Genomic DNA, 144,179 nt, shown 5'->3' on the forward strand with positions numbered 1-144,179 from the left:
TGTACGGAGTGGAGATGTGCGTGTACGAGATGTGCGGAGAGAAGCTGCGTGTGTACGAGGTGTACGGAGCGGAGCCGCATGTGCATGAGGTGGTCGGAGGGGAGCCGTGTGTGTACGAAGTGTACGGAGCGGAGCCGCGTGTGTACGAGGTGGACAGAGAGGAGCTGCGTGTGTACGAGGTGTACGGAGCGGAGCCGCGTGTTTACGAGGTGTATGGAGTGGAGCCGCATGTGGATGAGGTGGAAGGAGAGGAGCCGTGTGTGTACGGAGTGGAGCCACGCCTGTACAAGGTGTGCAGAGCGGAGCCACAAGTGTACAAGGTGTACGGAGGGGAGTCGTGCATGTAAGAGGTGTACGGAGTGGAGATGTGCGTGTACGAGGTGAGCGGAGATGTGCATGTATTTTGGCATGGGGGGCCCCATTTGAAAGTTCGCACCGAGGCCCATAACTTTGTAGATACGCCACTGCCAGTAGTTTACCCTGCTGTAGCTTGGAACCTAAGAGTTCATCCTTACTCTTGCGCACATCCCAATATCTGACAAGATGGTTCAGTTCACTTTGGGTTATAAGTAGAGATGAGCGAATATGTTCGAAAAACGATCACCAAACATAAATTTGGCACGAATATGCCACATTTGGATTTGTGATCGGAAACACGAGCAAAATGTCATAAATTCGTGAAAAATCGGTAACATTCTGTAAAAAGTGTGGGAAAATATTTGCATTGCCACTAAAGTATTTTGAGCACTTTGACTAGGATAGTTGCAGTGTATGATAAGCGTGGGGCATGTGTTTAATGAGGATAGGGGGTGGGGAGAGCTCAGAAAAGCGGTGTGCTTGTAAAAAAAAATTTTTTTTTACTAACTTTATATGTGCACTTTGCAGCTAGCCAATCAGGGTGCAGGAAACATCCACAATGTCCAGACACAACAGCTTGTGTCAAATACCATAAAAAATGGATTTTTATTTAGTATATGCAACAATGGCGATTAAAAGCGGCTAACACCAATACAAAAAGTTGCTGCACAAATATCCTATGGTATAGATGGATGATGCATTCCCTGCATAAAAATGTACCCAGATAAAGTTTGATGCAAAAAGGTTATTTTACCAAAAAAATGTCCAAAAGACTAGCCTACATGACCAAATCCTTGTGAAATGTTTATATATGGACGAAGGCTTATACCAAATATAAGAGAGAAATCTCTATTAATAGAGCAATGCAAGCATAACAATAGTGGAGTAAATAAAATGACTGTGCAAAAAAAACCAATTCCAGACAAACAAGTCTACAAAAGGGATAAATCCATGGTCCTCAAGATGTATGATTAAATTGCTATACTGGCATTGCCCAAGAAGAATGACTAATCAAACCAATCAAGTCTAATTGCCATGAGAAAGTGCTACAATAAAACACTGGTTATGCAAAAGGGGCCCATTTAAGGAATCTGTATCTATACCTGTTAGCAGCAATGACCCCAACGCGCGTTTCGCACTTGGCTTTGTCCAGGGGAGATGTTATCAAACTGCTATATATTGGCGCTTTTATATTGTGTCAAAATCATTAGTGGCAGCGGTAAAATGACATCATGTCCGCCCGCGGCTCCAGAGCGACGCCCACCAAAAGCCGAGGCCCGCAAGGACACCGCCCACCCCCAAGCCCAAGTGTCAGAGCAGGAGGGGCGGACACCAGAGCGGCGCGTTGCCATGGCGAGCGGTATCACAACCGGGCTCAAGCCCCGCCCACCCGTCCGACGCGTCAGGGCGAGCGGGAGGGACCAGACCCCGTGCGAGCGTCACCAAGGCAACTGTTGGAAGCCGCCACCCCGGTGCTCGATCATCCCCCCCACCCCGCGCGCCAAGGTTAGGAGGAGGGTCGGACGTGGATGCAGCCTTACAGCTTCCATGGGCGGCACACTGCAGGAGAGGGCGGACAACTGAAGTCTAAAATATGAACTGTGCGGATGAACCCAAATTAAAGGGTACAGGTTAGGAGCTATGTGCCCAATCTACATGAAACTATGTACCCGAACTGAATAAAGTGACTAAACATAAAAAAATATAAAAATGCATCCGTGCAAGATGTGCAAAGAGTGAAATGCAATATAATCTTATAAAAGTACAATGAAAAATACATGAATATATGCAATGGACAAAAAAGTGAAATACACTATAATATATGCAGAATATAAAGCCAATTAATAAGGCTAAGTGTCACAAAAGTGCAAAAAATATTGATGATACACAAAAAAAGTGCTACATACAATAATATTATAATAACAACGCATGAGTGAATAATGTATACAAATGAGAATAAAATGTATTTAAAATACATAAAAGGGGAATACAATAAAAAAGAGAGAATTATCTTCTTCCTAGACTGTATACTTCATATCCGTCAGAAGAAAAAGAAGGATGTCATTTTCGCACAATACAAGAAAACCGCAATGCCTAAAGACACTATAATGAAAAGAAAAAGAGTTAAAATCACAAAAATAAAAACAATGAAAACAAAAGGCGAAACAATTTTAAAGAAAAGGGGCATAGCTGAGAACCTCATTTAAGCCCATGGGTTGAATGGACCCAACTTTGGCGATCCACTTGGACTCCAACTGGGCCAAATTTTTCCTCCAATTACCACCTCTGAAATCAATATGGACTTTGTCAATGCCTGTGACTCTCAATGACTTCGCATCACAATTGTGATGGATTTTAAAATGTTTAGCTATGGGTTTCAACAAATCTAAGTCATTAATGTCACAGGCATTAAGGATATCGCGGTAATGTTCTCTAGTTCTAATTTTGAGAGCTCGAGATGTTAAACCTACATATATTTTTGGACATGGACAAGTAGCGTAATAAACCACCCATATGCTATCACACGTGATGTGTTGTGTGATCTTATAGTTCTTCCTGCCATCACTTGATTCAAAATGGGTGGCTTGGCGCATATTGGGGCAGGCGATACAATTGCCACATGGGTGGAAGCCCCATTTCAATTTTAATGGCCCAAGTGTTAATTGAGGCTGTGGTCCTGGATAGTGGCTGTGGACCAATTGATCCCTTAAATTGGATGAGCGCCTGTAGGTGATGGAAGGATTCTTCTAAATGAAATTGGACAAGGTGGAATCAAGACAAAGAATGGACCAATATTTTTCTAGAGCTTTTTTCATTTGGTACCATCTTTGATTGTAGGTGGAAATAAATCTTACCGTAGAGTCATTTTTAGATTTCTCCCTTGGTTTAAGAAGCTCAGGTCTTTCAGCTTTTTTTGCCCTTCCATATCCTTTCTTAATACTTCTTTTAGAGTATCCACGTTCCGCAAATCTAGAAGATAGAGCACTTGCTTGTTCAGAAAAAACCTCATCGCTAGAGCAAATCCGTTTAATCCTCAAAAATTGTCTAGTAGGTATGCCATTGATGAGTGGCCTAAGATGAGATGATTTGGCATGGAGCAAAGAATTGACTGCAGTTTCTTTTCTATAAACATCAGTCTCCAAGAAACCGTTATGACTCTTAGCACTCATAATGTCCAGAAAATCTTTCTTAGTCTGGTTGGATTTGCAAGTCAATTTGATATTAAGATTGTTGTCATTTAATATATCCATAAAAATATATTTTTGAAGATTAAACAGATTTGCTCTAGCGATGAGGTTTTTTCTGAACAAGCAAGTGCTCTATCTTCTAGATTTGCGGAACGGAAGCTGTAAGGCTGCATCCACGTCCGACCCTCCTCCTCACCCTGGCGCGCGGGGTGGGGGGGATGATAAAAATCAAAAAATCGAAATAAAAATCCATTTTTATGGTATTTGAGCTTCCATTGTTTTTTCGGTTTTCCTATATTTATTGGAAGTACCAAGTAAATTTCAACATTATATCTATTTGGTCATTAACAACAGCTTGTGTCATTGGCTGCTGAAATCACCTCTCTATATAAAGAGCGGACATCTTGTTTTAGCGCCATTTTGTCACTAGCACAGCAAAGAGAGGCTGCTCCTGATGCTGGGCCTGGGTGCTGATAGGTTTTAACTAGTTAGCTAAGCAGTTGTTTCATACTCACTCGCGAGAGATTCGCACGATTCTCGTGCAAGTCTCTCGCATGAAAACCTGGCACAGCCGCTGGCAACCGACCCCTATACAGGGACCATTAGGAGCAGGCACAAGGGTTCGAGTACCATGGTAGCCGGTACTGAGAGGGGCGGCTCAGAATGGACTGGAGTAGGAGTGTGGGACTGAAGCGTAGACTGTAAGGCTGGAATATGGAGAGGTGGCTGGAGCGGAACACAGGAGACAGCTGTGCCACGGTCCAGAGGCTCCACTCCTGGAGATTCCGGCTCCTGACCACCCACGCTAACACACTCTACATCTCACCTTGTCATTTAGTGTCGGTGAAAATGTTCAGTGATTTGAGCTGTTGCACAGTAAAAAAAAAATCTTTTGCAGTTGCATACATGATTCAGCATGCCATATCCCACCTTGTCATTTAGTGGTGGTGAAATTCAGCTGTATGCAGAGCTCATGCAGAGTAAAAAAATAAAAATTTCTGTTGCAAATGTGATACAGCATGCCATATTCCACCTTTTCAGTTAGTGGCGGTGAAATTCACCTGTGTGCAGAGCTCAAGCAGAGTAAAAAAACAACAACATTTTTTTTTCTGTTACAAAGAGCATCATAGAATCGTAGAGTTGGAAAGGACCTCCTGGACCATCTGGTCCAACCCCCTGCTCAAAGCAGGATTCGCTAAATCATCCCAGACAGATGTCTGTCCAGCCTCTGTTTTAAGACTTCTATTGAAGTAGAACTCACCACCTCTCGTAGCATTGATCACCCTCACTGTCAAAATGTTTTTTCTAATATCTAATCTGTGTCTCCTCCCATTCAGTTTCATCCCATTGCTTCTAGTCTTTCCTTGTGCAAATGTGAATAAAGATGATCCTTCTGCAATGTGACAGCCCTTGAGATATTTGTAGACAGCTATTAAGTCTCCTCTCAGTCTTCTCTTTTGCAAGCTAAACATTCCCAAATCCTGCAACCTTTCCTCATAAGACAGACCGGTCACCATTCTGGTCGCTCTTTTCTGAACTTGCTCTAGTTTGTTGATGTCTTTTTTAAAATGTGGCGCCCAAAACTGGACACAGTATTCCAGATGAGGTCTGACCAAAGAGGAGTAGAGGGCAATTATGACTTCACATGATCTAGACTGTATGCTTCTGTTAATACTTCCTAGAATTGTATTTGCCTTTTTTGCTGCTGCATCACACTGTTGACTCATATTCAGGCTGTGATCTATTAGTATACCCAAGTCTTTTTCATTTGTGCGTTGCTTAGCCCTATTCCTCCCATTCTGTATATGCTTTTTTCATTTTTATTGCCCAGATGTAGTACTTTGCATTTTTCCCTGTTAAAAACTATTCTGTTAGTTGCTGCCCACTGCTCCAGTTTATTTATATCTTTTTGAATCCTCTCTCTCTTTTCTCTAGTATTAGCTATCCCCCTAGCTTTGTGTCATCAGCAAATTTAATCAGTTTACCCTCAATTCCTTCTTCTAAATAATTGATAAAGATGTTGAACAATACAGGGCCCAGGACAGAGCCCTGTGGTACCCCACTTGAGACATTCTTCCAACTGGATGTGCAGCCATTTACGACCACTCTTTGGGTCCGATCACTAAGCCAGTTATGAATCCACCTAACAGTTGCCTTGTCCATTCCATACTTAGTCATTTTTTCAATAAGGATTGTGTGAGATACTTTGTCAAATGCATTGCTGAAGTCAAGATATACTATATCTACAGCATTTCCCTGATCCACCCAATCAGTGATTCTGTCATAGAAGGAAATGAAGTTATTCTGACATGACTTATTAGTTACAAACCCATGCTGACTCTGTTTAATCATTTTTATCCAGGTACTTACATACATGTTGTTTAATAATTTGCTCAAAGATCTTTCCTGGTATAGAAGTCAGACTCACCGGCCTATAGTTGCCTGGGTCCACCTTCTTCCCCTTTTTTGAAGATAGGATCAACATTTGCTCTTCTCCAATCTTCTGGGACTTCTCCTGTTCTCCAAGAATTTTCAAAGATTATGGAGAGGGGTTCAAAAATTTCTTCTGCTATCGCCTTCAGTACTCTGGGGTGTAATTCATCTGGACCTGGGGACTTGAATTCATTTAGGTTAGCTAAGTGTTTCCACACTATCTTTCTGTTTATAGATATCCTGGATTATTCTATTCCCTTAATAGGACAGTGAAGAACAGTTGATTTTACATTTCCTTTCTGAGAGAAAACAGATGCAAAATAGGCATTTGAAAGTTTGGCCTTCTCAGCATCCTGTCTTACCATTTCATCATTTTCATCCTGTAAAAATCCTATAGCATTTTTGACTTTTCTTTTACTTTTGACATATCCCCAAAATCCTTTATTATTGCTTTTGACGTCTCTTGCAAGCCTCAATTCATTGTCAGCTTTAATAATCTGATTCGTGCCCTGTAGGTTCTTCAGACAGCATTATATTCTTCTTTAGATATGCCTCCCTTCTTTCTTCCTTTTTAGCATGTGCTTAAGTTGTCTTAATCCATCCTGGTTTCCTTAAATGCTTCCTATTCTTCCCTCTTCGGAATTGTTAACAATTGTGCTTTGAGAATTTCATTTTTCAAGATTTCCCATCCTTCCTGGACATTTTTGTCCTTAAGGATATCCAGCCATTGGATCCCTCCAATTCTCTTTCTGAATCCCTTAAAATCTGCCTTTCTGAAATCTAACCTTGACGTCTGAGTCTTCACATGTCTTCCTCTACTAGTTATCCAAAATTCTAAAATAGCATGGTCGTTACCTCCTAGGGTCCCAGCCACTCTTACTTCCTCAACCATTTCCTCCCTGTTTATAAGGATTAGATCCAAGGTAGCAGTTCCCCTTGCTTTCTCCCCTACCTTTTGGAAGATAAAGTTGTCAGCAAGAGAGGATAAGAATTTCCTTGACCTGTTAGTTTTGCCTGAGAGAGATTCCCAACTCTTTATGCATCAAATGGCCAAGTTCTCCAAAAGATATGACATAGTTGTCATGGGAGATTTCAACTATCTAGACATTTGTCTGGATAGTTGAAATCTCCCATGACAACTATGTCATATTTTTTGTAGAACTTGGCCATTTGATGCATAAAGAGTTCATCCATATCTTCAGCTTGCACAGGCGGCCTGTAGTAAATGCCTACAATGGTGTCCTTTCCTTTGTTCTGTCTTTGTATTCTTACCCAAACAGTTTCCACAGAACTCCCAGTCTCTGAAGCTTCAATCTGTGCAGATATACGCGTTTCTAACATAATAATAATAATAATAATAATAATAATAATAATAATAATAATAATAATAATCTTTATTTATATAGCGCCAACATATTCCGCAGCGCTTTACAGTTTAACAGTTTCAAAACACAAGTCATAAGTAACAACGCTAACAATACAATAATTAAAGCAAAATAAGACGAAATAAGACGACCCTGCTCGTGAGAGCTTACAATCTACAATGAGGTGGGGGAGATACAGAGTACAGGTGTGTATTTACAATGGTGTATTTACAATGAATGTCCAGCCATCTTGCGGGAGTGAAGGATGGATGGAGATAGTGAATGGGCTACACACGCACACTTACACAGAGAATGACTTTGATTAGTGAATGTGATAGGCCGCTCTGAACAGGTGTGTTTTGAGGGAGCGCCTAAAACTATGCAAATTGTGGATAGTCCTGATTTCTTGGGGTAGAGCATTCCAGAGGATAGGAGCAGCGCGGGATAAGTCTTGGAGTCGGGAGTGGGAGGTACGGATTAGTGCAGAGGTTAGTCGAAAGTCGTTTGCAGAGCGCAGCGATCGGCTAGGCCGATAGACAGAAATGAGAGAAGAGATGTAAGGGGGTGCCGCACTGTGGAGAGCTTTGTGCGTGAGAACGAGTACTTTGAATTGGATCCTATAATGAATGGGCAGCCAATGTAAGGACTGGCGAAGAGCGGACGCGTCCGAGTACCGATTACCCAGATGGACGATCCTGGCCGCTGCATTAAGTATGGACTGGAGAGGGGATAGTCGAGTGACGGGGAGGCCAATTAATAGAGCGTTGCAGTAATCCAGGCGAGAGTGGATCAATGCAACAGTGAGGGTTTTTGTTGTTTCCATAGTGAGAAAAGGGCGGATTCTAGAGATGTTCTTCAGGTGTAAGCGGCAGGAACGGGCAAGGGATTGTATATGGGATGTGAAGGAGAGATTGGTGTCAAACAAAACACCCAGACAGCGCACCTGCTGCCGGGGTGTTATTGTGGTACCACCCACGGAGAGGGAAATGTCAGATTTAGGGAGGTTAGTAGACGGCGGGAGCAGAAGAAGTTCAGTTTTGGAGAGGTTGAGTTTCAGATAGAGAGCCGACATGATATTGGAGACTGCGGACAGTCACTGGCGTTCTGTAGTACAGCGGGGGTAAGGTCGGGGGAAGACGTGTATAGTTGTGTGTCATCAGCATAAAGATGGTACTGAAAGCCAAATCTGCTGATGGTCTGTCCAATTGGGGCCGTGTAGAGAGAGAAAAGAAGGGGGCCAAGGACTGAGCCCTGAGGTACCCCGACAGCAAGAGGAAAAGGAGATGACGTGGAGCCAGAGAACAAAACACTGAAGGAGCGGTCAGAGAGATAGGAAGAGAACCAGGAGAGTGCAGTGTCCTTAATGCCTAGTGACTGGAGCCTAGAGAGTAGGAGATGGTGGTCAACAGTATCGAAAGCTGCAGATAGGTCAAGAAGAATGAGCAGAGAGTGGTCACCATTACGTTTTGCTGTCAGAAGGTCATTGGTCACTTTGATGAGTGCAGTTTCAGTCGAATGTAGGGGGCAGAAGCCGGATTGTGAAGGGTCTAGAAGGGAGTGAATGGAGAGGTAACGGGTAAGGCGGGAGTAAACTAGGCGTTCCAAAAGTTTAGAGATGAAGGGGAGATTGGAGACTGGTCTCTAGTTGTTTGTGCAGGATGGGTTGAGAGCAGGTTTCTTTAGTAATGGAGTAACGATGGCGTGTTTGAAGGAGGATGGGAAAATGCCCGAGGAGAGGGAGAGATTAAAGATTGTAGTTAGGTGGGTTGTGACGACTGGAGAGAGAGACTGGAGGAGATGTGAGGGAATGGGGTCGGTAGTGCATGTAGTCGGACGAGAAGAAGAGAGGAGTCTGGAGACTTCTTCTTCTGTGATGGGATCAAATGTGGAGAGTGAGCCAGGGGAGATGTAGGAAGGGATGGGAGTCACAGCACTTGGTGGTTGGGAACAGATTTCTTGACGGATATTATCTATTTTTTCTGTAAAGTGGGAGGCCAGGTCATCAGCACAAATGTCTGTGATAAGGGCTTGTGCTTTTGGCCTGAGGAGGGAGTGAAAAGTGTCAAAAAGTTTCTTGGGGTTGTTGGCTAGTGAGATCAGGGTGGTGAAGTAGGTCTGTTTGGCAAGGTGAAGGGCAGCGTTATAGGTTCTTAACATAAATTTGAAGTGGATGAAGTCTTCTGGTGTGCGGGTTTTTCTCCATAGGCGTTCAGCACTCCTGGAGCATCGCTGGAGAAGTTGAGTTTGCGATGTGAGCCAGGGCTGTTTTACTCTGTGTTTGGAGGTTCTGAGGGTGAGGGGAGCTACTTGGTCAAGGGTGCTTCTAAGAGTGTCATTGTAGTGATGAACAGCCAGATTAGGACAGGAAAGAGAGGAGATTGGGGACAGAGATGAGTGTAGGGAATCTGAAAGTGTCTGAGGGTTAATAGCTTGTAGATTTCTGACTGTGTGGTAGGTAGGAATGAGCTGGGGTGGGCGAGGATTTGTGAGCGTGAAGGAGAGAATGTTGTGGTCAGAGAGTGGAAGCGGTGAGTTGTTTAGGTGGGAGATTGAACAGAGCCGGCAGAAGACCAGATCAAGGGTGTTACCGTCCTTATGTGTCTCAGAGGTTGAAAGCTGTGAGAGGCCTAGAGAGGTGGTTAGTGATAGAAGCTGGGATGCAGATGTGGAATTAGGGCTGTTAATGGGGATGTTGAAGTCTCCCAGGATGAGGGTTGGTAGTTCTGAGGACATGAAGTGTGGCAGCCAGGCTGAAAAGTGGTCAAGGAAGTGGGTGGGTGAGCCTGGGGGCCGGTATATGACCGCTACCCTGAGGGAGAGGGGACGGAAGAGCCTGATGGTGTGGACCTCAAAAGAAGGGAATAAGAGTGATGGGACTGGGGGGATGACCTGGAAAGTGCATTGTAGGGACAGGAGTATGCCAACTCCACCACCAAGTCTGTTTGTGGGTCTCGGGGAGTGAGAGAATTGTAAGCCACCATAGGAAATGGCAGCAGGAGAGACAGTGTCAGTATCCTGAATCCAGGTTTCAGTGAGGGCCAACAGATTAAGAGAGTTGTTCAGAAAGTAGTTGTGTAGGAAAGGAAGCTTGTTACAAGCAGACCGTGGATTCCAGAGGGCACAATTAAAAGATTGAGATGAGGGAGTGCAAGTAATGTTAATCAGATTATTGTGGTTTCGATATGAGGTAGGGTAGGGGTTGAGGTTGGGGGATGGTGGACCAGGGTTGGGGGAGATGTCCCCTGAAATCAGTAGGAGAAGGAAGATAAAGAGCCAATAGTTGTTGAAATTGTAAGTAGTTTTTTTCTGCGATGTGTTTGGGCAAGATTGGCTGAGGTTTCTCAGGAAGGTGAGGAGTGTGTGGGAGCTGTACATGGGAGAAGGAAGTATAGAGGGGCTGATGTGTATGAGTCGTGATGGAGGGGGGATAGGGTGATAAATGTGGATGGCAAGGGAACACAGGAGGATAAAAATAAAGCACATGTTTAAAGGGGAGAGCAAAGTGTGGGTTACCTGACTCCTGCCCTGACTAACTGCCATGTATAACTGCCGTTTTGCTGGATGCTTATCTTCTGTGATGCTTTGCTTATGGGATGCTTGTGTGCTGTACCCCACACTGAGTGCTTCCCCTTAGCAACTACTACATATATAGGCCACACTACAGGGTCAGGACAGAGGGATTGTGGGAGCTGGTTGGGTATAATTTGGCAGCTGGGGCCAGCACACCAGGGGATGGTTAGATGATCAAAGGCACTAGACCAAGATGTTGCAAAATGCTATAGCACCTTCCACCTGATAAGATCTAGAAAGGCCCCAGTCACAGATCTAAAGCAGTAAGTATTACATACAGTGCAACAAATGAATTATACCAAAGCTTTAGCAAGCACATTTAAATATGCAGCAAAATGGTAAAGCAGCAGAAGTATGGAGTTGTACCATTTGGATATATTACAGCAGAGAATAGAGGCAGCAGAGGTGGGAAGTTGTATCATTCAGGCTGCTTGCTGGCAGTGAATGGAGTAAATACATGCAGGGTGGCTCAGTTGATTACCATTTGGATATATTACAGCAGAGAATAGAGGCAGCAGAGGTGGGAAGTTGTATCATTCAGGCTGCTTGCTGGCAGTGAATGGAGTAAATACATGCAGGGTGGCGCAGTCGCATACAATGCGACACCTCCTCCTCGTCCACCAAGTCTGTTTCTTGCAAATAAGTTGTATCCTTCTAGCATTGTATTCCAATCATGTGTATTGTCCCACAAAGTTTCAGTGATTCCAATGACATATTTCTTTTCCTGTGTTAGTAGTTCCAATTCTCCTTGTTTGTTGCCCATGCTTTGTGCATTAGTATAGAAAGATTTTAGTTTGTGATTGGTTTCTCTGTCTCCAATATTTTTATTATTTAGATTTTTTTGTCTTTGTTCTTTCCTCCCGCTTCTAATAGCAAAGTTCTCAATAGTATTTGTCAGGTGTATGGCTTTTTCTGGCCTTTTGCTTCCCTTCCCCCATTGTTCTAGTTTAAAGCTCTTCTGATGAGTGTAGCAAGGCGACTTCCAAATACATGTTTTCCAGTCTTCATAAGGTCCACCACATCTCTAGCAAGTAGTCCATCGTATAGGTAATTCACTCCGTGATCCAGAAATCCAAATCCTTGCTGACGGCACGATCGACGTAGCCAGTTGTTCACCTGCAGAATCTTATTCCACCTCCTTGTTCCATGGCCATCCACTGGGAGGATACATGATACAGAACGCCATATCCCACCTTGTCATTTAGTGGTGGTGAAATTCAGCTGTGTACATAGCTCACGCAGAGTAAGAAAAAAATATTTTCTGTGACAAACATTATACAGAAAGCTAGGTCTGAGTTTGAAATAGTTTTGATAATATATTCTATTGTATACAGGTTTCACCCACAGTAAAAATATACTTTCTTCTGTTAGTAAGGGTATACGGCCAGCTAGATGTCAGTTTGAAATGTTTGGGTGCTGATATTGTTCTCCATAGAGGGGTACTCATGATAAATTATAAATTAGTTCTGTTATTACTATGCTTCAAAAATTTGGCCACATCTGAGGTTGTAATTCTTTTGTAGTCAGATTCTGCTGTATCCAAGACTCAACCGCAGTAAAAAAAATTCTAATTTTTCTGTTACTGCGATGCTAAATAAAGCAGGCTGCATTTTATCTTTTAATTATTTTGGGCTGGTATTGTGCTCCAGCCGTGAATCCACATTTCACAACATAAATTCTTTGTGCTAATAGCGTGGTCCTTAAACCATGCCACATTTAAGCATTGGACAGGGCTTGGAGCAATATTTCTTCCTTAAAGTTTGATCAGTAACTGGTGGATGAGTAACAGGTATAGGCCTGGTGCTCTGAGAACTGTGCTAAATTCAGGCAACAGATGAGTAACAGGTATAGGCCTGGTGTTCTGAGAACTGTGCTAAATTCAGGCAACAGATGAGTAACAGGTATAGGCCTGGTGTTCTGAGAACTGTGCTAAATTCAGGCAACAGATGAGTAACAGGTATAGGCCTGGTGCTCTGAGAACTGTGCTAAATTCAGGCAACACAAATGAAGGAGACCCAACTTGGAGACCAAACCGTCCCAAAAATTATGGGCCGATACCAGTAAAAAGTGGCATCAATTTCTATTTATTTTTTTATTCACTTATATAGCGCCAGTAATTCAACAGGGCTTTACAGACATTTACAGACATTAATGGCCCTGTCCCCATTGGGACTCACAATCTATATTTCCTATCTCTATGTCTTTGGAGTGTGGGAAGAAAAATGAGTACTTGGAGGAAACCCTCGCAAACACAGGTAGAATATACAAACTCCTTACAGATACTGTCCTTGGTGGGGTTGGAACCCAGGATGACTGTGATGTAAACTGTGTGCCTCACTGCTGTCTTGAGGAAAATCATTGTCAAGATTGTCTTCAAGCATGCTTTGATACTGCAGCATGGGCGCGTCACTTTCCAGGGGGAAAAGCAACTAGCAAAATTTACTTTCATATCATGGATCGAACAGACAGGCGACCCAGAAGTCAGCCCCATTTTGAATCCTAACAATACGGGCAACAATCATGTTACAGATGGCTCTGCAAGAAGGCATTCATGGGTCAGTTGCTTTCATGAGGTCCAAGTCCATAGTGTGTTGGTGATGGGATAACACTCAAGTTTGCTTCCTTCCTCCCCTCCTGGCAACAACGGACAACAGAGAGGGAATCATTATCCTCTTCATCTCTGTTGCACGTCCATCAACTCTTCCTCCTCATCCTTCTCCATTTGTTCCTTCCATGGCAACCACCTGTGAGACAACAGACTGGAATTTAGAGATATTGTTAACCCTTTCCATGCTCCTCTTTCCCCGGGACCACCACCACCTCCCCCAACAGACTATTCAAAGTGTGCTCTAGCATGTAATAGATGATGGGAATAGTGATGTTGATGACGGCATCGTCAGGGCTAACCATCTTAGTAGTCATTTCAAAAACGTGCAGAAGGGTTCAGAGGTCCTTCATCTGTGTCCATCCCACAAGTGTGAATTGCGCCACTTCCGTACTGCGTTGTGCCAGGCTATGCAAAATGTCATACTGCACCAGGTCTCAGCGCTGCTGCCACAGTCGCTGCAACATGTGCTGAGTTGAAATCCATGGTGTCGCCACAACACATATCAACCAGTTAACCGGTAGCCCGAAAAATCTCTATACTAACCTAAGTGGAATGGTTTAAGTGAGCACACACAACAGTACTTTCTGCAGCAGCACAATCCAGGCTGGGACAGTGGCAGACAAATTGCTGTACCATCAGGTTAAGGATGTGAGCCATGCAAGGCACGTGTGTAAGGTTGTCCCGCCGTAGAGCCGCCACCAGGTTTGCACTGTTATTGCATACGGCCTTCCCTGGCTCCAGGTTTAGTGGAGACACATTTCTCAAACTCGGCATGGATAGCTATCCACAACTCTTGATCTGTATGACTGCGATCTCCAAGGCATATTAATTTAAACACTGACTGACTGCGGTGAGCCCTGGCTGCACAGTATGGAGGTGGGGGGATTCTCTCTGCAGTGTTGGAACATGTATACACAAAGAAAGAAGGGAGTACAAAAACCCGTTTAAGATATCAAAAGGATTTTATTTAATAAATATCTCAAAATAATCAAATAAATAAAATATATATATATATAAGTGAAAGTCACAAATAGTACAACGTCACAAGCACATAGAAATCATTTATGGACCTAGAAATTAAACCCCTAATGGATACACATAAGTATAATATTTTTCAAGTCCCATTATGAAGTGGCAACAGCACAAAAAAAATCAAGTGAATAAATATCACATAATAGAAACTGAGACACCAAACGTAAATATAGATCAATAAAGTGTCATAGTGCAATCAGAGTAGATCTTACCCATATAAGTCATTTATGTGCAAAGAGACCACGCAACCCCAATACGCGTTTCGCGTGGGCTTCCTCAGAAACGTGCATTAGGGCTGCGAGGTCTCTTTGCACATAAAGGACTTATATGGGTAAGATCTACTCTGATGGCACTATGACACTTTATTGATCTATATTTACTTTTGGTTTCCCAATATAAGAGTTTCATTAGTGGCAGTTTCTATTATGTGATATTTATTCACTTGTTGCTTTTTTCTACTGTTGCCACTTTATAATGGGACTTGAATAATGTAATACTTATGGGTGTCCATTAGGGGTTTAATTTATGGGTCCATAAATGATTTGTACATGCTTGTGACCTTGTACTGTTTGTGACTTTCACTTTTATATATATTTTTTATATTTATTTAATTATTTTGTGATATTTATTGAATAAAATCCTTCTTGATATTTTAAATGGGTTTTTGTACTCCCCTCTTTCTTTGTGTATACTGTGGTACAGTAAAGGGGGTTTTACTGGATGGGAGATACATTTCTCCCAGCAGATTAATATTTGGCTGGGTTTTTCCCTAAAGACAGGACCTGCGATGATGTCATGGTCACGTGGTCAGCCCTTGTGATGTCTACCTCACTTGTGGGAGGGGTTATGGGCTATGTAATGGAGGTTGGTATTTGGCACATGATGAGTGTGTGTCTGGAAGTTACAGGAACTTGTCTGGACTTAGCCTGAACTTGTATATAGGATCCCCGTGCTGCAGGACTATAGCAGCAAGACTCTCAACAACCCTGGGAATAGCACCTGGCAGATGCCACAGGACCTGGCAGCCGCTTAGTTAAGCCCGTCCCATGCAAGGGGTGAGTCTGGGACCAGTGGTTCTCCAAGCTGGAGTCTATTTATGTTTTTCCTTATTTTCTGTTAACCTGCTGTTTGCAACGTGACATTAAACCACTGAAATTGGACTTTAAGCCTGTGTGTTGCCTCGTTACTGCAGCCCTGCCATTACCTACCAGAGCGAATCCCTACAATACATATTCATGGAGTATACCTGTTGCTTTCTAATATTTTATGGTATTAGACCTATTTTTGCTCTTTTTTTCTTGTTTCAAGTGTTGGAACGTATTTCTCATTAAGGCAGAGGTTGAGGGCGCAGGTGGAGGCCCTAGAGGAGGTGGAGGAGTCAGAAGCACTTGAGGAAGTGTTAGAGGGCCTCCCCCTCACTTGACTTTCCCATCTCAAGTCCATCCTTAATGCAGCAGCCAGAGTCATCTATCTTTCTAATTGGTACTCGGGCACTTCCGCTCTGTGTCAGTCATTGCTCTGGCTGCCTATACATTAAAGGATCCCATTTTTAACTGCTTGTCCTGATCCACAAAGCTCTCCACTCTGTGGCACCCCCCTACATCTCCTCCCTCATTTCTGTTTATCAGCCTATGCTCTCGTTACGCTCCGCAAGTGACTTTCGACTAACATCCACACTAATCCGTACCTCCGACTCCTGGCTCCAAGACTTCTCATGCGTTGCACCAATCCTCTGGAATGCTCTACCCCACGAAATTAGGACTAAACACAACTTACACAGTTTAAGGCGCTCCCTAAAAACACGTCTGTTTAGGGAGGCCTATCACGTTCTCGAATCAAAGTCCTTTTAATATATAGCCCATTCTCTACTTCTCTGAACAGAATTTGCCAATAAACTCCACTGCACCAAAAAGCACTACAAATATTGTCTGGTGAATACCTCAGCAGGCCTTTATTTACCCCCCCATTTTCTCAACATGGCTGGACCATCATTGTAAGTAAGCACCTATACTTTGTCACCCCCAACTCATTGCAGATTGTAAGCTGTTATGGGCAGGGTCATTATCTTTGAGTCAATTGTATTATCAATAACTTTGCGATTACTGTTGTATATGAACTGTTGAATTGTAAAGCACTGCAGAATATATTGATGCTATATAAATAAGGATTATTATTATTAGATACAGAGGATTGACCCGCAAGCCCTGGGACTTGGTTTCTAGTGACACCACTGTCTAATGCATTCTCCATCTACTGGTGTGTAGTAGTGTAGTGCTCCAACCCAAGCTGTTTAGTAGTTAAGTTCTCCAACCACTGTTGTCTAACAGTTTAGTTCTCCATCTTATTGTGTGTAGTGCTTTAGTTAGCCAGTTTTAGGTGTTTAGCAGTTTATTTCACCAAGCCCTGTTATCTAGTAGTTTAGTTCTCCTTCTTATGGTGTGTAGTGGGTTAGTTTTCCATCCCCAAGCGCCCTGCAAGCCTTGGGGATTCCAAGACTTGTGGAGCAACCCCTTCCCTGACTGCCCCCACAGCCACCAGAGTCACCCAGTGCCCAGTCAGCAAGATGTAAGGCCCGTGTCCATGCTTGTTCGTCCAGGTGTCAGTGTTGAAATACACCCTGGCATACATAAAAAATTTTCAGAGAACGGGTAATGTTGTCTGCGACATACTGGTGTAGCACAGGCACATCTTTCTTACAGAAGTAATGGTGATTGGGCAACTGGTAATGGGGGACTGCAACAGCCATCGGCTTTCAGAAACCATCTGTATCCACAAGGCGGAAAGGCTGCATTTCCGTAGCCAACAGATTGGAAGGGCCATCCAAAAATCACAGAGACTACAGGCTGTGAGTCATGCAGAACTACCCGCTGTTATCTTTGGAGCCTAGAGCTCTCAGCTAGCCAATTGTACAATAACACGATTTGGCGACTATCAACCTAGGAGGCCACAGGTTGTTCACAATAATTAGTTCTCAGAAAACTAATAGTTAGCATGCGGCATATCCACCTCCGAATTACAACGCATAGAATATGTGTATGTAATGCAGTACAATGATTGCTAACTCCACGATAACCCCATGCGCCTCACTGCAACCACCAATCCTGTTTTTTTTTTTTAAATAAATACAGGCCCATTGGACACCATTCTTCTTTGGAGAGTCACACCATCATTGTCTTCCATCCCCTCTCCCTCAGAGTAGCAGTCACATGCCATCCCCCAGGCTCACCCTCCCACTTCCTTGACCACTTTTCTGCTTGCTGCCACACTTCATGTCCCCAGAATTACCAACCCTTAGCCTTGGAGACTTCAACAGCCCCACCTCCCAAACTGCATCCCGGCTTCTTTCTCTAGATACTTCCCATGGCCTTTCACACATTTCAACCTCTAGACACACAAAGACGGTAACACCCCTGATCTGATCTTTGTCTAGCTCAGTTCAATCTCCTACCTAGAAAACTCACCTCTTACCCTTTCTCTCTCATGAAATTAGGAGTATATGTGACGTCCGTCTGGTGCGAGTCTGAGCTGCAAGTAAGACAGCACCCTGAGAAACCCCGAGACCCTTTACCCCTATACAGGGATCTGGAATTACAGCAGGGTCCAAGAGGTAGCTGTCTATAAGAGCAGAGGACAGAGCAGGACGGTCGCCAGAAAGGGATAAATAATCGGGACCGAAATCGTAGTCAGGAGTCCAAGTCAAAACCAGGCAGGCAGCAGAGGTACAAAATCAGCAGGCTGGAGCAGAGTCAAAATTCGGCCAAGGTCAGAGTCATAAACCGGTAGAGCAGCAGAGGTACAAAATCAGCAGGCTGAAGCAGAGTCAAAATCCAGGCCAAGGTCAGAGTCATAAATAGCAAATTAAACACTAGCACACTGGGGAAACCAAGACTATATCTGGCAGCCTGCAGGATAGGCCCCAAAGTAGGTGAAGGATAAGGCTATCCCTCACAGGCTCACAGTCTGATGACCTCATCTAGACCGCCCCCAGAACCAGGCCAGATGGCGATGCACCAACCCCTTCACCTCTGACAGAGGAGCGAAGCCTGCGCGCACCAGATGCCTGCGCAGGAGCCTCTTCTCTGTCAACACCATCACCCACCGGAGAACCACGGCGATGCCCAACGACAGAGGTATGCGTCAAAGGAGCGGACCCACATGAGGACATAGCCCTCCTGTCGCCGGAACCAGCAGTCGAAGGAGTCTGGCGCCTCCCAGTGGCCGAGGCAGGAACAGCAGCCCCCCGAGTCTGACGGCGAGGTGACAGTCCGGCGCCTCCTAGTGGCCGAGACCGGAACACCAGTGACGGCGACGTGACAGTCCGGCGCTTCCCAGTGGCCGAGGCCGGAACACCAGCCCCTGAATCCAACAGCGACGTGACAGTATAACCGCAACTTGCAGATTTTTAGGCGCTCACTAGAAACACATCTGTTTAGGGCGGCCTATCATGTTCCCTAATCAAATTCCTTTTTATATATAGCCTATTCTCTACTTCTCTGAACATAATTCGCCATCAAACTCAAAAGTACCCAAAAGCCTCATGCAGCTTTTATCTACCTCCCATTTCCTCAGGATGGTTGGACTATCATTGTAAATAAGCACATGTGCTTTGTGTCACCCCCTACCTCATTGTGGATTGTAAGCTCTGAAGAGCATGGTCATTATTTTTGCTTTGTTTGATTATTGTAAACTTTGTAACTTTTGACTGTTTTATATGAACTGCTTTGTAAAACTCTGCAGAAAATGTTTGTGCTATATAAAGGTTGTTAGTAGTAAATTGAAGATGGTGAAGTTCAAGCTCTAAGCTTTGGCATGTGTAGGAGGAAACAATCTTTTACGTGAGCACAACCAAACAAACGAGAGATGGCTGCTGTGCTGACAGAGGGTGTAGTAGTGTGAACACAACAAGCTGTTGGACTGCAAGAGGTGCAGGCAGAGATGTTATGGTGGACTGAGAAAGATGAGGTGTGCTTGGAATCTAAGATCAGTCAAAAACAGCAGGCATGTCCACTTCCATATCAGCCAACGGGTCTAACTCACCCCGACTGTGGCGAGTAATCAAGTAGAGGATCTGCGTCCGAAGACCTGTGTGACAACACTTGACACGGTGAGGGAAGAGGAAGAATCAGAAGATGCGGTTGGACCGTGGTTGGCAGGGCCCGCTAGTCTGCATTTTAGCACAGTGAGATTCCCAGATTAAGTGAGATTCCCAGAGTGTTGATCGTGCATATGCCAGTTCATGCATGTAGCACTCAAATGATTGCATTTTTTTAACTCTACTCTGTTGTTTTTAACAAAGTTCGCAGATAACGTGATTTGTGTCATTTGCAGACCCGCAAATGCTGCTGGCTGACAGTTGAGGCAGAAGATGCATTGCTTGTTGAGGTTGCATAACTGTCTGTGGGAAGCTGCAACATAAGCTCCTTGTCTTTGTCTTCTTTCTCTGCTGAACTACTCAGCTGCATGCCTCTGGGTTTACATCAAGTGGAATCTACTACCTCATCGTCATCTTCTCTGTTCTTCCACTTTCTGCCCTGAGAGTCACTCTCTTCCTTCCCAGACAGCACAGTGCAGTCCATGTGGGGGTCAAGTATCTGAGTATCATCAGGATCACCTCCACCCCCTGGGGTTAACGTCTGTTGACGACTGTTTGTTTCTGCTTGGACTCTACTTGTCCAGCCCTAGATCAAACTGAAAACAAAGGATGATTTCCTCCTCCTGACTCAGTGAATCTTTGGAGTTCTCTTCCGATGCCCATGGCATACAATGTGTGAACAGATCTGCAGACTCAGTCATCTGTGGTTCCCTATATTTAGGGTCCCGTTACATTTACCGATGCACCAGCGATCCTGACTAGGATACGACCCGTTCAGGATCTCTGGTGCATCGCTAAATGGTCACTAGTGAGCTGCCAAACAGGCAGATCTTACCAGCGACACAGCAGCCCGTCGGCGGTCGTTACTTACCTGTCACACGCAGCGATGATGATGATTTCCGCCTGCGTCCATGCGTCGCTAGTCGGCGCCAGCGGGATGTCAGCGAGAAAATGGCCCACGACGTTCGCGTGCGATTAGCGATATCCAGCGGGGGGGGGCCGGTTGGAGGTAAGTGTCACATGTAGTGATATCGCTAGCGATATCGCTGTTGCGTCACAAAATCGGTGACCCTTTAGCGATATCGCTAGCGATCTCGCTATGTGAGAAGGGGGCTTTAGTTGGGCAGTTAGAGAGTTGTGACGTGGGAGAAAACAACGATAATTGGGGTGCCACCTCTGAGGATTGTACTGTGTGTGATGTTAAGGTGGAGAAAGAGGAGCAGAGTCCACTTGATGAAGCGCTTGCCATCTACTGGAGTACATGTTCTTTCTGGCCCTCATTTACAAAGCAGACATCAATTGCTCACTGCAGCAAAACAAACTGACTTTTCATCTCTCATATCATACCTGTCTCACAACCCTAAACAGATATTCAGTACCCTCAATTCTCTCCTCCATCCACCAACTCCCCCTCCCTCTCCCCTCAACTCAGCTGAAGACTTTGCCTCATTCTTCAAGCAGAAGATTGATAACATAAGGCAAAGCTTTTGCTTAAAATCCCCACAGCCCCTCCTCATAAGTACTCAACTCTCCTCCTCCAAAATCAACTTTACCATCACAGATCAACTTTCCTCTTTACTCTCCAAATCACGTCTCACCAGCTGTGAACTTGACCCAATAACAGCCCAACTCATTCCAAACCTTACCACAGTCTTCATCCTAAGCCTAACCCACCGCTTCAATCTGTCACCAACTGGTGTCTTCCCCTCATGATTCAAACACACCTCAATCACATCCATCCTCAAAAAGTCCACCCTTGACCCATTCTCTGTGTCTAGCTATCGCCCACCTCACTTTTCCCCTATGCGCCCAAACTACTGGAACAACACATCCATTTTGAACTGTTCTCCCACTTCTCCTCTTGCTATCCAATCCAAACCACTGAAACTGCCTTGACTAAAGTCACCAACGACCTACTAACCGCCAAATCCTAGCGACACTAGTTTGTCCTCCTCCTTCTCCTGGCATTTGCCTTTGACACAGTGGACCATTCCCTCTTACTACAGACTTTCTGATCTCTTGCCATTACAGACTTGGCCCTTTATTGGATCTCCTTGTACCTAACAGACAGGATATTCAGTGTCTCCCACTCACACCCCCCCTCCTCATCTCACCCCCTATGTGTCAGTGTCCACCAAGATTCAGTTGCATGCCTGGACACTATGCTTATGGCGCGCACTCCCTCTTAAAGTGACAATAGCTCGGCAACACCTTCTATTTAAGGCTCCATCTCCAAAATGGAGGTGCCTGAGCGCAATATTGTTAGTTTGCCTTTCATGCTTGCTAGTTATCAGGTTCCCATCCATCCATCCATCTGCTTGTCTACCCTGTACCCATCTGCTCGTACCTGTTTGTTCTCTTCTGTCCATCAGCCGATACAGCCCGCACCTGCCAGTGTCCATCTGTGCAACACCTGGTCCCGCCCGCACCTGCCAGCACCCATCTGTGTAACACCCGGTGCAGATTGCACCTGCCACTGCCTATCTGTCTAACACCTGGTCCAGTCTGAACCTGCCAGTGCCAATCTGCCTAACACCCAGTCCAGTGCGCACCTGCCAGTGCCCATCTGTGTAACACCCATTCCAGCCCGCACCTGCCAGTGCTTCTGTTCCTCAGCTGGTCCCATCTGCACCCGTGGTTTCAGTGCTCCTACAGTGCCTTCCTGTATTCTTTATCCCTCCTTCGGCCGTACCAGCCTTCCCGCTCTAGCGGTCAGCTACCACCCTCTGTAGGTCAGCCCAGGAGTAGAACCTGTTGCCACATCCTTGTTCCTCCTTGGGTCGTGGTTTTCGCCTGCTGTCATTTTTCCGAGATCAGATTTGGTAGGCCATAGTTACGCTCCTCTAGGTTTTACGAGGGCTACAGCACAGTGTTTCCACAACCTTGTCTCTATCTGCTGGGTTTTCTGTAGTGGAAGAAGTGTCGGTCCCCATTATACTACTTCTACTCTGCTGAGATTGATGCCACTTTGGTAGTATCTGCCACTAATTGGAAATCTGTAGACTCCTGGTTGGGTCTCCTTCATATGTGTTGCCTGTAGCAGTAGGCCTCCGAGACCGGCATGTCTCCTCTTCCTTTGAGTCAACTACCCGTGTTACTATCCTTATATTTTTCTGACAATAGTAGTCTACGAAACTGATATTTATGCCACCTGGGTGTGACTGAGCATAAAAGCATGTAGAGCTTTTCCATGTGGTACCAAGGCTCCCAGGACAGAAGGCCTACACTGATGCATCACCCACCTTGCCTTAATTAGAAGTTCAATTCAAAGCTATAAATGCTGGCACCCACCCTGATATCTCATGCACGGCTGATTACTGCTGTGCCATTCTAAAATTTGTACTGTCAGTTGACTGAGGTGACTTTCCTGGTGTCTGCCCTTAATGTGATGTGTTGTGGCAGCTTTTGGGAACGTTAGGTGTTGTGTATCCATTTGTTTTTGCCTCCCATTGACTTCAATGGCGCTCAGAGAATATTCGACGAGTAATTTGGTGAATTTTGCAAAATCGGCTATTGTAATCCGAACCGAACATTGAAATATTCACTCATCTCTAGTTATAAGGTGTGGTTCAGTTGAGGTTGGTTACAGAAGGAGTCCTCTTTTTCCTCACTTGACTTGACTGAAAATGTTTCTGGTACTTTTGGAACTTGCAGTTCTTCTATATGTGGTACTGGGCATGTTTCAGATAAAATGTTTAAATACTGTAAAGTGAGCTTCTTCTTTGAAACTCCTTTCCTAATGGGAGTCACCATGCAGCAATAGCAATTGGTAGTGTGATTGGTTACCTCCCTCCTTATCAATGGAACTTCAAAAGACACAGATTGTCTCTTTCTATCCAACCACTGGGCAAGATGTGATGCACATCTATTGCAGCTTATTTGGGCAGCCGAACTTTTGTCCTGATCTCCTTTTTTGCAGCTAAAATATAGGTTGTAGGCTTTCCTTATCATGGTAGTAAAGTTTTGCCTTTGTGACTTCTCCGCATACGTAGCAAAAACTATCCGCTTTTTTAATGCAAGAATGAGGCGTATCTGAAAAATCATAAAGAAACATGTCACTATGCTAAGGAACTAATCTAAGAAATTCTAAAACCATATACCTTACACAGAGAGCATTTATAAAAGTAGGTGATGCAACTGTAATTAGGATTACGTAATTGGAGCTGAGCTGGCGTTTTTTTATTGGTCACCCTAAGATCATAGAATACTGAAGGCTCAATAGACTAAATAAATGATGTAATAGACGAGCTACTAACAATGCAATAATGATGATGATGAAATAATAAAGACACAATTTTTCTATAAGCCTGCATGAAAGATGTCATAAGTAGTTACAATCTCCTCTGGATCTTGAAAATTAGACCAGTCAGCAAATTCCATTATTTTAAATAGTTTTTGAGTTTCAGAAATAGATACCGCATTTTTCGAACCGTAAGATGCACTTTTTCCCAAAAAATTTTTTGAGGAAAATGGGGGTGTCTCTTATGGTCATAATATACTTACAAATCCTGTAGAAGCGGTGGTCCAAGTGGCGGCGGTCCCGATACAGCCTCCCTTCCCAGGCTTGTGCTGCTGTTGTATAGCTGTGGTGCGGAGATGGCTGTGGTCTGTGGTGCGGTGGTGTCGGGGCTCTGTGGTGTGGCAGCAGCGGGGCTCTGTGCTGTGTGGGGGGCTCCTCTGGTATATCATCAAAGCCCGGAAGCCCCCACACCTCCGTTGCTGCGATGCGGTGGCCTCTAGAAAGGTGGTTGCCGGGGGCGGCGCATGCTCAGATTCAGATCTCGGCAATGAGATCTTGTCCGGAGGCCCCCGGCAGCCATCTTTCCAGAGGCCTACGTGTCGCAGCAATGGAGCTACGGAGGGCTTTTGAGCTTTGATGAAATGCCGGCGGAGCCCCCCATGCAGCACAGCGAGCAGCTGCCGCCCCAGGACAGAACGCTACCGCCCTAGGACAGAGTGCTGCCGGCCCCACAGAACCCAAGCCACCCCACAGAGCCCAGCCACCTCACAGAACCCAGTTGCACCACAGAGCACAGCCACCCCACAGAGCACTACCACTGCACAGAGCACCACCGCAACACAGAACACCGCCACCGCACCAGCCTGGGATGGGATTTTCCAGAGGCCACCACACCTGATAGGACCACCGAACGACCCCTGTGACCACTCCTCCACCTGTGCTGATCCCTTCCCTCGTAAGGTGAATTCCGACTGTAAGACGGACCCCCATTTGACACATTATTCTTTTTTTCCCTATTTTCCTTCTGAAAATTTGGGGTGCGTCTTATAGTTCGAAAAATACGGTAATATCCAATGGGGCCATATGAGGAGAATATGGCAGATAAACAACAATTTCAATACCTATTTCATTCAGTTTCTGCAGGGCAATATGAGACTTTTGGGCTGGGCACATTATTTTACAAAAATAATACGGCTTTGGAAAGTTTTCATTTAAGTTCCAATCGTTACTTGAGATGGTTAACAGGGGCTGGCTGGCACTTTCAGCCTGGGGGGGGCAATCACAAGGCAGTGGCCCTCGAGTTGCGGTGGCCCTCCTTTTCCCTGCTTATCTCTGGCCATTGCATTAAAGCAGCAGAGATAACAGGCTTTAATAGGCTGGTACATAGATATGGGAACAGTAAGGAACATAATTCACAGATATGGGAGCAGAACCGAGCTTACTCCAGAGATATGGGAGCAGAACCGAGCTTACTACAGAGATATGGGAGCAGAAATGAGCTTACTAAAGAAATATGGGAGCAGAACAGAGCTTACTCCAGAGAAATGGGAGCAGAACTGAGCTTACTAAAGAAATATGGGAGCAGAACCGAGCTTACTACAGAGATATGGGAGCAGAACAGAGCTTACTTCAAAGATTTGGGAGCAGAACGAAGCTAACTCCAGAGATTTGAGATCAGAACGGAGCTTACTCCAGAGATATGGGAGCAGAACCCAGCTTACTCCACAGATATTAATCAGAACGGAGAATACTCCAGAGATATGGGAGCAGAACCCAGCTTACTCCACAGATATTAATCAGAACGGAGAATACTCCAGAGATATGGGAGCAGACTGTTGTGACTCAGGGCTAAAACCTCAATAACGTTTCCTCTACCCCACCTAACCAATAAATCAAACTCGGAAACCAAATGATGGGTGAAGGTCGGTCACAGCTTTATTGAATGTTTTCTCAAACAACCATTTTAAAGGCACTTAGCTTCTCTTAACACGCGCTCGCTGCCAAATGCCCTGTTCTGTATTCGCAGGCAAGTCGGCCAGCAAGCCGTAGCTTTATGCCTTTCCTTCTTTCACCGCTGTGACTTAAAACTACAATAAACAGAACAGAATGAACATTAGTAAACAATCATAACAAAAAGGGGAGGGAGGGTGAGACAAGCACTTCCAGGATCAGCTGCCAGGAGGAAAGAGGGAGGACGGCCTCGGATCTGGTGTATTATAACTACAGGAAGGGGCTGTGCTAACCCCTTCCTTAACCCCATTGGCCCTATAACATTAAGTACCCACCCCAAACCACGATGTGGGTGGGCCAGCTCTATTAACCCTAAGGGAAGGGGAGGGGAGGAAAGGCACGCCAGTCAGGGGCACTTTCCTTATGCAGTACAGTGCCCACCAGAACGGAGCTTACTACAGAGATATGGGAGCAAAATCGAGCTTACTACAGAGATATGGGAGCAGAACCGAGCTTACTACAGCGGTATGAGAGCAGAACCAAGCTTACTACAAAGATAAGGGAGCAAAACCCAGTTACCTACATAGATTTGGTGCAGAACGAAGCTTACTACAGAGATATCGGAGCAGAACAGCGCTTACCACAGAGATATGGGAGCAGAACCGAGCTTAATATAGCGATATGGGATATATATAGTATATATAGGGTGATGGCCCCAGTTCCCACCATAAATATAATGCGATGGCCCCAGTTGCCCATATATATAGTATGATGGCCCCAGTTCTCCCCACATATCTATTATGATAGCCCCAGTTTTCCCCACATATCTAGTATGACGACCCCAGTTATCCCCATATATATTATAATAGCCCCAGTTCTCCCATATATATAGTATAATAGCCCCAGTTCTCCCATATATATAGTATAATAGCCCCAGTTCTCCCATATATATAGTAGGATGGCTCCAGTTATACATATTAAAAATAATGAAGTTTATACTCACCTCAGCCTGATTCCCGGCACTGTAGCCTCCATTTTCTCTTCTGGTTTGCAGAGCAACATAAAACAATAGTGTCATCACGCCACCTGCGTGGGCACACTGAAGTCTCAGGAAGCTGCGGTCTGCAGCTTATGAGAGACCAGGACTTCCACTAGGCATTTCGGGGCCCCATACTGGCAAATTTTTTGGGTTCCCTTGAGACTCTGCCCAGGTTCCACACCAGCTCCGCCCCCACCATCCCACCGCCCACTCTTGGAAAAACTCAACTTCACCACCACATCCTCAACGATCAGATATTAACAGTTCCCATCAAACACCAGCGGCTTTTGTTCTGGCCAAAATAATTTTTAAGCTGATACCACGACACGGTAGACTCTTTTGGCCGGGCGCTACTCTAAACTATTAAAAATAAATATACAGTACAGACCAAAAGTTTGGACACACCTTCTCATTCAAAGATTCAAAGAGTTTTCTTTATTTTCATGACTATGAAAATTGTAGATTCACTCTGAAGGCATCAAAACTATGAATTAACACATGTGGAATTATATAATTAACAAAAAAGTGTGAAACAACTGTCAATATGTCTTATATTCTAGGTTCTTCAAAGTAGCCACCTTTTGCTTTGATTACTGCTTTGTGCACACTTGGCATTCTCTTGATGAGCTTCAAGAGGTAGTCACCGGAAATGGTTTTCACTTCACAGGTGTGCCCTGTCAGGTTTAATAAGTGGAATTTCTTGCCTTATAAATGGGGTTGGGACCATCGGTTGTGTTGTGCAGAAGTCTGGTGGATACACAGCTGATAGTCCTACTGAATAGACTGTTAGAATTTGTATTATGGCAAGAAAAAAGCAGCTAAGTAAAGAAAAACGAGTGGCCATCATTACTGAAATGAAGGTCAGTCAGTCCGAAAAATTGGGAAAACTTTGACAGTGTCCCCAAGTACAGTGGCAAAAACCATCAAGCGCTACAAAGAAACTGGCTCACATGAGGACTGCCCCAGGAAAGGAAGACCAAGAGTCACCTCTGCTGCAGAGGATAAGTTCATCCGAGTCACCAGCCTCAGAAATCGCAGGTTAACAGCAGCTCAGATTAGAGACCAGGTCAATGCCACACAGAGTTCTAGCAGCAGACACATCTCTACAACAACTGTTAAGAGGAGACACTTTGTGCAGCAGGCCTTCATGGTAAAATAGCTGCTAGGAAACCACTGCTAAGGACAGGCAACAAACAGAAGAGACTTGTTTGGGCTAAAGAACACAAGGAATGGACATTAGACCAGTGGAAATCTGTGCTTTGGTCTGATGAGTACAAATCTGAGATCTTTGGTTCCAACCACCGTGAATTTGTGCGACGCAAAAAAGGTAAACGGATGGACTCTACATGCCTGGTTCCCACTGTGAGGTATGGAGGAGGAGGTGTGATGGTGTGGGGGTGCTTTGCTGGTGACACTGTTGAGGATTTATTCAAAATTGAAGGCATACTGAACCAGCATGGCTACCACAGCATCTTGCAGCGGCATGCTATACCATCCGGTTTGCGTTTAGTTGGACCACCATTTATTTTTCAACAGGATAATACCCCAAACACACCTCCAGACTGTGTAAGGGCTATTTGACCAAGAAGGAGAGAGATGGGGTGCTACGCCAGATGACCTCGCCTCCACAGTCACCAGTCCTGAACCCAATCGAGATGGTTTGGGGTGAGCTGGACCGCAGAGTGAAGGCAAAAGGGCCAACAAGTGCTAAGCATCTCTGGGAACTCCTTCAAGACTGTTGGAAGACCATTTCCAGTGACTACCTCTTGAAGCTCATCAAGAGAATGCCAAGAATGTGCAAAGCAGTAATCAAAGCAAAAGGTGGCTACTTTGAAGAACCTAGAATATAAGACATATTTTCAGTTGTTTCAAACTTTTTTTTTAATTATATAATTCCACATGTGTTAATTCATAGTTTTGATGCCTTCAGATTAAATATACAATTTTCATAGTCATGAAAATAAAGAAAACTCTTTGAATGAGGTGTGTCCATACTTTTGGTCTGTACTGTACATATATGTATTTTTCTTTAAGGGAATGAGTCACATACATTTACATTTTTTTTAAACAACCATTAATACCACATACAAGGGAAAATATAGTCACACCATGACCAGACCACATATTACCACCACATAGTGACCAAATAATACCACATACAAGGACCAAATACCGACGCACCATGGCACGACCACATATTACCACCACATAGTGACTGAATAATACCACATACAAGGACCAAATAGCACCACACCATGACCAGACCACATATTACCACCACATAGTGATTGAATACTACAATACTGATCGTTAATTACAAAAAAACACAATACTAAGTGCCATTGTATACAGGAACTCTGAATTTACTGTCAGTGTACAGGTAATACAGTGATCACTGGTGACATTATACACAGGAGCTCTGTATATAGTGTCAGTGTACAGGTAATACAGGTATCACCAGTGACATTACACACAGGAGCTCTGTTTATAGTGTCAGTGTACAGGTAATACAGCGATCACCAGTGACATTATGCACAGGACTGCTGTATATAGTATCCAGTGTATAGTGTCAGTGTACAGGTAATACAGTGATCACCAGTGACATTATACACAGGAGCTCTGTATAAAGTGTCATTGTACAGGTAATACAGTCATCACCACTGCTAGTGACATTATACACAGGAGTTCTGTATATAGTAGACAGTGTATAGTGTCAGTGCACATTAACACACTGACTCACCAGTGATGTCTCTAGCTGAAGTCCTTCATCTTTACTTTTCTTTTTCATCCCGCACAGACCGCCATCACTTCATCCAGCCAGGACTTGTCTCTGCAAAAAATAACACACTTACCAAGAGCACCACTTCCAGAGCACATTCCTCACTTTTTCCCTTTCTTCTATACTACACATTTGAATACTGAATATAATATTATAATAATATAAATTAATTAGCACCTGTATTTTTTCCCTAATTCATTACCAGGCACTTCATCCTCAACGCCCCCCACTATGTACCTCCAACTCTAATCCTAATCCCGATTCATTATATTTCCATGCACCTCCCACCTCAATTCATTGTCATGTCTTTCTCTCCCACCCTCTATTCATTATCAACTGCTCTACCCCACATTCAATACATCATTTACTCCCCCACTCTCAAAATTCATTATTTGTTCTCCCCCTAGATCATTTGCTCTCCACAGCCCACACTGTTGTGAATTCGCTTTCTGGCCTACTTCTGGTTACTAGTGAAGGTAAGGCTTTTGTAGATTCAGGAGCAGCTTTGAATCTGATGGATTTAGACTTTGCTAAACGTTGTGGTTTTCCCATGATACCCCTGCGGACTCCTATCCCTTTGAGGGGTATTGATGCTACTCCTTTGGTGGAGAATAAACCCCAGTTTTGGACCCAGGTGATAATGTCGTCCCGGACCACCAAGAAAATTGTAAATTTTTGGTGTTGCACAATTTGCATGATACTATTGTTCTGGGTTTTCCCTGGTTGCAAACTCATAATCCTGTTTTGGATTGGAAATCTGTGTCTGTGGTGAGTTGGGGTTGTCAGTGTGTTCTTAGTGACACTCCTGCTTTCTCCACCTCTCCCCAGTCTCATGATATTCCTGATTATTTGGCTGATTTTTCTGATGTATTTAGTGAGAGTAAGTCTGCGTCTTTGCCTCCTCATAGGAGTTATGACTGTGCAATTGAGTTAATGCCCGGGTGTAAATTTCCCAAGGGTCGGCTTTTCAACTTATCGGTACCCGAACATGATGCTATGCGATCTTATATCAAGGAGTCGTTGGAGAAGGGTCATATTAGACCATCCTCTTCACCTTTAGGTGCTCGGTTTTTTTTTTTGTGGCCAAGAAAGAAGGTTCATTAAGGCCTTATATTGACTATCATTCCCTTAACAAAATAACTGTTAAATATCAGTACCTGTTACCCCTGATTTCTGATTTATTTTCCAGAGTTAAAATTGCCTGCTGGATTACCAAGCTTGACCTCAGGGGGGCATATAATCTTATTCGCATCAAGCACGGGGATGAATGGAAGACGGCGTTTAATACTCCGGAGGGACATTTTGAGTACCTGGTGATGCCTTTTGGGCTCATTAATGCCCCTTCTGTCTTCCAGTCTTTTATGAACGATATTTTCCGGGACTTTGTGGATAAGTTTTTGATCCTTTATCTGGATGATATTTTGATCTTTTCCAGTGATTGTGATTCTCATGTGGAACATGTCCGGACTGTGTTCCGGATTTTGAGGGAAAATTTCCTGAATGTCAAGGGATCGAAGTGCCTCTTTGGTGTACAGAGGATTTCATTTTTGGGATTTATTTTGTCCCCGTAAGCTATTGAAATTGACCCGGTCAAGGTACAAGCCATTTATGATTGGGTTCAGCCCACTTCTTTGAAGACTCTCCAGAAGTTTTTGGGTTTTGCTAATGTCTATCATAAATTTATAAGTGATTTTTCTGGTATTGTCAAACCATTGACTGATTTGACCAAAAAGGGCACTGATGTGGTGAATTGGTCTCCAGAGGCAGTCTCGGCATTTCAGGAGCTTAAGCGGAAATTCACTTCTGCTCCGGTTCTACGGCAACCTGATGTCTCACTCCCATTTCAGGTGGAGGTAGATGCTTCTGAGATTGGTGCAGGAGCCGTTTTGTCCCAAAAAGATCCGGTGGCTTCTAAAATGAATCCCTGTGCCTTCTTTTCTCGAAAATTCTCCCCATCTGGACGTAACTATGACGTGGGGAATCGGGAATTGCTGGCCATGAAATGGGCATTTGAAGAGTGGAGACATTGGTTGGAGGGAGCTAGACATCAAGTTGTGGTCCTCACCGACCACAAGAATTTGATTTATCTTGAATCAGCCAAATGCTTGAATCCTAGACAGGCTAGGTGGCCCTTGTTTTTCACGCTTTTTAATTTTGTGGTCTCTTTTCTTCCGGGCACTAAGAATGTTAAGGCAGACGCCCTTTCTAGGAGTTTCTTTGCGGATTCTCTTATTGTGACCAAGCCTACTACCATTCTAAATGAGGGGGTAGTTCTTTCCGCCATCTCACCCGATTTGAGATGTGCCCTGGAGGAATTTCAGGAGGATAAACCTGAACGTTGCCCTATGGGAAAATTGTATGTTCCTGACCAGTGGAGGAAGAGAGTAATGTCTGAAATTCATTGCTCCGCGTTGGCTGGTCATCCAGGTATTTTTGGTACCAGAGATTTGGTGAGTCAGTCTTTTTGGTGGCCTGCCTTATCTCGTGATGTCAGGAATTTTGTGCAGTCCTGTGGGACTTGTTCTCGGTCTAAACCCTGTTCTCATTCTAGTGGGTTGTTGATGCCCCTGCCGGTGCCCAAGAGGCCATGGACCCATATCTCAATGGATTTTATTTCTGATCTTCCTGTCTCTCAGAGAATGACTGTTATCTAAGTGATTTGTGATAGATTTTCTAAGATGATCCATCTTGTACCACTCCCAAAGTTGCCATCTTCTTCAGAGTTGGTGCCCTTGTTTTTACAACAGGTGGTTCGGTTGCATGGGATTCCTGAGAACATTGTGTCGGACAGAGGAGTCCATTTTGTTTCCAGATTTTGGAGAGCTTTTTGTTCCAAACTGGGAATTCAGTTATCTTTCTCCTCTGCATTTCATCCTCAGACCAATGGGCAGACTGAGAGAACAAACCAGACTTTGGAGTCCTATATAAGATGTTTTATATCTGCTGATCAGGATGACTGGGTCTCATTTTTGCCCTTGGCCGAATTTGCGCTAAACAATATAGCTAGTTCTGCCACTTTGATGTCACCCTTTTTCTGTAACTTTGGGTTTCATCCTCAATTTTCTTCAGAGCAAGTGGAATCTTCGACCTGCCCAAGTGTGGACTCTGTGGTAGAGAGAATGCAGCAGATTTGGGACCAAGTGGTGGACAAGTTGTCCCTCTCTCAGGAAAAAGCCCAACGGTTTTCCAACCGGCATAGGACCATTGGTCCCCGGTGGGTGATATGGTTTGGTTGTCGTCAAAGAATATTCCTATGAAGGTTGCGTCTCCAAAGTTCAAGCCAAGATTCATTGGACCTTATAAGATTTTGGAGATTCTTAATCCTGTTTCTTTTCGATTGGCTCTTCCAGTTATGTTTAAGATCCATAACGTGTTTCATAAATCTCTGTTGAAGAGGTTTGTGGAGCCAGTAGTTCCTATGACGGTGCCTCCTGACCCTGTATTGGTTAAAGGCAATGTGGAATATGAGGTAGAGAAAATATTGGATTCTCGTTTGGCTAGACGGAGACTCCAGTACTTGGTCAAATGGAAGGGTTATGGCCAGGAGGATAATTCTTGGGTCTCTGCTTCTGACATTCATGCCGATAGATTGGTTTGTGCTTTTCACCGGGTCCATCCTGATCGGTCTCGTGGCGTGGATGAGGGTTCAGTGACCACTCCTCAAGGGGGGGTACTGTTGTGCATTCGCTTTCTGGCCTAACTCTGGTTACTAGTGAAGGTAGTGGAGCTGGTTATATTGCCAGAGGGGTCGCAAGTTCTCTTTCCGGGCTCCCTCTGGTGGTTACTGGAGGTAATGGAGCTGATCTAATTAACAGAGGCCTGCCACCTGATAATGAGGAGGATGACTGGAGATCTGGAGTTTCTGACTGGATTTAAGACAGCCGACTCCCTCTATCCCTGCTGGTGATTTTTTCCTGCCTCCTGAGGTCTTAGTTTCCAGCTCAGTCCCTGCATGCTCAGCTAAGTGTTCTTTTGCTATTGTTCACATTTGATCTGGTTTTGTCTATTTCAGTTTTGTGTGGTCAGCCAGTTTGTTTTTGTCCCTTATTAGATTGGCCTCTTTTTGCTCTGCTTTCAGAATATACCAGAGTGCTGATATAGTGGGCGAAGTCTAGTGACTTCAGTATTTTTCTATCAGACGTGTTGGGCATTTTTTCCAGGGTTTTTTCGGGATTGCAGACAGAGCCTTTCCTGTCCTGTCTAGTTAGTGGGGGCCCCATCGTTTGCCCAGTCTATTTTCCTATTTACCTGAGTTTGTGTTTTCATCTTGTCTCACCGACAATATGTTTGGGGGCTATCTATTCCTTTGGGGTCTGCTCTGGGGCAGTTTAGATTTCCCCTTTCTTGCTTTAGGCTTATTTAGTTCTCTGGCTGGGTCGAGGCATCTAGGATCATCGTAGGTACGCTCCACGGCTACTGCTAGTTGTATGGATAGAATCAGGGGTCTGCAATCCGCTTAGTTACCAACCTCTCTGGTTTTCTGTGGCTTAGCTTGGTCTTGCTCTTCTCCTCGGTGACCCAATCATAACACCCCACCTTCAATTCATCATTTGCTCTCCTCACCCCCATCTTCATTTGCTGTGCCCCGTCACTCACACTGAATTTATAATTTGCAGCCCCTGTCCTCTCCCCCACTTCATCATTTGCAGCCCCCCACTTTAACTTGAAGTCCCCTTACTTCATCCATTGCAGTCCCCTATCTCCCCCTCACTTCATCTGCAGTGCCCCTTCATTTGCAGCCCCTTATCCCCCTTCCATTTCATCATGTGCAGTCCCCCTTACCCCCCACGTCATGTGCAGCCCCACTCCCCCATCATCATGTGCAGTCACTCTTACCCCCACATCATCATGTGCAGTCCCCCTTACCCACCAATTCATCATGTGCAGTCCCCCTTACCCACCAATTCATCATGTGCAGTCTCCGTTACCCCCAATTCATCATGTGCAGTTCCCCTTACCCTCCAATTCATCATGTGCAGTCCCACTTACCCCTAATTCATCCTGTGCAGTCCCCCTTATCCCCCACTTCATCATGTGTGGCCCCACTCCCCCTCTTCATCATGTACAGTCCCACTCACCCCCCTTCATCATGTACAGCCCCACTCACCCCCCGTCATCATGTACAGCCCCCGCACCCCCTCATCAATTGAATTCATTTTATAAAGAAAAAAGAGAGTTTCCCATACTTACCTCACAGCCGGCCCGTCTCTCTGCTTCAAGCGTCGGCCGGGACGTGTTGGCGCGTGCGCGATGGCGTCATTGCGCACGCCCGACACCTGACCCGGAAGTACAGCGGGCGGGAGCAGGAGCTGTGAAGCCGTCAAGGTGATGGCCGCGCACAGCTCCCGGCCACGGCGTAATATACTGTGACGCGGGTGGCTGTCTGCTGCCGGCCGCGTCGCAGTACAGAGGGCACGGCCGCGCACAATTTACTTTACAGGTGCTGGGGGAGCGGCCCGGGGGGGGCATTTGCCTCTCTGCCACCCGGCCTAGTCCGCCCCTGATGGTTAACATCTTCAAAATGAAATGACCTTTTCTGCTAAAACTTAGCAAATAAAAAATGACTTTTTATTGGAAAAATTTGATTATTTTTTTTAACTTAGTATGGGAATTGCACATACAGTAAAATACATTGCAATACTTTTAACAATACTTATGAAATCCTGCAATGTATAACAACGTATGGCTGAGTTCATTAACCCCTTCACGCCGCAGCCCTTTTTCCTTTTTTTCATTTCGCTCCCCTTCTTGCTACAACCATAACTTTTTTATTTTTCCGTCAATATGGCCATGTGAGGGTTTGTTTTTTGCGGGACAAGTTTTACTCTTGAAAGACATGATTGGTTTTACCGTGTTGTGTACTCAAAAATGGAAAAAAAATTCCAAGTGCGGTGAAATTGCCAAAAAAGTGTTTTTTTTAAATTTTTTTACCATGTTCACCAAATGCTAAAACTGACCTGATATTATGATTCTCCAGGTCATTATGAGTTCAGTGATACCAAACATGTATAGACTGTTTTTTATTTAAATGGTGAAAAAAAATCCAAAGTTTGTTAAAAAAAAAAAAATTGTGTCATTTTCCGAGATTCGCAGCGTCTCCATTTTTCGTGATGTTTTTAATGACACCATTTTGGTGTGGATACAATCTTTTGATTACTGCATTTTACTGCAATATTGCGGTGACCAAAAAAATGTAATTATGGTGTTTTTACTTTTTTTTCTGCTACACCATTTACCGATTGGATTAATTCTTTTTATATCTTGATAGATCAGGAGATTCTGAACACGGTGATACCAAATATGTGTATATTTTATTTTTTTAATTGTTTTATTGTGAATGAGGCGAATGGGGGGTGATTTGAACTTTTATATTTTTTTAATAGTTTGAAAACATTTCTTTTACTTTTCACTTGCTTTAATATTCTCCATGGGAGACTAGAAGCTGCGATAACCCAATCATCACATTGCCTGTGTGTAGCAGAAATGCTCACCTGCTATGAGCACCGACCAGCGGGCGGCGCTCATAGCAATCTGTCTATAACAACCATAGAGGTCTGCTGGAGACCTCTGGTTGTCATGTCGACCCATCGGTGACCCGTGATCATGTGACAGGGTCACTGATGGGCGGGATTAGTGATGCTCTTCCGGCGCGATCACATTAAATGCCGCTGTCAGAGATTGACAGCGGCATTTAATGGCTTAACAGCTGTTAACAAAACAAAAACAGCTGACATGTGCCGAAAAATATGTGGGCTCATGACACGACATGCACTCAACATGTACGGCGCATGTAGTGAACGGGTTAAAATTCATGAACATGGATCATGCACTCACACTCTCGTCACTCACATCAGAGAGAGACTGGGGCACTATACAGTGTATGTGAATTTACACATCTTCCCAATGGAGTTTTACTAAACAATAAAATGAATAAAAGTTATCCCTAATATAACTACCACAATAACTTGGCTCTATCATGACTCCTTGTGAGAGATGAATGCCAAAAATGATTTTAAAATCTGTAATGCGAGAAAAAGAAGGCCTCCCCAAAATGTATTTGGCAAAAGTTTTCCTGCATTCCTCAAGAAAAACGTCATCATAATTTTTACAGCTAAACATACAGCTCTCACATGGAGCTTTCAGTATAGCAGTGTGAATAAAGCCAATGATCTACAGGCTCAGATTGGTGTAAAAGTTAAAGTATTTTATTATCTATGGATCATCATAACAGTATTTGGTACTGCATACTACTATGACTGTAGTTTCTTATACAGAATATTTTACAGCCAGTCGAGGATTATGGTAACACATGGTGACTAGAGTTGAGCTAATTTGTCCCCGCTCATTCGGCAAGCTATAGCACTTATCGAATAAACTACAGCGAGAATCCGGATACATGGAGCGCTCCCACTGGTCAGCTGATCGACGCCGCAGCTGCATGTATCGCAACTGTGTCACAGCACATGCATGGAGAGAGCAATACACAGCCTCTCCATGCATGTGTCGTGACTTCTCACACAGTCGCGACAGATGCAGCTGCGGCGTCGATCAGCTGATTATCAGGCGCGCTCCTTGCATTCGAGTTCCCGCTGCTTGTTGAATAAGCAGGGACCTGAACAAATTTGCTCAACTCTAGTGGTGAACAGCTAATTTTCTCTGAATTGATGACTTTTCATAAGCTTAAGCCTTAGAATATTTGCTGTTATGAATGAGTCACCGAAGGAGGAAAAAACAAAAATACAAGCTAAGTCCAGAAAACCGGAGAGGTTGGTAGCTATCGGATTGCAGACCCCTGATCCTATCCACAACAGCTAACAGTAGCCGTGGGGGGTTCCTACGATGCCCTAGACCCTTCGATCACAGCCGGAGAACTAAATAGGCCTAAAGAAAGAAAGGGGAAATCTAAACTGCCCCAGAGCAGACCCCAAAGCAATAGACAGCCCCCAACATATAATGACGGTGAAGCAAGATGAAAACACTAACACAGATAGAAAGATAGGTTGAGCAAACGATGGGGCCCAAGCTAACTAAAATGGACAGGATAGAAAAGCTGCTGTCTGCAATCTGTAAAAAACCCTACCAAAAAATGTCCCAACCGTCTGATAGGAAAAACAGGCCCTGAAGTTGCTAGGACTTCAAAAAGACTATATCAGCACTCAGGTAAATTCTGAAGACAGAGCAAAGAGACAAACTGATCAGAGACAAAAATGGAACTCAGCACACCCCCGACCGGGGATGGCTGAACTCCAAAAAACAAGGTAAACAAAACAAAACTAATAAGTTCAATAGCAGAGCAAAAACTTATCTTTGGGAAGCAGGAATCAGACTGGTCTCCAAGAATCCAGCAGAGAAATCACCAGCGACTCAGAAGGGCGTCGGCTGCCTTATATCCAGTCAGAATTTCCTGTTACCCAGTCATCATCTACCAGATCAGGTGTTTGGTAATCAGCCTCACTACCTTCCTTCACCAGAAGAGGGAGTTCATCAGACATCGACGGTGAAGGGGAAAATGAGCTCACAACAATTTGCGTTCCTATACATCTATTTTGATCAAACGGAGGATCAGATTGTGGCATAAAAGGAAACATCCCCTAAAGAAATAGTTCTATTATTGGGTTCCCATGCATAACTCCTTCAGCTCTGTGTTTGTCTTGGGGCGATTATTTCTCTTAGGCTGGAGTCACACACAATGTCTAAAAAATTGGTCCGATTTTGACGGACCACAATCGCACAAATGTTTCATGAACAGTGATCCGTCTGACATCCGATTTTCATGCAAGGATGCGATTTTGTCGCATTTAAGCATCCGTTTGACATCCATCTGGTGAGATTTTGTCGGAGGCTTGCAAAATGGACATATAATGGATACCAATGACAGATTAAAATAGAAAAGAAAGAATAGATATATACAGATAGAATACATATATATATATATATATACACATGTCATTGAGACACACATATATATATATATATATATATATAAATAATTTTAATTTATTTTTAAATAATTTAAAAAAACAGCGTGGGGACCTCTCCATTCTTGAGAACAAACCTTGCTGAAGCTGACAGCTGAGGGTTGCAGCCCCCAGCTGTAATTTGAGTGTGGTTGGATCAAAAATTAAGGGGGATCCCACAACATTTTGTTTTATATACAGCGCAGGAGCGGCAGATGAATACCCCATCCGCCACTCCTGCTCTCACTGCAATTAGCGGCTGTACGTTTCAGATGATGGGAGCTGTAGTCCCATCATTTGACACCAGTGACCGCGGGTAAACTTCATACCTCCGATCACAGCTGAGTGCTCCTGCTGTCTTTTGACAGCGTGGGAACCGCGGCTCTCTGACCAGCGGGGAGGATTTACCCGATCAGAAGCGGTGTTTGACGCTCTGTCATGCATATGACAGCGTGTCAAACACTGTATTGTATTGACCCGAACCCCATTCATTCCAGTGAATGGGGTTCTGGTCCGCTCTTCTGGATGACAACTGTATGGAATCATCATTCAGCCTGCCGTTTAGATGTAGCAGAGCCGAGTGATGTCACATCCGGCTGTCCTTGACTTTTCTGTAGCAAATACGCTGCAAGAAAAGTCAACCAGCGTATTTGCAGCATTTTTTTTCAACATCTATTCAAGTCAATGTGTGAAAAACACTGCAAAAACGCTGAAAGAAGTGACATGCTCTATGTGTAAAAAATGCTGCACAGTACAAAATCCTGATCACAAAAAAAAACAATCTGGGTGTATGAGATGTCTGAAATCTCATAGGCTTTGCGGCTAATGAAAAAAGCAGCTGAAAAATAGCATTAAAAAGGAGGCAAAAACGCCCTGTGTGAACTTACCCTAATAGTTTTTTTTCTCTATTTCTGAGCCACACTTAGATCTTCACTTTCAAATTAGCATGTTCCCTTCTAAAGCGCTAGCAGTAATATCCTTTTTATTACATTGCTTTACTTGGTTGTATTATTCCCTACCCATCTCCTATCAAACCTAATGTGGAATGCTACTTTCTGATGCTGGCATGCAAGCTATACAGTTTTTCTGCCACGATCCATTTTTGGATTCATGACAGCTCTGGTTCTTAATTTAAACGTTGTTTTTTGCTTTCAGGCCAGCAAGGGTTAATGTCAGTTGTCCTTGCTGGAAGCTGCTGAGTTGCTGGTCAGCTGATGTGGGTGGTGACCACTCCCACCATCCTTTAGTCACATGACACATCAGCTGACTGTTGGTAATAGAGTTTTCTATGTAGACCAGCGGAGGAGTTGCAGCTCTCTGGTGTCAGTGCTGAATCTGCTACTTCGGTGGAGTTAGGGGTGCTGTTTCCATATCCTTTGCTGTGTGGAGCATGGCAGCGGAGCTTGGCGCTAAGTTGCTTGTTTATTTACCTTGTGTTTTGCTCTTGTCACTATCCCCTGTGCTTGTACTATCTGCAGTGGTGATGTTAGAGTCCTTGCCGGCCAGTGCACGAGTCAGGGTTTAGTGAGCTAGGGACCAGGCACGTAATGGCGGTGGAGGGAGGGACTCACAATGGGCGTTAGGGGAGCTTAGGGATAGGCACAGGCTGAGTTAGATGTCCCATCCCTTGTTCCCTACTATTAGGGCCTTCCTTCACCTTTTCCTATCCCGTTGTTGGTGTTTGTTGTGCCATCCGCTGTAACGACCCTTGTGGGTCGTGATATTATTACCAATCGTACCATTCTTCCAATGAACCTATGGCACAAGCAGAGGCTTTGGCTCGCCTGGTCCAGACCCTCACGGATGAGTTAACGGAGCTGCAGTCTCAGGTGGTAAAGCAGCTTCAGCAGGTGTCTGAGTTCATGGTCTCGGCTCATGTCTTGCCTCAAACCGAACCCAAGATATCTCTCCCTGACAGGTTCTTTGGAGGGAGGGATACATTTTTGGTCTTTAGGGAAACCTGTAAGTTATATTTCAGACTTCGCCCTTGTTCTTCAGGGAGTGAGAAACAGCATGTAGGGATTATAGTCTCCTTTCTCAAGGGTGATCCCCAATCCTGGGCCTTCTCCCTGTCTACCGATTCACCATCTTTGCGGTCGGTGGATGAGTTTTTTGCGGCATTGGCACTGGTTTATGGGGACCCTAATGGCGTCTCCCTGGCTGAGTCTAGACTTCGTGTGATCAAGCGGGGGGCCGGTCGGCTGAGGAGTACTGCTCAGAGTTTTGGAGAAGGCCACTGGCATGCAGTGGAATGACCCTACTCTTAGGAACCAGTTTTGTCAGGGTCTGTCAGCTAGGCTTTAGGCTACTTTGGTGCAGTATGCTACTCCTGGGTTGTTGGAAGCCGCCATGGCCCTTGCAATCTGTGTGGATAGGTACCTCAGGGAGAGACATACACCGAATCTACCCCCTGTTGTTCTTTCTATGGAGGAGTCTCTTCTCAAACTGGGTTGCCTGTGGTTCGCCGTGGGATGGGGGGCATGTTTCTACTGTGGTCATACAGATCATTACATTATTGTCTGCCCATCTTGCGCCAAAGTTGGTACTTCATCACCAAAGCTGCGTTCCCCTGGTCATATGGAGGGAGGCAACCAGGGTGCGTTAATTTCCTCCAAATTCACGTCTCAGTTTTCCATTTCTGCTGAGGTGGTGGCTGGTAGGGAGACTAAGGCAGTACCGGTTCTTGTGGATAGTGGAGCTGGAGTCAAACTGGTGGATTCTCGCTTTGTTCAGACCCACGGTCTGATCGGTAGCACGCTAGTGAGATCCATTTCCATTCATGCGATTGACTCTGTTCCTCTCAGCCACAGGATTTTGACTCAAGTCGTAAACAATATTAACCTGCGTATAGGGACTCTTCATGAAGAGTCCCTGTTGTGCTACGTCTTGGAGGGGATGACAACTCCCATCATCTTAGGCCTTCCCTGGCTGAAGAGACACAATCCAGTCATAGACTGGCGATCCAGAGAGGTAGTGAGTTGGGACCAGTCTTGTAAAGACTGTTGTCTGGGAGCTACTGTCTCTGCCGCCCTTCTCAAACCTACCCCATCTTCTCTGGTGGAGGCAGATAAGGTGCAACCAGGGAAGGAGGGAAGGTGTAAGGAGATGGACCGGGCTGCGGGTTCCTATACCGAGCCAGGACCGTAACTGTTGAGGCTGCCTCCCATTTTGCCTTGGAGAAGCAATGAGGGACCGAACCAACCTCATGACCTGGGTAGGAGGGGCCGGATAAAAGCAAAAGCGCGTGTGGCAGTAGTTTTGGTGTGAACCAGCAGGGTGCTCCGTCCTCTGAGCACCGGCGCTGCGACCAGTCGTGCCTGCCGGCTCACGCCGTCTGCAGCGGAGCCATTAGAGAGTCCATGCTCACCGGGACTGTGAGTATCGCACACATGTGAAAGGGAGAAAGCTGACGAAGCTAGCCGAATAAGAAACTGCCGAATAAGAAACCAACTTCAGCCCGAATAAGAAACTGAACGAATAAGAAACCAACTTCAGCCCGAATAAGAAACTGAACGAATAAGAAACCAACTTCAGCATCGTAGAAAGCTGGGTGCCGGACAAGCACACACGGCGTACCTCATCAGTTGCTGCACTTCAGCCCACGATTGTGTCTGGAAGGACTGCAGCCCTATTTACTTTGGCAGCACAAGTTACCGTAATGGACTGGGGGCTCAGCGGAAGGTACCGGAGACCGACCGTCGTTTAAAGGACCCGATCTGTGAAGAATTCCCTGGTCGTTGCCGGCGCTGCAACCCCTGCGGGATCAGCCGAGGAGGATCATAAGGAGCATGATAAGCTTTGACAATTGGACTGCTGCTGTTCTGCATCCTTTACCCTCTGTTTTGTTTCTTGCATTAACTCTTTAACCATCAATCTCCCTGCGAGGAGTTTATACTCTGTTAAATTAAATTGTTAAACTTGTTCTGTCTCCTGTTCATCTCTGCATCCCGCAACATTGTTTCACTACTACAATGAAGGGTTAACTTTGCCATTGCAGACGATTGCACGCAGCCTCCGCCCGATTACTCACTGCCCCTTTAACAAAAACCCTCACCTCTGCCCAACTTCTCCTACCGTGACGTCACTCACTAGCACCGCCCCCATTCCACAAGCTCACCCTCCCCTACAGGCTCTCCGAGCGCTGGTGCGGCTGGCCAACGAAGTGGGCGGTGCCAGGAGCGTACCAAACCGCACAGCTTCATAAGAGGGGAGGCTCACATTCCGTACGCCTCATATTCTTTAACTATTACAGAGAACTTTGCTTTCTTTTTCATGTTGATATGATTTTTCGTATTTTTTTAATTTTTTTTAGATGAATATTCCTATAGCCATGACTTAAAGCTTGTTATTTTATAACCGGTTATTCTCGGACACCCCCACACTCCTTGTTCCGGCACAGTGGGCAGCGTCAGAGTCAGCTGACGTGTGTGCGGTGTCAAGCCGGGGTGCACAGCCCGTTGTTCTTCTTACCTGTTGGCGCCGTTGAGAAGACTCGAACCGGTAAGTCGTGTGGTGTTTGTGCTTTACGGTAAAGTGCGGTGTTGGCGCTTGTTGTCAAGGAGACGCGAGCCCTTGAGTCTTCATCACGTGTCTGCAGGGTCCTAGCACCGGCTGCTGCCAGATTGAACAGGTAGGTGGTAAGCAGGTAGGGTGCAGCTCTGTGTGTGCACCGTGGTGTCTGTGGGAGGTATTCCACTGGGGTGCAGGGCAGTGTCAGGCAGGACACCTGGGCATGTGCCTAGGGGCGCACACAAGTGGGGGCGCTGAGATTTGGTATTACTGTGAGCTGCTTCTGTAACTCTGAACATTCTCCAGTGGTAACCCTATGTCAGTATATAGCGGGTGCCAATATTGACCTCATACTGGGGAAACTTATCACAGGCAGTATAATGTGCCAGTCTGCGGGCCGCTGTGCCTGCCCGTGCCTGCCCGCGGGCCGCTGTGCCTGCCCGCGGGCCGCTGTGCCTGCCCGTGCCTGCCCGCGGGCCGCTGTGCCTGCCCGTGCCTGCCCGCGGGCCGCTGTGCCTGCCCGTGCCTGCCCGCGGGCCGCTGTGCCTGCCCGCGGGCCGCTGTGCCTGCCCGCGGGCCGCTGTGCCTGCCCGCGGGCCGCTGTGCCTGCCCGTGCCTGCCCGCGGGCCGCTGTGCCTGCCCGTGCCTGCCCGCGGGCCGCTGTGCCTGCCCGTGCCTGCCCGCGGGCCGCTGTGCCTGCCCGTGCCTGCCCGCGGGCCGCTGTGCCTGCCCGTGCCTGCCCGCGGGCCGCTGTGCCTGCCCGTGCCTGCCCGCGGGCCGCTGTGCCTGCCCGTGCCTGCCCGCGGGCCGCTGTGCCTGCCCGCGGGCCGCTGTGCCTGCCCGTGCCTGCCCGCGGGCCGCTGTGCCTGCCCGTGCCTGCCCGCGGGCCGCTGTGCCTGCCCGTGCCTGCCCGCGGGCCGCTGTGCCTGCCCGTGCCTGCCCGCGGGCCGCTGTGCCTGCCCGTGCCTGCCCGCGGGCCGCTGTGCCTGCCCGCGGGCCGCTGTGCCTGCCCGCGGGCCGCTGTGCCTGCCCGCGCCTGCCCGCGGGCCGCTGTGCCTGCCCGCGGGCCGCTGTGCCTGCCCGCGCCTGCCCGCGGGCCGCTGTGCCTGCCCGCGCCTGCCCGCGGGCCGCTGTGCCTGCCCGCGCCTGCCCGCGGGCCGCTGTGCCTGCCCGCGCCTGCCCGCGGGCCGCTGTGCCTGCCCGCGCCTGCCCGCGGGCCGCTGTGCCTGCCCGCGCCTGCCCGCGGGCCGCTGTGCCTGCCCGCGGGCCGCTGTGCCTGCCCGTGCCTGCCCGCGGGCCGCTGTGCCTGCCCGTGCCTGCCCGCGGGCCGCTGTGCCTGCCCGTGCCTGCCCGCGGGCCGCTGTGCCTGCCCGTGCCTGCCCGCGGGCCGCTGTGCCTGCCCGTGCCTGCCCGCGGGCCGCTGTGCCTGCCCGTGCCTGCCCGCGGGCCGCTGTGCCTGCCCGTGCCTGCCCGCGGGCCGCTGTGCCTGCCCGTGCCTGCCCGCGGGCCGCTGTGCCTGCCCGTGCCTGCCCGCGGGCCGCTGTGCCTGCCCGTGCCTGCCCGCGGGCCGCTGTGCCTGCCCGTGCCTGCCCGCGGGCCGCTGTGCCTGCCCGTGCCTGCCCGCGGGCCGCTGTGCCTGCCCGCGGGCCGCTGTGCCTGCCCGTGCCTGCCCGCGGGCCGCTGTGCCTGCCCGTGCCTGCCCGTGCCAGTCTGTGTGCCGCTGTGCCAGTCTGTGTGCCGCTGTGCCTGCCCGTGGCAGGTTGCGGGGTGCTGTGCCACGATCAGTCAGTATGTGCTCCTCTGCCGGGGTTATTAGCAGTCAGTGTCAGCGGTCCATACAGCTAATGTACATAGCCTAGGAGTATACAAGCCATGGAAGGCATCTTTGCTGGGAAAGCAGCGTCCCTGTGAGTGTGCGGTTGTACGTCATACGGGCATGAGAATCGGGGGGGTCTGTCTGCTTTTGAGAGCCGCAGGGCAAGCAATGGGTTCACGGGAGCACAAAGGAACATTATGTCTAGGACATTTTTTTTTTTTTTTTCATGCTATTTTTTTTTTGTAGGTGTTGTTTTTTTTTTTTGTTTTTTTTTGTTTTTTTTTTTGCATGGAGTCTTGACTATTTAAAGGGGTTGTCCATTAACATTTTTTTTTTTTAACAATTCATGGTTTTACTTATGATCAGACGACCAATAAATTGTGTGGAGATGAAACGCTGGGAATGTGGAGCGAATCAGCTGATGAAAATCGAGAGGCCACCATACACAGTGAATGTGTGACACGTCCACAGGTCAGAGCGGGAGAGTAAGTAGCAAATGCCTTTAAGGGGGTTTTACACCGTGATATCGCTATAACGTCACTGATTTTGTGACGTTATAGCGATATCGCTGTGTGTGATACTTACCTCCGACCGGCTCCCCCGCTGATCGCGCGAGAATGTCCGGCTCCATTTCTCGTCGTCGGCTTCCTGCTGGCGCCGACGAGCGACGCGTGGAGGCGGGCGGGAGGACGTCAGGATCGCTGTGTGTGAAAGGTGAGTATCGTGCGCTGTATCGCTGCTGCATCGCTGCTGCATCGCTGTGAGATCTGCCTGTGTGGCAGCTCACTAGCGATCATTTAGCGATGCACCAGCGATCCTGACCAGGTCGGATCGCTGGTGCATCGCTAAAAGTAAAGGGGCCTTTAGTCTTGCTCTGCGCTTTGTGTGGTCAAAGTGCCATCTTTCAAGGGCGATCTTAGTTAAAAGGGTGGTCCGTTGCTTGGACAGCCGCATGCTTGAATGTTGTAGAGTCCAGAGTAAAATCTAAGACCTTATACCCGTCCCCCACTGTTCCCACGGTGTGGATGACTGCTCTCCCAGCATTCACGTCACATTGTTATGCCACATGAGCGCTGCTGACTGGCTGCTTCCTTCAGACGTTGAGTTTCATCTGACAGAAGTGTGGGTCCTGCAGCCCATTAACAATGTCATGTGAGTTCCTGGAGACCCAGTGCCTACATCACAGGAATGGCACCTGTGTGGCCAGGGAGTATAAAGTATGTTTAGATTATTTTACATGGGGACTACAGCATTTTAGAAGAGTTTGTCAAAATATTGGACAACCCCTTTAAGTGTTAGGCAAGTTTCACATATTTGACTTCTATGATCTGAGTACGGACCACATAGTTGTGATAAATCCCTGGTCTTATGACCAAATCGCAACAAATTTTTTGCATGCTTACGAGAGCTGTCACAGAAGGGGGCTCGCTAGGTGAGGTGGATCCTCTAAGCACAATCTCCAGGTGGGCCCACGAGGCAAGCATGTCAGTGCAGCAGACGAGTGAGGCAGGCAGGACACGTAGAGGAGACAGCAGGGGTACTGAAGGCTGCAGACGGGTAGCAGGGGTACTGAAGGCTGCAGACGGGTAGCAGGGGTACTGAAGGCTGCAGACGGGTAGCAGGGGTACTGAAGGCTGCAGACGGGTAACACCAGAACCAGGAGGCATCCTGAAGACTGTACAGGAACTGTATGCCTCATAGCTGTGGTCTAGATCTTGAGAAATGCACTCTTAGGCTGTGTGCCCACATACGCGGTTTTCCATGCAAAACCGCATAGATTAAGCATCCTATTCTTATAATGCATTCTGCAATTTTTGTGGACATGATGCGTTTTTTTCTGCATAAGAAACGTATCGCAGTAAAAAACTTAGCATGTTAATTTTGCATTCCCAACTATATTCTATGAAACTGGGGATGCTCCGGACAAAAACGCCTTCTTCCTGGGAAGGAGTCCGGTTTTTAGTCAGGAGTTTTCTGCATACGTGGGTACATAGCCTTAATCTTCTATGTTAATGATTTCTTCCAGGCCTTGGGTCTGCGGTGCATGGAAGAAATCCCTGCCTCGTCTCCATTAAAATACCACCCCCTCCCATGCAGGTCACGCTGCCTTGTGACGTGCATTGGCAGTGCCGTAATCCTGCGCATGGGTCTTGCACTCACGTGGTTATGGGTTCCTTTTCTGTCCTTCTATGGGCAATGATTTCATCGATCTTCTGTGCCGGTGAGTCTCTACTATTGTGCAGTGACTTGCCTGCGCAGAGGTAGGGTGAAAACACTGCTCATAGAAGTGCGTATAGGGCACCCATAACCACGTGAGTGCACGGAGCATTTGTGGGATTACGGCACTGCCACAACTGCCCGTCACACTGAGCTGTGATGTGCAATTGCAGGGCCGAAATTCTGCACATGTGCCATGCACTCGTGCGGTTATGGGTACCTTATTACAGCGCTGCAACTGCATTTCACAGGGCAGTGTGACGTTCATGGGAGGGGGTGGAATTGCAATAAAGAGAGGAGGCAGATATTTCTTCCAGGCACAGCACGCCCCAGACCCTGCAAGAAATCATTAACATAAAGGATTGAAATTTAATTTCTCAACATCTAGACCACAGCTATGATCCAAACAGGTAAGGCTGGTTTAACCATTCTACTACCTGTATGCCCATAGTAATAGCTTAAAAGCATCCCAGGTGTGTGTATAGGCCTAGGAAGTTCAACACATGGGGGCACGCTGGGTAAGTTACAAAATCTGATGTGGAGCACAAGAAAGCAGAGAGCAGAGCACAGATCCGGGACAGGTGTGCAACAAGGGTATTGCGTTCAGGTCAGGAGGCCACAACTGGTCTGGACATCGTAAAAGTCGGATGTGTATAACCAGCCTAGCTTTTCTTGATGCAAAGAATAACCTTTATTTGCTCAAGCTGGAATACCTCTTTTACTATTGGATGTAGCCAGATTTCTTCTCATATACCAAGGGTGGACAATCTGCTGCCTGCTATGCCACTCTGTGTGCCCTCCAGCCACCTGTGACTCCTATGTGTAAGGCTCATAACCTATGGGGATAGCTGTACTCATTGTGTGGTCATCCAGACTCCTTTTTTTTTCTTTTACCCAGAGTACTATATAGGAGAGAAAAAGACCCTTGTGGCATACAACAGTGGAAGTTCTAGATTAAGGCATGTACAGTACTGTCAATTACGGTATATATCTCAGATAACAATACCCTTCAAATGTTAGGCTGCTTTTGGGAGTGGTACAATCACAACATTTGGCACCCAGACCAAAAATGGTTGTGCACCCCCCCCCCCCCCCTTTTTATGCATTGTCTTATAGACATATCTGTGGGATAGTGTTATTTTGACCCTAGTTTTATTACAATAGAATACCTATTGTATTTCACTGATCACTTTTTGAAAACCGGATTGAACATCAATGCAATGATCTGGTTATAATGGAAACATTGAATCTTTTTCTTGAAAGACCACTCTAATTTACTGATGATGGAAATGGTGGAAGTTGACTTTCCTGTTCTGTACCTGTCTCACCCCTGCTTCCCATATAGTCAGTGAATCTGTATGTTGGCCTCCATTGTCATATATCAGCACTACATGATCCTGTGGCAGAAGGCTAGAGGTGAGATGAATTCCCACAGTTCCTACAAAGGTGTATATGGCAATTTTGTGCTTATTGTACCTATAAACTGGTTGCTGAGGTCATGGGAGGAGAGTTGACGTGCTGTTGTGTAATTTTTATATAATCTGGTGCTGTTGGAGGTTTTTTGTTTGCTATCATGAACTGGCGTTACCTGTCCTATAACCGGCAGTTCTTTCCCCTGGTTCTCTTGCAACACTTATTGGATACCTGTCAGGTTTTTTTCTCTTTTAATCCTCTTAGAGTGTTAACTCTACTATTGTATGGTTTATGAAACTATTGGCGTGTGTGCCCAGGGAGCAACGTTCCCTCAAACTGTTTTTTTTGTTAGGAATACAACCTTAAGATTACCCCATTAATAAAAGTATAGTCAGGATAATCAGGTCTCTCTTGATGGCATTTTGCCAAGTTGTATTTGGGTAGATCCGGAACACATGATAACTTATCTTGTCAGACTTCACCCTTCTCCTCTGTACCCATGAGATGAAAGTACAGCCAAGGGCAGGATTTACTCTAGTGCCGTATGATCCTGATATTCAGAATTGCATAATGTGTGCATAAAATCTTTGGTGCCGCCACACCCAATACTTAGGAATCTTTTGTACATTGTGTACAGGGGTGTACATTATACTCAAGTGACCCTCTGTTACGAAAACCAGGCTAAAGAGAGCCTGCAGGCACATCAGATGTCCCAACCATCCAAGGCTGGGGAAGGCTTTTAGCCTCTCTTGGAAGAGCTGGTAGGGTTATGTTAAAAAACAGTCTGGAAAGGGTTACAAGGACATTTTTGTAAGGCTTTGGGACTCCACTCTGACACTGATAATGCAAATTGAGAAGGTCTGGAACAGTCATGATCTTTTCCATAGATGCTTCTTCATGTGCCTTGTGTAGTCAGCCAGCATCAGGAGGACATGCATATAGGAATATTGGCCTGGTAGTCATGGAAGCATTGTATGGATCAATCACTGGTTACATTGGCACCTCCGTGCCAGTTATGCTCACTGGACGTGTGCATGAAAGTGCCACACGCCGCTTCAGCTGGCATGAAGAAAATACCGAACCGCAACGTATGAACAGCAAGGCCAGCAGTGATAACATTGTGGTAGAGCGTTCACCCAGAGTTCTGTACTTTGCTAGAAATCTATCTTCTGTCTGTCAGCCAAATCTGTTGCATAAAAGGCTTGTATAACAAGGCAATGATCCAAAACACAAAAGCAAATTTACATCTGAATGACTAAGACCAGAAGAACGCCTTGGATTGACCTAACCAGCATCCTGACTTTAAACTCAGTAGATAAGGTTTGTCATGACCTGAAATGACCGGTCCACCCACAAAAACTATTACCATGTCTGCAATTCCCTAACAGCAATGTGACAGATGCCCAATATAGTGAATGTTTGTCTAGGCATTTCTGCGAGGGCAGTACAACCGTACTATGCATGGAGAGTGCTTGATACTCCTTGGCGTTGTTTGGTTGCCTCTGCTCCTTCATGTAAGGTACTCAGGGAGATCACAAATGAAGGTGGACTGTAATTGTGATGGGCTTAGTAATTTTTTTTTTTTCCATGTTTGAGTTGTCAGAAACACGTGTGGTTGAGTGAGAATATGCATTTTTTCGCATTTAAAACATTGGTTCCATCTTGTGTTGTAGAAAACACAAGATGGCTCTCTTAATGAAAATAGGTGTAGGTGTTATAATACGGCAAACCATTTAATTAATTTTTTTAATTTAAAAAAAAAAAAATCACAAATCTGCAATCTCCATAAACTACCCCACCCACAAAATAGTGTACATGTTTTTACCACACAGTGAAGACTAACAAATTAAAATCTGAGCAAAAGTGGAAGAATTGACTTCACATAAAGTACACTGCATACGATGATACTGCGTGGGTATATAAGGTGGCTTACTTGAGTAACTGAGCCACCTTACATGAAAAAAAAACCCAATACCTTCAGAAGTAGTAAAAAGAAGCCATTTCCCATTCTGTGAAACTGACCAGAAGCAAGAACGAAAACCCTGTATATTTCTGATACAGTATGTGCAAGATAAGATTGGGGGTCTCGGCCAAAGAGGGCAATGTATATTTAGATGACTGCCTACAGGATCATGCAATACGCGTTATTACCATAATACTCCCAATTAGGGGTCCTAAAATTCTCCACAAATAACGGTGAAAAACACAGGTTATAATGTAAATAGCTGGGAAAAGGAAATGATCCTAAACAGCCCTGGGAAACCCTCCTAATATTCCCTACTTATCTGCGGCGGTTAACACACTACAATAATCAAATGATGCCTCTGCTCATTGTAATTCATTATATACCCCTAAAGATTAGATTATAATCAATAGTGACACACAGTATACAATAAACTTCTGATAAAATACCGCAAAAGTTCAGACCTTAAATAGTGGTGCGACCATATGATTGATACTATATGCCTCCTATTTAGCCCTTAAAGGTTATGTCAGCCCCCTGGGATGCTTTTATGCTATTACTATGGGCACACAGGTAATAGAATGGGTAAACCAGTCTTACCTGTATGCCTCATAGCTGTGGTCTAGATGTTAAGAAATGCACTCTTAATCTTTTATGTTAATGATTTCTTTCATGCTTCAGGGCAAGTGGTTCCTGGAAGAAATCCCTGCCTCCTCTTCATTACGATACCACCCCACTTCCATTCGTATCACACTGCCTTGTGACGTGCAGTTGTGGCAATGTAATCCCGCGCATGCTCCATGCACTCGCGCAGTTGTAGGTACCCTATCCTCCCTGCTTTTAGCAAAGTCTTCATCCCACATTTGTGCATGGGAGTAACTGCTACTGCACAGTGACTCGCCAGCCCAGAAGCAGGCAGGAGATACTGTGATTAGGAGGGTGGAAAAGGTACCTACAACCGCGGGATTACTCCGTGTCACAGGGCAGTGTGACGTGCACGGGAGGGGGGTGCCAATATAATGAAGAGAGGAAGCAGGGATTTCTTCCATGCACCGCAGCCCAGAGCCTGGAAGGAATCATTAACCTAAAATATATAGAGTAAATTTCTCTGCATCTAATCAGCAGCTATGAAGCATACAGGTAAGACTAGTTTAACCATTATATTATCTGTATGCCCATAATAGCATAAAAGCGTCCCAGGGGGTGACAGATTCCCTTGAAAATACAGGGATCATAGATTCCTGTCATCCCTGTGTCTCCCACTTTTTACACCATGTCAAAGACACACTCTCATCAAAGTTTTTATCCTCTTAAAGGGAACCTGTCACCCCCGACCCCCCCCCCCCCCCCAGGGCGTTTTTAAGTAAAAGGGCCACCTTCAGCAGCACTAAGGCTGCATTCTGTGAAGGTGGCTCTTCCGTTTCTGACCCTTAGTAACGCTGAAATATCGACTTTTATAAACAGCTCCTCATACCTGTAATGTGTCCCATAGGTATGGTGTGTCCCCCTGTATCAGCCGCCTCCCATCCATCCATCATGCCTGTGTCTTGTGCCTGGGCTCCGCCCACCATGCCCCTGTGTCCCGCCACCTCCTCCTGTTTTGAATGCCTCCGCTGTGACGAGTTCTCGTGCATGCGCAGGGCGCGCTGCCCCAGAACCGACGTCAGGCTATTGTGCCTGCGTGTTGCTGAGGCCCCAGCAGTATTTAAGTGACTTGGGTCCGGAACACTGCAAAATACTTCCGGGACATAATTCTCCGGTGCAAGCGCACTAATGCTTTTCGGCTTTGCCTGTAGTTGGGCAAGGCATACTGCGCATGCGCGAGTCCAGATTGCAATGCGCACGTGTGTAATATGGAGTCCTAGTACGGAAATTCCCTGAAATATTGCGGACCGCGGCCAAGGAGGGGTGGAGGAAAGGACCCAAAACACTGCCCATCGGACCGGACCCAAGTCATTTAAATACTGCCCCAAAATGAGGTGACAGATTCCCTTTAATATATTGCAGTCATCCTATTATATAGCACTGTGTTCTTATAATTGCTCATTTTGCCTTTCTGCCCAGCTAATTATTTTCTTTTCTCTGCTCTATGTAGAAACAAGAAGTTTCTTTTCCCTACATCTATCATTTCCCTCTTCAACTCCTGACGACCCAGCTGCTCTACTCCTCCCCCAACCAGGGACTTTTGCAGTGACTTATGACTCACAGGAAAAATTGACCTCCTCTTTCTTCATATAGCTTAGGGGGATTCAGCTAGTCAGTTTTTAATCACATGATGTCATAGACTTTATGGAAAAGAGAAGAGTTAAGTGGGTAGAAAGGCAAAATGAGCAATTGTAAGTACACAGTGCCATATGATTGCAATATATTAAGTGCTTTTTTAACTGAGGTTCATCTGTGGACCATCAGCAAGAAATAGGAGAAATCCAGTGTGTTATCCTAAATCTATTGCTTGGTATCCAAATGTATGGCCATGGATAACGGAGTGTGTTCTCCCGCTGTACCAACATCTCTAAAATTGGAAATGTAAAAGGACGTAATATGGCTTCCTCCAGTTCAGCGTCCTTTGCTTGGCAATCTGAGATGCAGAAATCAACTGCATCTACACGTGACAGTGGCTCTTGGTGGTTGGCTTGATGAGCACATGCCCAATACAAAGTATCAAATTGCTAGTACAGTAATCTGTAGCAAAGTTGCACATGCACTTTGCATCACATCCTATTACCTGATGGGTTTCAGAGATAAAAGATGAATTCACAACAATGCTGGAATTGCATTTTTTTTTTTCCTATTCCTCCACACAAAGATTTTTTATTTTTTTTGCATTTTTCTATATATTATATGGTTAATGAATTTTTAGCATGAAAGGACACATTGAAGAAAAAACCCATCTTGCAGTGATGCAAAGAAGATTCTCTGACAAAGCCTGTTTATGCAAAAACTGCATGTGTTCGTCAGTCGCACCTACACTGTCTGACCTTACCGTCAGTTCATCCAATGGATACAGTGATTGAATAAATCTGTGCTCATATCTGGATATTTCTCCAATTTGTTTCTAAGCCTTCTACAATAAAAATTATAAAAAGGGAAGAGCTGTTGTGCAATATGGCGATGAGATCTCATACTACGTGCGAGATTGCAATCTTTGTACTGCATTTCACATTGTGAAATATGCCCTGTGCACAGTTTAGTATAGAGCAAAAAATAAGATTTCTGGACACCGCAGCAAGATAGATCAAGACATAATGTGTTATGTTGGTAGTAGAAATGAGCGAGTCACGTTGATGCGAACCAGCCATCGTCATTTATTACAATACTGAAGATTGCATAAGCCAAAGGAAAGCTGCGTAGTCTGACAGGCTTCCCCGTAATGCAAGGTATAGCACAGCCAATTGTGGGTGGGACTTCTGTAGCCAGTATAAAAGCATAGGCAAGAGCATACAGCAGCCATTTTGTGGTGAATCTGGATAGTGTGAGAACATCATAGCTAAGCAATGGAGATGGGGAGAAAGAGCAATAAATATTAGTGGCACAGCAATAAAGTGCGGTGTTGAGGTCACTTTGATATTGCTAATGCTGTGTTTGCATTAAGCTTGAAATGAGTTGAACACAGTCCTAGGAGGCCTTTATTAGGGCAATTGAAGGACTTGCAAATCACCATGAATTTTTTTTTTTTTTTTTTTTTGTAGCAAAGTTGGTGAATTCAAAAGACTAACTCATCCCTAGTAGGTAACGATGGTAGATTGCCAAAGATGGCCTCGCCATAAGTGTTTATAGGCAGAAAGTGTAACGTGATCCCTCACTGAAGACAGATTTGTAGACAGATCTAGGTAGTTTTTCAGAGTGAATGATTAGTGCAGGGAAACAGTGACTGCTTACGGGTGGAAAAATAAGCATTTTTCCATATTATGATAGTTATTTGATTTTAGTTCTTTACTATAATGCAAGCCTTGGTGTTCAGTCTTCGTTAAAATCTATGCTTTTTATTTATGGGGGTGTCCAAGCTTGAGACAAGTCTGCAGTCACTCTGTGAATACATTCTCCCCCAAATCGTGACGGCGGTCCAGCATTTTCATGCGAGTGGGCAGTCAAATGAATGCATTTTGCGATCTGCATAAGTGCAGCCACGTGCCGGCCTAGACGTGTTTAACGTCTCGCAATAGTGATGAATTTAGAGAGGCGCCTGATTTAGTTGACAAATGACAGTGTGCATGTGGTCACGTGACGGCCTACTAGCATCGGGAATGCTGGTAAATTTTGGCAGCGTTTGAAAGTCACGCTGTCGTGATTTGGCAGTCTGCACTCCCTTAAAATGTCGCAAACTTTTGTCCCAAGCCCAGACAACCCCTTTATTTATGCTGTTTGCTGTTCTAGACCAAAGGGAACAGATAATCACCTGCCAAGTAAACGTACCATGAAATTGTGTGCTTGGCCAATCCTATTCATGGGTGTGCCCAGCTGGCAAGTAGCAGAATTGCTGTAGTTTGCCTTTGGAAATCCTTGGGTCTCTCCTTTTTGGCACGCAGGGGATGGGTTGGTGTATAAATAAGAGACACAATAGCTTAATAACCCTGATTTTGTGCATTCGTCACAGCCAAGAACATGAGATTTACTGTCTGTTCTCAGCCTTGACTTTCAAGATCATAGCTATTTATACCCTAAATTTGCAAAAAGCAGTTTGAGGCCACTGGCTGAAGCCGCAGAGCAGGGAGAGCTGTATACATGCAGTGTTAATATAGGGGTTTATACTTATTTTATAACCTTGGTATTCCATATATAAAAGGAATATTTAAGCCGTATTACCCATAAGATGTTATTGAGGCATTAAAGGAAGTGCGAAATCCATTGGCCAGGTGAGAGCCCCATCATCATGTTACATACCTTGTATTGTTGTGTGGTGTGTCATGGCGGTTGTGTAGATGTTGGCACAATGATTAATCGCACTGGGCAGATAAAGTGCTGATTGGTTGCGTTGTCCTTGTAAAGACAGTTTTGGTAAATATCCTATTTTAGGATGGCTGCCAGTATAATATGTGCCTGAAGTGTAAAGCCCCCGTTACACACTGCGATATCGCTGTAAAGTCACTGATTTTGTGACATAGCAGCGATATTGCTAGCGATATCGCTGCATGTGATACTTAGGGTACCGTTACACATAGCGATGCACCAGCAATCCCGACAACGATATGGATCGCTGGTGCATCGCTAAGTGGTCGCTAGTGAGCTGCCACACAGGCAGATCTCACCAGCGACATCGCAGTGGTCGGGGGTCGCTACTTACCTGTCAGACGAGGCGATCCTGACATCCGCCCGCGTCCACGCGTCGCTCGTCGTCACAGCAGGAAGCTGACAACGAGAAATGATCAGGACCTTCTCGCGCGATCAGCAATAACCAGTGGGGGAGCCAGTCGGAGGTAAGTATCACATGCAGCGATATCGCTAGCAATATCGCTGCTACGTCACAAAATCGGTGACTTTACAGCGATATTGCTAGCGATATTGCAGTGTGTAACGGGAGCTTTACCTCCGACCGGCTCCCCCGCTGGTTATCGCTGATCGCACGAGACGGTCCTGGACCATTTCTCGTCAGGCGCTTCCTGTGGCGCCGACGAGCGACGCGTGGATGCGAGGACGTCAGGATCGCCGCATCTGACAGGTAAGTGTAGCGACCCCCGACCCCTGCGATGTCGCTGGTGAGATCTGCCTGTGTCGCAGCTCACTAGCGACCACTTAGCGATGCACCAGCGATCCATATCGTTGTCGGGATCGCTGGTGCATCGCTATGTGTAATGGTACCCTAAGTCCTGCCATATTGGAAGCTTCGCCTTTCTCGAGATGGAGAGACCATAGAGGAGCATCAGTTATCAGTGTGTTGTGTGACCAATGGAGAGGACACTGACGCAATAATAAGCTGCGAGCAAATGCACTCGAGCGACTTTTCATATGGACCAATGGTTTGTATGAGGTGAAAATCCAACCCATCCAATATGAAGATGAGCGCACGGAGCTGTGGACGTGATCGGGCCGCGTTATGGCACCTGTGATAAGGCACGCTCACACTGCGTGTGTCAATACAACCAACATATGGGATTTGTACTGCTGGATAATGTATGTCAGTCAGCTGCACATGTATTATTGGGCACCTCCAAACAGCAGATCCTTTTTTTAGCCTGAGTAAGCGGTGTAAATGCTGGTGATTTGTCTTCTGTTTTTGCTGAGTAACAGTTATAAGAAGAAATCACGTCCTTGTCTTTTTGGTTTTACTATGATATTGCCTTACAAGCCAGAAAAGCGTCTTGGGTCTACGGTCATGCCGTTTCCTTCCCCTTTTTTCTACTAGAAGATGTAGCATGAGTCAGTACTTTCCAAGTGAATATGCCGGTGTCATTGGATGCAAGAATACTGAATCATGCGATGCGTGGCTGTCTGTAGTGGCCGATGCGAACTTGCTGTAGTATGGGGGTTTTCTAATTGGTGAGAGCTCGGCACAAGCTGGTTCACATCGATGCTCCTGTCCAATGAAAAGGGTTCTGCTTGAACTTTTCACCGCTTTCTTGGCAAGTGTGCCATGGTTTTTATAAAAGGGGCTTTTGAAAAGCGTCCATTCCTGTATTTATCATTGCCCTCATTTACTTTTTTTTGCACAAGTTTTTCGTGCAGCCAGATTGCTTTGGAAGAAAATGTCTAGAATGTGTCCACCTCTTTCAGACACTTTACTGGCTTGTCCATGTGTATTATATGTGCTCGGTTTGTAATGTCTTTCCGAGTAGAGAAGTTATAAAGTACAGATAAGTCGGATGGCTCGTATTCTACGGCCCGTCATCATTTTGTTTTCGCCAGAACTGCACTATGACCTTCGCCCCTTGGTTCAGTCATGATCTACCTTGAACTTAAGCACAATTTGCTTGTTCTGTACTTTTCATGATAACTTCACAATCCACCGCTGAATACCGACTAGCTTGCGTGTATCCACTTTTATAGCTTTACCGATCTTATTCATTCACACTTGTGATTTTACTTTTATCATTTTCTCTCAAAGTTGTTTTTTTATGTTGTATTGTAATGGGCCCTACATTTGCCTTAACACTTTTTATTTTATTTATAGAAATGGCAGAAATTGGTTGGAAGGGCTAAAATATGCAAGTGTGTACATAAAAACGTAATTAAAAACAGAACCACAGGATTAAATTGGTACGAATGCAATCCAATTTTTAATCTGATTGCCTACGTCAGATTTAATTGCAAGTGGGAGCGAGCTGTTAGACTTCATTCACACATCCTTTGCTACACACTGTGTTAGGCAACAGTGGGGGGAAAAAAAAGTATTTAGTCAGCCACCAATTTTGTGCAAGTTCTCCCACTTAAAAAATGAGAGGCCTGTAAGGCTAGTTTCACATTAGCGTTTTTTTGCGCAGCGCATCGTGCGCATAAAAAACGCAAAGAAAAACGCAAAACAAACGTGCGTTTTTTTTTCTTCATGCGCACGCTGATGCGTCAAAATAGCGCAGTGTTACTTGCGTTTTACATGCGTTTTTGCATGCGGTTGCGTTTTTTATGCGCATGCGTTTTTAGGTGTGACATTTCACAATAGAAAAATCCTTGACCACCAATGGGTCACCAGTGGGCGTGTGTCATTGGAATGTTTTATAGACCCTGTACTGCTGAATTCATCAGATTTTGCTGCTGTTTCCGGTGTCAAGATGGACCTGCGTGTGGATAATTTCCGCTTCAAGCTGGATCTTGACATTGCGCTGTCTCAGGCGTATGCCTTTTGTTGCCAGCAAGAAAGGGAGAGGGAGAGACAGCAGAGACGGCAGCGGCGTCGGTTTTGGAGGCATCCAATCATCGAACTCCGGGCAAGCCGTGGAGCATATCACACGCTGTACAGCGAGCTACAGGAAAACCCGGAGAAATTTGCTGACTATACACGGATGTCCCAGGAAAGCTTCCTTGACTTGCTGGGTATGGTTGAAGGAAACATCCGGAGAAGGGACACTCAGCTCCGGCGTGCCATTCCTCCCGAAGAAAGGCTCCTTGTCACCTTACGGTATGTATGTTATGTTTGCATAATTTTTTTGGCTTTTTCCATTTTTTTTTTTTGGTCCAAAAAATAAGTTGTTTTTTTTTGGCTATTGAATTTTAACATTATTTTTGGGAAATTGCTTTTTTGCATAATGGTTTTTCTTCTGGCATGTACTAATCCCAAGCCTTTATAAAATGTTTTTTTGCTATGTTGTATTAAAAAAACATGCAAAATAGTTAGGCCATGTACTTTTTTATTTTCAGTGTTTTTAGTAATACCCAAGACAGAAATATAATTATTTTTTCTTTTTATGTTTGGCAGGTTCCTGGCAACTGGAGAGAGTCTTTCATCCCTGCATTTCCAGTACCGGCTGGGAATCTCTACTTTATCCGGGATTGTTGCCGACACCTGCAGGGCTCTGTGGGATGTTCTGTGTCCGGAGTTTCTGCCATTGCCCACTGCCGAAAAGTGGCTTCAAATATCGGAGAAATTCTGGGCAGTCTGCAATTTCCCGAACTGCCTAGGAGCGGTGGACGGGAAGCACATCCGCATCACAAAACCCGCAAGAAGTGGCTCCGAGTACTACAACTACAAGAAGTACTTTTCCACAGTCCTAATGGCCATTGCGGATGCAGACTGCCGGTTTGTGGCGGTGGACATAGGGGCATTCGGACGGGGCAACGATTCACAGACTTTTAAGAACTCTGATATGGGCTGGAGGTTGTACGGCAACCATTTCAATTTTCCACTGGCACGGCCTCTTCCCCAAACCCAAACTCCACCACTGCCATTTGTAGTGGTTGGGGATGAGGCATTTCAGATGTGCCCAAACCTGCTGAAGCCGTACTCCAGCCGTGACTTGGACCACCGCAAGAAAATTTTCAACTACAGGCTTACGAGGGCTCGCAGGACTGTAGAGTGCGCCTTTGGCATTCTAGTGTCCAGATGGCGAATTCTCAGCACCGCCATCAATCTCAAAATGGAAACAGTGGATGAGGTGGTGAAGGCATGCGTGGTTCTGCACAATTTTGTTATGGCAAAGGAGCGGCCGAACTTTGACATGGATGAGCCTGCTGCCAACCCTTTGCCAGATTTTACTCAGCACCCTCTTCGGTCCTCAGTCGAAGTTGCCCAAATGAGGGACCAATTTGCGGACTACTTTATATCCGATGTTGGTCGTGTAGCATGGCAGGATCAAATGGTTTAATAGTTTTGTTGTTTGTTAAAAATAAAATACCTGGTTTTTTATACCTGTACCCAGTGTACTGTGTCTTAATAAACTCCACTACTCACCTGCCCAGGTTAAAGTGAAGAAAGGGAAACCACCATAAAAAAAAAAAAAAAAAAATATATATAGATATATATATATGATTTATTTATTTTTTTTGGTGGTTTCCCTTTCTTTACTTTATACCGGATGGTCAGCCATCCAACTCTGAAAGGGATACTATATTTCATTTTTTATATATATATATATATATATATATATATATATATATATATATATATATATATATACACACACACACTCACTGGCCACTTTATTAGGTACACCTGTCCAATTGTGTGTTAAGACTTAATTTCTAATCAGCCAATCACATGGCGGCAACTCAGTGCATTTAGGCATGTAGACATGGTCAAGACAATCTCCTGCAGTTCAAACCGAGCATCAGTATGGGGAAGAAAGGTGATTTGAGTGCCTTTGAACGTGGCATGATTGTTGGTGCCAGAAGGGCTGGTCTGAGTATTTCAGAAACTGCTGATCTACTGGGATTTTCACGCACAACCATCTCTAGGGTTTACAGAGAATGGTCCGAAAAAGAAAAAAAATCCAGTGAGCGGCAGTTCTGTGGCCGGAAATGCCTTGTTGATGCCAGAGGTCAGAGGAGAATGGGCATACTGGTTCGAGCTGATAGAAAGGCAACAGTGACTCAAATTGCCACCCGTTACAACCAAGGTAGGCAGAAGAGCATCTCTGAACGCACAGTGCGTCGAACTTTGAGGCAGATGGGCTACAGCAGCAGAAGACAACACTGGGTACCACTCCTCTCAGCTAAGAACAGGCATCTGATGGCTACTTTCAGCAGGATAATGCGCCATGTCATAAAGCTCGAATCATCTCAGATTGGTTTCTTGAACATGACAATGAGTTCACTGTACTCAAATGGCCTCCTCAGTCACCAGATCTCAATCCAATAGAGCATCTTTGGGATGTGGTGGAACGGGAGATTCGCATCAGGGATGTGCAGCCGACAAATCTGCGCCAACTGTGTGATGCCATCATGTCAATATGGTCCAAAATCTCTGAGGAATGCTTCCAGCACCTTGTTGAATCTCTGCCACGAAGAATTGAGGCAGTTCTGAAGGCAAAAGGGGGTCCAACCCGTTACTAGCATGGTGTACCTAATAAAGTGGCCAGTGAGTGTGTGTGTGTGTATGTGTGTATATATATATATATATATATATATATATATATATATATATATATATATATATATATATATATATAAAAAAAAAATGAAATATAGTATCCCTTTCAGAGTTGGATGGCTGACCATCCGGTATAAAGTAAAGAAAAACAAACCATAGTGTAGGGCGCAGTGTGTGCAGGCTGCGAAAGACACAATAACCAAACATTATTTTGAAATAAAAATATAACATTTATTTTAATTATTTTTTAGTTGCTGGAAACTGGGGGGTGTGGAGGGATGAGGAACGGCTTTGGGTGGAGTAAGGGGTTCTAGGGGAAGGAGGAACCAAAGAAGTGGGGGAAGGGAGCCGAGGCAAGGAAAGTTGTGAAGTGGGAGGTGAGGGAGGAGGGAGGGTAAGAGTCCTCCTCTTTGTTTTTTTATGACGGTGGCCCGTCGTCTTGCTGCTGTCCTCGCTTGAGCCTGAGGACTGGCTAGACCCCGGGGACCGCCTTGAGCCTCTGGAACGCCTGGAGGCTGTGGACTGGCTGGAGCTGGGGGACCGCCTGGCGCTTGTGGACCGCCTGCCAGGATCTTGTACCTGCTGTGGCATGCTGGTGGTGGTGGATGTCCTGGCAGGGGCCGTAAATATTGAATGCGGGTCCCCCAGCTGATGCTGCTCCGAGGTGGTGGTGCTGGTGGTGGTGGCGGTCCATGCAGGCGTGGTGGCTGTGGCGGTCCATACCGGGGTGGTCCTCCCGCTGGTGGTGGTGGTGGCGGCGCTACAGGCAGGGGTGGTGACGACGGGCCATCCAGTGGTGGTGGCGGCAGCAGTGGTGGGCCAGGCAGGAGCAGCGCTTGGCATGGTGTTGGCGGGTAAGTGTCCAGCTGCACTCGGACTTGGGGCGGTATATTGGTGTCCGGCGAGGCTTGGAAGTGTGGTGGCTGTGCAGTGATATGCAGCAGAAGTAGGTAATGCTGTAAAACGAGTCAGGGGTGGCACCGGTGGAAATGCCACCACTGACTGCTGCATAATCCTACTCTGCTGCATAGCCTGCATAAAAGCATTGTTGCAGGCCTGCATGACAGTCAACTGGAGGTCAGGGGTAAGGTGTTCCGCCGTGTCCCGAGCTATTTGGGTATAAAAATGATGCGCTGGTCTGGCGAGGTCGACTTCCAGGCGCTCAAGGCGACCCTCGATAGACTTGTAGCGTTGGTCCAAAAGGAGGAAACCACTCTCAAGTCTATCGGAGAGTGCCTTGAGGCTACTCTGAAAGACCGAGCTCAATTCAACGAACTCGGGCATGAGAGGCCTGTCCAAGGTCCTCTGCCGCTGCTGGCCGGAAGTGCCCGCAAAACCAGTGGCAGAGACCTGGGACAGGGGAACACCTGAGCGACCAGCTTCCTGGTCTCCAGATGACTGTGGTGCAGACCTGCAAGGTGCTTCCTCGCTGATGGATGGCTGGGAGGGGTCCGGGGCAGCTTGATGAAGGACCGCTTCGGGCCCAGGTTGCAGGGTGCTGCTCCAGGTGCTGTGAAAAGAAAAGAAAGAAATTACTACCATAAATTAACAATCGCCAACTCCTGTGGAATAGAAAAGCACAGAATAAAACACAATACAACTAGAAAATACTTACGTTCGGGAGGCAAGGACCGGTCTTAAAAATGCCAAGGCACGATGGTATCTGTACTTCGTGCCGGTCCTTGCCGCAGCACCACTGCGAACCTGATTCTCCTGACGGATATCCCTGTTGAAGCGGTCCTTCATCGAGCGCCAACGGGTTCTGACTTTGTTCACTGTGGTGGAAAAAAAAAAAAAGAAAGAAAAAAAGTAAGACTATGCACTGGAGGCTGTGATCATCCAACTGTGTGTGATGATAGAAACTCCATGGAGTTAATAGCATCACACACAGTTGGGTGATCCCGGCCAAGATCACTGCTGCATCACACTGCATTTAAATACTTACGAAAATCCTTGCGGACCCGGGGAGAGGCGTTGTCCCAGCCATCCATCAGCGATGCGGCCACCTCGTTCCAGAGCCGCCGGATCACCACGTTGTCCGAGTGCAGTTGGTGACGGGTGTCCCACAACGGGACTCGCTCCTGGACTAGACGGATGAGCTCGTCGTTGTCCAGGGCGAGGTCCTCCTCCCGCTGTGGAGCCTAGAAAAGAAAGACAAACATTAATCTTTGAAAGATTTTAAAATAAAAAATCTCGAAAACTAGCTGAAGAGCCCGGCGCTGCCCGGGCATAGTAACTAACTGTGGTTAGTTATAGAAAATTATAATTATCCTCCATCCCATAGTCCCGTGCCCATATTCCATCATACATATCCTCCATCCCATAGTCCTGTGCCCATATACCCATCATACATATTCGCCATCCCATATGCCTGTGCCCATATACCCATCATACATATTCGCCATCCCATATGCCTGTGCCCATATACCCATCATACATATTCGCCATCCCATATGCCTGTGCCCATATACCCATCATACATATTCGCCATCCCATATGCCTGTGCCCATATACCCATCATACATATTCGCCATCCCATAGTCCTGTGCCCATATACCCATCATACATATTCGCCATCCCATAGTCCTGTGCCCATATACCCGTCATACATATCCTCCATCCCATAGTCCCGTGCCCATATACCATCATACATATCCTCCATCCCATGCCCATATACCCATCATATATATCCTCCATCCCATAGTCCCGTGCCCATATACCATCATACATATCCTCCATCCCATGCCCATATACCCATCATATATATCCTCCATCCCATAGTCCCGTGCCCATATACCATCATACATATCCGCCATCCCATAGTCCCGTGCCCTTATACACAAACAAACAAACACACACACACACACACACACTTTGAGCTTTAGATATTGATAAACAAGCCATGAAAAATTTTTTTGTTTTAAATGAAAAATGCAAAAAAAGCAACAAACATCGAAAAAAACAACCATGAAAATTTAAAAAAAAAAATTAAAAAATACCAAAGAAAAAATAAAAAAAATAAACCAGACTAGAAAATAAGTTAAAAAAAAAAAAAAAAGTCCGTCTGTACTTACATCATGTCTTCCCGCCCGCACTTGGCCTTGCTGCTCCTGCCGTTCCTCCGGTGGTGGTGGCGTGATGGAGGATGAGGTCTGAAAATTAAACCAAAAAAATTAATCACATGTGTTTATTTTTTCCAATCCATACGGAAGCATAGTACTCACTACTTCTGCCTCTTGCCCTGTCCCGGGGACATATTCCTCACCAGATGAAGACATGCTGCAATAAAAAAAAAAAGAGACATAAGTACATAGAAATGTATTGAAATTTCAGCCAGACATTAGGTTTTTCATACTTACATTGGTGCAGCTTGTGCTGTGTGTCCACTCGTGAGCAATCCTTAAAGTATTGTGGAATCCCAGTGCCCACACCATTTTATCACCTTGGTTTAATTTTTTTTTTTTACTGTCTAGACCACATTTCAGTCGTGTTATTTTAAAAACGCATGCGCATAAAAACGCTAGCGTGCGCAAGACCATGCGCAAGTATTGCGCTTCCATAGGCTCCAATGTGGTGTTTTTGCGCATTCCGTGCGCATGCGTTTTTTTAACGAGACAGGGCGGAACCAAAAATGCAACATGTTGCGTCTGACGCGCCTGGCGCGAAAGACAAAAAAACGCATGCGCACGAAAGCGCAAGTATGCGCAAGACCATGCGCACATCATGTTAAATATAGGTGCGCATGCGCACGATGCGCTGCGCACAAAAGCGCAAATGTGAAACCAGCCTAATTGACATCATAGGTAGACCACAACTATGAGAGGCAAAATGAGAACATAAATCCAGAAAATCAACTTGTCCGATTTGGCAAGATTTTATTTTGCAAAATATGGTAGAAAATAAGTATGTTGCACCTGCAACATGGAAGCCTGTTCCTTAAGACTCCAACCATTGTGTTTTTTTTTTAATTTAATTTTTTAATTCCCCCCCCCCCACCCCCCACTGTATGTTCACATGTTGCAGGTTTTTTGTATTTTTTACTTGCTGCTTTTTTTATTTTAAGCTCCATTTTACAGTACCAGCAAAAGCTGAGACTGCTTTTTGTAAGCCGCTTCTTTACTGCCAAGAGAGTAGGGTTTTGCTTACAGAGAAAAGCGCAGCAAAAACGCAACATGTGAACATAGCCTAAGGCCCATTCACACATTCTTTGCGCGTCTTAAGCACTGCTGCACTTTAGTTTGCAGCTTGCACATGTCCCCCTATTGTCCAATTCTGTCCTTTTCTAATAAAGATGTTATAATTTGATGATACAGGATCTTTTGGTCGTAATTTTTGTGGTTTCCACACTCACGTTCAATGTATAGTAGCGACTGATTCATGATTGTCCAACACTTGAGCACTGGTGTGTTATCACTTCACATGTAGGATGCTTCTGTATACCTTGGCTATTGTATTTGTACATACTTTGTTAGGCCTCATTCAGGCGTCTGTGTTGCATGTATGTGTTTTTATTCTTTTTTTCGCAAATACAACACGTACCCATTATAGTATATGAGCGCCGTTGTCTTTTGACAGACTATGTTCGTACAAAACTCACGGAGACGTGTCAATTTTTCTCCGGTATCATGGATGAAAAGGGTCCATAAACACATACAGCTCATGGATGGCATCTGTATGCTGTCTGCTTTTAACATTGAAAAGCATAGAAGAAGCTTTGTCATTTATCTATCCATGAAAAACACTCCAAACACAGACACTAGCACCATTTTTTTTCATTACCATTTTATACAGCTTGTAGTAGTGGTTGCAGGAGGTTGTTTTTTTTTTTTTTTTTTTTTTTTTTAATTTAGGCTGTGTGCCCACGTAGCGATTTTGCCGCGATTTTCGGTGCGAAAACGTTTAAAAATCGTGTACAGAACGCCCCCCATGCATTCCTATGGCATTCCGCACATGCTGTGCTAATGCTGCGCTTTTTTCCACGGCGGAATCGCATTGCGGAAAAAATCGCAACATGCTCATTCTTTTGTGTGGAATCGCAAAGAATTGCCGCGATTCCGCACCCATAGGAATGCATGAGAATCGCTGACTTCCCGCATGTGGCTATGCCCACCATGCGGGAAGTTAAGCGTCTCATGTGCGGTTGGTACCCACGGTGTGGAGGAGAGGAGACTGTCCTCCAGGCCCTGGGTACCATACCCCTGTAAAAAAAAAAGAATAAAAAATCGGTATATTTACCTTCCGGCGTCCCGCGCTGCATTCCCGGCCTAAGCGTTCCCAGTAATGCCTTGCGGCAAGGTCCTGTGATGACGTAGTCTCGTGTGACTCGAGATCGCTATAGCAACGTGAGACTATGTCATCACAGGTCTCGCAAGGCATCGCTGGGAACGCTGAGGCCCGGGATGGCAGCGCGGGACGCCGGAAGGTAAATATACCCCGATTTTTTTTTTTTTAGCATTTTAACATTCTATCTTTTACTATTGATGCCGCATAGGCGGCCTCAATGGTAAAAACCTGGTCACACTTGTCAAACACTATGTTTGACGAGTGTGACCAACCTGTCAATCACTTTCCAAGCGATGCTTCAAATCGCTTGGAAAGTGCTTGAATATCGCACGTGAAAATCGCGGCAAAATCACGTTTTTTTCCGCACGATTTCTGGGAAGGAGTCCGGTGTTCTGTGTGCGTTTTAACATGCAACGTGGGCACATGGCCTTAAAGAGTAACTAAACTTATTTTATATTTTTATGTTTAGTAAGCACTTCAATTGCAGATCTGTGGAGTCTGGAGAAGTGCACAGCTCAGGACATTGGAGCGTTGCAGCATATGCTTTCTATTGAATCTTGCCTTGTGTGCAATCTCAGACAGGAGCTGTGCGCTAAGGTTTCCTGAGCTGTGCATTTCTTAAGAGTCTATTGTGTGATTGATTGGGGTCTCTGGACCAGGACGCTCGTCAACATGAAGGCAAAATAAGAAACCTCTTTAAAAAATAAATAACGTTTTTTTAAATTGTGTTGTCTGGAACTAAGGTAATAATTTGGCCATTAAAACTGGCTTGATGTGGGAATCTGACATCCAGTACCCGTATGACTCCGCTGAGACCTGGAGCTGCAGCATTCTGAAATTCCTGTGTACAGATCCTAAACGACACCATTCCCTATGTGGTGGCCATTCTCGGGTACTGCAGCTCAGATCATTTCCTTAGTTCTCTCTGTCTTCGGGTTCTCCGGCTTCCTAACACAATCCAAAGACCATACTAATGGGGACCATCAATTGTGAGTAAAGCTGTGGCATTAATAGCACTATGTAAATTAAATCAAAATAAACGTTAGTTTTCATTACTATATTTATTATAAATAACAAGTGTGAGGTTCTTGGCGTGCATTTTTAACACATTGAGTCAGTCAGGCCTGAGAAAGTGACTACATCAGATGGGTCCTGACACGAAATGCTCAGATCACTTGGATCTAGGTCTACAAAATGGACCACCCTCGGGGATGGTAGAATACAGATCTCATTCGTTCTCATTTAGCCTTTGACAGATGGAAGGAGTGCAGGGCAGTCACATGCCAAAATGTACAATGCAAAAGATGAAATTAGGAAATTATTGATTATAAGGATTCTGCTGCCTAAAACGTGTCGTGCCATATGCAACATGGGCTGATTCACTTGGTAGCCGCTCCTTGGGTGTACCTGGTTGGACAGGGTATCGTAGAATGATATTTATAACCTTTATGTGAAACTTGAGATGCCTGTGACCCAGAACATAAGGGCAGCTTGGGTGAAAAAAGATCCCTTGTTGTAGTTATATAACCCAGGGCTGTGGAGTTGGTAAGCCAAACCTGCGACTCCTCAATTTTCATGACTCCGACTCCCTCATACCAGGGCTATAACCAACTAGCTTTTATATAGAGTATAATGCTTCCACCTAATGTCTATATATATCACATATCTCCAACCAATCACGAAGCATCTTTCACTTTACCAGACCTGTTCAAAAGAAGCTGAGCTGTGATTGGTTGCTATGACCAACAGTTTTCCTTGCAACCAATCACTAAGCATCTCTCATTTCACCGGAGCTGGGTAAAAGTAGCTGAGCTGTTGATTGGTTGCTATGAGCAAGTTTTCCCACTTGACAACACCTCAGCAGACACTGACATGGTGGGAGAAATCTAGCATCTTTGGGAACATAAGCTCTCAGCCATTGTCTGCCCCCTGAAAGGAGCACAGAGCACATGACAGAAATTAATCCCCCCTCCCTGCCCATATCCCATCACTCATCCTCCATCCCGTAGGCACATCTTCCCTCTTAAAGGGATCATTGGTATGGAAGTCAGGGCAAATCCATCCAGGGCTTTGGTTTTGACCCCAGGCCTCTCTTAAATGCATCCCTGGTATGGAAGTTAGGACCGTTCCACTCAGCTCTGTGGTTCTGACCCCAGGGTCTCTGAAAGGGATCATTGGTATGGAAGTTAGGGCAAATCCACTCTGTGCTTTGGTTTGACCCCAGGCCTTAAAGGGATCTCCTGTATGGAAGTTAGGGCAAATCCCTCAATGCTCTGATTCTGACCCCAGGGTTCTATTAAAGGGATCATTGGTATGCAAGTCACGGCAAATCCACTTAGCGCTCTGGTTCTGATCCCAGTCTCTCTTAAAGGGATCCCCAGTATGGAAGTGAGGGTAAATCCACACTGCGCTTTGGTACTGACCCCAGGCCTCTTAAAGGGATCTCCAGGTTGGAAGTTAGGGTAAATCCCTCAGTGCTCTGATTCTCACACCAGGCTTCTATTAAAGGGATCATTGGTATGGAAGTCAGGACAAATCCACTCAGCGCTCTGGTTCTGACCCCAGGCTGATGGGATGATGTGGGATATTAGGGGTAGTAGTCCGGTGGCTCTGGCTGACGGGATGATGTGGGATATTAGGGGGTAGTAATCTCGTGGCTCTGGCTGACGGGATGATGTGGGATATTAGGGGTAGTAGTCCAGTGGCTCTGGCTGACGGAATGATGTGGGATATTAGGGGTAGTAGTCCAGTGGCTCTGGCTGACGGAATGATGTGGGATATTAGGGGGTAGTAATCTCGTGGCTCTGGCTGACGGGATGATGTGGGATATTAGGGGTAGTAGTCCAGTGGCTCTGGCTGACGGAATGATGTGGGATATTGGGGGTAGTAGTCCAGTGGCTCTGGCTGACGGAATGATGTGGGATATTAGGGGGTAGTAATCTCGTGGCTCTGGCTGACGGGATGATGTGGGATATTAGGGGTAGTAGTCCAGTGGCTCTGGCTGACGGAATGATGTGGGATATTAGGGGGTAGTAATCTCGTGGCTCTGGCTGACGGGATGATGTGGGATATTAGGGGTAGTAGTCCAGTGGCTCTGGCTGACGGAATGATGTGGGATATTAGGGGGTAGTAATCTCGTGGCTCTGGCTGACGGGATGATGTGGGATATTAGGGGTAGTAGTCCAGTGGCTCTGGCTGACGGAATGATGTGGGATATTAGGGGGTAGTAATCTCGTGGCTCTGGCTGACGGGATGATGTGGGATATTAGGGGTAGTAGTCCAGTGGCTCTGGCTGACGGAATGATGTGGGATATTAGGGGGTAGTAATCTCGTGGCTCTGGCTGACGGGATGATGTGGGATATTAGGGGTAGTAGTCCAGTGGCTCTGGCTGACGGAATGATGTGGGATATTAGGGGGTAGTAATCTTGTGGCTCTGGCTGACGGGATGATGTGGGATATTAGGGGTAGTAGTCCAGTGGCTCTGGCTGACGGAATGATGTGGGATATTAGGGGGTAGTAATCTCGTGGCTCTGGCTGATGGGATGATGTGGGATATTAGGGGTAGTAGTCCAGTGGCTCTGGCTGATGGAATGATGTGGGATATTAGGGGGTAGTAATCTCGTGGCTCTGGCTGACGGAATGATGTGGGATATTAGGGGTAGTAGTCCAGTGGCTCTGGCTGACGGAATGATGTGGGATATTAGGGGGTAGTAATCTCGTGGCTCTGGCTGACGGGATGATGTGGGATATTAGGGGTAGTAGTCCAGTGGCTCTGGCTGACGGAATGATGTGGGATATTAGGGGGTAGTAATCTCGTGGCTCTGGCTGATGGGATGATGTGGGATATTATAGTGAATGTGGCCATGTGGAGTGGGCGGGGCTCTACACTCAACACACTAATTAACATATCTAAAAAAAATGTTTTATTATTTGTTATAAGTAACCATAGTTAGTTACTATGCCTGGGCAGCACTGGGCTCTTCAGCTAGTTATTAATAATAATATTTGTTATAAGTTAGTGTTCCTTTTAATCCTAAAGTCTTCTCTGTAACAGTTTACTGTTCAGCTTCACAATATTCATTGTCATCCCATTGATTTTCTGTGACACACTGCTAATCAGATTTCGCATTTTTCTTTTTGCTCCTTTTAGTGTCTGACATAAAGATGGGTGATTCCTGCGTTAACCAGGATGTGTGCCAGGCAGAGGAGGGGAGCAGCGTCGCTGAGGAGTCTATGTTCAGTATGGCGGACATGTTCTTGCTATCACTCATTGTTGGCTTGCTGTCTTATTGGTTCTTTTTCCGCAAGAAGAAAGAGGAGCCAATTGAGTTTAAAGTTCAGACCACTGTGTAAGTGTTACTATTTTTTATAATGCGTGTTTTGTGCTTGTGTATGTTTCTGTACTCTAGTGTTTGTGTCCATATACTCGATTATTCCTGTCTTCTCCAGTATCCAGCTCCATTCCGGTCCTCTTTTGAGTTATGTGACAGCATTTCAGACTCTCCGGATCACTCTGTGGTCTGGTAGTCTATTTTACACTAAGCCTATGGAGCCCCATTCTGACATTATATAGGCTTCTGTTGTAAAGTCTACTTTTGGGTCACACGTAGAGCACAGCGTGATCCGGATAGTCTGAAGAGCAGTGACATCACTCAGAACAAGGCTGGATAGGCTCATCATACTGGACAAGACTGCAATAGGTAAGGATATAACCCACTGACGGTACAATACATATACAAATAAAAAGGATTAGAGGTCGTCTTTAATTATGTGTCCACAGTGTGACACTTCAGACATTGAGATTCTTTTGTTTTCTTCTCCCCTGCACAAAATGATGCAAATTTTGCGGCTTGATGAGGTGAGCGTATTTTCAGTCTGTGCTAAATGGATCACACATGAACAGAATTTGTAGCCGATTTGCTTATGCACCCAGGTATTTTTATGCATAAAGAAAAAATCTCATGCGCTAGTCTGATTCATTTTAAGAACCCAACTAGAATATGCAATAGCAGAATGATCCTGCACTTGTACGCAATAAGGGAGAGTACACGGAGCCAACTGTCGGCATTTTCTGCACATCCCTGGCCCATTTTACAATATGGCCGGCACTCAGGAGCGGAGCATGCGGCTCCATGTATTGCTCTGCAGCCGCACGCTCCGCTCCTGAGTCCCGGCGGCAGTGCCAGGTATTAGCATGCAAGATTCGGCTGTGTTTCTCGCATGTGTGATCCCGGCCTATAAGAGGTGAAATCTGCAAGTTAGTCTGTAGTGAATGTCTGCAGTCTACCCTCAAGTCTGTGCACTTTTTGTTTCTGCTGCATGTGGTTGAGGTTTTGTGAAGTTGCATATGCATACATTATACTGCACATTGTTGGGTACTTTCGGTGCCGAATCTGCAATATGTCCCTTGTGAACATAGATTAAAATGGATTTTTGATTTTGAACAATACTTCTTACATACGGTAATTGTCTCACAATTTGCTTTCTTTGGCGATGAGCCTTTATAAGCTGCAGTTTTCATATATAAAAGGCTCCTGTGGAAGTGACCTACACTGAAATTGGATCTTACAACAATTGAATAAATCCATTACAATTTTTGTTTGGTTTACCTATGATTAACCTGCACTTATTAAATTAGGAAATTGCATTGATGGCAAATCTGATGTATGTTCATGCTATCAAACCTGATAGTCTGTAATGGTTTACAAATGGCTATAAACCTTCAGTGTAAGGAACTCAAGTCTTTAACTGCTTCCCAACATAGGATATGCTTTTAAAGGGAATCTGTCAGCAGGTGTTTGCTATGTAATGTGAAGACAGCATGCTGTAGGGGTTAAAACACAGATTTATTCGGTCGTCCATGACAGCACCACCTGAGAGAGGGGATCCGCCCTTTAGGAACAGGAAACCTACAGATACAAAAAGGGTGGCACCTCTCCCACGCATCAGTTGGTTTCCTGTTCCTAACAAGGCCAGAACTCCCTACAGATCGTCCGTCATGGATAACTGAAGACCCAGGCCAGCGGACCGGCTCAGGTAGCGGGGGGTTTCTCCTACCTCGGTCTCGCTGGGAGCCGTGGATGCGCCACGGTGGGTCCGGGTAGGATTTCCACGGCAGTGGTAAGAGCAGGCGGAGACAGGGTCTGGCGGATGCCTTCTCCATGGGACCGGTGATAAGTGGGGTCCCCCTGTGTCTCCTTCCCCGGAGCGGTCCGTTCGGGCGGGCGCCGCCGGCGGTGTCCCACAAAGGAGCGGACGGTTCCGAGCCGGCGGCGCAGTGCTAGCCCCTTGCCGCGCGTCCCCGCGGCCTCTGTCGCGCGGCGGAAGTGACGCGGCGGAGGGGGCGGGGCCTAGCGCCGAAACCGGAAGTCGGATGCCGGTCGACTTCCGGTTGTTGAAGACACGCGCCGATGCGCGCCCGCCGCCTGGCGGGCCTGAAGGGGAGGATCGCAGAGCGGTCCAATGGGGGGCCCGAACACCGGACGCGGTGCCTGCTGATCCGGAGGGGAAGCCTTCTTAATGCAGAAGGCATTGCTGCGGAGGTGCTTCTGGAGGCCCAGCGATGGACACAACAGAAGCCCCCATGGACCCACAAGAGGTGCAGCCCGTGGCAAAGCACCCCAGTGACCAGCCTAAGAGGCGGAAGGAAGGGAGCCACAGTAGCTCCTCTAGGCCAAAGGATCCTCCTGCAGCCCCCCGTGATCCGGTACCTATCCTCATCTGCAAGGGTAAGAGATCTGCGAGAATGTACCCTGATGCAGTGTCCCTTTTATATTTTTTTGATTCTCAGGGGAAGAAGGCCACAGGGAAACAGAAGCACAAGGAATGTGCCCTCTGTAGTTGCCCCTTACCAGATGGTCACCCTAAGAGATTATGTCAGTCTTGCGTGAGAGAGACGGTAGGGACGGAGATGAGGGGTAGAACGTGAGTGGAGTATCAGACTCTTACACTCTTCCCTATTTATGCAGGTAGCGGAAGAAGCTCCAAGCTTCGCTACGGACCTGAGGCAATTAATCAGGACGGAAATAAAAGCCCTATCAAAAGATTCTTCAAAAAGAGGACGGGCTACTGTTTCAGGCTCAGACTCTTCAGTCGGCCCTAGGAGGGAAGATATCTCCTCAGAGTCCTCGGCCTCCTCTTCTTCCTCCGAAGAAGATTCCAGCCGGTTCTGTTTTCCCTTGGACCATATGGATAAATTAATTAAAACCATAAGGTCAACCATGGGGGTAGAAGAAAAAAAGACAGAACTGTCTGCTCAGGACATTATGTTCGGGGGTCTAGACTTCAAAAAGCAAAGGACCTTTCCGTTAAACGAAAAAGTCCAGAACCTGATAGACAGGGAGTGGAAAAAAACGGAAAAAAGGGGTTCTATGCCGCCTGCTTTCAAGCGGAGGTACCCCTTTGAGGACCCAATAGTAAGTCGATGGGATAAGGCCCCCAAGCTGGATGCCGCGGTAGCTAAGGCCTCCAAAAAGTCATCTATACCCTTCGACGATATGGCCTCCCTTAAAGACCCCCTAGATAAAAAGGCAGATTCCTTTTTAAGGGGCACTTGGGAGATGTCAGCAGGCGCCCTAAGGCCAGCAATAGCAGCCACGTGCGCAGCCAGATCCATGATGGTCTGGCTGGATCAATTGGACTCCCAGCTAAAAGATGGGACCTCGCGAGCTTCCATCCGTAAGTCTCTTCCAATTATCCAAAATACTGCTGCCTTTCAGGCAGATGCCTCGGCAGACTCTGTAAGAATGGCGGCCAGGTCTGCAAGCTTGTCTAATTCGGCCCGAAGAGCCCTCTGGTTGAAATGCTGGCCGGGAGATATCCAAGCCAGGTCCCGTCTCTGTTCTATCCCCTGTGAGGGTGAATACTTGTTCGGCCCCGTCCTAGACGAACTGTTAGAGAAAGCCGGGGACGAGAAAAATAAATTTCCGAGTCTGCCGAATATATCCTGGAGACGTCCCTTTTCTAGGAAAGGGTATTCCCGCAGGAGGCAGGCCAGAGATCAGAACAGATGGGACAACAAAAAAACCAGAGGTACGGGCTTCATGTTCGGAGGAGGGGGGCGCCAAGAAGGTCCATCACGGGATAATAAGAAACCGCCCCAATGACTAGTGGCTCCGGTAGGAGGAAGATTATCTGCCTTCTACCCGGCCTGGGCCAGAATCTCAAATAGCAGCTGGATACTGGGGGTAATAGCTACAGGACTGCACCTAGAGTTCTCCTGCGTTCCCCAAGACCGGTTCAAGGTAACTCCGCTCAAATCTTCCCCGCTAGAACAAGCTGCCCTGGAGACCGAGGTCCTCGAGCTACTGGACAAAAAAGTCCTGACGAGAGTTCCAGAGGAAGAGAGGGGGAAAGGCTTCTATTCCCCCCTGTTCTTGGTCCGTAAACCGGATGACTCATTTAGGGCTATATTTAATCTCAAAGCCCTCAATAAATTTCTGGTAGTTCGACCATTTAAAATGGAAACAGTTAACACCACAATAAAAATGCTGTTTCAAAACTGCTTCATGGTGGTCCTAGATCTGAAAGACGCGTACTACCATATACCCATATGTCTAGCTCACCAACCTTTCCTTAGACTGGCGGTTCAGTTGGAGGGGTCAATCCAGCACTTCCAGTACGCGGCCTTACCCTTCGGGGTGGCAGTTGCACCCCGAGTATTCACCAAAGTGATGGCAGAGGTGATGGCCCATCTGCGCGAATTAAATATCCTAGTCGTTCCCTATCTAGATGACCTCCTTATAATAGGCAGTTCAGCCAAGCAATGTTTAGAACAGTTACAGAAAACAACGGCGGCTCTAGAGCGGTTGGGATGGTTACTTAATATCAAAAAATCCCGTTTGCAGCCATTAAAAATTCAACAATTTTTAGGCCTAACCCTAGATTCTAAAAAACAGGAATGCCGTCTGCCCCCAGAGAAGCTGCTGCACCTACATGGCCGGGTCCTGAACGCTTTCAACAACCCCTCCATGTCCCTCAGGAAAGCCATGTCCCTGTTGGGTTCCCTCTCGTCCTGCATTCCCGCGGTCCAGTGGGCCCAAGTTCATTCGAGAACTCTACAGGGCGAAGTTTTGTGGTATCAGAGGATTCTTGGGGATAACTTAGAAGGTCGACTGACCTTATCCAGAAACACAATAGAGTCCCTGGAATGGTGGCTAGAAAGAAATAACTTGTCAAGAGGGGTCCCTTGGGAGTATAACATTACCCGCGTGGTCACCACGGATGCAAGTCCTTCCGGTTGGGGGGCGCATATGGAGGGAATTCTGGTCCAGGGCCTATGGGAACGGGATCAAATACAAATGTCTTCTAATTTAAAAGAATTGACAGCGGTAGCACACGCAGCTAAAGAGCTCCTTATGTATCTACAGGGCCATCACGTACGAGTTCTCTCGGACAATCGAGTGGCCTATATCAATCACCAAGGCGGAACTCGATCCAAAACTCTGATGAATGTGGCAGGACAGTTGTTCCAGCTAGCGGAGCGGCATTTTTTATCTCACGGCTCTTCACATAAGAGGGAAAGAAAACGTCGCGGCAGATTTCCTAAGCCGCAATCTGTTAAAACAGGGAGAGTGGACCTTAAACACCTCCATTTTTGTTCAGATCGTACAGAGATGGGGTCAACCAGAGGTGGATCTATTCGCCACCAAAGAGAACTCAAAAACGAGACAATTTTGCTCCCTAAACCCCAGGGAGATTCCTCTGGCAGTAGATGCGCTACTGATAAAATGGGACTTCAGGCTAGCCTATGCCTTTCCTCCCCTATCTCCACTTCCTCTGGTGTTGAGGAAGATCAGGAAGGACAAGGCAAGAGTCAGTCATTGCCCCGTTCTGGCCCAGGAGAGCATGGTTCTCGAACCTCAGGATCATGTCGATAGACGATCCTTGGGTTCTCCCGGACATCCCGGACCTTCTGTCCCAGGGCCCGGTCTTCCACCCTCAGGTGGCTGGCCTACATCTCACGGCGTGGAATTTGAGCGGTCACTCCTAAGGGGTAAAGGTTTCTCCCCAGACCTAATTGACACTCTACTAAAAAGTAGGAAAGTGGTGACAACTAAGATCTACGTCAGAATTTGGAAAAGATTCCTCCAAAGCTCAAATATAAATAATGACGATTCCGTCCCTATAGGCCAGATCTTGGAATTTTTACAAAAAGGGCTGGACCTGGGTCTCTCCACCAGTACCCTTAAAGTACAGGTATCTGCCTTAGGGGCCCTCTTTAGCTGCAACATCGCTGCTAATTACTGGGTCAATAGGTTTATCAAAGCAGCAATTAGGTCCAGACCAATAGTAAAGAATAGACTCACGCCATGGGATTTGAACCTAGTCCTCACAGCTATGACAGAAGCGCCATTTGAGCCCATCTCGTCAGCCTCTATTAGGAGCCTGTCCCTCAAGATAGCTTTCCTGATAGCCATAACGTCAGCCCGTAGGGTAAGCGACATTCAGGCATTGTCTAGGCGCCCACCTTTTCTTCAGGTAAAAGAGGATAGGGTAATACTTAGACCTGACCCAGTGTATTTACCAAAAGTAGCCTCCAGCTTTCATAGGTCGCAGGAAATAGTCCTCCCATCCTTCCTCCCTAAGCCAACTAATGAGAAGGAGGAGAAGCTACACACTTTAGATGTTAGGAGATGCCTCTTAGAGTATCTAGCGGCTACCGATCCCTGGAAGAAGGACAATGCCCTCTTTGTCTCCTACCAAGGCCCTAGGAAAGGTCTTAGGGTGTCCAAAAGTACTCTAGCCAGATGGATTAGAGAAGCAATCTCGTTAGCTTATACCTCAAAAGGTAGAGTAGCTCCGGAGAAATTGAAGGCGCATTCCACCAGAGCCATGGCGACCTCGTGGGCCGAGAGATCGGAAGTCTCCATCGACCAGATTTGTAAGGCGGCCACTTGGTCCTCTCCGAGCACTTTTTATAGTCATTATAGGCTAGACTTGGGTGCTTCTGCAGACCTCTCCTTCGGTATCAGGGTTTTGCAGGCTGTAGTCCCCCCCCTAAAGTAGTGATTACTCTCTGTAATTCTCTCAGGTGGTGCTGTCATGGACGACCGAATAAAGTCTTAGTTACTCACCGGTTAACGGTATTTTTCGGAGTCCATGACAGCACCCGTATATTCCCTCCCTTAAATTTAATTGGGGTGTGCACGTCTATTTCTTGTATGCTCACTGGTGATAAAAGTTTATAATTATAAAGAATACTGTACATAAATCATGCATTAACCTTGGAAGTCCTCTTGTGCTCTGTAATCCAACTGATGCGTGGGAGAGGTGCCACCCTTTTTGTATCTGTAGGTTTCCTGTTCCTAAAGGGCGGATCCCCTCTCTCAGGTGGTGCTGTCATGGACTCCGAAAAATACCGTTAACCGGTGAGTAACTAAGACTTTCAGTGTTACCTCTCTTATCCAACTCTTTTGGTTTTGTTTGCTTGCAAAGACCACCATGAAGTAACATTGTTGGGTTGGGACACAGCAGGTTACTGTCCATAGACTTTGTATATGCAGAGGTTGGTGTGGGCGCAGTTAGCTTCCTCAGCTCCGCTGTATTACCAAATCTAAAAACTGTGTCAGAATGGCTTCACTCGGTAATCTAAGTGATACATTGTTGGATTCAGCTTCTCTTTGCCTATATCAGGCTGCTCTCAGATGAGGTAGCAATAACCTGCTGACAGATTCCATTTAAGTCTTATAACAATATTATGGAGCCGGCACCTGCCACTATCAGCATTAACCAGAGATGGGCTTTTATCACTGTTTAACCCCTTTCTGACATCAGAAATCCCTATGCCCATGGACTATGTACTATGCCCATGGACGGGATAGTACGTCTAGCGCGATCAGCTGCGCTCACGGGGGGAGCGCAGCTGATCGTGGCCGGGAGTCAGCTGATTATCACAGCTGACACCTGGGATGCATATCCCTGAGCAAGGTGCCAGGAAGGGCGCCAAAACGCGTAGGAGGAAATAAAGGAGTACACTGCTACAACATCTTGCATCCCAGGTGATTTGTTAATCTCGGCAGCGCGGACTGCAACACACCCTGCTTCCCACAACTTTCTGAAGATCAGCGATCTATCACAGGACAGTGATGTCCCCCCTGGGACATCCTAATAAAGTTTTTAAAAAAAAAAGTGTAAAATAATTTTAAAAAATTCGTAAATAAAAAAAAAAATTCCCTAATTCATTTTTTGGAAAAAAAAATAAAAAAATAAAGGTACACATATTTGGTATCGCTGCGTCCGCAACGACCCGCCCTATAAAACTGTCCCATTAGTTAACCCCTTTAGCGAACCCCTTAAAAAATAAAAATAAAAAACGAAGCAAAAAATGATTTATCATACCGCCGAACAAAGTGCAATAACGCGCAATCAAAAAGACGCATATAAATATCCATGGTACCGCTGAAAACGTCATCTTGTCCCGCAAAAAACGAGCCGTCATCAGTGAAAAAATAAAAAGGTTATAGCTTGCAGAATAAAGCGATGCAAAAATAACTTTTTTATATAAAATTGTTTTCATTGCATAAAAGCGCCAAAACATAAAAAAAGACATAAATGAGGTATCGCTGTAACTGTACTGACCCGAAGAATAAAACCGCTTTATCAATTTTACTGCACGCGGAAAGGTGTAAACGCACCCCCGAAAAGAAATTCTTGAAATGCTGGCTTTTGTTCATTTTGCGTCCCAAAAATCGGAATAAAAAGCGATCAAAAAATGTCATGCGCCCGAAAATGGTATCAATAAAAGCATCAACTCGTCCCGCAAAAAATAAGACCTCACATGACTCTGTGGGTCAAAATATGGAAAAATTATAGCTCTCAAAATGTGGTGATGCAAAAACTATTTTTACAATAAAAAGCGTCTTTTAGCGTATGACAGCTGCCAAACCTAAAAACCCGCCACATATAGTAAATCAAACCCCCCGTTATCACCACCTTAGTTAGGGAAAAAATAATAAAATAAAAAAAAATATATTTATTTCCATTTTCCCATTAGGGCTAGGGCTGAGATTAGGGTTAGGGTTGGAGTTAGAATTGGGGGGGTTTCCACTTTTTGGGCACATCAGGTGTTCTCCAAACGCAACATGGCGTCTGATCTCAATTCCAGCCAATTCTGCGTTGAAAAAGTCAAATGGTGCTCCTTCCCTTCTGAGCCCCGACATGTGCCCAAACAGTGTTTTACCCCCACATATGGGGTATCAGCCTACTCAGGACAAATTGCAAAACAACGTTTGGGGTCCAATTTCTCCTGTTACCCTTGGGAAAATAAAAAAAATTGAACTAAAAGATCATGTTTGTGGGGAAAAAATGTTTTTTTTTTTTTTTTTTTCACGCCTGGGCGTTATAAGCTTCTATGAAGCACTGGGGGGTTCAAAGTGCTCACCACACATCTAGATACGTTCCTTAGGGGATCTAGTTTCCAAAATGGGGTCACTTGTGGGGGGTTTCCACTGTTTAGGTACATCAGAGGCTCTCCAAAGGCAACATGACCACCAGCAGACCATTCTGTCAAAGTCTGCATTCCAAAACGTCACTACTTCCCTTGCGAGCCCCGACGTGTGCCCATACAGTAGTTTTCTCCCACATATGGGGTATCGGGGTACTCAGGACAAATTGGACAACAACTTTTGGGGTCCAATTTCTCCTATTTCCCTTGGGAAAATAAAAAAAATTGGGGATTAAAAGATCAGGTTTGTGGAAAAAATATGATTTTTTTTTTTTTTTATTTTCATGCCTGGGCGTTATAAGCTTTTTTGAAGCACTGGGGGGTTCAAAGTGCTCACCACACATCTAGATAAGTTCCTTAGGGGGTCTAGTTTCCAAAATGGTGTCATTTGTGGGGGGTTTCCACTGTTTTGGTACATCAGGGGCTTTCCAAACGCGACATGGCGTCCTATCTGAATTCCAGCCAATTTTGCATTGAAAAAGTTAAACGGCGCTCCTTCCCTTCTGAGCTCTGCCTTGCGCCGAAACAGTGGTTCCCCCCACATATCAGGTATCAGCGTACTCAGGACAAATTGCACAATAACTTTTGCAGTCTAATTTCTCCTGTTACCCTTGGTAAAATAAAAAAAAATTGGACCTGAAGTAATTTTCTTTTTTTTGTGAAAAAAAGTTAAATGTTCGTTTTTTGTTTTTTTTTAAAAAACATTCAAAAAATTCTTGTGAAGCACCTGAAGGGTTAATAAACTTCTTGAATGTGGTTTTGAGCACCTTGAGGGGTGCAGTTTTTAGAATGGTGTTGCAAAAATGAGAAATCGCTGGTTTACTTTTAACCCTTAACTTCCTAACTAAAAAAAAATTTTGGTTCCAAAATTGTGCTGATGTAAAGTAAACATGTGGGAAATGTTACTTATTAAGTATTTTGTGTTCTATATCTCTGTGATTTAAGGGCATAAAAATTCAAAGTTGGAAAATTGCGAAATTTTCGCCAAATTTCCGTTTTTTCACAAACGCAAGTTATATGAATGAAATTTTACCAATAACATGAAGTACAAAATGTCACGAGAAAACCATGTCAGAATCACCGGGATCCATGGAAGCGTTTCAGAGTTATAACCTCATAAAGGGACAGTGGTCAGAATTGTAAAAATTGGCCCGGTCCTGAACGTGCAAACCACCCTTGGGGGTAAAGGGGTTAACTATTTAAATACAACTGTGAATCTAGGACAGCGGCATTTAAGTCACTATGGAGATGCCGGAAGCACCCATTGCAGAAACTTCCTGTGAGCAATCGCGGAGTTTCACTATGAAGCTATCGCAGACAGGCCTGCTGAAATCCTTGGTCACCATAGTTTTTTGCAATCCTGTGAAGCACAATCATAACATACATTCATTTTCATTATATGCTGAAGTATATAAAACAAGCAATCAAACGATAGCAGGTTTAAGTCAAAATAAAAAAATATATAACACACACACTTTTTTTGTTTTTCTTTTTAAAGAATTAAAAAAACATCAAATAAAATTGCTTGCCTTTCCTGACTTAAAAATAAAATATTGAAAAAAGCCAACACCTTTTGGTATTCCCACACTCAAAAATCCAAGCTATGAAAATTTTAAATTATACAAGATTATTTAACCCAGATGGTAAACAACATAAAACAAAATCCCTGAAATGTCACAATTCCCTTTTTTTTTTTTTTGCAAAACATTGTATGTGTCCCAAAATCGTACCCATAAAAACTATGTACCGTAAGTGCCTGCTGACCACCTGGGGGCTTTCAGTATTTCAGAGCGGAAGTCTAAGGATGAGCCATACAGCATGGTCAAACCCATTCAGCATGTCATTTGTACTGCATAACATAGTAAGGCCGAAAAGAGACATTAGTCCATCCAGTTCAGCCTATAAAATTCTGTCAGAATAAATCCCCAGATCTACGTCCTTCTAAAGAACCTAACAATAACTGTAAGATACAATATTGTTACGCTCCAGGAAGACATCCTGGACTCTCTTGAACCCTTTGACTGAGTTCGCCATCATCACCTCCTCAGGCATAGTGAGTGATGTAAAAACAAATCCCAATAATTGCAGTACTAGAGATGAGTGGATCACTTCATGCAACCCCTGTTAATGGTCCAGGACAGTGCTCTCCTGCTGTGGAGAGGAGCTGCATGAATTTACTTGCCATTAGAGATCCCAGACTCTGCTTATCATTAGCTGTGGTTATGAGATGTCACGCCAGGTTGGCAAATCAAAAGTCACGCTGGGTAAGCTCAGGAAATTCACGCAGCTCTTGTCTGTGGCCATAGGGCACAGATCTGAAATGTGGACTTGAGTTACACAAGGCAATCCGCTCATCTCTAGCAGTCACGTGACATAGTGATGTCACGGGACCACTGAAAGACATTGTGCTGCGATCGGAGGAATGGCACCGGTCCTGGTGGAAAGCATATTGGTTTTAAGGTTGAGTACAAATGTAGAAGCTAAATTTATATCAAACTGATGTGACAGTCACTGGCTTTGTAGAGGAAGGGAGGTATGTGTCCCTGCGCTTGCAGCGGTCAGTGATATTATTTATTATAGCGCCATTTATTCCATGGCGCTTTACATGTGAGGAGGGGTATACATAATACATACAAGTACAGTAATCTTAAACAATACAAGACACGACTGGTACAGGATGAGAGAGGACCCTGCCTGCGAGGGCTCACAATCTACAACGGGATGGGTGAGGATACAGTAGACGAGAGTAGAGCTGGTCGTGCAGCGGTTTGGTGGATCGGTGGTTACTGCAAGTTGTAGGCTTGTCGGAATGAAACCCCAGAGTGTGTTGTGCCTCCAGAATACTAGGTGCTGAGAAGCTGTGTAAAGAGTTTTGTGAGCCACCCGCAGTTCGGGCGGGAGTGTACTCACTGTACCCCTTTTTCCCTCTAGGACCTGCGGGTTTTTGAGGACCTGCAGTGATGTCACGATCACATGAGCAGCAATGTGATCTATACCTGGACCTGTGGTTCAGACTATGTGATGTCTTGGGAGAGAAAGTACTCCCACGTAGCTCAAAGGAGAAGCGGAGGACATTGCCTGGTGTCTGCAGGTTGAGACCTGCAGAGGAAAGGACTCTGTTACACTTTTTTTTTTTTTTTTTTTTTTCCAATAAGCCAGAAAGGCTCTGTTGTGTTTTGTGAACCCTGCCTTGGTTTATGCTGACCCCAATAAACCAGAAGGTGCTTCACCATCAAAGTGTTCCTGTGTATACCTGAGGAAACAGCTAAGTCTTCAACCCCTTAAACGTGGTGTTTCAAATGCGGGCTGCGTTCCAGGAACACTCATAAAGACTGAGGACAACTGCATGTCCTGAGTTAAATTCGCCATCCAGCACAAGACGTCCGGTAGCATGGAGGACCTGCTGAAACACCTGGTCCAGTCGCAGCAGCACGAGACCAACATACTGTTGCTGCAGCAGATTCAGCAGAGCCATCAGGAACAGCGGCAGCAGATGCAGCTTCTGGCGACCGCCATCCAGGGCAGGACAAGCGCACCAAACCCAAGTCCGGCTGATGACTCCCACGTCCGGAAGGCGGTAAGACGAGCCTTACAAAAATGACCCCGGGGGATGATGTTCAGGCCTTTTTGACTGTGTTTGAGCGGGTAGCAGAGCGTGAGAGGCTACCACCATAACACTGAGCAGAGGTGCTGGCCCCCTATTTAACTGGTGAACCCGAAAAAGCACACTACAGCTTAGCCCTCCAGGATGCCAAAGAGCAAATTAAAAACTGATTCTGGCACGCCTGGGAGTGAAAATGTCTGTAAGGGCTCGGCGAGTCTGCCGCTGGCCGTATGTTGGTGACAAACCCCCACGCTCCCAGATGTTTGTTTTGTTGCACCTGGTTCAAAAGTGGCTGCAGCCAGAGACTTCCACTCCAGCCCAAACGGTTGAGCGTGTGGTGATGGACAGGTTCGTCCACTCCCTCCCCAGGTCAATACAGACCTGAGTTGCCCAGGGCGACCCCCAGAATGCAGATGTCTTGGTCGGACTGGTTGAGAGATACCAGGTGGTGGAGAAATCCCTCGGGGAAACCAGATGTTGCCACTTCCCCGTACTGGGATACCCAAAAGGGGGGCTAGACACCCAACTGAGAGGCATCTCAACCCTGCTGAGGGGTCACCTAAGCCTGCCATGAAGGATGTGGTCTGTTGGCGGTGTCACAATCCTGGACACGTTGCCGCCTGGTGTCGCACTGATTATTACTTGACACACAGTTTCACTGCACAAATGTGCATTTTTGGCTATTGTCGTCACTAGTTCTCCACGTCCCTTTTACAGAATATGCCAGATCCTCACCTACCACCTGGTTGGTGGTCCATCAATTCTTCCCCACTGCATTCTCCATTTGCTTCAGTAGAAAGGTGACTTCACATACATGCAGCCACTTTTTCATTCAAATATATGGAGTATGTGTTAACAGGAAATTTGTGAAGATGTGTCAGCTAATATTTTGCATGTAGCTGTAGAGTGGGCCTCCAGATTCAATATTACTGATGGACCCTATGCCCTCCGATCTGACACAAGACAGCAGTAGATGAAACTGGTGCATAATTCTTTAGTAATAGGTTCGCTCATGTTTGTGGTTTTTAACAATTGGATTCGCACCACTGTCTCGAAACAGTAACTTAAGGTAGTTAATACAAGCATGTATTTTTTTTCATCCCTTCCTGCAATTGTTTACCAGCGTCTTTCGCCTGTTGGTAATCCTTATGAGGCTCTAAGATGTTTACGGTTGCTCATTAGTAGAAGTCGTTAGTCTTCCTGATATTATTAGCATCCTCGGGGGCTCTTGATAGGTTGTTACGCTCAGATTTTTGAGAACACTGCCTATGACGCATAATGTTGGTCAATTTCCTTACTGTAGTTCTTCTACGCTTGTCTCCAATATACACTCTGCAGAGCATAGGCCACTTACAACATGTTTTTGCTAATGTTATAGTGTAAAGTCTGACAATGCCGACTGTAGAACCATGTTCATTTAAAATCTATACCAAGAATCCAAGTGCGGGTGATATTTTTAGCTTTGGGTCAATTGCCAACCACATGGATCTGTCTTCGGTGCCAATTGATGATGGGAAATGCCTGGAGGTCATTGTTGCGCAAAAGTATTTACAGATGCCAACAAGTCTCCCGTGAGCCACTTGCGAACCTCTGCCATTAATTGGCTAAGATTGTATTAGAGAATATTCTTATGTCGTATCAAAAACTGATCCCGAAACATGGATGTGTATCCGGCTGCCTGACTATGGACCATGATGCACGCATCGTCCACAGGTCTCCTGGCCTCGTGTGTGCCTATGTGGTTGTCAAGTGCCAGTCAGGATATCTGATCTGTGCAACGTAGGCTTTACTCAGATTAGTGAGTCCAGTGCACACAGTGTCGTTTAGACATGTGCGAACCTGTCGAGTTTTTCTGGAAGATGACATGTCGGGACATGCTGGCGTCTTTTGGCCACTTTTTGCAATGTTTTTGGTGGCCAGCTCCCCCCCCCCCCCCCCCCCCCTCTCCGATTTTTTTTTTTTTTTTTTTTGATAGAATAGCGAGTGGCCTCCAACCACTGTGTTCTGTCTTTTGAGCTTCCTTTAATCGCTTGAGTTTCCCAAGGAGGTTAAGAGAAGCCCAAAAGTCTGAGCCTTTGCCCAGCAAGTTGTTTTCACATTGAACTGCGCATGTTTTCTTTTTAGCTTTTACTTAGCTTTTTTTTTTTTTTTTTGGTGGGATACGGAGCATAGCTGCTTTGAGGACATTATGTGCACATGCCATTAGAGTGCCAAACTTGTAGATCTCTTGACATGCCTGTTTTAATAAATACTTGCATTCCTCATTAACTAGCCTTTCTGGAGAATGTGTCGCTCATTTCAATTATTCCTATTAGAAATGTATTAAAACATCTACAACTGGGTGTCGTCAAAGGGGTGTGTCCTTGGGGCGGATACAGCCAGGACTAATTGGTCTGATCCAGATCTGTAGAGACACACCCCCTACTGGCAACACCCAGTTGTCAATGTATACTTATGTAGAAAAAATAAGAGGAACCAGACCGCTTACAAACATTGGAAAAGCTGCTCCCGAATAGTTGCTTTACGTGGAATACAAGTAATTACTAACCAGGCGTTATTTGATACGATGGTCATTCCAGTCAGTCCTGTACATTAGTCAGTGTGCATAGTTCTCTGCCAGGCTAATGCGTCTCGGCACAATGCTGCCTTGCAATAACGTAGAATGGCAAACCTGGAAGCTAGCCTGCTAGTTTTGGCTGTGTTCTCTTCTTCCAGCTAATCTTGCTAGCTGCCATTGTTTGTACCTGCATCTCTGGTGTTTCTGGCCTGTAGAGGCACTTGTATTACAGAGACATGTCCTCAGATCTGGCGTGTTGGCTTTCCTGCTGAGCACAACCGCTTAAGATGTTTGTGTAAGGGATTCCTTCTGGGTGAGGAGGCCTGGTGGGGAAGGTTCAGATGTGAACTTCTGAGCAGAATGGGATAAATGGCTCACAAAAGGCAGCTCATGTTACAGGATGTGGGAATGCTAATGCTGCTTTACAAAGCTTTCACATGCAGTTTTCAGTGCGGCCTTAACAGTCCCTCACCTCATGAAATCGTCCGATAATCCAGATCATTACGCAACGTCTTTGCGTTTCTTTCACATTACATTTATTTTTGTGGGAGGTACAATAGTGAATGAAGGCGGAAAACTGATCACGGCGAGATTAGTACTGATTCAGGTGGCAGATTGGTACATTACTATGGGAAAATTTTATTTTGACACCTGGACCATTAAATAATAGGTATTGCTAATCTTTCTCCTTGTACTAGATGGATTTTATTACGCAGCCATCCATGTAAAATGTTTAGGTCATGTTCAAATTGGTCTGGTGTTGGTAGTAGTCACCTGCTAGGTGGTTAGTTCCCTATGGTATCCTTTTTAGGGAAATAGGGCTTCTTTCACATTGCTTTCTAAGTGTATGTTTGCAGTGTGTTCCTGCATTATATGTTTCCGTAAAGCCTCATTCATTACATATAGTCCTACAGCTTTTGTTTGGCCTCCATTGGGCTGCTGGGCATCCACACTGAAATGACGTAGTATGAGAACCCACACACTCAGATTATGGTAAGAAGGGGCCACAAGTGCTCAGATGAGTGTTATTCTCCATGGAGACCGACTCAATAGAAGGCACTTCTGCTCTTTTATTTTTCAAAACATGAGGGTCTCAGAATTATGTCACAACTTTTTTTTTTTTATTGCACTGTGTAAATTGGCACAGAGGGAGATCTGCTATATAGCTTTAGATTTAAAGCCAGGAGAAGCAAAAGAGCATGCAATAATTTAGATATAAAAATATCAAAATTCTTTATTAAATCACAGTGTTACAACATAGATAATAATGAGGTGCTCATAAAAAGTGTGGGCAATAAATCCCAAGAATCATCTCCCAAACCTCCCCAAGATGGAAAACCCGGTAAGTAGCAAAATGGGAATATAGCACATGTCTTGTCACATATAGAAGTACCATTACAACATCCAGGAACTAAATCACTAAAGCTCAGTGGCTAAGTACAATTCCAGTGCTGCCTGCTAAAGGGGTATGGTGAAATTCTACCATAAAGTGCCCACAGAAGATTGCAGGAGACCGATGTGGCGACTTACCAGGGAGGAGAGGAAGAGGAGCGCCCAGCTGTGGAACCCCCGACGCGCGTTTCGCAACGTCCCCCCGCCGCTTTGTCAAGGAGGAGATAGCTCAGGATGTCCCAATAGGGCCTTAAAATAGCCCTTGACCCCGGTCATGTGACCGATATCCACCAATGGCATCGGCACTTGTGGCGCATGTGCCATGACATCTGCAGGTCCTTCACAACGGAAAGGCGTCTAACACAGTGCGCACGCGCTGGGAAACACGGGGCAGAGCGCACCGTGCACACAGACGCCGAGCAGCGTGGAGCCACAGATGGCAAGGCGATGCGCACGGCCTTAAAGCAGTGGATCAAAGTAGCATCAACATAGAGCCAAAGATCTAAGCTACGGGCCAGGGCAAAATGTATATTAGCTCTCTGAGGTCATATATGGATGTGCATAAAAAGACCACCTTAATGGGAGTAATGCAAATATGTAAATTAACCCTTCTAACATCATGTGGAACAATGCATGGATGGAAAAACCGCCTCAGTAGAGAATATCTTTAGATTTGTATTCAAAACTTATTTGGCGGTAAGAGAAATGTGCACTTGGAGAACCTGTAACAACAAGGTCAAGTGGTCAATTTTTGCTGCTTTCCTGAGTATTTTATTAGTATTGTGTGTGTGTGTGTGTGTGTGTGTATATATTATAATGTATGTCTTTTTATTTTGTACTAATTTTTATATGGCCTTTACCAAGGAGGTGTTACTCTTGGGATTCTCTGGTGGTGTGCCTAGGTTGCTCTCCATTATGTCCTTGTAGGCACCACCCCCTTAGTAAATACCATAAAGATTAGCATTAAAAAGGGCCATTTGGAGGGTTTAAACAAAGAGTACCCATTGTTTTAATTTCATAAATCAATCGCGCACACATGAAAATAAGCAATTTTGTTATACATCTTCTAGAAATCAGCTTCTTTCCCACCTCGACTTCTCTTATTCTCAATACAGATTTTCCCATTACTAAGAGAGGTGACACGTTGGTGCTTTTAAAATTCTACGGCGAGGAGGGAGATGATGGGGGCAGACAGACGTTCTGCGGCAAGTAATAAGTAATCCTGAAACAGTTACAGTTCCGCATAGAATTTTAGAGTGGAAGAAAGAAGCCAATTTCTCTAATAAGATATATTGCAAAATTTCATATTTTCATGTCTACTATTGATATATGGGGAAAAAAAATAATGCTGACTATTCTTTAAAAAAAAAAAAAAAAAACTTGGGGGCAACAGGAAAAAAAGCAAAAACTGTCTACTTTTGACCTGGCAAGAGGTCCTATTTAAAATAAGGAAGAACCCCAGATTACAGTCCATAAGTTCTTTTGTTTTTAATCTTGGCAGCAAAAAGGTTGACGTATAGGGGTAGAATCTCTATAAGGCATGTGTCTTGTAAGGATATTAGTCATATACGGGTAAGTATATAAATAGTGACATTGTATTTAGACCCCTTTCATGTAGCCGAGTTTGATTAGTGTTGTGGATCAGTATTTTTAAGCCCAAACTAGGAATGTTTCCAAAACAAGGATATAACATGCAAATCTTTCCATTATTCTTTAGCTTTTGATTTTTGGATCTGCTCCTTTTGTTGTTTTGCAAATACTGGCGCTAAATACTGACACATAAAGTGGCATAAAGCAGGGAAATCCTCTTCTAAATGAAAGCCTCTGACAACATCCCATCTCTTTTTGACACAAAGCTTCTAAAGCGATGTCAATACTCTACTCGATTACAAGCATCTTCTAACCTGTACTTGGTCTGGAGGATATTCTGTGCGACCAAATGCGGTACTTTGTTAGATTGTAACATACGGCCTGTTTCACACTTCAGTTTTTTGTGTCAGTTAAAATCCACCAAAAAGGCGGAAAGCGGATCCGTTCCTAACTGATGTGAACGGATGTCACCGGATCCGTTTTTTTTTTTTTTTTGACAGATCCGCCGAATGAAGATTATTAAAGGAACCGCTGCCCGGGAAGGAGAGAGAGGATTTTTTTTCTCTGTCCGCCAGAAATTATTTCAGGGTTAAATTTGCTCCTGACTTCATTCCTCCGGGCATGCGCTCTAAAAAAATGCGGATCCTGCAGTACAAAAAACGTTACATGGTCCGTCCAGGCATCTCGGCGGACGCAAAAAAATTGACGGATCCGCAAAAAACGGATCCAACGGATGGCCATCCGTCAAGATCTGCCGGTAATGCAAGTCAATGGGGGGAAAAAAAAACGGATCCGCCAAAAAATATGGCGGATCCGTTTTTTGCAAAAACGGCGGATTTTGACTGATGGTCAAAAACGGAAGTGTGAAACAGGCCTACCCAGTTGACTAAGGCTTAAAACAGCCACCCATGTACCGACCGCAGTTTCCTAGCCATATATGAGCTTGTTAGAAGATCCATGGTCCGTTTTGGGTATTGTGGTCCATACATGTGTATTTCCATCCGAACAGTGAGCGCCTGTGAGCTACCATTCTGTCTAACGCCTTCCAAATATTTATAAATCAAATAATCTACAGAGTAAAAAACAATATAGCCTTTTCTTGCTTGTGGAAATGTATGAAAAGTTGGAAGATGTAGAGGCTCCTCAATTCCCAGAGTCTCTCCCAATCACCACCAGACCTTGAGTACTTTCTCTCCTCAAGTTTTTGAACTCTAATGTCCATTTTCCCAAATATTTTATGTATTCAGTATCCTTTAAAAAAAGCTGAACTGCTATGGGTCTGTGGAATGACACTCTCGGTTTTTCTTTGAAGGCTTTCCTCTAGAAATTGTTATAACTTCTATGGAAGTCACTACTTTAGCGCTCCTCTAGTTGTTCCAGCCAGTCCTAATGTTAGCGTGTAAAGTCGGAAAATAGTGTATAAGAAGAGGATCCCGTTTGTGATACAAAACAGTTTCCTGGGAAACCAGATGGTGGCGGAAGGAAGGGGAGTGTGGGTTTTCTTGTTCCACACAGATAAAGAGCGAGAAAAGGAAGAAAGGAGGAGGGGTGAAGAGAGCTGAGAAGCAGTGGTTCTTGGGATCTTTCATTCTCCCTTCCCATTCTTTTTTCATTCTTGCCAGATGTGAGGGATTCTTTTGCATTTCCTTTTTTTTTTTCCCCCCCTCCTCTGTTTCTTTTGTGCCGCCAGAGTAGCTTTTAAGAAGTATTTCTCTGGAGGGGAGCCCTCGGAAATCAAGTAAATGGCAGTAACAACATTCACTTCTTGTAATCCTAATCGGTTATAATTTTTCCGGACCAAGCTGAGAATGAAGCAACGTCTGCATTGTGTACCGGCATCTGGGAGTTTAATGCCTTTAATCTAGCCTGTCCGGAGAAGGACACTAAGAAACACTCTAAGGATGGGATGTTTCAGCTCTGTCCCACAAGAGGATGTCATTGTATTGGGGTGAGTGCGGCGTGTTAGTGAGTGTGCAGAGAAGGCATTGATACGACGGAGAAAGTTGGAGTGAAACAGGTTTTCTTGGTTTTGTTTCCATTTGAACTTTCTGCTCGTGAGAACTTCAGGCTCATGTTTCCTCTCTTTGGCATTTGAGCTCTGACATGCTCAGTCACCTCACTCCCCTTTTATGTAAGGTTTTACTTTTATAACTGATCGGTTCATTGCATCTGCAACTTTTGAAAAAGTTTTACAACGTATTCCTAAAAGATCTATAGGAAAATGGCGTATGAGTCTGATGTATCCAGTTCAGCCTGTATTTCAATTAGGTGAAGACTAAAACACAGGAACTGTGATTACAATTGTGCAACATTCCTTGGGTTTCGAGATCAATAAAGGCTGTGCAAGATATGTTCCTCGTCTTGTTCACACTTGCCATATTTTTGTTTCTCCTCTCAATATCTTTGTTTCTGCTCTAAGAATTGATACACCAAGAATTTCAAAAGTGGCAGAACTTGTCTTTCCCAATGAATGTAAGGAAATCATAGTAATAGTACACGTATTTAGGTGATTCCATATTAACCACATGTCAATGCATTGTGTAGGCCAGGTTTATTACCATATAAACACTGTCTGTTGCCACAAATGCCTGTAATGGCCAAATTCTTGCAGTTTTAGAACCCTGCCAGGGTTTGGGGCTCTGTCCAGTGTTAAAAGGTAGCAGGTACTAAAAAAAAGAGGCTTGATGGTGAACATTCCTATTTTTTATTATTTGCAGAACATCGAGTTCCCGAGAAAGTAGCTTTGTGGAAAAGATGAAGAAGACGGTAAGTGATCTAGAACTCTTTTAATGTGGACTTTTCATGTTAACATAAGCCATCTTCTTTTAGCGAAGAGTGGTTTAACCACAAACTGTTTGAGAAGTTCAACCGCAGGTTGTTATCCGGTACCAAAAGTGGTCAAGCAAAAAGGAGACCTAAGGCTGTGTGCCCACGTTGCGTTTTTAAGCGTTTCCACAGCGCTTTTAGACGCGCGTTTCTGCCGCGGAAACGCTTAAGAAAAGCATCCCATGTTATCATAATTGAATCCGCACATGTTGTGTTAATGTTCATTAATTTTGCGGAAACGCGTGCGTTTCCGCATACATACAATTGTATTGCAAAAACGCATGCTAAAACGCTTAACAAAAGCGCATCATAAAACGCATGCGTTTTCCCGGGAAGAGGGTGTGCGTTTCCGCTCAGGAATATTCTGCATCAAAAAAGCAATGTGGGCACATAACTTTTAGGCTATTTCTTTGGAATTTCCAATTACGATACTTTTGAATCCAGTCCTCACTTTGGATGAAAAAGAAAAGTCTGAATATTCAGGTCATCATAAACCACAACAGATATCAATACACTTTTAGCCAGAAAAGTAGGAGACCTTTACTTATGAGTATAATTTAGACTATAAATAACAAAAGAATGACTGGCACATCCAAGCTAGTGTGAATAGATGCCTACTAGGAGCAGCAACCTCCATATACAATTCCTAGGTGGCCAAATTATGTGCAAAGTATCTAATTTTTTTTCCTAATATTCAGAAGCTGTATTGCTATTCATATTTCATATTTTTCACATTGACCTGCTTTAGCATGATGGAGTGCAACTTTTTTTTGTATAAAATTTAGACTATATCCAAGTATTGGGAGTGGGTGAAGAAGTGAGGAGAACATGCAGATGGCCCTAAATGTAGGTGGTATGCAATATAAATGCTAGATGTGCGATATTTAGTGATCATGGATGCAGATATTCACCAGACCCTGTTTATAATCCCACTGAGAATCGCTGAAGTCAGCAGCTTCTCAGCCAGATAGCTTCTTTTAGACATTAGTACTTAGCTGTCAGCTGAATGGTAAGTGGCGATAAGATAGACCAAGAAGTCACTTTTTACAGGGATGATGCCATCAAAAAAAGTTTTCTTCCAATAATTGAATAAAATGTAAAGTATTAATGTGTGGTGGGTGTGTTTTTTTTTTTTTTTTTTTTTTTTTTTTTTTAATATTTTTGTTTTTAATTAAGTAAAATATGAAAACTAATTTAAAGATTTGATGGTCCTACTTTTAACCCCTTAACCCCCGGGTAATTTTCAGGTTTTGCGTTTTCATTTTTTGCTCCCTTTCTTCCCAGAGCCATAACTTTTTTTTTTTTTTTTCTGTCTATATGGCCATGCGAGGGCTTGTTTTTTGCCGTACAAGTTGTAAATTTGAATGTCCCCCTTGGTTTTACCATATCGTGTACTTGGATTTTTATTCCCCATTTTCAAGTGTGGTGAAATAGCAAAAACAAGTGCAATTCCACAGTTGTGGGTTTTTTTTTTTTTTTTTAAACCATGTTGACTAACTGCTAAAACTGACCTGCCATTATGATTCTCCAGGTCCTTAAGAGTTCGTAGATGCCAAATATGGTGAAAAAAAAAAATCCAAAATTTGTTTGAAGAAAAAAAAAAAGCAATTTTCCAAGACCTGTAGCGTCTCCATTTTTCATGATCTGGGGCTTCTTGAGGGCTTATTTTGCGTTTAACTAGTTAACAGCCGCGGATGGGTCTGAGTTGGAGTCCATTTTAGGTGACAGTCATTGGTATAAAAGTATGGACCTTGACCTCAAAATAAAAATAACAAATTCTCTCAAGATCAGACTATTTCACTGGAGTAAATTTGTTATTCCCAATTTGGCAGTTAATGAGCTGATTATGAAAAGTCAGAGTGGGGGAAAAATTGGATGTTTGAATATCCTAAAAATGCCATAGAGAACACCATACAAGGAGCAGGCTCTGTTGAGTATGCAATGAATGTAGTGACTTACGGTATGTTTTACATATGGTGATTGAAGTAACATCTGGCCACATTATTTTTTTGGTCAATAAAAGCATACACCATTTTCTACAGAAAAGTGGCTTTTTTCCCCTAAATCGTGAGTGTGTGTGAATGTGAATCCAGACTAAAGGTACTGTCACACTTAGCGATGTACCAGCGATCCCGACCAGCGATATGACGCGGTCAGGATCGCTGGTACATCGCTAAGTGGTCGCTAGTGAGCTGCCACATAGGCAGATCTCACTAGCGACATCGCTGGGGACGGGGATCGCTACTTACCTGTCACACCAGGCGATCCTGCGTCCTCCCGCCCGGCTCCACGCGTCGCTCGTCCTCACAGCAGGAAGCGCCACAGGAAGCTGACGACGAGAAACAGTCCTGAACGTTCTCGCGCGATCAGCGATAAGCAGCGGGGGAGCCGGTCGCTGGTAAGTATCAGACACAGAGATATCGCTAGCAATATCGCTATAACGTCACTAGTTATAGCGATATTGCTAGCGATATCTCTTAGTGTGACATGCCCTTAACAATTGGAAAAAGTAACACATTTCCTATTCGTGGATCAATAAGATAAAACTTGTGGGTTTGGTGTAGAAAAGCTTGGATAATGTTTTTGTTTCATTATCTGATCCCATATATAATTTTTTTTTTTTTTTTTAGGGCAAAAATATAGTAGTATTCTATGGATCTCAGACAGGAACTGGAGAAGAGTTTGCTAATCGACTGGCTAAGGATGCTCATCGCTATGGTATGCGTGGCATGGCGGCTGACCCGGAAGAATTTGAAATGGTGTGTAGTTTTCACATCCTTTAGGGCTTACATTGCTGCAAATTTATGGCCTATCAAAATTGTCATAGGGTGTCTATAAAGGAAAAGAACTGTATGTTAAACAGCCCATTATTCTACTATATGGAACAACAGGGTTCATGTCTCTTACTGTGTAAACTTTCTAGTAGCGGAGTACAAAGGATTCCTTTTAAAGCTCTACATTAGCGCCATGGTAAAGAGTTTGCTCATGCTGTGTCGATTATACTACCACAATTTATAATGGAACTGAAAAAAAGCAGCCAAATAGCAAGATTTCAGGAAAATGGAAACCACAATGTTAGTGAATATAGTGACGTACATATGTTTGCGCCCACAACCGGCAGGTGCTTCATAATGCATATCAAATCCTTGTAGAGCCTTCTAACTATGTTGTCACGTCCTTCTGGCATGGAACTGTATTTCGTATAAACCTGTAGAACATTGATCTACACATCATTCACGTCGGCATTTTTTGGTACACTTTGGCATAGTTGTGGACAAACTAGAATGGACCCATTTAGAGTAGATTTTTTCTTTTTAATTAAGCTATCAGTTATGATGGAAACCCTAAGCAAAATGCTGGCCATACTCCTTGGATAGTTGTTGGCTAAACATCTATCTTTCCCATAACCCCATACACGTGGACACTTGGCCGACCATGTACGAGTTCTCAATTGAAGAGGGGATAAGCTACTACCATCTTCCATAGAATGAACGGGTGGGGCTGGTAAAATGTGATTGCTCTGTCCTGATCTCCTGTGACATCTGCCTTTAGGAGAGAGTGGGGAGGCCTGAATACACATTAGGTGGTCGACACGTTCGGATGATCTACATTTAATGTATATGGACAACTTTTATTTTCATTCTCCCTCAGTTATCAGTCATGTTCACCAGGAAGATGCAATGGTTCACATGGGATTGTTATTTTACTTATTTTTGAAGAGGACCTGTCATCAGGACAAAGTGTTTTGCTCCTCTTCCACTGCTCTTCTGAGTATTATGTTTTTTTTGTAAAAAGTACAAAGCGGAGAACTTATGGGAGCAGCAGAAATAAATTATGAGCAAGGACTGGCTACTTTTGACCCGATTGTCAGATTCTCTTTAGTTTTGATTGTACTTTCAATTTACTAAGAGGCTAGTGAGGAAATGTATGAGCAATGATGGGTTTGGTCTTGCTGAACAATAGAGTGCATAGACTGTTGACACTATAAGGGTGGAAGGAGAGGTTTATTGTCACATTGTGGTTCACTGTTAAAAAGGGAAATGTCATATATTCTAGTGATATACAGTTACTTTTAAATGCATTAGTTTTACCTTTTTCTCTGTTTCACGTTGCCTCGCACAATAAGTTTCCTTTGCCTTGGTTATTGTGTTTTAGGACCTAATTGTTGAACTGTCGAGTCTTTTGTGCAGATCTGCCGGGATTGCCTGTGCCACTGACTGCATGTTTAATCAATTATCGAGCCCCTCCAATGGACTGTGCATGCAGCTAATAGGAGTTATTAAAAACAGCCTTTCTGTAAAAGAAAAACAAAATCCAAAAAAACTGCAGTAGTAACCTATTCTTATGTTAATGAAGCTGTGCAAACAATGGAAGCCAGACACATTCTTTCATGATTGAATTTTAACCAGGGCTAAGTCAGGGGGCTTCATTAGTGTGCTGTGGGAATCCTGGATGTTATGGTTGCCGCGGAGTCGCTTTCTGTAATATCATGGCCATCTTACTATTACAAGAATAGTGCAATTGTGTCCATTTCTTTCAAGAATCAGACCGCCACGACACTCCCCTGAATATATGACAAATGTTTTCCAGATTTTCTATTTCCCAGTTATTGCTCAATAACAGATGAAAATGGATTACTACGTGTGTGTATATGTATAATATACTGTATATGCCCCATATATTATATGAAATGTTTGTGTTCTGCAGGCGGATCTTAGTCGACTTACGGACATTAACAACTCTCTTGCTGTGTTCTGCATGGCAACATATGGTGAAGGGGACCCTACAGATAATGCTCAGGACTTCTACGATTGGTTGCAGGAGGCAGATGTCGATCTGTCTGGACTAAAATTCGCAGTGAGTGCCATTGTTAATAATGAAAGGCATTAATGGGCACATACTGGAAATCAATTTGCTGTTCGGTAAATATGTGGCATTTAACAGTTGTTCCCATCTCCGTAGGTGAATATAGTCAGACTGTATTCTAAAAAACAAGCACTTGAGCAATTTTCAAATATAAGTGGATATAATATAGATATAGAGAGAGAGCGCGAGATATGATATATTAGTATGTATGTCAGCCAGATACCCTCTTTAATAAAATGGTACATCAAGAGTTAAATAAAACATACACACTCTGAATCAAATGCAATATCTGTTTATTTTACAAAAAAAGTTTAAAATTGCGTGGGCTCCCACATAGTTTTTATAACCAGCAGAGGGAAAGCTGAGGGCTGATGTTAATATTCTGGGAAGGAGCCAAATAGCCTTAAAGGTTCCCAGGCTATTATCTGCTCACAATGTTTTCTCAGCCATTACTGGCTAGTTTACATGGGAACCCCAGAAAAAAAATTGACATGGGGTCCCCCTATAAAATTAAACCAGCAAAGGCTAGGTAGACAGCTGCGGGCTGATATTAATAACCTGGGCAGGGGCCATGTATATTGCCCCCACCCAGGCTAAAAACTTCAGTTCTCAGCCACCCCAGAAATGGTGCATCTTATAGATGTGCCAGTTCTGGCACTTAATCTCCACTCTTTCCACTTGCCTTGCAGCGGTGGCAAGTGAAGTAGTAATTGTGGGGTTGATATCACCTTTGTATTGACATCAAGCCCACGGCTTAGTAATGGACAGGTGTCTATAAGATGCCTATCTATTACTCCTTTATTGACTCTTAATTAACCATACTTATTATCCCTAGTCTCCTGCAACAAAAGTAAAATAATAAACTGACACAAATACTCCCTGTCCGACATAGTCCTAAATAACGAGTGTCCCACGATGAAATCACATCTAAAACAAGTCACATCGCGAGATGTGACCACTCTCCATGGCTACGATGACACACTGACAGGAGATACACTGCAGAAGCGATTATCACTGAGAGTTCACCGGAGTTCGTGCTCTCACATTACGGCAGTTCCAATCCACTGTGAGAATTTTCTCACGCAGCGGTGCCGCAAGTGATAGCACGAGCTCCGGTGGCCGCTGACGGCGGCACAGTGATACACAGCGGGAGGATACCTCCTGTCACTGTATCACCGGATCCGTGTAGAGTGGTCACATCTCCTGATGTGACTGTTCTACACGTGAGATCGTCGTGGGACACTCGCTATTTAGGACTACGGCAGACCAGGGAGTATTTTTGTTGGTTTATTATTTTATGTTTGTTGCAGGAGATCGAGGGCGTAGGGGAATTAGCTGTTTGGTAAGTATGAATGTTTGTTTTGTTTTTTTTTTTTTGTTTTGTTTTACAATTGAACACAGTCGCCGGAAGCTGGGACTACTGTCCCATCATCGGCTCATGCTGTCACTGTTATATGTGACTCCAGACATAGCCGGATGGGAGTAGTAGCCCCATGAGACAACGCCTGGCAACACACAGACACCCTCAGACATAGCTGCACATATTTTTGGCACACAAATCCGCAGTTAAACCACAGGTGTGAAAAGGTCTGCGGATTTGCGTGCCAAAAATATGTGCGGCTATGTCTGCGGGTGTCTGTGTGTAGCCAGGCGTTGTCTGATGGGGCTACCACTCCCATCGGGCTATGTCTGGAGTCGTAGCCCCATCAGACAACGCCTGGCTACACAGACATCCACAGACATAGCCGCACATATTTTTGGCACGCAAATCCACAGACCTTTTTACACCTGTGGTTTAGCTGCGGATTTGACTATGTAAGTCAATGGTTGCAGAAACGCTGCACATCCGCAAAAAGAATTGAGAAAAATAAAACTCTGCCGCTGCGAATCAGGACAGAATTTTCCGCAACGTGTGCACACCAATTCTGATTTTCCATTAACATTGGTTGTGCAATACACTGTGGATTTGGTGCAATTCCGCGTGGAAAAAACGCTGCGGATCCACAAAATCTGCAACGTGTGCACATAGCCTTATAATTTGATTTGCAGGCATATAGGTGGGGATTCGGTATTGAAATCCCCGCTGATCACTCAAAAAAACAGATGCACAGCTCTGTGATAAAAGTGCAAAGCTTTGTACCTAAGCTTTCTGTTGAATCTTTATTTCACCCTGAGTGCGCACTCCAGTATGTTGACACACTTCAGCCACATGAGGCTTAGCATTGTCATGCATCAAAAGGAACCCAGGGCGCAGAGCATCTGCATATGGTCTCACAGAGAATCAAGGATCTCATCCCAGTACCTAATGTCAGAGTACCTCTGGCTAGCACATGGAGTGCTGTGGGGCCCTCCAAAGAAATGCCTCCCCACACCATTACTGATCCACTGCCAAACCAGTCATGCTGGAGGATATTGCAGGCAGCAGAACCTTCTCCATGGCGTCTCCAGACTCTTGTCACGTCTGTCACATGTGCTCAGGGTGAATCTGCTCGGTGTTGGGCTGTAAGCACAACACCCACTTATGCACTTCGGGCCCTTATACTATCCTCATGGAGTCTGTTTCTGACAATTTGAGCAGACACATGGGTGTTGGTGGGCTGCTGAAGGTCATTTTGCAGGGCTTTGGCACTGCTCCTCCTGTTCTTTCTTGCACAAAGGAGGTGGTAGCGGTCGTGCTGCTGAGTTGTTGCCATCCTACAGCCCCCTTCCGCATCTCCTGGTGTATTGGCCTGTCTCCTGGCATCTGCTCTATCTCTGGATACTGTGCTGATAGACAAAGCTACCCTTCTTGCCACAGCTCACATTGATTCGCCTTCCTGGATGAGCTGCACTACCTGAGTAACTTCTGTGGGTTATAGACACTGTTTCATGCTACTGTACAGTACCTCTAGGGGTGACAGCAATGACAAAATACAAAAGTGACCAAAACAGCCGAAAAGGAGAACAGAGAAATGGTCTGTGGTCACCCCTTGCAGAACCACTCATTTATATTGATTTTCTTGCTAATTACCCATCATTTCTACCTGTTGTCTGTTCCATTTGCACCCCAGCAGGAGAAATTGATTTACAATCGGTGTTGCTTCATAACTGGGCAGGTTGATTTCACAGAAGTGTGATTGACTTGGTTACTTTGTTTTGGTTACATGTTCCCTTTATATCTGCTCCATTTTTCCATGTTTTTGTTTTTCTTTACCACTGAGCTTAACAATGTTTTCTCCTCCTTTTGTAGGTGTTTGGCCTCGGAAATAAGACATATGAGCACTTTAATGCCATGGGCAAATACGTGGATAAAAGGCTCGAAGAGCTGGGTGCTGAAAGAATCTTTGAGTTAGGAATGGGAGATGATGATGGCAAGTAAGTGCTCCATGTTCACAATTTTACTTTAAGTGCTGTAGAAGAGTTCCCCCCCCATGTCACAAAGTTGTTAGAAGATCCTGTCTGAGAGCTGCAATGCTTTGTGAAGCTCAGAACCATAAAACAAGTGGCAGATTTCAATTACTGATATTCTGACAAGCATGATTTGCCGTTCTCGCCAAATTAACTTTGCACTTTAATTTGTGGAAATATTAGTGGTCCCCATCATTGGGCCTCCTCTGAATACCAGTGGCTATCCTCTGTAATTAAAACTAATCCATACTTGTGTTTCCCATTATCTCCTCTCTCAGCCTGGAGGAAGATTTTATCACATGGCGGGAGCAATTTTGGCCTGCAGTGTGTGAACACTTTGGTGTGGAAGCCACCGGTGATGAATCCAGGTAAGATACAACCAATTCCTTGTCTAGTCTCCTGTGACTTCGTAGTCTAGGCCACACAGTAAATAAGAAAGTACCACTCCTTGGTGCCCTTCCTAGTAAAAGTAGGCATCCAAAAAACTATTCATAATTTACTATGCTACACATAGGCATGATATATAAAGTAGGAAGTGTGGCTGTACCCAAATGTAAACGCGTCTTTTTTTTTTTTTTTTTTCTTGGTAGTATTCGTCAGTATGAACTTGTCGTGCACACAGATGAAAATATGAATAAGGTGTACACTGGGGAGATGGGCCGTCTTAAGAGCTACGAGACACAAAAGCCGTAAGTTTCTTTCACTGTTTCAGTTCCCATCTGTAAATCTTGTTTCGTGGAGTCTGTATTTGTTCCTACGCTCGTTGCCACATGCCAGCATTTTTGGTAGGAAGGGACTATGCTTCTTTTAGTGCTTTCTTGTCATGTCATCAAGTTGACACTATGAAACACTTCCTCGTCTTAAGCTGACTATGCACATTAGAGAGCAGTTGGCCAAACATGCATTCAGCCAACAACTATCTCTACCGACTCCACCTCACACATAAGCACTCTTCTCGGCCAAGTGTTTGTTTATTTTTAACGTTTCTGTCTTGAAAGCAAATTCATTGGCCGTTGAAATTCCGTTTGCCCCATCCTTCTCTTCCCAACTTTTTGTCTGGAGACAAATGGAAGGCCTCTGTACACATCAGATGATGGTCTGAGTTTTGTCTGACTTTCAGCCAGTGTGCACGAGAGGCCTTTATTGATTGCATAAAACCTGGTGTTTGGACCAAGACTGAACATTTTTCTTCCATCCAGACCTTTTGATGCCAAAAATCCATTCCTGGCCAATGTATCTGTGAACCGAAAACTTAACCAAGCTGGAGAAAGACATTTGATGCATCTGGAACTTGAAATAACTGGCTCAAAGATCAGGTAATTTTGTGTTTTAATCCTAATATCTATATTGCAAGTTTACCTTTTAGTCTGATCATGCAGCTGTGTGTAGCAAATAGATGTATATAATGTATGTATATCTCCTGTGTGTGTGCGCACTATAGTGTGTGTGTCTGTGTGTGTGTGTGTGTGTGTGTGTGTGTGTGTATATATATATATATATATATATATATATATATATATATATATATATATATATATATATATAAAAAATCTCAAAGTACTGTTGCCAGTCATTGCAGATCCACGCCTACTAGAATGAATAACCTGGCTGCGGCTACTAATCAGTTGATGGTGCTGTACTGCTTAGCTCCTCAACTGGTAACATCCAGCTGCACTGAGGACAGCTGATTGGTGCTGGATCCTCATTGATATGATATTGATGACCTATTAGGAAAGATCATCCATATAGAATTAGTGGAGCAACCATTTCTAAGGTTTGTCTGACACCACTAATGTGGCCAATTAGTGTATATGGAAGACCCATAAGGGGTTCTCTGCCATCTATGAGCCAGCATGTGGAACTTCATGGTGTACATTTTAACTGGCCAGTATCTATGGCTGCCTTAGCTAAAAGGGAAATTGAGAAGCAGACGTGTTGAAACTTACTAAAGTAAGGATTTGTGGTGACCTTAAGAAACAGTGACTTAATGATCTAAATATTAAAGGATTATCTCTAAAGTACAGTTTGTAGTGAGTGAATTTTAACTAGACTGATCGATATGATTAAGAGATTTGCCACCTCAGAATTTGAGGCGAAGATTGTCTTCTACTTTCATGTCAAGCCCCCGTTCCACACTGTGATATCGCTAGCAATATCGCTGTAAAGTCACCGATTTTGTGACGTTGCAGCGATATTGCTAGCGATATCGCTGCATGTGATGCTTACCTCCGACCCGCTCCCCCGCTGCTCATCGTTGGTCGCGCGAGAACGACCTGGACCATTTCTCGTCGGCCACTTCCTGCTGCGCTTCTTGTGGCGCCGACGAGCGACGCGTGGAGCCGGGCGGGAGGATGTCAGGATCGCCGCGTCTGACAGGTAAGTAGCGACCGCCGACCCCAGCGATGTCGCTGGTGAGATCTGCCTGTGTGGCATCTCACTAGCGACCACTTAGCGATGCACCAGCGATCCATATCGTTGTCGGGATCGCTGGTGCATCGCTAAGTGTAACGGTACCCTTAGTCTGAAAAATAATCTGATATCCTATCTTATGTGTGATGTTAGTGACTCCTTAAAAAGCATTCACTTGAAATACTATTTAGTAAATCCTGCCTGTCCTTTTAGGTATGAGTCAGGAGATCACGTGGCAGTCTATCCAGCTAACGAGTCTTCAATAGTTAACAAGCTAGGAGAAATTCTGGGAGTAGACCTTGACATTGTAATATCTCTGAACAACCTTGATGGTAAGTTTCTCTAAGGTAAACTTTGTCCCTGACCTCATACAACCAAGATTCACACATAGCCTAATGTTCTGGCCTGGCATAGCCTGTTGCATGTGATGTTCTGAACTGTGTGTGCTTTTCTAGGCAAGGCAGATAAGAATAGATTACACAGACTTTGTGCTGTCTACTGGAACTTAGTATCTATGCTTCACAATAAGAAGAGCATAGTGACTCCACAGCACAATACGCAGTTCTTTATGCTTCCTTCACTTTTATATGTAAAAAAAAAGTAGGAAACTTAGCTACCCCCATACGAAGACTGTCAGCTGATAATGACTGGTTCTCCAGGAGACAACTTGCAGAGATGTTTGTCAGTGGCTTCCTCGTAGAAGACAGGAGCGCTCCACCAAGTGGGAGAGGCGGCCGTTTGAATGAAGCATTGTTTTGCCAACAGACATCTAATGTGTGTGGCCCGGTTAATGTTTTAGGAAGTTGAATTTTTTTTTTTTTTTATATTATGCTGTTATAGGAGCAATAGTATAGTGCCTTGTGGTGTATATTGCTCATTCTTCTCACATATGCATAGTTCCTTTATTGATTCATAAAACACATGCCCCCAGCAAAAAGAATGGAACCTTGTAGTATTCTAAAATAATGTTCTTCATTTTTAGTCAGTGCTTTGAAATTGGTTTAATAGTTTGTCATTTCTTTTTCTTGCAGAGGAGTCCAACAAGAAGCATCCATTTCCCTGCCCTACCACATACCGTACAGCTCTCACCTATTACTTGGATATAACCAATCCACCTCGCACCAATGTACTTTATGAGCTCGCCCAGTATGCCACTGATCCAAAAGATCAAGAGAATCTGCGTAAAATGGCCTCCTCGGCAACTGATGGCAAGGTAAGCGAATAGCCCAGCCTTGTTTGGTAGGAAGGAATTTGCAAATTGCTTGTTTAATTGCTTCTATGAATACAGTACTGCTATCAAGCTGCAGCTTTTTCTCTGGTGCATTTGGGTCAGCCATGTAATACTCCTATTTGATGCACAAGAAATGTATAGCTGGCCGTATTTTTACCATGCGTGGATCTGCAATGACTAGCCATTCACTGCTGTGGCTTTCATCAATCTTATATATATATATATATATATATATATATATATATATATATATATATATATATATATATATTCTAGTCACCGCAAGCATTTCTAGTCATGGCCATTATAACATACATTCCTGGCAGTGAAAGGGTTTTGTACCTCTTCACAAGCTACATGTATGTTGTCCCAGTGCATGAAATATGAAAACTGATACCTCGCATTAAGTCTTTGTTACAGGAGATTACAATTACATTAAATCAATGTTATCCCTCTCCTGACCTATCTATTTTTCAGCTTCTTTTTTCATTTTTTTTTCTCCTCTTTCAATAGCCAACTTTTTTTTTTATTTAATGTTGACCTACAAATATGAGGGCTTGTTTTTTTTTTTTTTTTGTTATTGTGGAACGAGTTATTTTGAATGACACCATTTACCATGTAATGTACTGAAGGTGGAAGTGCAGTGAAATGTTGAAAATAAAGATTCCAACTTTTTGTGTTTAAGGCATTCTTTGTGTGATAACAATGAATTGGAAACATTGTTCTTCAGATCAGTACAATTTATCAAATATAAATTATTTTTTTTTCGATGTGAGGACTTGTTTTTTGCTTAGTGACCTGTTTTTATTGATATTATTTTGGAGTACATATGATGTTTTGATCGCTTCTTATTGCATTTTTGGTGAAGTTGCGGTGATATAAAAACCATGCTTTTTTTCCCCCTCCATTTAGAGTGCTTACCTTTTTAAAAAAAAAAAAACAAAAAACAATTTTTGCCTGTATAGTGTCATAATTTTCATTTATTTTTTTCAGTCCAATTGGGTGTCTTAAACCTGCATTAGTCTGTCCGCCTATGTTAAAGGGAACCTAGTGGATGATACTTGCTACACAAGGAGACGTGTCAATCTAGAGCAGTGGGTTGGGTGGTGGTGCTGGGAAACCACCTTTCAGCATCAAACATATTTTGCCTTAGATCATACAGCCAATGCTAATGTGGATTGGGCATAATGTATCTGCTGTCAGGATCCCTTTAAACGTTAAGCACATTTTTTTGTAAAGTTAAGCATTAACAGGCATGTAATTGCAACTTGCCTGCCTGTTGTGTCTGGCGCCGTTTTTCCCAGCACAGATCAGTCACAGACTGCTCCTGCCGGGGATTCAGAAGCCTCTGCTGACGTCACGTCTACAGGGCGGTGGCTTTACTTCCACTCCGCTCTGTCAACGATGGAGGATTTCAGGTGTCATTCTGATTTGACAGGCAGCTGGGATCTGGCTAACTGGGGGCGATGGCGGTCGGTCAGAATGACGCCAGAAGCCCCTCCCACCCCTGTGACGTCAGCAGAAGCAGCTGTATCCCCGGCATAAGCGTCTGTGACCACTCTGTGCAATGAACAGCACTGTGCACAACAGGCAAGTAGGTTGTAATTGCCTGCCGCATAGTACTTGGGTACAGTTTTTTGATTTTTGTAAAGTCCTAGATATATACCCTTTAAGTATTAATATTTCAATACTAATGTTTCCCTTTATATTTTATACACACCCAAGCAGCCACCCCCACTTGACAATGCTAACTGGTCCTAAGGAGACTTAAAGGGGTATTCCAATCTCCCAAGATCCTATCCAAATATGTAGTAGGAGTAATATTAGCAAATAACTCCAATTAGAAATGTAGTATAGTTCTTCTGATTCGCTGTGTTGCTTACCCCTTGTGAAGGCATTGCAATAGCTTTGGTACCCATGGTTACGACCACTAACCGCTAACTAGCTATCACTATGTGTGGTCGTGAACATGGATACCTAAGCTACTGCAATGCCCTGCACAGTGGTAAAGCAACATAGTAATATGAAGTGCTACACCACATTTCTAATTGGAGTTATTTGCTAATATTATTATTACACCTGCTACATATTGGGATAGGATCTTTGAGATGGGAATACCCTTTTTAAGGTTACAGATCTAAGATTAGGGTAACTCGGAAAGGGTTAAGGCATAAGTGTACAGAATGGGTTAAGGGCATGCACAGAGATATATGGAGAAAGATAGTGTAGAAGTCTGCGTTTCTTTTTTCTGTTATGGGAACCAGTCACGTGAAGAAAAAAAAACAAAACGCTATTACCCTGCAGATATGCTGTTAATCTGCCGGATAATAGCGTTCTGAACCCGGCCGACTCCCGCACTTTGAGCCTTTTAGGCTATGTGCACACGCTGCGGATTCACCTGCGGGTTTTTCCGCGCGGATCCGCAGGTAAAACCGCAGGTAAAGTGAGCATGCAGCGGTAAATAGAAGCACAGTGAGCATGGGATGTCTATAAATCCCATCCACTGTACCTCTAATGTAGAACGCAGTGTTTTGGACTCAGCGCAGGTGAGCTGCGTCCAAAGCGCTGCTATTCCTGATCGTGGGCACGTGCCCTTAGTCGTGTCTCCTTTTCTTTTCTGATGTGTGTTTCCTGATGAGGAAAGCTGTGTTATGCCATCATTCTATTTTGCCATTTATGGCTTGTCTGATGGCCACTATCACCAGGTGTGATATGGGTACTTGTACACAAAAAAAACAGTTTTTGTGCCTAATGATCTACTCACAGGTACATAGGCAGGAGTATTTCACTTTACTTTGCAGTCTTGATTCACAATGTCTTCATTTTTGTGTCTGCAGCTTTATGTAGACTTGTGTGTTTCTTGGGAGATAATCAACAAACAATCTGTAAGTGCTTGATATACTTGCTTCCACTTGACTCCTTACTGTAACCTACCTACATTTGGTAGGCTAACATGAGGAAGAGGACATTTTAGACTACATTACATAAGATTGGTTTCCAGCCTGTAACCATGTAGATGCCTAAGTTGGCATAAGAGTTGTAGATATTGGGGAAAAAAAATCTTTTAGTAAAGACTACTTGTAATATAGATTTTTTTTTTTTTAAATAATATATATTATATCTCTTTGATGCATTGGCGCAATACATCAAATGTAAACCATTTGAAGAGTTCTCCAGCATACTGTGGCGACAAATTAAAAGGGTTGTCCAGGACTTCTACATTGCTGGCCCATCATTAGGATAGGTAATCAGTGTTTGGTGGGGTGCGACATCCAGGAACCTCACTGATCAAGCGGTTTCCAATGCCGGACGGATGTGTTTTAGTTTTGGAGCTGCATGTCGTACCCACACTTATCAGATATTGATTGCTTATGGCAATCAGTGTAAATGTCCCTGACAACCTTTTTAACAATATCTCAACATTCTGTCATCTTTTAGATGGTCAATTAATGTTAACCTAACTGTACTTAAAATACAAAAAGGTATGTGGAACTTTGGGGTAAAAAGCTTTGCATTATTATGTTAATACATAGTATTCCATCTTGTCCAGGCTTTGTACCTGAATTGGGTTCTGGAAGCAAGGAGAAATATCTTGGCGATTCTCGAAGATATGCCTTCACTGCGTCCTCCTCTTGATCATCTTTGTGAGTTATTACCACGTCTGCAGGCCCGTTACTACTCTATTGCCTCCTCTTCAAAAGTAAGTTATCTAGATACTAATTAACCAGAGTTGCCTGTCCATAATGATGGCTTTTTGTCTATATCTATGTCTTCTATTTTAATATCCACAAACCGTACTCATTTTATTCACTAAGACAAAGATTCTTATCCTACTGCCCTATAGTACCAGTAGAACATTAAAAAGCTTGATAATGTGAACTTGTGAGTGTTCAATGAGCTACACTAGGGAGTGGTGACCTTCCCAACCTATATTAACCTGTCTGTCTGAAGATCTGCTGTATGTTCACCTTTGAACACCATTTTCCATTAGATACGATCTCCATGTAAAGCTTTGGCAAGTCATTTGAGTTGGACAAAGCTGAAACGCGAAGCACAATTGCTACTAAATATAGAGTTGTGTATTGTTAAAAATGTGAGAGGCTGAGGATCAGTGTCTCAATCTTACCTTGAGAGCCATATTCGTCCCCGATAGAGGGTCATGCGCAACATCCAGAGTCCCCCCTGAGTACTACATCCAGCTTACCACCACCCCCCCCCCCCCCACCATCACCTTAACTTCAGCAATCTTGCATCACGCTCTCCAGCTATGCAAAAAGTGTTTCCTCCTCTCAAAGTAGTCCATCTTCAGGGAATTATGGGTCCTTTTAGGGATAAATATGCAGGTACAATAATAAGGTCATCTATGAGGGAGTAGTCGCCATATCATTTATAAATATGACAAAGAAGCATGAAATGTCCTATCTATAGTTCCTCAGTACAATGACCAATAACTGAAAAAGGACCCCTAAATCTTCCTCCTAGGTGCTGCTATACTACTGGGTCTAATATAGCAAACACTTCAATAAACCTAATAACTCTATATGAGGAGGTGTGCTCCATGGGAAGTCTGATATATACACACTCACTGAAGCAGAGATGTTTCACATAGTTACCCAGACATATGTACTGTTGAGGGAACATTCCCTGTGACGCCTAGATGATATCTTTACAACTTTGTGTATATACTATTGTGTTATTGTGTAATTATTATTATTATTGCTATTTGAAAGACTGGATCAACATTTTCTCCTTTATGTCTGTTGTGCACCGTAACGTAGGTCCATTCCAACTCCATTCACATCTGTGCGGTTGTAGTAGAATATGAGACCAAGACTGGACGACATAACAAAGGGGTTGCTACAAACTGGCTTAAAAACAAGCCGCCAACTGACAATGGCCACAAATCATCCGTGCCCATGTATGTCCGTAAATCTCAGTTCCGACTACCATTCAAACCCAGCACACCGATTATTATGATTGGACCAGGCACAGGTATCGCTCCATTTGTGGGATTCATTCAAGAGCGGGAATGGCTGAAACAGCAAGGTGAGTGTACCAAGCCCATGATTTTTAAATCACTCTGACTTCTTTAAGCAATGACTCGTCTCTGCAGAAAGTGAAGCATACATTTGATTGATCTGTTCTGCAGCACCCTCCTCTCTGTTGTCCTCAATCGGAGCCCCTTCCTGTAATAATTTCCCCTATCCTGGCCCTCATTTTCTAATGTCCTCTGTCTTGGCCCCATCCTGTAATAATGTGTCCTATCCTGGCCCTTTTCCTGTTTTACCCACTGCCTGGTGCTCTCCCCTGTCTTCACTTTCATGAGGACATACGTTCAGCTGAAAAAGGTGTTGGCGGGTCCGCTTCCTCCACGGGGTGTACTCTATCCGCAATCCCTATCTTTACACCCCAAGAACAAGAACTTCATTTTTTGTTTATATTAGGGTCCCTAGCTTTAAAATAATCTAGGTGCAGAAAGCAAAACTAAAGCCTTCAACTGTTATCTTTATTATACAGCCTCCAAGGGAGGGTGAAGCAGTAACTTTTCTTTTCATGTTTTTCTCCCCCTTTACTATTCCTGGAGTATATCTGCACTCAAATTTAGGTTTTTATTTCTACCAAAAGGGTAAAAAGGTGACCATTTGCACAGACGATCGCTTATCGTCCTGTGAATTATAGATATTTTTGGTATACTTAGTTCTGGTGATCATGTGGTGATTTCTATATGAATATACGTTCATACAGGAAATCTAAAAAAAAAACATTTAACCTTCACACATGAGAGCACACCTGAGAGGGATCTGCCCCGCCAGGACAGGAACCTACTGAAATATAAGGGGCGGCACCTCTCCCCCGCTTCAGTTGGGTTCCTGTCCTGGAAGGGAATCCCACACTGACAGCGGCGGTGCCTGTCATAGGTGAAAGAACCCAGGCCCGTCTGGTAGCGCAGTACCTGAGGTCTCCGGGTTCGTGCGGGTGGTGCTCCTGGAGGCTCCACCGCGCCTCCCTCCCCTCGCACTTGCCCGCGGTCTCTCTCCCTCAGAACACCTAGCGTGGGAGAGCCGGGGGCGTCTTCCGGCCGCTGATGTCAGCAGCGCAGGGCATCCTGGAAGTTCGCCGGCTGACATCAGTAAGGCGACTGCAACATGGCGCCTGGAGTGACGCCTTTTCTCAGGAAACTGCAGCGGTCGACTGGCGGTCGCAGGGGGGAGGGGAAAAACGCTCACCGGGACCGAGGCTATTTAAACGAGGAGGGCGGTCAGCATGGCCGGGTAGCCATGGGGTCAGAGCAGGAATGGTCGTTGTCTCCACCATCTCTGCCTCCTTCACAACCCTCTGCTCACAAGCATGGTAGCCGATCAAGCAGCAGTTCGCCCCAGCCGTAGGTCGGGGGACTTCTCGAGATCCAGAGAGCACAGATCTCGTGCTCCTCCACAGCCTCCGAGTCCGGTACCCTTGATTACGGGTGGTGAGTGATTTTCGTGAATGTTAGCAAGCTGTTTAATAGGTGCCTTCTTTTGTATGTTTAAATTCCTTAGGAAAAACCTAAGAAAGCAGGGAGTAAGAAGAATAAAGATTGTTGCATATGTAAAAGCCCCCTAGCAAGAGACTGGCAGAAGGACCTTTGCGCCAGCTGCATCCAGCGAACCATGGCAGAGGAAGCGACTAGTTTCGCAACCAACCTTAGATCAGTTATCAGGTCTGAGATGGAAGGCTCGCTTAAAGCATTGCTTAAAAAAGGGAAAAAGAGTAGGAAGAATCCCCCTAGCTCTATCTCAGACTCTTCCTCAGCCTTATCTCAGGCCGAACACCCAACCTCCTCTTCCTCCTCCTCCTCAGATAGTGACATGGGTGGCAAACTGTGTTTTCCAGTAGAAGATACGGATTATCTCCTCAAGGCCATCAGAGTGACAATGGGCCTACAGGAGGAAAAAATGGCTAAGTCCCTGAAGGACGTCTTGTTCGGGGGACTACAAGAGAGGAAGAAACTGACCTTTCCAGGCAATGAAAAGGTCCAGGCACTCATTGAGAGAGAATGGAGGAAGCCTGAGAAGGTCAGAAGCTCTCCCCCCCCCCCACCCCCCCCCTCCTCTAAGAGGAGGTACCCCTTTGAGCATAAGGACACAGAAATATGGGACAAAGTCCCAAAGATTGACGCGGCGGTGTCCAGGTCATCCAAAAATATCGTCTCTGCCCTTGGAAGACTCAGGGGTACTTAGGGACCTGCTAGATAAAAAGGCGGATTCCTATTTAAGACATGCATGGGAAGCAGCAGCAGGAGGATTGAAACCTGCAATAGCCGGCACCTGCACGGCACGTTCCCTAATGATTTGGCTGCAGCAATTGGAAAAGGGACTGGCTTCAGAAGTCTCAAGAGAAAAAATACTGGCAGATATGTATCTTCTGCATGGGGTGGCAGCATTTTTAGCAGACACCTCTGCTGACTCCATGAGGTTGACAGCTAGGGCGGCAGGATTATCTAACGCCACGAGGCGGGCGTTGTAGCTTAAGGGCTGTCCAAGGGATCTGCAGTCTAAAGCTAAGCTGTGCTCTCTCCCATGTGATGGTCTGTTTTTATTTGGAAAAAACCTAGATGACATCCTAGAGAAGGCAAGTGACAGGCTTCCCCAGGTTTCCATGGGATCAGAGGAGGCCGCCCTTTCGGAGAGGAAAATTCAACAGGGGCCGTCCCCTGGGGGATGGTAGGAGATGGGAAGGAAAAAGGAGTCCGGATTTATGTTCGGTGGAGCCACTTCCAAGAAATCCCCACAATGACGCCATTATTCCGGTAGGGGGGAGATTGGCGTTCTTTTCCCAGGCCTGGAAAAACATCTCTTCCAATGCATGGATCCTAAACATCATAAGGGAAGGCCTCAAGATCCCTTTTTCACATCAACCTAGAGCATCATTTGGCATTACCCCTATCAGGAAGGGGATAGAAGAACAGTTGGCCTTGGAATCAGAAATCCTGAGTCTGCTAGACAAGCAGGTTCTTTCCGAAGTCCCGAGCGAACAGGAGAAAACTGGGTTCTACTCGCCCCTCTTCCTGATAAAAAAGAAACGGACCAGTCATTCAGAACAATTATAAACCTCAGAGGCCTCAATCAGTAGATAAAAAAATCAGACCTTCAAGATGGCGTCGGTAGCTACAGCCATAAAGCTGCTCCATCACGATTGTTTTATGGCCGTAGTCGATTTAAAAGATGCATACTGTCACATCCTCATCCACCCAGGTTATCAAAGATACTTAAGTGTGGCTCTCTATATCCAGGGCATTCTCAGGCATTTTCAGTACAGAGCCCTTCCATTCGGCATATCCATAGCCCCAAGAGTCGTAGCGGAAATGACAGCCTTCCTCCGAATTCACGACACGATCATAATACCCTATTTGGACAATTTCCTAATAGTGGGCAGCTCAGAAGACCACTGTACAGTTGAGACGAGTAACCGAACCCCTACAGAAACTGGGGTGGATGGTAAACGTTACAGCCCCTAAAAAAACCCCCCAGGTTTTTCTAGGGTTTATCCTGGATTCTGAGCAACAAGCCTGTCTACTACCAGAGGCCAAGAGGGAAAAGGTGAGGAATGTGACCTTGTCTGCCCTAGACCAACCCCACATGACCCTGAGAAACACAATGTCCTTGCTAGGTACTCTGACGTCCTGTCTCCCGGCGGTCAGGTGGGCACTATTCCACACCCGACAGCTTCAAGGGGAAATTCTATCAGCACAAAGATCGCTGAAAGGGCGTTTAGAAGGAAGACTGGAGCTTTCCTTAGTGGTCAGGAACTTTCTCAACTGGTGGTTAGACAGGACAAACTTGACATCAGGGATGCTATGGGACAAACCAGTGACAGACATAATTCTAACAGATGCGAGCTCCTCAGGGTGGGGGTTGCACCTAAGGGGTCATGTGGTCCTGGGGGCCTCAAGAACAGGGCGCATCTTCCAACTTGAGAGAACTGTGGGCAGTGAGCAAAGCCCTAAGAGACTTTATTCCCCTCCTCAGTGGCCGCACTGTCCGTCGTATCATGTCGGACAACACAGTAACGGTGGCATAAATCAATCACCGGGGGAGTACAAGATCACACTTCCTAATGAAGGCAGCCAGCAACATTTTTCACAGAGCAGAACAGCACCTACTCTCTCTGACGGCATTGCATATAAAGGGGGTAGAGAATATAGAAGCATATTTCCTGAGCTGCAATATACTAAAGCAAGGGGAATGGGCTCTAAATTGGTCTGTTTTTCAAAAGATAATGCAGCTATGGGGGAAACCGGTGATGGACCTCTTCACCAACAAAAACAACAGGCAAGTGGAGAGATTCTGTTCATTAAAACCAAGTGAAAAGCTGTGGGCGGTGGACTCATTGCAGATTCCGTGGGATTTCAGGCTAGCCTGTGCGTTCCTCCCCCCCCATTGATTCTGATCCCAACAGTAGTGATAAAAATCAGGAAAGATCAAGCCAGGGTGATCCTAATAGCCACGTTCTGGCCAAAAAGACCCTGGTTCTCTGCTGCGGATGATGTCCCTCTCAGATCCATGGATTCTGCCGGAGATCCCAGGCCTGCTAACTCGGGGTCCAATATTCCACGCTCGGGTCAAGGGATTCCATCTGATGGCGTAGAATTTGAAAGGTCACTTCTAATGGATAGAGGGTTCTCTCTGGGGTTAGTGGCCACCCTGCTGAAAAGTAGGAAACCGGTAACGACTAATATCTATGGCAGAACATGGAATAAATTCCTGCAGTTCTTAGGTAAGCCATTAGATCAAGAGCCCCCGATTAGTGCCATCTTTTAATTTTTACAATCAGGATTACAGCTGGGGTTAGTGGTAAATACTCTTAAAGTTCAAGTATCCACACTGGGCGCGCTATATAACTGCAATTTGGCAGCAAACAGATGGGTAGCTAGATTTACTAAATCCTGCCATAGGTCCAGACCTATCCCATTACCAAGAATAGCTTCATGGGATCTAAACCTGGTGTTAGAGGCCCTTACAAAAGAACCATATGAGCCTATTCAACAACTACCCATAAAGAATCTTGCCCTAAAACGATTATATTAGTTGCCCTTATGTCGGCCTGTAGAGACTAAGGGACTTGCAGGCTCTCAGTAAATCCACCTTATACACAAGTATTTCAGGATAGGGTTGTATTAAACACAGACCCTGCATATCTGCCTAAGGTAGTATCAGATTTCCATCGAAGTCAGGAAATTGTCCTTCCCTCTTTTTGCAAAAATCCAAAAAATCCAGGGGAGGAAAAATTCCACAATTTGGATGTTAGGAGAGCCCTGCTAGAAAATATATCTGTGACTAGCCAGTGGAGGAGGTCCCAGTCCCTATTCGTAGCCTTTCAGGGTGCCAGAAAGGGTTATGGAGTGTCAAAGGGGACTATTGCCAGATGGATTAGGGAGGCCCTTAATATAGCCTACTCAGCTAGTGGTGTTCCGATTCCTGACGGCATCAAGGCTCATTCCACCAGAGCCGTGGCGACCTGTGTGATGTGGTGTTGGATAAATCTGTAACTAACCCGGAAGTCCTCTTATGCCCTGTAACCAACTGAAGCGGGGGAGAGGTGCTGCCCCTTATATTTCAGTAGGTTCCTGTCCTGGCGGGGCAGATCCCTCTCTGAAATGTGCTGTCATGGCTACCGGTAAGTAACCATGGTGGTTTCTGGGTCAAAAGGGTCTGTTCTTAAAATTCTCAAACTGAAATCAGGTGGGGGGATTTAAAAAGTAAAATGGGGTCATACTGTTTTCTTCACGCAAAGTAGTCCTGTTTAGTTACGTAATGGGAAGAATGTATGTCTACTGGCAAGCCTGTCATGATCTTTTCTTCAGGATGTATTCACATGCCTCAGATTTGTTTCAGAACTTCTTGACTGAACATTGGTTACATCTGAATGTGGTTGTTTCTGTGGCAATCGCACAGATTTTGACAAGCCCTGCATTTTTAAACATTTTAGATTAATGGCCCATTTACAGAAAACTGCGTGTGAATTCACCCTAATATCACTGTGCTGACAATGCTGTGATCTAGTGGGGAGTATATGACCTTTTACTATGTTTTGCAGGTAAGGAGGTTGGAGAAACTGTCTTGTATTATGGCTGCCGGTATCAAAACGAAGATTATCTGTACAAGGAAGAACTTGCTAAATTTAAGAAGGATGATGTCCTCACCCAGCTGAATGTTGCCTTCTCCCGGGATCAGAAAGAAAAGGTAATGATCTGAAGCGTTACTTGGATTTTGAGAATGTGTTGTCCTTCTCCCAGTCCTGTAAGTTAATTTATTTCTGACTATCATGGGTCGTTAAAATATTCCACACTGGCCTATTTCCATAATATGCGGAGTACCCACTGACTGGGAATTGGGCAGTATTTGCACCGGTTGTTGACCCAGAACAATCAATGGACCAAATACATGCATGATTTTCCACACAGACCATAGGAATGTTCTGGTGCTGATAAAATGCCAATATATGTTACTTTTGATGCGAGTCTCGGACCAGTCACTCTCAAGAATTGGGTTCTCTTATATAATAATAATAATAATAATAATAATAAAAAAAAACGTGAAGATGACAACACAAGAATTAGTGTGAATATGCCACTACTTTTTTTTCATGTTTACAGTCCTGGTCCAGATAGGAACTGCCAAAGTGCTGGATGTGGTCCACAGGCCGAACTTTTCCCCATGTCAATCTTAAATGAATAAAGCCTCGTTCACACGTCCGGGTGTAAAATGGTACTGGTGTCATCAGTATTTTGGATCAGTGTCTGTTTTTACCATCAGTGTTTGTCATGGATAAATAAGTAAATGACAAAGCTCACTGACTGTACACTGTTGCCATCCATGTGCTGTACCTGTTTTTACCGGACCCATAGACTTGTATAGGCCCTTTTCTTCTGTGATACCAGAGAAAAACATGTCTTCATGAGTTTTGCACAGGCATACGTTCTGTGAAAAAACAAAACAAAAAAAACGGACGTGAATAGCACCATAGATTATAATGGGTGCGTGTAGTATCGTGAAAAAACAATACGTACATCTGAATGATGCCTAATACTGTTATACTTGTCCACATGGATCAGGCGGCATGCTAGATTACCAGACTTCTCAGCCCCATTCACATTTTGCATTATTGTAGGAAACCATTTTCAGTATCTAGATGTGCAGCGTTTAGATTTTACCATTGACTATTTAATGGCATTTTTCACGTGAAAGTGTTTTATCTCTGGAATAAATAACCTTTCCGAGCCCTATAAATCATTTGCTACATTTTAATTTGCGAATAGTCCTGTAATGTTGTTCTGAATAAGAGCAGTGCAGAATTTCTAATTCGAAGATTTAATATTCTGTATTATTTTTCAAAATGGGGTCCTTAGAAAAATTATAGCAATGTGCTAATTGTATTACATTAGTAGGTCATGATTTGGTGAAGGGGCTAGCTGTCTATAGTTTTATATCTGTATTTCTTCTTACAGGTTTATGTCCAGCATCTTCTAAAGAAAAACAAGGAAAATGTGTGGAAGCTGATTAGTGAGGAAAATGCTCATATCTATGTGTGCGGGTAAGTGTCAAAATGGAAGTCTGGGTATCTGTAGCTCCCTTCTCTATAGCTTGGCTTTCTTACCAGTCCTGAAGAAGGTAATTCTAGTACGTGTTGGCTTCCCACTGAAAAAACCTTCTGAGCCAGAGATGTTACATGTCATCTATATACACTGCAGCATGACTTCAATGGGGCAATTGTCCCAAATATAAAACTGCACTGTATTTGACCTTTTTATTTATTTTTTTGTGTTGGTCAGACCCTATTTATTATGCTTACTTAAATGGCGCCATTAATTACACAGCGCTTTACAGACATAATAATTGCTGCCCCCTTAGGGAACTTAGATTGTTAGCCCCGATCAGTATGTCTTTGGAGTATGGGAGGCCCACACACACACACAGTGAATGCGACTGGGAAAGATACTGGTCGGAGTGTATATCTCTCCCAGAAAGTTAAGTATGGTCGTACTGGTTGGTGCAGCACCTTAGGTGCTGATTCGTTCTATTTAGAATATTTCTGGACCGGGTTTTATTGGAGTGATTAGGAGGATTTAGTGGTGGGACTCAACACTCCCACTCCCGCTTCAGTATGGGTTTTGCTGGAGGCTTAGCCATCTCAACTGAGAGAGGTTGTCTTATTACTGACACATAAAAGGCTGAAAAATAAAAGCCTCAGAGTGTCACAGCCACCGGAATGATATGTTTCTGAGGAGGATATGCACAGTGGATTAATGAGCTAAATGCTGAGTGGCTGGAAAGCCAAACCCGCGTACATACCTGGTAGTGTAACGGCCCCGTTACATGCATCAATGTCCCAGTGATCCCACCAACGATCCAACGTGGATGGGATCGCTGGGACATAGTTAGCTGATCGCTGGTGAGCTGTCGCATAGACAGACCCACCAGTGATCAGGACCAGCGAGCAAGCTGGTATCCAATGTAAACAGCGGGTATCTTAAGAGCTGCACGGCTCTTAGTTACCCGCTGTTTACCTTGGAAACCAGCGGGTAACTAAGAGCCTTGCGGCTCTTAGTTACCCCCTGTTTACCTTGGAAACCAGCGGGTAACTAAAAGCCTTGCGGCTCTTAGATACCCCCTGTTTACCTTGGAAACCAGCGGGTAACTAAAAGCCTTGCGGCTCTTAGTTACCCCGTTTACCTTGGAAACCAGCTGGTAACTAAGAGCCTTGCGGCTCTTAGTTACCCCCTGTTTACCTTGGAAACCAGCGGGTAACTAAAAGCCTTGCGGCTCTTAGATACCTGCTGTTTACATTGGAAACCAGCTCCCAGCGTCGCTGATCGTTGCTCTCCCGCTGCCACACGCAGCGATGCTCGCTGGCCAGCGGGAGACCAATGATCAAAAAACGGCCCAGGACGTTCCAGCGCGATCAGCGATACCCAGCAGGGGGGGCGGTCGCTGATACATGTCACACACAGTGATATCGCTGGTGAGATCGCTGTGCCGTCACAAAATCAGCGATCGCGCTGTGTGTGACGGGGCCTTAAGTCCGGCTAGGCGCTAACTAACACACCATACCGTTGACAAGTCTATGTTGGTTTTTGTTAACGATTTGTTACTTTTTTGTTTGGAAATAAAGCCCCACGCTTTCTTTTATATAGAATGTCTGCGTATGTCGCTGCCACGATGCCCTACAACGCCCTATCATGTCACAACCGGGAGCACATACAAACTCCATGCAGATGTTGTCCTTGGTGCGAATTGAACCCAGGCCCCCAGTGCTGCAAAGCAACACTGCTAACCACTGAGCTACCAATAATCTAGTACACTATGTAAAGAGGGAGGGAAGGTCAAACAAAGTCCAAAGGGGCAGCAAAACACTATGTGACTGCTGCTTAAAAACAAAACTTGTGTAATTTTATCCAGTTATCATTTGCTACTCCCTTCCATCTGCTCCCTTTTTCCTAATACTTGGTAGATTAGCTAAAAGTAGGAGACAGGAGGGGAAGTAGTGGGGTAATGCACAATTCACAGGTTTGTTTACTGGAGATCCAGAAGAGTTTTTTTCCCATTTTAGTTTAGGTCCACTTGAACAATGGAAGGGGTTGTTCGTTGCTGCTCATCCTCGCAACGGGATGTGAGGCTGACTCAGATACTACTTGGCTTTACTGAAGTATGTAATGAGTGCTCCTATTAGGGTAAAGGACATTGTAAAGGGAGAGAGGATGAGCTTTGTCTTATTGTCTTTGGTATAGATGGTATTAACTCTTATTGTAATCCTGTGTGTAATAATAAAGAGACTAATAGTCTTCTGTATAGAATATGAAGGACAAATCTAAAATTAGGCTTGGTGGTCCATGTCAAAGTTAAATGATTTGTTTTTAATGTAGAAAAATGAAAAATATTACTTATCGAATTTAACAAAAAATATAACACATTTTTGATTTAACAAATAGAATAATAGGTAATCTTCTGACACACTCCCTTTTTAATATCCCATGATAAGTACGCGTAATCATTGCCTTTATTTACGCCTTTCAGTGATGCCCGCAATATGGCTCGTGATGTGCAGAACACTTTCTATGACATTGTCGAAGAGTATGGAAAGATGGATCACAGCCAGGCAGTGGACTACATCAAAAAACTAATGACCAAGGGCCGTTACTCCCAGGACGTCTGGAGTTAATTTACCCAAAGTCTGCCAAAGGAGGACTGTCTAGAGTTACTGTTGGAGATCTGCATGAGCCAGTTTACGTAAATCAAATAGACACTATCTTTTAGAATTGTTTTTAAGAGATGCAGCTGGTGTAGTACTGTTCCAAATGTAATCCTCTCAAATTATGTTTCGTACCAGTCAAGAAACTGTCCAGGCCAGTAGGATATCCATGATCAGTCATTGTGATGCATATGGACTTTTATTTAGTAGTAGTTTGTGTCAAAGGATGTGCTGTTCAGAAAAACAGGGTTGTTTTGTTTTTTTTTTGTGGGGGAGGGTTGCAATTTTGCCAAGATTGGAGGAGAATCATGAACCAGGTACATCTGCATCAGACAATTTGTCATTCACATGGCATACTTTTCTTATCATATCATGTGGCTGCTTTTATGTATTATGATCCAATTGGCAATGGATGACCAACAATCTATTATACATTCATGCATCTGATATATTTTAACTTTTGATACTATTTTCACAAATGAGGGTATACAATTCTTTGGCTTTGCTAATTGTTAAATGCAAAGACCAGAGGATACCAGTTTATCTACGTGAACTGGCAGATTGAGGCTTGACAGTATAAAGAACCTCCTAAGCGCGTCTCTCCAAATTAGATCATGAATGAGATTAATAAAAATCTAAAAAGAAAAGCTTTATTTTTATTTTGTGCCTTATACATTTGGCTTTTCTCCAGTCCCTTAATTGCCATCATGAGATGAGCTTGATAAATAACCAGCAGTAATTCTACTGTATATTACTTCTACAAATGTCTGTTCATTGGAGCATTTCCCCATTTATTCTAGAGACTTTCCTTATTATACAAGACGATCATGGGTTTGCAGATGATGCCTGACATGCTGTGAAATGCCACCGCTGTCTGGAGTGTTTGCTGCACTGCATTTACATTCAGCATCCCAAATCATACCTGTGTCGAAAGATTTTGATTGTTACATCCGAGATCTAATGCTAAACCATTTATACGATTTTTCTTGGACAAACTCGATAACCAGTCATTCCCGAATGCAAACAGTTGTAGATACCCATTCCCCGCACCTTATTTATTTATTTCACAATATCTTGTAGTCTGAATAGTTCTGAATGAACTTTTTATTCATCATCCGTGATGGGATTGCGCAGTTTGCTGTACAGTAACTTGATTCAGGAGATTTGACAAGGTCACGACAATGTAGGTTGTGCGTAAATGGTTCTTCTACAGTGTGGTGGACATCATGGGTAAACTGAGAAATTAGAGTACCTCCTGATAAAAGGTATAAATGTTGTTTCTTTTATTTGGGCTGCATTCACATGGACATGTCGGCCCACTTTTTTCTTTTGTTAGTTGTGTTTTTTTTTTTTTTTAACCACAGATATTCATCATTGGAAAGTATTTTTTTTTTTTTTTTGTCCCCCCGCCACGCCCCCCCCCATATCTTTGATGGGATTTACAGATTATACACAGACAAGAAGAAATGGAGTGGATGACTTCAAACTTGGCATTCATGTTTACTAGTATTGTAGCATCTGGACTATTGTAATGTGTGTTTCAGGAGTCACATTAAAGAAGGTTCATCCTGATTCTACACAGAACTAGTTGTAGTCATGGTTCCTCCAGGGTTCTGTCTGTCGTCACAGATTTGTTTTTTCGTGCTATCTTATGTATGGTTTGTTCTTGTTTTTTTATTCCATCTTCTCTTTGGTCTGTTGATGTCCCATCATTTTAACCTTTTTCCTGTGTGCATTGAGTTTAAAACAAAAAAAATTCAATTTTTTTTCTTGCCCTTTTCAAAATAAGCTTTTAATTAAAATATTGTCAATGATTGTAAATAATTTTAAATATACCTTAACCTTTGAAATAAAATATAGATCTTAAATTTATCCTCATGTATGCCTTTTGTTTCCTATGTCCTTGCAACTCCTTATTATACCTTTTTATGTAATGAGCCGTATCTATATTTTGTTCCATGGAATAAATCAGAAACCACCAATGAACTTCAAGCTTGTCCAGCTTTACCCACAAATATATAAATCATGCACAGCACTAGTGGCTTCATCAAGGAATCCTACTGCTGAAAATCCAAGTGTTAATAAGAATGAGGGTCTTGTTACAGCCGTTTGTATGAAGTGATGGCAGTGCAAGCATGCTGCCTCTCCATTCAAAGTCTATGGGACTAACAAGTAGTTATTTTTCGTAAAAAGGGCAGCCCCAGATCGGTGAAAGATACTTAACTCAAAGTTCACCATAGTCCACTATGGAAAGAGCTGCTGCTTGTTAAACTACCCTTCCCTTTGAGAGCTGATAAAGCGTTGTGAAGGTGAGGTAATTCCATAAAGTTTCTCATATCGTCTTGATCAGGAGTGGGTAATTAAATTTTCTCAATCACCCATGGCTTCACAAGAGAGGGGATACGCATTTCAAGGATCAGAAACTACAGGATAAAATGCACAGTACCAGTCCCTTCCATCAGTTGGTTTCCTGTCCTTGATGGGGAATCTGATAGCAGGGTCGGCGTACCTGAAGAATGAAGACTTGTTTCCTGGATCTCTTTCCAGCCATCTCAGGCAGCTATCACTTCTCTGCTTTGCCTCAGCTGCAGGGTCCCTGGAAGTGCCACTGTAAGTCTGGGGGGGGGGGGAACTTTCCTGTGCGGGCATAGGCAAGCTGCATCATGCTGGTGGTGACTACCAGCCTCCGCGTGGCTCAATCTGCACGTGCCGGGAGGTGCACTCGGATGATGCACTGGGAGGCATGTGACCCGGAACTCTGTGATGCCTGGAAATCTCTTAAAGGAAAGCTTGTAGGCTAGGATGGATAGATTAGGGAATCCTTTAACATCCACAGCTTTCTCCAGAAACTTATCCAAGGCTGGGCCAAACAGATATTCTTTGAAATGGAACAGCACATAACCTTGCTCTGGCCTGAATATTTCCTGGCCAGCACTTCCATCATAAAGCCCTACGAGCTGCGTTTGAAAGTTCTGCTGATGTTGCCGCTAGTCGAAGCATCTGATAGAAATGCTGCTCCTCCCTGCATCAGTGGGATAGTGCCCAAAATATTGGCCCTTGCCAATTTGTACTTCACCTGAGCTTCTAGGCAATCTAACCAGATCGTTAAAGATCTAACAGTACATGTTGCTGCCCCTGCTGGTTTCAGGGCTCCGGCTGACGTCTCCCATGTACCCCTGAGAAAAAAAGTCTGCTTTTTGTCCAAGGAATCTCTAAGCATACCCATATCAAAGGGGAGGGCAGGTTTTTTAGATGCTTTTGTTACGGCCACAGTAAGTTTAGGAGCCTTATACCAGATGAAGGCTCCTGCTTGATGTGGCCATAGCAAAAGCATTAATAAAATGCAGCCACCAGAGAGAGATTGGAAGACCGGATAAAAAAGATAGGGGCTTTGTTTGGAACCTCCTACCAGGATGCTAAGAAATCGTGCACCTCACCTCTTTCTCTGGTAGGGGGAGGCTTTCCTTCTTCCCTGCCTGGGAAAACATCTGGAAGCTGCTCGATTCTCAGCTTAATAGAGATCTTGCAGACAAAACAGACAGAACTTGCGCCACAGTAAGCATCCTGACCTCATGATCATCTTATGAGAGGTTCAGGACTTTGATATTTTTCTACATCATCATTTATTCCCCTCTGTACAGATGGCAGTTGTGTGGATGATGAGTTGTTGTCCGCCCTAGTGCAATTTGAGATTCCCACTGTTAACTTTATTTACAAAAATACATGAGATATATGCTCATGACCAGGCATCTGTGCTTTTTCCACATGGTTGAACCCCCAGGGATGAGATTGGTGACCATAGCCTACCTAGAGATACTGTATTTTGCGGATGAAAAATATATATATTTTTTTTAACAAATTGTAAAGAGTGAATATAAGACGCACTAAGTCACTTACGTTGGAGGGCAGCTACGGATCAGCGGGGTCAAAGGAGGCAGGTTTACTGGGATCTCAGAAGGTATCGTCACAGTTGAGCATAGTGTATTATCCTAATGACATGCCAGAGGTGGGCTTTGGGAAAATGACTGCCGCAGATGGAGATTTTGGGAGGTGGCGGCTCCTTTTACATTCCATTCATTCCATTAACCACCAGTGCTGCAGTCACATCTTACACTCCTTTCACTTCCAGAGCTGTAGTCACATTCTACACTTCATTGTCACTTTATTTGGTAACAACTCTGGGACACTTCAATGTAGCGCAGTGTTTGTGTTTTTTCATGACACATAGTACTTTGTGTTAATGGTAAATTCAGGACGATATTTTTTGCGTTTTTGTTAATATTGAAAAATTTTCAAACTTAGTTTTTTTATGCCCTTAAATCAGTTAGTTGTATCACAATAGTTTAACACTTCCCACATATCTACTTTACGCAACATTATTTTTTTTTGAAAGTTGAGGGTTAAAAGTTGATCAGCAATTTCTCAATCTAATACAATTTACAAAACCAATTTTTTTTTTTTTTTTTGAGTGGGGGACAATCTCAGATTTGAAGTGACAAGGGGCCTATATGACAGAAAATAAAGTGCCATCATTCTAAAAACTGCACCACTCAAAGTGCTCAAAACCACATTCAATAAGTTTAAGCCTAAGGTGTGGCACTGGAATTAAAGCAATGTGGAAGTGAAAAGTTAATTTTACTTTTTACCACAAAAATGTTGTTGGTTTAGCCCCAAACTTTGCATTTTCACAAGGGGAACAGGAGAAATGGACCATATTTGTTGTCCAATTTCTCCCGAGTATGCCAATACCTCATATGTGGTAGAGAACTGCTATTTGGGCGCACAGTAGGTTTCGAAAAGGAAAGGCACCACTTGGCTACTGAAGTTCAAAATTGGCTGGGATAGTAGATGCCATGTCATGTTTGCAGAGCCCTTCATGTGCCTAAACAGTGGAAACTCCCACAAGTGACCCCATTTTGGAAACTACACCCCTCAAGGAACTTATCTAGAGGTGTGGTGAGCACCTTGAATTCACAGGTGTTTCACTGCATTTTGTAACATGAAGCTGTGAAAATGGAAAAAGCTTCCCACAAAAATGTTGGCTTTGCCCCAGTTTTTTTTTACTTTCAAAAAGGGTAACAGGAGAAAATGGACCATCCAATTTGATGTAAAATTTCTCCTGAGTACGCTGATAACCCGTAGAATAGATTGCGGATGCAAAGTCCTATTTGAAGAGCTTGTGAAGAAAGAGTCCAGCTTCAATCCATAAAATCAAATCTTTTATTTCATGAATAAAGTAGATATGGCAACAATAAAATAGGCCTAGGCATGATTGGGGATAAGAGGTGCAAGTAGGTGAAACCGAACACGTTTTGAACGACTGCTGTCTTTTTAAACTCCGCCTGCCCACAGAGCCAAATAAGCCCCCATCACACACAGCGATCTCGCTAGCAAGATCGCTGCCGAGTCACAAGTTTTCTGACGCAACAGCGATCTCACCAGCGAGATTGCTGTGTGACACCAGCGACCGCTGCCCCGCCCCGCAGGTTATCCCTGATCGTCCTGGAATGGCCAGGACATTTTTTGATCGCTGGTCTCCTGCTGGCCAGCACGCATCGCTGCGTGTGACAGGCGGGAGACCAGCGATCAGGAGCTGGTAACTAAGGTAAACAGAGGGCTTCTAAGTGGCGCGCAGCGCTTAGACACCCGATGTGTACCTTAGTTACCAGTGCAGGGAGCTGGCAACCAAGGTACACATCGGGTTTCTAAGTGCTGTGCGCCGCTTAGAAACCCAATGTGTACCTTGGTTACCAGCTCCCTGCACCAGCGCGCTGGTAACTAAGCGACGTGTGTCGCTTGTTACCCCCGTGTCACTGGTGCTGATCGCTGGTGAAGCTGCCTGTTTGGCAGCTCACCAGCGATCCTGACAAGGTCATATCGTTGTTGGGATCGCTGGTGCGTCGCTATGTATGATGGGGCCCTAAAGTGTCTGAGAGCAGGAGTTGTGACCAAGATACTGTCCGATTGCGCATTGGCACTTTAGGGACAATAGATGTCCCGGTGTGTGGTGCATCACACTCCCTGCCGCTGCCTCCAGGCTTCCCACCTGAGGGCTGCTGCACACAGTGCATGGGATACCAAGTTCTTTGTATCAGTCAAACTTTTACTAGGCAGTTAATCAGTTGGGAAAGGGCACAGCAATTTGCATTTCCTTCCTCCTTAGTACAACTTTGACTGAGAAGCTGCCTGCACAGCCTCCCATGCTGAGCAAGGAAAAAACGGATTAAAAACATATGTGACATCCACAAGTTTGAACAAGTCGGTCAGACAGTGTTCACGCCACCCGCTGGCTGAAACACAACAAGAAAACACAATGACAAATTTGCAAAAATACTCTGCAGTAAAAAATGACAGTAATCAGCAAGTGCTGGATAACAAATACAGGGTATTTAGTCGATACATTTTTTGCAAAAACTGTATAGCAAGCTGCTCCACCACGTCACGGTAACCCTTCACAGAGCAGTCCCTATCTAATGTATTTAAAACCTGAACATGTGAACAGTGTCTAAATGAACAGGATACAGACCCTGTATTTGTTATCCAGCACTTGCCGATTACTGTCATTTTTTTACTGCAGAGTATTTTTGCAAATTTGTCATTTTGTGTTTTACTCTTCGCCACGACAGCACCCACTTGGAGAGAGGGATCCGCCCATAGGAACAGGAAACCTACAGAGATAAGAGGGCGGTCCACCTCTCCCCCTCAGTAGGTCTCGAGCTAGACTCCATACACCAAAAATGTCTACTGTCTCAGGTAAAAATTTCAGCAATTAAAAAGAAAGTGAGGATAGCAATAGATCGGCCACACATATCTTTAAGGAAAGCAATGTCCCTCCTGGGATCCCTTACTGCCTGCATCCCCGCAGTTCGCTGGGCCCAGTTCCACACGAGGGAACTACAACACCAAATTCTCTTAGAGGAATCCCGGGATCGGGGTAATCTGACAAAGAAAATTACGCTATCCCAGGTGGCTAAGGGATGATAACTTGGCGGGAGGAGTACCTTGGGTTATAACACCCTCCCGCATAATTATCACGGACGCTAGCCCCACAGGATGGGGAGCCCATATGGGAAATAGTTTTGCCCAAGGCCTATGGAATATAGGCGAAGATCAGGATTCGTCAAATTTAAAGGAACTAAAAGCAGTCTATCATGCTTTTTGTCATTTTCTTCCGCAGTTACAAGGGGAAAACGTGAGAATCCTTTCGGACAACACCACAGTAGTCGCATATCTGAACAGACAAGGTGGAACTCGGTCAGTCACCTTAATGTCTTCCGCAAGAAGGATTTTATCCCTAGCAGAAAAACAATTTATTCGGTCGTCCATGACAGCACCACCTGAGAGAGGGGATCCGCCCTTTAGGAACAGGAAACCTACAGATACAAAAAGGGTGGCACCTCTCCCACGCATCAGTTGGTTTCCTGTTCCTAACAAGGACAGAACTCCCTACAGATCGTCCGTCATGGATAACTGAAGACCCAGGCCAGCGGACCGGCTCAGGTAGCGGGGGGTTCTCCTACCTCGGTCTCGCTGGGAGCCCTGGATGCGCCACGGTGGGTCCGGGTAGGATTTCCACGGCAGTGGTAAGAGCAGGCGGAGACAGGGTCCGGCGGATGCCTTCTCCATGGGACCGGTGATAAGTGGGGTCCCCCTGTGTCTCCTTCCCCGGAGCGGTCCGTTCGGGCAGGCGCCGCCGGCGGTGTCCCACAAGGGAGCGACGGTTCCGAGCCGGCGGCGCGGTGCTAGCCCCTTGCCGCGCGTCCCCGCGCGCGGCGGAAGTGACGCGGCGGAGGGGGCGGGGCCTAGCGCCGAAACTGGAAGTCGGATGCCGGTCGACTTCCGGTTGTTGAGGACAGGCGCCGATGCGCGCCCGCCGCCTGGCGGGCCTGAAGGGGAGGGGGAGGATCGCAGAGCGGTCCAATGGGGGGCCCGAACACCGGACGCAGTGCCTGCTGATCCAGAGGGGAAGCCTTCTTAATGCAGAAGGCATTGCTGCTGAGGTGCTTCTGGAGGCCCAGCGATGGACACAACAGGAGCCCCCATGGACCCACAAGAGGTGCAGCCCGTGGCAAAGCACCCCAGTGACCAGCCTAAGAGGCGGAAGGAAGGAAGTGGACAGAGCCACAGTAGCTCCTCTAGGCCAAAGGATCCTCCTGCAGCCCCCCGTGATCCGGTACCTATCCTCATCTGCAAGGGTAAGAGATCTGCGAGAATGTACCCTGATGCAGTGTCCCTTTATATTTTTTTTGATTCTCAGGGGAAGAAGGCCACAGGGAAACAGAAGCACAAGGAATGTGCCCTCTGTAGTTGCCCCTTACCAGATGGTCACCCTAAGAGATTATGTCAGTCTTGCGTGAGACAGACGGTAGGGACGGAGATGAGGGGTAGAACGTGAGTGGAGTATCAGACTCTTACACTCTTCCCTATTTATGCAGGTAGCGGAAGAAGCTCCAAGCTTCGCTACGGACCTGAGGCAATTAATCAGGACGGAAATAAAAGCCCTATCAAAAGAAGATTCTTCAAAAAGAGGACGGGCTACTGTTTCAGGCTCAGACTCTTCAGTCGGCCCTAGGAGGGAAGATATCTCCTCAGAGTCCTCGGCCTCCTCTTCTTCCTCCGAAGAAGATTCCAGCCGGTTCTGTTTTCCCTTGGACCATATGGATAAATTAATTAAAACCATAAGGTCAACCATGGGGGTAGAAGAAAAAAAGACAGAACTGTCTGCTCAGGACATTATGTTCGGGTTTCTAGACCCCAGAAAGCAAAGGACCTTTCCGTTAAACGAAAAAGTCCAGAACCTGATAGACAGGGAGTGGAAAAAAACGGAAAAAAGGGGTTCTATGACGCCTGCTTTCAAGCGGAGGTACCCCTTTGAGGACCCAATAGTAAGTCGATGGGATAAGGCCCCCAAGCTGGATGCCGCGGTAGCTAAGGCCTCCAAAAACTCATCTATACCCTTCGACGATATGGCCTCCTTTAAAGACCCCCTAGATAAAAAGGCAGATTCCTTTTTAAGGGGCACTTGGGAGATGTCAGCAGGCGCCCTAAGGCCAGCAATAGCAGCCACGTGCGCAGCCAGATCCATGATGGTCTGGCTGGATCAATTGGACTCCCAGCTAAAGGATGGGACCTCGCGAGCTTCCATCCATAAGTCTCTTCCAATTATCCAAAATGCTGCTGCCTTTCAGGCAGATGCCTCGGCAGACTCTGTAAGAATGGCGGCCAGGTCTGCAAGCTTGTCTAATTCGGCCCGAAGAGCCCTCTGGTTGAAATGCTGGCCGGGAGATATCCAAGCCAGGACCCGTCTCTGTTCTATCCCCTGTGAGGGTGAATACTTGTTCGGCCCCGTCCTAGACGAACTGTTAGAGAAAGCCGGGGACGAGAAAAAGAAATTTCCGAGTCTGCCGAATATATCCTGGAGACGTCCCTTTTCTAGGAAAGGGTATTCCCGCAGGAGGCAGGCCAGAGATCAGAACAGATGGGACAACAAGAAAACCAGAGGTACGGGCTTCATGTTCGGAGGAGGGGGGCAAGAAGGTCCATCACGGGATAATAAGAAACCGCCCCAATGACTAGTGGCTCCGGTAGGAGGAAGATTATCTGCCTTCTACCCGGCCTGGGCCAGAATCTCAAATAGCAGCTGGATACTGGGGGTAATAGCTACAGGACTGCACCTAGAGTTCTCCTGCGTTCCCCAAGACCGGTTCAAGGTAACTCCGCTCAAATCTTCCCCGCTAGAACAAGCTGCCCTGGAAACCGAGGTCCTCGAGCTACTGGACAAAAAAGTCCTGACGAGAGTTCCAGAGGAAGAGAGGGGGAAAGGCTTCTATTCCCCCCTGTTCTTGGTCCGTAAACCGGACGACTCATTTAGGGCTATATTTAATCTCAAAGCCCTCAATAAATTTCTGGTCGTTCGACCATTTAAAATGGAAACAATTAACACCGCAATAAAAATGCTGTTTCAAAACTGCTTCATGGTGGTCCTAGATCTGAAAGACGCGTACTACCATATACCCATATGTCTAGCTCACCAACCTTTCCTTAGACTGGCGGTTCAGTTGGAGGGGTCAATCCAGCACTTCCAGTACGCGGCCTTACCCTTCGGGGTGGCAGTTGCACCCCGAGTATTCACCAAAGTGATGGCAGAGGTGATGGCCCATCTGCGCGAATTAAATATCCTAGTCGTTCCCTATCTAGATGACCTCCTTATAATAGGCAGTTCAGCCGAGCAATGTTTAGAACAGTTACAGAAAACAACGGCGGCTCTAGAGCGGTTGGGATGGTTACTTAATATCAAAAAATCCCGTTTGCAGCCATTAAAAATTCAACAATTTTTAGGCCTAACCCTAGATTCTAAAAAACAGGAATGCCGTCTGCCCCCAGAGAAGCTGCTGCACCTACATGGCCGGGTCCTGAACGCTTTCAACAACCCCTCCATGTCCCTCAGGAAAGCCATGTCCCTGTTGGGTTCCCTCTCGTCCTGCATTCCCGCGGTCCAGTGGGCCCAAGTTCATTCGAGAACTCTACAGGGCGAAGTTTTGTGGTATCAGAGGATTCTTGGGGATAACTTAGAAGGTCGACTGACCTTATCCAGAAACACAATAGAGTCCCTGGAATGGTGGCTAGAAAGAAATAACTTGTCTAGAGGGTCCCTTGGGAGTATAACATTACCCGCGTGGTCACCACGGATGCAAGTCGTTCCTGTTGGGGGGCGCATATGGAGGGAATTCTGGTCCAGGGCCTATGGGAACGGGATCAAATACAAATGTCTTCTAATTTAAAAGAATTGACAGCGGTAGCACATGCAGCTAAAGAGCTCCTTATGTATCTACAGGGCCATCACGTACGAGTTCTCTCGGACAATCGAGTGGTCGTGGCCTATATCAATCACAAAGGTGGAACTCGGTCCAAAACTCTGATGAATGTGGCAGGACAGTTGTTCCAGCTAGCGGAGCGGCATTTTTTATCTCTCACGGCTCTTCACATAAGAGGGAAAGAAAACGTTGCGGCAGATTTCCTAAGCCGCAATCTGTTAAAACAGGGAGAGTGGACCTTAAACACCTCCATTTTTGTTCAGATCGTACAGAGATGGGGTCAACCAGAGGTGGATCTATTCGCCACCAAAGAGAACTCAAAAACGAGACAATTTTGCTCCCTAAACCCCAGGGAGATTCCTCTGGCAGTAGATGCGCTACTGATAAAATGGGACTTCAGGCTAGCCTATGCCTTTCCTCCCCTATCTCTACTTCCTCTGGTGTTGAGGAAGATCAGGAAGGACAAGGCAAGAGTCAGTCATTGCCCCGTTCTGGCCCAGGAGAGCATGTCGATAGACGATCCTTGGGTTCTCCCGGACATCCCGGACCTTCTGTCCCAGGGCCCGGTCTTCCACCCTCAGGTGGCTGGCCTACATCTCACGGCGTGGAATTTGAGCGGTCACTCCTAAGGGGTAAAGGTTTCTCCCCAGACCTAATTGACACTCTACTAAAAAGTAGGAAAGTGGTGACAACTAAGATCTACGTCAGAATTTGGAAAAGATTCCGCCAAAGCTCAAATATAAATAATGACGATTCCGTCCCTATAGGCCAGATCTTGGAATTTTTACAAAAAGGGCTGGACCTGGGTCTCTCCACCAGTACCCTTAAAGTACAGGTATCTGCCTTAGGGGCCCTCTTTAGCTGCAACATCGCTGCTAATTACTGGGTCAATAGGTTTATCAAAGCAGCAAGTAGGTCCAGACCAATAGTAAAGAATAGACTCACGCCATGGGATTTGAACCTAGTCCTCACAGCTATGACAGAAGCGCCATTTGAGCCCATCTCAGCCTCTATTAGGAGCCTGTCCCTCAAGATAGCTTTCCTGATAGCCATAACGTCAGCCCGTAGGGTAAGCGACATTCAGGCATTGTCTAGGCGCCCACCTTTTCTTCAGGTAAGAGGATAGGGTAATACTTAGACCTGACCCAGTGTATTTACCAAAAGTAACCTCCAGCTTTCATAGGTCGCAGGAAATAGTCCTCCCATCCTTCCTCCCTAAGCCAACTAATGAGAAGGAGGAGAAGCTACACACTTTAGATGTTAGGAGATGCCTCTTAGAGTATCTAGCGGCTACCGATCCCTGGAAGAAGGACAATGCCCTCTTTGTCTCCTACCAAGGCCCTAGGAAAGGTCTTAGGGTGTCCAAAAGTACTCTAGCCAGATAGATTAGAGAAGCAATCTCGTTAGCTTGTACCTCAAAAGGTAGAGTAGCTCCAGAGAAATTGAAGGCGCATTCCACCAGAGCCATGGCGACCTCGTGGGCCGAGAGATCGGAAGTCTCCATCGACCAGATTTGTAAGGCGGCCACTTGGTCCTCTCCGAGCACTTTTTATAGTCATTATAGGCTAGACTTGGGTGCTTCTGCAGACCTCTCCTTCGGTATCAGGGTTTTGCAGGCTGTAGTCCCCCCCCTAAAGTAGTGATTACTCTCTGTAATTCTCTCAGGTGGTGCTGTCATGGACGACCGAATAAAGTCTTAGTTACTCACCGGTTAACGGTATTTTTCGGAGTCCATGACAGCACCCGTATATTCCCTCCCTTAAATTTAATTGGGGTGTGCACGTCTATTTCTTGTATGCTCACTGGTGATAAAAGTTTATAATTGTAAAGAATACTGTACATAAATCATGCATTAACCTTGGAAGTCCTCTTGTGCTCTGTAATCCAACTGATGCGTGGGAGAGGTGCCACCCTTTTTGTATCTGTAGGTTTCCTGTTCCTAAAGGGCGGATCCCCTCTCTCAGGTGGTGCTGTCATGGACTCCGAAAAATACCGTTAACCGGTGAGTAACTAAGACTTTTTGTCTCTCTCAGCCCTCCACATAAGGGGAAGAGACAATTGGGAGGCAGATTTTCTAAGTCGCCATACACTGCGACAAGGAGAGTGGTGTCTAAGCCGGGAGATATTCACACGCATCGTGACACTATGGGGTCGTCCCCAGATAGATCTCTTCGCCACCAGAGAGAACAGACAGGTGCGAAGATTCGCCTCTCTAAATATGCCAGACAATCCGGAAATCCTGGATGCCCTCCAGGCCCCGTGGCAATTCAAACTGGCATATGCGTTTCCCCCAATCATACTTCTACCGCAGGTGATCAGAAAAATCAGAGCAGAGGAAGCACGAATAATCTTAGTAGCACCATTCTGGCCCAGGAGGCCTTGGTTTTCTTGCCTGCAAGCAATGTCAGTGACAGACCCGTGGGTGCTTCCCTCAACCCCCAGGCTCCTCTCACAGGGGCCATTCTTCTATCCTCAAGTGGACAATCTCCACTTGACGGCTTGGAACTTGAAAGGGAAATGTTGAGATCAAGAGGTTTCTCGGAAGGATTAGACAATACACTCCTACAAAGTCGGAAAGTGACAACGACAAAAATTTACACCAGAGTATGGAGAAAATTCCTAGAGTTCCACGCAGAGCCAGATTTCGGAGAAATTCCGATTACAGCAATCCTAGAATTCCTACAGAAAGGGAAGGAATTAGGTTTAGCTGTTAACACACTAAAAGTACAGGTGTCGGCGCTAGGGGCCCTCTATAGTTATAACGTAGCAGGCAATAGGTGGGTAAGCAGATTCATCTCGGCCTGTGAACGGAGTGAGCCGGTGCACATACCTAGAGTTCCTCCTTGGGACTTAAATTTAGTTCTGGAGGCTCTAACACGTCCTCCCTTTGAACCTTTAGATTCAATATCCCTTAAACACCTATCCTTCAAAACAGTACTACTAGTTGCATTAACCTCAGCCAGAAGAGTTAGCGACATACAAGCCCTTTCAATAGAACCCCCCTTTCTGTTGACATTTCAGGATCAGTTAATATTAAAACCAGACTCCTCATACTTACCAAAGGTAGCAGGGAAGTTTCATAGATCACAAGAGATCCACCTCCCTTCATTTTTTAGTAACCCTTCTACTCCAGAGGAACAAAAGTTCCATACACTAGACGTTAAAAGAGCGGTATTACAATACATCGAAAGGTCTAGTAGCTGGAGGAAGAGTAGGGCTCTGTTTATTTCCTTCCAGGGCCAAAAGAAGGGACATGAAGTCACAAGGGGTACTTTGTCTCGCTGGATCAGAGACGCAATTGGGCTGGCATACTCCGAGAGCAATGAAGATCCTCCGGAGGGTATCAGAGCACATTCCGACAGGGCCATGGCTTCCTCCTGGGCAGAAAGTGGAGACGTCGCAATCGAGTCTATATGTAAGGCGGCAACCTGGTCTACACCCTCTACCTTTTATAATCACTATAGGCTTGATTTATCATGCTCATCCGACCTAGCCTTTGGTAGAGCGGTCCTCAGCACGGTGGCCCTCCCAGGTGAAAGTCTCTGAAAGTCTCTCCAAGTGGGTGCTGTCGTGGCGAAGAGTAAAAAGCCGGATTACTTACCGGTAATGCTCTTTTAATGAGTCCACGACAGCACCCGTTCACTAACCCTCCCTAGATGTTAACATAATGTATATACACCTTCTTAGTTGTAAAGTTAATAAAATTAGAATATTGGATAATATAATGGCCTAATAATTGGCGGTCCTCCTGGTACTCTGAAATCCAACTGAGGGGGAGAGGTGGACCGCCCTCTTTTATCTCTGTAGGTTTCCTGTTCCTATGGGCGGATCCCTCTCTCCAAGTGGGTGCTGTCGTGGACTCATTAAAAGAGCATTACCGGTAAGTAATCCGGCTTTTTCTTGTTGTGTTTCAGCCAGCGGGTGGCGTGAACACTGTCTGACCGACTTGTTCACGCTTGTGCATGTCACATATGTTTTTAATCAGTTTTTTCCTTGCTCAGCATGTTTGGGAGACCCCACCCCTCTCGTGTGACATGCACATAAATGATCTGTCTTGCACCACGAGCCCATACTAGGAAGCGCCTGTCTGTATCCTGTTCATTTAGACACTGTTCACATGTTCAGGTTTTAAATACATTAGATAGGGACTGCTCCGTGAAGGGTTACCGTGACGTGGTGGAGCAGCTTGCTATACAGTTTTTGCAAAAAAATGTATCGACTCAATACCCTGTATTTGTTATCCAGCACTTGCTGATTACTGTCATATTTTTTACTGCAGAGTATTTTTGCAAATTTGTCATTTTGTGTTTTCTTGTGTGTCTGCACAGCCTCCCAGCCTGACCGGAGATGCACTGATTAGCGTGGGAAAGTTTCTGGACATTTTCCCACACTCAGTTCACCGCGGGTCAGGCAGGAGTCTGCACGGCCTCAGAGACTACTGCTGACGTCTCTCAGGCTGCGCAGACTCCCCGCCTGAGCCGCGGTGAACTGACAGCGTGGGAAAATGTTCAGAAACTTTCCCACGCTAATCAGTTCATGTCCGGTCAGGCAGCTTCTCTGTCATTCCTCCGTGGTTTACAGCCGGGCCGGTCGTAAACTATTTAACCCCTTCAGATGGATTGCGGCCTGGGACTTGACTGTACGACGGACAGGTATGGGATATTGTTGCTTTATTTTGTTGGTTTTTTGGGGGGAGAACGATGGCTTTGAAGGGATTGGGAGTGTAATAAAGATGGAAATAACTTTCATTAAAATTCTTTTCTTAATGTGTTTTTTAACCCCTGACTAGTGGATTAATAGTGGATAGGTGTCTTGACACCTTTCCATTATTAACCAGGCTTAATGTCACCTTACAATAGCAAGGAGACATTAACCCCTTATTACTCCATATGCCACTGCTACACAGCAGTGGGAAGAGAGAGGATAAGTACCAGAATTGGTGCATCTTACAGATACACCTTTTCTGGGGTGACTGGGGGCAGATTTTTTTAGCCAGAGGAGCCCAATAACAATAGTCCCTCTCTTGGCTATTAATATCTGCCCTCAGTCACTGGCTTGACCTCTCTGGTGGAGAAAATTGGGCGGGAGACCACACCAGTTTTTCTGTGAATTAATCCTTTAATTTAACACCTACAGCTCCAAAATTTTACACACATACACTACTAAGATTAATAGTGAGGGACATATGTAAATCTAATGGATATGCAATGGTTTACTGTATGTAAACCATGTCTCATATCCTGTTGAGTTCTGTAATGATTTTACAGATGCCGACAATTGAATTTTAATCTATTCTGCTATCTAGATCTCTATGAAATATAGCTGTTCTGAAACAGAAGATCTTAGATAAACTAAATACCATCAACACCAGAGATGGACTGCCAAGGCCCAGCAAAGAAACACCACCAGACAGTATGCTAGAAGATGCCAATAGAGTACTTGCATCAATACCTACCTCCACTATAACTCAAACTAATAAACTGATCTATGCTACTGCCTCAGTAATCATGGAAATGCTTGGCTATACAACCAGCAAGAACAACAGAAGTATGTGCCCCCTTGGAAAAGAAGGCTGGAGACAAAAATCAAGGTGACACGAAGGGAAGTCAGCCAACTAAAAGAAATACAGAAAGGTGTAAAGATCAAGATTAAGACCAAGCTGGACAAGTACAAAGACGTGACCCCAGCTGAAGCCCTAGAGACTGCTAAGCAAAGGCTCACAGCAAGACTAGGGAGATACACTAGGGAAGCTGATGCCAAGAAGATAAATTCCCTGTTCTCCAAAGAACCATCCAAAGTGTACTCCCAACTACAGAACAACAGCACAAAGGCAGCAATAGAGACTGAAGAATACTGGAGGGCATATGGGAGAAGGAAAAACACACAACACCAGTGCAATGTGGCTGCAAGATCTGAGAATGGAACAGCAACCACCTAGAGCAAGAACCAGACACCATTACAGAAGAAGACATCCAACATCGGGTCAAGAACCTGAAGAGCTGGACAGCACCTGGCCCAGACATGATCCACACCTACTGGCTAAAGAAATTAAGAGCGGTACATGAACGCATGGCAAAGTAGATGAACCAACTGCTAGAATAAGACCACCATCCAGCTTGGCTAACACAAGGTAGAACAGTGCTGATCTTGAAGGATCCTCATAAAGGAACAGTTCCATCCAACTACCGCCCAATAACCTGCCTTACAACAACATGGAAACTCCTGTCATGCATCATAGCTACAGAACTATATGAACCAGTACGTGAATCCAGCTCACAAAGGCATCGGGACCAACACTAGAGGCTCTAAGCACCAACTCCTAGTAGATAGAGCAGTCGCTGAAGACTCAAGATCCAGACAGACCAATCTCAGCACAGCCTGGATTGACTACAGGAAAGCCTATGACTCAATGCCACACACATGGATCTGTGAATGTTTGGCTCTCTACAATGTCAACGGGAAATTAAGAACCTTCCTCAGAAACTCAATGGGGCTATGGAGAACAACATTGTAAGTCAACTCAAGACAACTAGCACAAGCGACCATCAACAGATTTTATCCATATGATAATCATTTATCTGGCAGTGTCCTATTATCGCACAATATTGGAAAGCGGTGACGTAAATATTGACTTCCCTGGTACAAGCTCCTGTTCCCCTTGAACTGGTCTGTTTGTTTGGGGTATGGGATGAGGAGACATGGGGTCACTATGCTGGGATATTTCTGCGGGAGACGCTATTTATGGCACGAAAGGTACTGGCGCTGCGGTGGATGGGAGGCTCATGTCCCTCCCTTAGAATCTGGATTGATTTGGTGAACTGGATTATCCCAGATGAACGTACACTGTATCGAAACAGAGGATGCCCGGGTAAATTTGAAAAGATCTGGGAGAGGTGGAATTCCTCTCATCTTACTTTGTAGAGTGGAGGCATCGCATAACAAATAACTTATTGTGTGATATCAGGCTGCGAAATAGTTAAATCAAAAAAGAAAAAAAAAATCGTAGTTACTTACCGTTAATGGTATTTCTCTGAGCCCATGACGGCACCACGGAGAGAGGGTATCCGCCCCACGGGGACAGGAAACCTACAGATAAAAAAGACGGTACCTCTCTCCCGCATCAGTTGTTTTACAGAGCACGGAACTTCAGCCTAATACTAACACAACAACTTTAAGAAAAAGAAATTTCTATAATCAATAAACTGCGTAGAGGAGACACCACGTGACTTTTTAAATTAAACTGTATTTACAATAAGTGCGCGTGTAGGGAGGGAATATACGGGTGCCGTCATGGGCTCAGAGAAATACCGTTGACGGTAAGTAACTACGATTTTCTCTTTCCCCCATGACGGCACCATGGAGAGAATTGCAGAGACTATTTATTAGGGGGGACCACTGCCTCCAGCACCCTTCTACGAAAGGTTAGATCTGAGGAGGTGGCTAGGTCCAGCCGTTAGTGGTTAAAGAAAGTCGAAGGAGAGGACCAAGTGGCGGCTCTACCTATCTGTTCAATGGAGACGCCTGCTCTCTCTGCCCAGGAAGTTGACACCGCTCTTGTGGAATGGGCCGTTATTCTGCCTGGAATGTCCGCACCTTGTGACGAGTACGACAAGGTGATGGCGTCACTTATCCACCTCGCCAGCGTGCTCTTTCGTGCCTTTCGCCCTTTCTTTGGCCCCTGGAAGCAGACAAAAAGAGACCTATCCTTTCTACACTCCCTGGTGGCAGCTAGGTATCCAATTAGGCATCTCCTGACATCTAATGTGTGTAGGGTCTCTTCTCCCTTGTTTTTGGGATTAGGACAAAAGGAGGGGGAGGGAGATTTCTTGAGCTCTGTGGAATCAGGACGCTACCTTCGGCAGATAGGCTGGGTCTGTCCTAAGTACCACCCTGTCATCCAGGATCTGTGTAAATGGAGGGAAGGCTGACAGGGCCTGGATGTCACTAATTCTACGGGCCGGTGGGGGCGTGGCCTGGATCTCACACAGGGAGGACGTGTTTTATGGCAGCTCCCGCTTCCAGCCACAAATCCACTTTATTTGGCCCAGACGAAAGTGGCAAAAACGATTTTTGAAGTACCCCGGGCTTGGAGGAGAAGGTGAGGGGCGGTGGGGAGAAGAGAGGGGCTGCTGATCTCTGCCGTGACACCGGAGCGCAGAGCGGCCTCGTGGGGGGTGCTGCAGCGCTGGAGAGAGACGGGCGCCATCTTTACATACCCCTGAGCACAAGGCCTGGAAACCGGACCGCAGGAGACCCTCGATAGAGACGTGAGACCGCGGAATAAGGAGCGGTCTCGCCCGTTGGAGTAAAAGGCGGTGAGAGGGAGCCCCCGGTGAGCTGTCTGTGGGGCCTGCGGGGATCATTATCGGTACGTGCGGTGGAGGAGGGTGCTGGCTCTGGGCCAGACGGGTTGTTGGCGGCCCCCTACTTTCACTGAGACATTTCCCAGGGACTGAGTTGTTTTTTGAACAGGGGGTATCGCTCTCCCCACATAGAGGAGCTGCTGTCAGCAGATTTATGAGCCATTGGTGAGGAGGACATTGTGTCTTTTCTGAAGCGCCACGGTGGGGAGTTGGTGTTACCTTATCCCTACCGGCTCCAGCAGATCCCCACGGATGTTTCCATATATTAACCCCTCGCCCTCCAAGTTGCATGGGGCTATTTTCATATAGAAAAATGCACTACTAGACTTTTCTTGACGCACGGGTGGTAAATTAAAGGCGCGCTTCAATCAAGCAAAATGGTCAAAACTAACAAAGAGCGTGCAAAACCGTTGGCTGCAGAGGCGTATAGAAGCAAACAGGGTGAAATGGATAAATTTTTGAGAAATAAATCTGCTTCGTCTAAACCTAATGCTAAAAGGCTCCCTGCAGAGGTTGTGGAGGAGGAGCATGTCGAGGACTCAGACTCCAGTGATGATGCTTCAGGCAGCGATGTCACTCAATCAGATTCTGGGAAGCTTTCTAGATCATTTTTTAAAAAATTATTAGCACAAGCTATAAAACCATTAGTTAATGAGATATCTGGTATGAGAACGGACTTGCTACACATTGGTAATAGAGTGGAGTCTTTGGAGTCCTCTCAGTCCTCTATCATTAGCCACTCCAATGCCATGAGAGAGCATCTGGACTACCACAGAACACAACTTAACAACTCTTTTCTGGCTCTCGAGGATCAGGAAAATCGGAGTCGCAGGAAGAACATACGGATAAAAGGCTTACCTGAAAGTGTTTCCACAGAAATATTAGAAAAATCTACGAAAGAGATCTTCGCCCTCTTAATCCCACAAGAAACATGTGATTGAATTATAATAGAAAGGGTGCATAGATCACTTAGACCAAAGCCGAAGCCAGCGGAACCTCCGAGGGATGTGATTTGCGGCCTATTGAGCTACCGTATTTTCCGCTTTGTAAGACGCACTTTTTTTCCCCAAAATTTGGGGGGAAAACAGGGGTGCGTCTTACAAAGCGGACATGCCTTACCTAGGCTGTGATCGGGGGCGTCCGGCGGTTGCTGGCCGCTGCTGCGGGTGTGTCCGGTGCCGCGTTGTGTGCCCGTCGATGCCCGGGGCTCTGCCAACATTGTGCGACAGGCCAGAGCCCCGGCATTTCCTCAGTTCCGTGTGCCGGTAAAAAGATGGCCGCCGGCGCGTGCGCAGATGGGATCTCGGGACCCAGTTCTCGAGAGATGAGATTTGAAATCTCATCTCTCGAGAGGTGGGTCCCGAGATCCCATCTGCGCACGCGCCGGCGGCCATTTTCCCTGGGTTCCCTGTGTGCGCGCGGTGGTGCCTGCAAAAAAATGGCCGCCGCGCGTGCGCAGATGGGATCTCGGGACCCAGCTCTCGAGAGATGAGATTTCAGATCTCATCTCTCGAGAACTGGTCCCGAGATCCCATCTGCGCACGCGCCGGCGGCCATTTTTTTTTTACCGGCACTTCAGCGCACATATACAGGGAACCGAGGAAATGCTGGGGCTCTGGTCTGTCGAACAATGTCGGCAGAGCCCCGGGCATCGATGGGCACACAAAGCCGCACCGGAGCACCCGCAGCACCGGCCTCCAACCGCCGGACAAGTGGAGAAACCTGACACCAGCACAAGACTCTGCAGCAGCAACAGCACACATCGGAGCCCCCCCTCATCCCTGAATGCGGCCTGAAGCATCACTCCACGCCTGCCTCCTCCAGCAGCGAGCCTGGGACCACTCTACACCGCAGCCACCAACCCCGGTAAGCAATAAGATGCAAGGATTATAAGAGGCACCACCATTTTATTAAAAAATATTTTTTTCTTATTTTTCTCCTCAAAAATTGTGGTGCGTCTTATAATCCGGAGCGTCTTATAAAGCGAAAAATACGGTATTTGGATACAAATGCTATTTTGTCTGCCTCAAGAGACATTAAAAATCTTTCTTATGAGGGATCTGCTATTCATCTTTATCAGGATGTTGCGCCGTCAACCCTTGCAAAAAGAAGAGTCCTGAGGCCCCTCCTGGAGGTGTTACGCTCACGTAAAATCTTATACAAATGGCTGTTTCCGTTTGGTATATCTATACAAGGAGATGGTAGGCAAATAATGGTTCGGACCCCTGAAGATTTAACCAAAGTATGGGACACTTTTGGCATTGCCCCTATGGATATTCCTTCCTGGCTACCTCTGGACATGGATCATCGCACACCTCCCCCTGTCCATGCCTTTACCGGAGGGCAGGGTGATTGGGTCTTGGGAAAGAAACGCTCGACTCCTAAAAGAGGGAAATCTGGAATGGAAAAGGAGATACCCCCCTGAGCTATTTTGTGCTTCTCTCGGTTGCATTTTTCCAATACTGGAGCCAGACCTCTTGGTCCACTCGGACATGATCTATCTTATTTCAGCTTGCTAAGCTTGACATTTACTCATGTGTTGATATCATTCAATTGCCGTATAAGTTAATATGTGCCACTTGTGTGTCAGAAATGTTATTTCCTGCTCTGTTATGGGAGGTATGTTTGACCCCCTACCTCTGCTACAGGCAGGTAGTTGGTTCTTGTTATATTTTTCTTGTTTTATCTTAATAATTTTTAAGGTTTTTGTTCTTTTTTTTCATCTCTTTATTTTTTTTTTAATTTCGGTGGTTTGATGACAGAGGAATCTTTATTATTGCTTCCTTTACCAAACTATGGGTGACAAGGTAACCTTCGCTACTATGACAGTGGCCTCGTATAATGTAAAAGGCTTACGATCCCCAAGTAAGAGAAGCCAAGTAATGAATCTTTTGCATTCAAAGAAGTCTAGTATAGCTTTCCTGCAGGAGACACATTTTAAAAAAGGGAGAGTCCCAGATATGTCTAGATCTCGCTACCCGACCTGGTATCACAGTGCGGGCGGTTCAGCGTCATGTGGAGTGAGTATTGCTATAAAGAAAAATGTTCCCTTTATTTTGAGTGATTGTTTATCGGATTCAGAAGGCAGGTACATTATAATTAAGGGCTTTTTGGCCAACACTAAGATTACCCTATGTAATTTATATGCCCCAAATAGGAACCAGATAGGTTGGCTGTGTAAAACATTGAATGTTCTAGAACTTTTTGCTGAGGGTCTGTTGTTGGTGGGAGGGGATTTTAACGTATCTTTAAACCCAACTTTAGATACTTCAACGGGCAGGTCGGCTCTTTCTCAAAGGGCGCTGAGAAGATTACACCTTTCGCTACAAAAATTGCATCTGATAGACCCTTGGAGAACACTTTTTCCTTCGGGCAGAGATTACACTTTTTATTCCCATCCGAACAATAGCTATCACAGAATTGATTACCTATTGATACAAGCAGTTAATCTCCAATTAATTAAAAAAGCTAATATAGATATCATCTCTCTCTCAGACCACGCTCCCATTTTTCTTGACATAGAGATAAAAACTTTACCACGGCCGGCTGGGTCATGGTCACTGAATGAGACACTGTTGGACTCGGATTCACACATTGAAAAACTGACAAACACTCTTGACTTCTTTTTTCAAAATAATTTGCACTCAGGCCCGCCCTTGCCTATGGTATGGGAATCGCATAAAGCAGTAATGAGAGGGGAATTTATAGCCCTAGGCTCCCATTTGAAAAAAGAGCGAACAAAAAAGGTTGTGTCTATTCTACATCAAATTAGTTCCTTTGAGAGATTACATAAGAGATCTCAGGTAAATAAAACATTATCTGAACTGACAGATTTGAGAACCTCATTAAAAAACCTTTTAAACATTCAATCAGCGAAAATTTATATGAGGAGTAAGCAGAAGTTTTATCTCCATGGCAATAAAAGTAGTAAGCTTATGACATCCCTACTTAAGAAACAAAAAGAAAAAACGTTTATTAGACAACTCAGAGCTTTGGATGGCTCTTCAATTCTCGGGACTGCAGATATTGCCAGGGAGTTTAAAACCTTTTACGAAAATTTATACAATTTAAATACACCGGATAGCATGCAGGAGCCAGTCACAGCCTTGGCAAAAATAAAAGAATTCTTGACCTCACTACATCTCCCTAAAATAACTCTTGAAGGCCAGTCCTTGCTGACTGCTCCAGTTACCCCCAAAGAAATTTTAGACACTCTTTCTACTATTCCGAACGGAAAGGCACCAGGTCCAGATGGTCTTCCTATTATCTATTATAAAAAGTTTATAAAACCACTGTTGCCTCGCCTGGTGTCTCTGTTTAATTCCTATCTAGAAGGCCAGCTCCCTCCTAGACAATCCTTAGAGGCATACATCACAGTCCTCCCTAAGGAGGGTAAAGACCCCAACCTGTGCGCTAGCTACAGACCAATATCACTGCTTAATGCAGATATTAAGATGTGGGCTAAAATATTAGCGGGCAGATTAAGTAATTTCTTACCTAAGCTAATTCATGCAGATCAAGTTGGTTTTGTAAGAGGCAGGGAAGGGAAGGATAATTCTACTAAAGTCATTCAGTCTATAATGTTTGCTAAGACTCGGGGTATACCTTTGATGCTTCTGTCGACGGATGCTGAGAAGGCTTTCGACAGAGTGAGCTGGAGGTTCATGGAACAAGTAATGATTAGGTTTGGCTTCCCCCCTCAATATATAACAGCGGTTCTCTCGCTTTATTCCCAACCGACGGCCAAGGTTAGAGTCAACGGCACCCTGTCAGATAGTTTTGGGATTAATAACGGGACTAGACAGGGTTGTCCCTTGTCGCCATCTTTGTTCATTTTAGTTGTAGAAACTTTGATACAAAGCATCAGACAAGACCAACGTATAGAGGGGTTGTCGGTGGGTCAAGGGTCACTCAAAACTAGCTTTCGCGGATGATCTGCTTTTCCTTATCTCCAATCCATCCCGAGCATTCCCAATTATCCTTCAGGCCTTTCATCATTTTGGTCTCCTTTCTAATTTTAAAATTAATTTGTCAAAGTCTGAAGTGCTGAACGTTGGTCTCCCTCACTCTCAGACCTCCACTATTCGTACGCAGATTCCATTTTCTTGGGCTACTAGTTCTATTAGATATTTGGGAATAACGATAACTAGAGATCCCGCCAACCTATTCCAAAATAACTACATTCCCTTAATTCAAAAGATCAAAGGCCTGATGCAGAAATATAGCATACCCACTTTATCCTGGATGGGTCGTATTAATGTGTTTAAGGCATATATAATGCCTATTATACTATATACCATGAACATGGTTCCGATTCGGATTCCCCTGGCATTTTTTGGAACGTTAAAATCCCTTATTGGAAGATTTATTTGGAAATCTAAAAGGGCTAGGTTACCATATAAGTTTCTCTCTCACCCTATCTCTTCTGGAGGATTGGGGGTCCCAGACCTTCTTTTATATTATAAGGCTATTCATCTCAGTAGATGGTTAAAGGTGGTGTCCTGTGCTGGAAGAGAGGAGGGGGATAGTGTCGACTGGGCTTTATTGGGCTCGAGGGGTTTGCCGTATCTTTGGACTAGGGCTACACCGCCGGCCTCTCTTAGGTTGGATGACATAACTACAACTACGTTGCGTATTAAAAGATTGGTAATGGGAGAGTTCCCGGAAGATACCTTCCCCTCAATATTGACACCGATCGGCTCAATTCCCTATTTGTTAGAGCTAGATTTTCAAGACCCATACAATTTATGGTCCAACCTCCCTAGAGAAACTTTGAATAGTTTTTATGGTAATAGCACCTTGCGGGAGGTGTCTTGGCCACAGGGCGCGTCGACTCAACCAACAAATTTTCTTCAAAAACAACACATCAGACGTACACTTTTACAGTTTAGACGGAGATTCCCGTCTAAATCTAATTGGTCCTGGTTAGATCTTATGGTTAAACGTCCGTCCCCACGGCTAAAAATTATATCTCGCATTTACTCGCATCTCATCTCTCCGACTGTACATTCTAAACCCTCGTTTATACACTCTTGGGAAATGGAACTTAACACCACGTTTACAGAAGACCAAATATCTAGAATGCTGTCAAATGCTCGGGGTTTCTCTAGATGTGTACTTCTGCAGGAGAATTCTTATAAAATATTGACTAGGTGGCATTTAACTCCAGCTAAATTATTCCAGTTAGGCCTCGTGGATAACGAT

At 45.1% G+C, this 144,179-nt stretch overlaps 2 protein-coding genes and 1 long non-coding RNA gene across 5 annotated transcripts; 1 reads left to right on the forward strand and 2 right to left on the reverse strand.

The window, feature by feature from the left end:
- Window positions 1-12,989: 12,989 nt before the first annotated feature.
- On the reverse strand, window positions 12,990-42,406 carry LOC141085893 (uncharacterized). Its single transcript, XR_012231435.1, has 2 exons — window positions 42,186-42,406; window positions 12,990-13,656 (listed from the first exon to the last, which is right to left on the reverse strand). It is a non-coding gene; the product is annotated as an uncharacterized lncRNA (long non-coding RNA).
- A 449-nt stretch (window positions 42,407-42,855) lies between these two features.
- POR (cytochrome p450 oxidoreductase) lies at window positions 42,856-120,670 on the forward strand. 3 transcript variants are annotated; one of them, XM_073573822.1, is made up of 16 exons: window positions 42,856-43,109; window positions 70,415-70,613; window positions 91,569-91,617; window positions 94,308-94,436; window positions 96,385-96,534; window positions 99,773-99,897; window positions 100,209-100,298; window positions 100,521-100,619; window positions 101,130-101,246; window positions 102,553-102,671; window positions 103,371-103,552; window positions 107,121-107,270; window positions 108,349-108,616; window positions 114,647-114,792; window positions 116,058-116,143; window positions 118,624-120,670. In XM_073573822.1, exons 2-16 carry the CDS (start codon window positions 70,429-70,431, stop codon window positions 118,766-118,768), a joined length of 2,040 nt encoding a protein of 679 aa, XP_073429923.1. In that variant the 5' UTR covers window positions 42,856-43,109; window positions 70,415-70,428; the 3' UTR covers window positions 118,769-120,670. The 3 variants fall into 3 exon arrangements, with proteins under 3 accessions (XP_073429923.1, XP_073429927.1, XP_073429928.1); XM_073573826.1 differs by lacking the exon at window positions 42,856-43,109 and adding an exon at window positions 43,121-43,239; XM_073573827.1 differs by lacking the exons at window positions 42,856-43,109; window positions 70,415-70,613 and adding an exon at window positions 90,604-90,799.
- On the reverse strand, window positions 61,206-63,423 carry LOC141087935 (uncharacterized). The gene is made up of 3 exons (XM_073573814.1): window positions 62,926-63,423; window positions 62,596-62,755; window positions 61,206-62,490 (listed from the first exon to the last, which is right to left on the reverse strand). The coding sequence occupies exons 1-3, from the start codon at window positions 62,969-62,971 to the stop codon at window positions 61,221-61,223; spliced, it is 1,476 nt and encodes a 491-aa protein (XP_073429915.1). The 5' UTR covers window positions 62,972-63,423; the 3' UTR covers window positions 61,206-61,220.
- Window positions 120,671-144,179: the final 23,509 nt, after the last annotated feature.

This window comes from Dendrobates tinctorius, unplaced genomic scaffold (genome assembly GCF_039654945.1).
Source record: "Dendrobates tinctorius isolate UK_male_01 unplaced genomic scaffold, ASM3965494v1 ptg000007l, whole genome shotgun sequence".
NCBI lineage: Eukaryota > Metazoa > Chordata > Amphibia > Anura > Dendrobatidae > Dendrobates > Dendrobates tinctorius.

What these genes read in the sequence shown, in the direction of transcription:
- LOC141087935 (XM_073573814.1), bottom strand. Translation starts at nt 62,971, where the DNA reads ATGGATGGCTGGGACAACGCCTCTCCCCGGGTCCGCAAGGATTTTC. An exon ending in CCGGGTCCGCAAGGATTTTC is followed by an intron (nt 62,756 to 62,925) that starts GTAAGTATTTAA and finishes TTTCCACCACAG; the next exon opens with TGAACAAAGTCAGAACCCGT. An exon ending in CCGGTCCTTGCCTCCCGAAC is followed by an intron (nt 62,491 to 62,595) that starts GTAAGTATTTTC and finishes TTCTTTTCACAG; the next exon opens with CACCTGGAGCAGCACCCTGC.
- POR (XM_073573822.1), top strand. Translation starts at nt 70,429, where the DNA reads ATGGGTGATTCCTGCGTTAACCAGGATGTGTGCCAGGCAGAGGAGGGG. An exon ending in TGGAAAAGATGAAGAAGACG is followed by an intron (nt 91,618 to 94,307) that starts GTAAGTGATCTA and finishes TTTTTTTTTTAG; the next exon opens with GGCAAAAATATAGTAGTATT. An exon ending in ATCTCTGAACAACCTTGATG is followed by an intron (nt 102,672 to 103,370) that starts GTAAGTTTCTCT and finishes TTTTTCTTGCAG; the next exon opens with AGGAGTCCAACAAGAAGCAT.